Source organism: Aegilops tauschii, chromosome 3, assembly GCF_002575655.3.
Source record: "Aegilops tauschii subsp. strangulata cultivar AL8/78 chromosome 3, Aet v6.0, whole genome shotgun sequence".
NCBI lineage: Eukaryota > Viridiplantae > Streptophyta > Magnoliopsida > Poales > Poaceae > Aegilops > Aegilops tauschii.
Window position 1 is genome coordinate 608323551 of NC_053037.3, and position 144179 is coordinate 608467729.

Genomic DNA, 144179 nt, shown 5'->3' on the forward strand with positions numbered 1-144179 from the left:
ATTGGCTCATGGCAAAGACATTCTTTGCCATCAGCCAGTTCTTTGCCGCCCGTTTTTTTCAAGCTGACGGCAAAGACCTTCTTTGCCTTCCGCCAGCAGACGGCAAAGAATAGGCAGACGGCAAATAAGCAAATTCCAGTAGTGGGCACCCCATAGACAAACAAGTTGATCATTGATCTCTTAGCCGTGTGGGGTGCCCCCCTCCACCATAATCCACCTCGGTCATATCATCGTAGTGCTTAGGCGAAGCCCTGCGCCGGTAGCTTCATCATGACCATCATTACGCTGTCGTGCTGACGAAGCTCTCCCTCGAAGCTCTACTGGATCATGAGTTCATGGGACGTCACCGAGCTGAACGTGTGCTGATCGCGGAGGTGCCGTGCATTCGGTACTAGGATCGGTCGATCGTGAAGACGTACGACTACATCAACCGCGTTGTCATAAAGCTTCCGCTTTCGGTCTACGAGGGTACGTGGACAACACTCTCCCCTCTCGTTGCTATGCATCACCATGATCTTGCGTGCGCATAGGATTTTTTTTAAATTACTACGTTACCAACATTTAATATCTCAAATGTTTGTATAATTCAAACCGTGTGCGTTCTGTTAACCATTCACGTGACGCCACGTGTCTTAGTTTTAATGGCTGTAGGAGGTGTCGTGGGGACAGCTGCTTGACCTTGACTGAACGGGAGGTGTGCGAGCGCAGTCCGGTACGCATGCTGACCGAGAGGCGTGCAAGCTGTCCTCCAATGCGCAGGCTCACCGGGAAGCGTGCGAGCTGTACGCTGCGCAGGCTCACTGGGAAGCGAGCCCTTTGACTTCCATGGCCGCCCGCCTTCCTCTCCATTAATGGCACCCGAGCCGTTGTTTAATACGAGCGGCCTTACTGTTCGCCTCACATTCCCCTCCCTCCCGCAGACCTTCACCAACGCCATGGCGCAGAATGATCATCTGCCACTAGTCTTCAAGTTTGGTGAAGTCGACTCCGAGCCGGAGTAGATAGAAAATAAGGAGGAATGAGGCCTCATGGACATGGCCCAGAACGAGCTGGCCGCGGTGGTTGCTGCCCCCGCTCCCGTCCCAGCTCCCATCCCCGCGCCCGTGCCAGCGACCATCCCCGTAGCATTGACGGGCTGGATGCTGAGCACTATCGCAGAGCTGGAAGCCGCGGGCGTCAGCGAGGTCTCCGCGGACCCGCGCGAGCTCGTGTACATGCCAGCGCCAGCGCCCGTGCCCGTGCCCGTGCCCGAGCGCACCCCTCCACCGACCGTGGCGCCCGCCCCCGTGCGTTTGGCTGCACCCGTCGCGCCCCTGCCCCTGCCCGTGCGCGCCCCTCCACCCACCGCGGCGCCGGTCCCCGTGCGTTTGGCTGCACCCGCCGCGCCCGTGCCCATGCCCGTGCGCGCGCCCCCCTCAGCGGCATGGGTCGCTGCCGTCGATCGCTACCTCTCAGTGGCGCCAGTTGCCATCCTCCCGCGCCCCACCCGTCGATCGTGCGACAACATGATGTTTGATTTACAAGTGAAGAACATTTTGTGCTGCCTTGAAGACTTCAACAACGGCATCCCGGAGGACGACAACGACAACGACAACGACGGCGCGGCACGCCGCCTCCGCTGCCGCCGGAAATAGTTTTTTGGGGGTTTAATACTGTATCTCGAATTCTCGATCATATGAATATAAATTCGCAGTGTGACTGAATGAAAGATATGGTTTGAACGAGCTTGCATTTTTCTCTCTTAATGTACAGACTTATCAAACGATTTTCTTTTGAAGAAACGTCAATGATTTTTAAATATTAAACACTAATCGCAAACGTTTTAGTTAGAACACCCGTATGCAAACCGATAGCTTCCCCAGGAAGCCAAGGGAAAATGTGTCGAGCAGGATTTCTGCATCCCTTCAACGCACACGGTTGTTTTACATGACCCGTGTGCAACCACGTACAAACAATTGGATAAGATTTGCATATATGTCATTTTGGGTATGTTGCCATTTGCCAAACTGGAAAGATTGACATTTGTTTATCTAGTAACATTGCCATTTGTCAACCTTGTAACACTGCGATTTGTCAAAATATGCAGATAAAAATCACTAGCACTATGTAATTTTTGCAACTAAAATCACTAGCCCTGTTCATATGGACACCACTAGCAGGCGTGAGTTGATGGACGCATATGCAAATGTACCATTGATTACATACAACAAGTCATCAACCCACAACGACAATGAGGATACACGTTGGATTATAGATCATTTCCAACAAAACATTCTAGTAAAGTAAAGTTTTTCTCACACAACAAATAACAAAGCGATGAAATGAACTTCAGCTCAACCACTCGTCGGTGTTGGAAACGCTTGCTTTGAACCAGAAGAGATTGTCTGGGAAGGGCCCGCTACTGTCAATCTTGAGACCAACGCAGGACTGATCATCCAGGCTCAAGCGGCCTATGTCAAGACCCATATTGGGACGGTAGGAAAGCATAGCAATGTCCAATGTATAGATACAGTTGCTTCTCATAAATGGTAGTAACGTTGTGTCAACAGCAGCTGGATCGCCTTCCACCATCATTAGATAGTTTTGTCCAAGGAAGAGCGAGTTTCCTCCAAGACTTTCAATACTGAACTAGGGAGAAGGTGTTGGCGCTAGTACACTAGTATCCATCCCGAATACCCTGCAACGGATGTTGGAATAGGTCCCGAGAGTGCGACCATGCGAGACAACACCTGCTTCCTTAGTAACATCAGCAGTGCCCTGGATACAGACAAGAAGAGGTGATCCATCGGAATAAGTTGCTAGGCGCCACTGAGTATATGGGTCCTGCTCGTCCTCATGCTCATGAGCATCAGCATCGTCATCTCCCCCTTGGTTATAAATTTTTTCAAGTATAGGTGGTGGAATGTTCACAGGACCTTGGAAACACAAGAAGGTTAATTAGTAAAGGGAAACTAGCTAACCCGCATGCATGTGGATGAAACAATTATAATTACGCTGGAAGGCAAACATACCGAAAGCATCAGGATTCCATGCAAAAACAGTGCCACAAGTGGTGGCAGCAAACACAAGACCCTCGTATTGAATTGCATCACAGTACTCATCCGTGTACAAAAATTGATCTTTGAGCAATATCCATCGAGGCGTGGAAGTAAGGACGGCAACAAGCTTGTTGAAGATAGCAACAACTTCATAGTTCGTGTAATCCCAAGAGCGGTTGGGAACTTGACAAATTGCTATCTTCTGTAGACGACAGTCACCATGATCGTATTTGAACTCACGTAGAATACCAGTGTACTCAACCTCTGGGCAGTCGTCTGAGATTTTTGGAAGTGGAACCCGGTGACGAGTGTACACATTCACAAGTTCCCACTCGCAGTTGTACCCAATATAAACAACCCAATCTCCATTTGCGCCTGCCCAAGCCTTGCCCTCAAGCGATGGAATCTTAACATCATACGTATCATTATCAAGCAGCATCAACTTGCACAAGGCGAGGCTTCCCCCGTCCCCGCGCCAGTCAGCAGGGTCACGGTGAAGAAGATAGGGGAGATCAAACCGCTCCTGGACCCTTGGGTTCCTTGTAATCATGTTATTAGTTGAGTCGAGAATGGTCTTGAATGAACCTGCCATGCTAGCCGAGGTGATGACGTCGCACCGATCAATGAGTTCCTCCACCACGTCATCTTTCAGATCGGGGCAAGAATGATAGGGTCATTTCCAGCCTATTTCCTCCATGGAGAAGATGATCGAACAATGGCAGAAGGAAGGGTGAAGGCAACTGGAGGGAGGAAGAGCATGCGACAGCAGTTCTAAATCGAGAGGAAAAGCCGAAGAGGCGGTGGACGGTTGCCACGGTTACACGAAGAGGCGCCTGGGGAGCGAATGGTTGCCACAGAGGTCACACACTGATGACAAGGGCCGAGTGAACCGCATTCGTATATCGCACACGCCTTGATCTGGCTGACTATTTCTTTTGTGTTGCCTAATCACAAACAGTTCATCCGAGTGAACCGTATGCTGTATATCGCACCCACCTTCATCTGGCTGCCCATTTCTTTTTGTGTTGCCTAATCACAAACAGTTCATCCGAGTGAATCGTATGCTGTATATCGCACACGCCTTCATCTGGCTGCCCGTTTCTTTTGTTCCTCCTCATCGCAAACAGTTAATTGAACTGAACCGTATGCCCTTCATCGCACACGCAACTAAAATCGGAACCGTGTTTGATGCATCCGTCATCGCAAATGTTTTATACATTTTTGACGGTTTTCATACACCACCGTTTGCGATTATTGCATCGCACACAGTTTCTCAAAGGGTCTCTGATCGTAGTGTCGAGTTAGCAGCATCCTGAAGTAGTGATAGCATCTACTTTAGCTTTATCAACTTCAATACCTCTTTCAGAAATTTTATGCCCCAAGACAATACCTTCATTAACCATAAAGTGACACTTCTCCCAATTCAAGACAAGATTAGTTTCTTCACATCTCTGCAAAACTCGGTCAAGGTTGCTTAAGCAATCATCAAAAGAAGTTCCGTAAACGGAGAAATCATCCATGAAACCTCAACAATCTTTTCACAAAAGTCAGAGAATATAGTAGTCATACATCTTTGAAAGGTAGCAGGTGCATTGCATAAACCAAAAGGCATACGTCTATAAGCAAAGGTACCGAAAGGGCAAGTAAAAGTGGTTTTCTCTTCATCATCTTTTGACACAGGCATTTGAGAGAAACCAGAATGACCATCTAGAAAGCAAAAATGTGTATGTTTCGATAATGTTTCTAGCATTTGATCAATAAAAGGTAGAGGGTAATGATCTTTTCTAGTAGCTTTATTTAATTTGCGAAAATCAATTACCATTCTATAACCTGTAACAATTCTTTGAGGAATCAATTCATTCTTATCATTAGGAACAACAGTAATACCTCCCTTCTTAGGGAAACAATGAACATGACTTACCCATTGACTATCAGCAATAGGATAAATTATACCTACCTCCAGAAGCTTTATTATTTCATTTCTTACCACTTCTTTCATCTTAGGATTTAACCATCGTTGATGATCAACAACCGGTTTAGCATCTTTCTCCAATTCAATTTTGTGCTGACATAGAGTGAGACTAATGCCCTTAAGATCATCAAGAGTATATCCAATAGCGGCATGGTGCTTCTTCAGAGTTTTCAATAATTTCTTTTCTTCATGCTCTGAAAGGTTAGCACTAATAATAACAGGATATATCTTCTTTTCATCAAGATAAGCATATTTCAGAGTATCAGGTAATTGTTTAAGCTCAAACACGGGATCACCCTTGGGTGGAGGGGGATCCCCAAGGATTTCAACAGGAAAATTGTGTTTCAAAATAGGTCCTTGATTAAAGAATACTTCATCTATTTCCCTTCTTTCATTCATAAACATGCATATCATTTTCATGGTCTAACAAATATTGTTCTAAAGGATCATTAGGAGTCACGGCAATGGAAGCAAGACCAATAATTTCATCTTTACTAGGCAATTCTTTATCATGGGGTTGTCTACGAAATTTAGAGAAAAAATCATGAGACATATCCCCTAAACCAACAGTAACAATATCTTTCTCGCAGTCTATCATGAGACATTTCCCTTCTTTCCGGTTGATGCAACCAGATGTTGGAGCCCAAGAGCCAGATGCCACCGCCGATGCTTACTACTACGTGGAGGCCACCGACGACTAGGAGTAGTTAGGAGGCTCCCAGGCAGGAGGCCTTGCCTTTTCGATCGTTGTTGTTTTTGTGCTAGCCTTCTTAAGGCAAACGTGTCTAACTTATGTCTGTACTCAGATATTGTTGCTTCCACTGACTCTTGTGTATTCGAGCTTATGTATTCGAGCCCTCGAGGCCCATGGCTTGTAATATAAAGCTTGTTTTATTTTATTTGTGTCTAGAGCTGTGTTGTGATATCTTCCCGTGAGTCCTTGATCTTGATCGTACACATTTGCGTGTATGATTAGTGTACGATTCAATCGAGGGCGTCACAAGTTGGTATCAGAGCCGACTACCCGTAGGATCCCCCTTTCCAACTCCTTGGCCGAAGTTGAGTCTAGAAACTGAAAACCGTTTTACTAACATGGCTGTGTGGCTTACGGGCCCACGTTGCCAATTGGCTGGTATTAGGATCTTTTATTCCTCGTCTATACTCTGGGACTCTGATCTATCATCTATTCGGGTTAAACATTTTACTAACTCTTACATTAGGTTCTCGTACCCACTTCGTCCCGGAGAGCCGTGACATTACCGATGATCGCTTGCTTCGTCAAAAGATTCTGCGGATACTCCTCGATGTTTCCCGAGACCCTGTGCCCACTGCTTTGCAGTTCCTGACCACCGATAAGTCCCCATGGATAACATCCTTGCCGTTTGTACCTTCATCCCCAGTTGCTCTTGTTGTTACAAGTTACCCCTAACACTCTCCGTTGTTCCGAGAATCCTTTGTGCCTTATGCTTTGCTGCTTCTTTTTGCACTATGGATAATTCACTTACCCGGGGTCCGTTCCTCCGAAGTTGTTCACGTGCCTTCAAAAATACTTTGAAATGCTATCTGATCTCCCGAAAATCCTCCGCGGCCTTTTACTTTTGATTCACCTTGCCTGCTTGTATTATGGTTAATTCCATATGTCTAGCGATATTTATTAAAATCCTTTGTGTTTGTCATTTTGTTCCTATTGATTCAACATGTGAGTGAATGCGCGCAATCATCAGTTGATCCTTTTAAATGATCTTTCCGGCTCAGACATCACTTCAGACATGAGCTGGTTCTCGGCAAACCAAACCTTAATTGATTGTCGATCTATATCTATTCAACTTACTTGTCTTTTGATCAGAGTGTCTGCTTCTGATCTTCTAATTTGGAAATCATAATTTCTTTGCGTTAAGCATCGAATTATTCAGATGTTTCTATAATCCAATGCCTTTGCATTCTTTCCTTCTTCTGGTTGAGTACTGATACTCAATTTAGATCCATTGAGGACCGTTGAATCCTTCGTTGGATTATTATCCGGCAGTTTCCTTCATATTCAAAATTTTGTGCGCTCTTCCCCTGGTACATATTGCTTTTGGTAAATTGTATTTTCTGCTTTGTCAACCATGCTCTGCTTCCGAGCTTGAGTCAATTACCTCAAAAGTTTTTGCAAATGTTCCTAAGATGCCCCGATGGGTTGAACTAATGCTTTCCCTAATTTGTGTGAACTCGGAAATTTATATGGGTCATACTCTACTGGTGTTACGCCGGATAAAAATTTCTACACTACCACTTCGTCAAAAGTGAGAAGTAAAAGAGAGGTTATGCATTGAAGAAGTGGGAGTCGACTTTGAACTTTGTGTTCATGCCCATAGACACGATGTATATCTTATCATGGAAGCTTCTCTTAATAATCAAATGTTCCCTTGGTTTAAGCTCATCTTGCATCTTTAAATTGATTCTTTGCAATCATGGTTCCGACCATATTTTCTCCTTGATTCCATTTTCCGGATAAGTTAAAATACTTTCCCTCTGGAAATCATTTCCCCCGTCCAACCTCTACTCGGATATACCTTCCGGCATTACACCTAGTACTTGATACTGGGAAGTTTTATACCCCCTCACATCATTCCTAGCCTGAGCGGCTATATTTTTATCATGTCAACTTTTAACTGTGCTACCTGGTCCTTATGCCCGGAGCAACTTCCGACGATGAGCTAAGCTTACGTTGATCTTCCTCATCTTATTTTCACCTCGAACAACAAGCTTGACTTCGAGCTTGTGTCGAATCCGTCGTTCTCATAGCCTTTCACTTCATCCTTCCTTTTCTGCTCGATGGCATCTTCATAGAGTTTCTCGACAAAATTTGTCGTGATCACCATCAACACTTTGGCTTCTTCAAAGATGTCAATTGAATTCATGGCTAGAAATACCATCCTTGCCCCTCGATGATTTGTGATATCATCGATGACATCTTGACTTTCTGCCAACACAGACCTGGTTGTTCTTGGTTATTCCTTACGTTCTAAGATAATCTTGCAATTGTTTCTTGGTATCTCTTGAGATCTTCAAACCCAATCTTTACTTGACACCATATTATTGCTGCATCGAAGCATGACGGCGGTATTCCGAATATCAACAGGAACATCAGAAGCATAATACAACATGTTTCTCGTTCAATTACTCTCACACCGTTGTAGGGGTAATATCATGATTCTTCCCTCGCCCCATTATCTAAATGCTTTTGAACTTGCTGTCCTATCATGTATATCCTGCTCCGCTTTTCCATGGGAAGGATATACTCCCAACTCTTAGGTGTAAACACATATTCCTTTCCATTGGACTGTTTGATTTGATAATCATACTTTTCCTTTCCATTGGTTTGTTTAACCTTTCTTCTGATCTATATGATATAAGTAGAAATAAATCCCTCCTTATAAAACATCCCCATGTACAACCTTGTGAGTGAGACCCTGTTACTAATGTTGTTGACATTTCGGTATCACCGATGGACGAGAACTTTGCCTATTGCTCCGCCTCGAATTAACGAGCAGGAAAATGGTTCTCTTCGTCCCACGCCCTTGGTACCAAACTTTGTTGCCAACATAATTGACAGGCTATTCTCTGACCTGCCTTGCCATCATGATCGTGCAAAATGTTAGCCCCTTTCCCACTTTTAGCCCACATGGTGGGCCCATAACCCACAGTTCCACAGGATCGAAACCTTACTCTCATGTACAACCTTGATTTTGAAACATTCTTTGCACTTGGCTTTGTATGTAATTCACGAGCCAACCTCCTCCCCATGTTTCATTCTGGTATCAGAGGCAACATTATTCTTCATTGCTCTGAACCCCATCATCACTTGTTTTAGGCATCCGCTGGATGCCTACCTGGTTGAAACTTGTTGAACCTCCTTATAGCACTCTCGATACATTTCTTGGTGCTTCTAAAATCTCCTTCCTTGAGATAACTATCGGATGCCGATCCTTTCAGACATCTGTTCTTATAGCTTCCCTCTTATTTCACTCCTTAAATCTCGGGACGAGATTTCTTGTATTGGAGGAGAATTGTGACGCCCGGATAATTAAGCTACAGTAATCCAAAGTTAATGGTGCCATGTCATCATTTTTACTGTTGCTAAATCCCACGTTGTTCCAAACCGGTTCAAATTTCAAATTCAAATTCCGAAAAACAAGTCAAATTTTTATTTCTTCAAACTGTCAAGTAAAAATGTTCGGTGGGATGAAAATATTCGCTAACTAATTGTCATGAATGATTCAACATCATTTGGGATATTTAATTTCCCTTGGAAATTAAAACAGTTCCAAATCAGCCTTTTCTTATACTTTTCCATTTGTGAAAAATCCAAATCAATTCAAACTCCTCCCAAACTTTTTGTGTGGTAGTGCCAAATATTGTTATGTATTTATGTGGCCAAGTTCCACATTTTTACAAAGACCAATTGACAGCTCAAAATATTGCAAACAGATTCTGCAATCAGTGTAAAAATAAAATAAAAGGGAAAGGCCTAACTACTATGTGTTAATGGGCTCTAGTGCCATTGTGCACTTTGGCCCGTCTAACAACATTGGGCCAGCCCACCTCCACCTCATCCCCAACCTAGCTACAGGAGGCGGGGGGATCGTGGCGGCCATCCCATGGCGCCCCCTGGTCCCGTGGCGGCCATCCCCGCTCTCTTCCTGTGGACAAGAGGACGCCCCGACGCCCTCCTCCCTCCCTTGACGAACCCTAGTGCCCCCATTGCTTTCCCGTTTTTCCCCTCGTCCAGATCTCCTCCCGAGCGCCTCCGTCGTTGTTCGTCGCCCACCACCGCGGCGACCGCCGCCCCGTTCCTCTCTGTCAGGTCAGGAGGCTCCGTCGAGCTCGTGCTCGTCTCCTACGCCAAGCTTATGGAGCCGGGGATCCATCCGGCACCGGATCGTCATCGTCCTCCTCCTCGGGACGACGAAGCTCGTTGCTTCGATCCGCACCGCCCCAAGTTCCTTCGGCTTCCCCGATTGTTCCCGAGCTTCGATGTGAGCACCATAACGTTTCCCCCATCTCCCTACTACCGCTTGTGCCTCGTGGCGAGCAGCCACCGTAGCCATGCTCCAACCGCCGCTCGGCTTCGCTGCCCCCGCCGTCACCGGCCGTAGGTGCTTATGCTTCTTGCACTTTCGGACGCGGCACGTCGCGGTCGTCCTGTAGGACCAAACGCCCGGGCCAAATGGCCACCTGAGCGATGATCCCGCGCTCGCCGTTGCCGCGTTAGCTCCTGCCGCCCTTGGCCACTCCACCTGCGCCCCCCTGCGCCCGGTCGCGCTCCCAGCATGCTTGCCGCGCCCGTAGCCGTGCTCCCCCACGCCCCAGGCCGCGCCCCTGCCTCTACTGCTGCTGCGTTCTACCTTGCCGCCGCTGCCGCTGAAGCTCTACTGCTGCCGTTCTGTTGCTTCCAGCTGTTGCTGCTGCTGCTCTATGCTGCCGCGTATTGCTCCTGCTCTACGGTGCAGTTGCTCTTAGTACTGTCGCTGCTGCTATTTGTTGGCCGCACTAGCGCCTAGCTGCAAAAGTGTTTGCTGAACAAATAACTGATGAAACTGAACTACACCAGAGAGCTTGCCCCATCCAAACATGGTCATGTGCTTATGTGTGCGTTTGAGTGCACACCCGTGATGCTGGCTGTGCAACCAGTCCGGCCCTTGTTTAGTAGAGCTAGGTTAGTTACTGCTAAATTAGTCTAATAACAGGTGACGTTTGGTCCCTCATTAATTAGGTTTGTTTTATTTATCTGTTTATAGGTGTAGCATATGACATGTGGACCCAAAAGCACTGTTCACTATTTGACCCATTCAACTTTTACTTGTTGACTGGTCAACTGCTGACTAGACCCCTGGACCCCACCTATCAGCCTCATGCACACTCTGGCTGGGTACACTTTTGGGTGCCCATAACCATTTGCTATTTAATTCGACTTATTAGTTAAATCCAGGAATTCCAAAATACGGTTTAAAACTTTGGAAATTCATATAAAATAATCCATAAGTCAGATGAAAAAGTTTTATACTTGAAAGTTGCTCAGAACGACGATACGAATCCGGATACACCCTTCGTTCGTCTGCCACCCGTCCCTAGCATAGCGATCGTGCAACCTTCCTCCTCCGGTTCGTCTGTTCGTAAATGCCAAACTTCGGGAAAACATTTCCGGATGTTTCCCCCCTTCGTCGGTATTGTGTAGCACTGCGTTAGAACACCCATAGCTCCGCGTATTGTCTTGTTATGCACTTGTTTGCTCTGTATTTACTGTTTCTTCCCCCTCTCCTTCTCCGATAGACCCCGAGACCGCTGCTGATGCCCCTGTGATCGACTACATCACCGACGAATCTTCTTCCTTTACAACAGAGCTTCCAGGCAAGCCCCCCCCCCTTTGATCATCCCGATATCGCCCATTCCATTCTCTCATGCTTGCATTAGATTTTGCTATTGTTATTGTTTGCTCCTATTCTGATGCATAGCCTGCTTTTGTAACCTGCTTATTGTAGCTTACCTGCTTATCCTAAACTGCTTAGTATAGGTTGGTTAGTGATCCATCAGTGACCCCCACCTTGTCCTTGTTGCCCCTACTTCATCATCGAAGACCCGATCAACGGGATTGAAGACCAGGCCCCGGCACCGCACATCACTTTCCCCTTAGTTGCTCGACACTACTGGGTTACTATCGAGTGCCGAGGGTGAGACCTCTGCAACACTTCTGATGTTAACCCTGTAGTGTAGCTATTCGGTCGTGGTCATCGAGGGTGATTCCGCCTTAACCACTTCCGATACGACTCTGTCGTGCAACCCCTCAAGTGTGAACCTCGGGGGTGGTTCCTCTTACGTTCACCTTGATGATTACATCGAGTGGAATTCACCGGGGGTGATTCCTCGGGTTTTCCCCTTGATGTTTGGACACACGGATACTTGGCCTTTACCATTGTTACTTGGAAAGGCGGGTCGACCCTGAGGGGTACCCGCGAGTGATGTGGAGACGGGTTGACCTGGAGGGTGCCCGCGAGATAATTACGAGGCGTGACCGGGCATTCCTAGTCCTTGCCGGAAGTCCTCGAGACGGGGCAACGGGGTTACATCTTTCGTGAGTCTGTGCTTGTTACCGCGCGTTCCTAAACCACTACGATTTGGATATTTGATCCGAGGGGCCTCTGGCCTAATAGCACTAACCATCACGTGGGCATAGTATGGGCGTTCTGCGTCGTATGCATCAGCCGAGGCTTAATAGACGTCGGCTACTGAGCGGCGCGCGCCGGGTTGGACTGGTAAGCACCTACTTTTTTAAGGAGGTAGCTAGGTCTGCTCACCGGCCGTGTTCGCAACATGCAGGAGTTCCTGGGGCGATGGGGGCATAGGTTTAGTCCGGCGTGTTGACCTCTCTATTAAGCCTAGGTCGGGTTGCGGCGTATTGTTTGGCCGACACTACAAAAAAAAGACACATCCGTGACATTTTGGGCCGAACGGCCGGAGATGCAGCTGCATGACATTCTTTGGGTCGTCCATGACGGAAAAAACCGTGGTAGAAGCGAGGGGGAGGAAAATTTCGGGGAGTTCCCGGTTACGGTGGGAGGTCGGGGGCCGAGCGATGCGCGTTTCTCTCATACACGTACGCGCGTGTGTGCGAGGCCTTGGCTCTAACTGAACCCGAGCGAGGCATTGGGCTCTAACTGAACCCGAACGATTGCACTGCAGGCTACGCGTTACTGAACCCGAGCGATCGATCGATGGCTGTTAACTGAAGCCGATCGAGCGATTCCTTCGCTACTGCTGCTAACTGAAGCCGATCGATTGGATGTACAGTGAGCTTTGCGGGAGGGGGGGTGGGGTGGGGTTGGATGAACAGTGAGCGGTGGCGTTGCCTCTGGATGAACAGGACCCCGTGGTGTGGAGGGCTGGATGAACAGTAGACGGTGGAGGGGTGCCCGTGGAGGGGTGGTTGAACAGGACTGCGTGGTGTGGAGGGCTGGATGAACAGTAGACGGTGGAGGGGTGCCAGTGGAGGGGTGGTTGAACAGGACCCCGCGGTGTGGAGGGCTGGATGAACAGTAGACGGTGGAGGGGTGGTTGAACAGTAGCCGGTGGAGTAGCGCGCGGTGGGGGCTGGATGAACAGGAGCCCGTGGAGGCTGGAGGAGGTCGACGGTAGCCCGTGGAAGCTGGAGGAGGTCGACGGTGGAGATGAACAATATCCCGTGGAGTCCCGTTTTGCGGTACGCCACACCCCTTCCGATCAACAGGACCCCCGTTTCGACCGTAGCGCTCCAACACAAGTCTGTTTCCTCCGTTTTGCGGTACGCCACACCCCTCCCGATCAACAGGACCCCCGTTTCGACCGTAGGAGGTCCGTTTCGTCCGTTTTGCGGTACGCCAGACCCCTCCCGATGAACAGGATCCCATTTCGAACGTGGCCGGTCGAACACAAGGCCGTTTCCTCCGTTTTGCGGTACGCCAGGCCTCATTTCCATCGCCTGTTCCGTCCAAGCCCTCCCGATGAACACAACCACGCATTCTGTTCCGACCCAGCCGGTTGGCTCCCACGCGTTCCGTTGCCTCCCGATGAACACGACGCATTCCGTTGCCTCCCCATGAACACGACGCATTCTGGTGCCTCCCCATGAACACGACGACGACGCTGTTTCTCCGTTCCGACCCAGCCATGTACACGAGCCCTGGTCGTACGTATGCGCGAGTAGGCGTTCGAGACCCTGCCCGTATGTACGTACGTGGTCGTATTTTCTTTCTTGCACCCTGGCCGCTGTACGTACGTGTACATGCTACGTGCGCGCCTCTACTACGACACGTACGCGCCTCTACTACGACACGTGCGCGCCTCTACATCGACCAGTATATATGTACGTACACGTTCGCGACCAGAATGACAACGCTACGTACGCTTCGACCAGGTGGGTCCCGACTGTCAGGCACTTCCTTGCCTGCGAAGATGTAGCTGGTGGGTCCCAGCAGTCAGGGGGGCGAATCGTTTTTTTTTTGCCCTGACGCACTTCCTTGCGTGCGAAGGTGTAGCTGCTGGGTCCCAGCAGTCAGGGGGAATCGTTTTGGTTTTTTTTTGCCCGGACGCACTTCCTTGCGTGCGAAGATGTAGCTGGTGGGTCCTAGCAATCAGGGGGGCGAATCGTTTTTTTTGGACGCACTTCCTTGCGTGCGAAGATGTAGCTGGTGGGTCCCAGCAGTCAGGGGGAAACGTTTTTTTCACGAAATACGGTGGCCCGTCCGGTGGGTCCCCGCTGTCAGGTGGAGGAATAATTATTTTGCGCGTAATAAGGAGGCACTTCCTTGCTGCGGCCGTGGACCCAGCTGTCAGCCTCTCCACGTACAGTCCACGTCTGATGGAAGCCATTCCTTGACCACGTTGACCACGCCGCGCCGAGAGCACCAGGGTGGTGGACGACAGCGAGGCCTTGGAAGGGCACGACGCGGAGCCGAGGAAGACGTGGCAGTGGATGCCCACGCGTAGAGGAGTATGAGGGTTCACTCGTTCGGCTGCGGTGTGAGGCTGCCGTCGCCGCAGAATAACAGGGGGTGTGGGTGCGTAGAGGGATGGCCTGGCCAGCGGTGGGAGTAGTGGGGGGCGGTGACGCCTCCGCGGCATCACAGCCGGCCACGGGCGGCAGGAGCAGGCGACACGACCGGTGCTGCTTTGGGCGGCTGGAGCAAGAAGACCAGAGGTTGAAGAAGCACTACGGCCGTTGGATGGACATCGTACAGTCACTGGAGCTAGAATCATTCATATATTGACTAAAGTTGACAAAGGCCTCCCACCAAGGTGGGTCCCAGCTAGCAGGGGGGTATTCATTTTTTTGTGCGTAATAAGGAGGCACTTCCGGTGGGTCCGAGCTGACAGCGGGGGGAACGTTTTTTTTGCGAAATATGGTGGCCCTTCCTGTGGGTCCCAGCAGTCAGGGGGAAACGTTTTTTTTCGCGAAATACTGGTGGCCTGTCCGGTGGGTCCCTGCTGTCAGGTGGAGGAATAATTATTTTCCGCGTAATAAGGAGGCACTTCCTTGCGGCTGCCGTGGACCCAGCTGTCAGCCTCTCCACGTACAGTACTCTTCCGATGGAAGTCGGTCGTTGACCACATTGACCACGCCGCGCCGAGAGCACCACGGCGGTGGACGACGGCGAGGCCTAGGAAGGGGACGACACGGAGCCGGGGAAGACGCGGCAGTGGAAGCCCGCACGGAGAGGAGTACGAGGGTTCACCGGTTCGGCTGCGGTGTGAGGCTGCCGTCGCCGCAGAATAACAGGGGCTCTGGGTGAGTAGAGGGATGCCCTGGCCAGCGGTGGGAGTCGTAGGGGGCGCTGAGGCCTGCGCGGCAGGACAGCCGGCCACGGGAGGCGGGAGTAGGCGGTCCCGCCGGCGCTGCTTTGGCGGCTGGAGCAAGAAGATCAGAGATTGAAGAAACACGACGGCCGTTGGATTGACATCCAACGGTTACGTCTGCTAGAATCGTTTGTTGACATATATAATAACTAAAAAAATCTTGCATACGCGTCAACTAAACAGGCCCACAAGTCAAACCACTCCCTCTTTTTTTTAATAATTTATATATAGCTCATGGCAACTTCTTATGCAATTTATTGCAGTCGTTTTTTTGGTTGGCCAGGGCCAATTTGGCATATTTCTATGGGTTCGAAACTATTTTTAATACCGAAATGTCGAGCCAGATTTAAAGTACTTTGAAGATATATTTAAATTAGGTTAATGCCCAGTGAAATAGGAATCTGAAAATATGAAAAAAAAATCAGAAATTATAAAGTAATTGCCAATTTGTCATCTGTTTTTATATTTACAACCCATTTCATATTACTTTGCAGGCGTCTTGAAAGAGTTGCAGCCCATCAGGGCGTAGAAAAATAAGTGGGCCTGGATTGGGTATTCTTCAGAAAAAATAAACTGGGCTCATTTTCACAAAGAAAAAAATAGCTGGGCTGGTCACATGGTGAACATAAAATATAAGCCTGGGCTAGACGGGCCACAGCCCAGTTCAAACCCTGCTTCGTCTCAACAATACCAAACAAAAAAAATACTGCTCGAGTAGCTACGTCCCAGGTGTCAGCCGATCTTGTGCTGTTCTCTTGTCTATTGACTATATACGCTCACAATGTCGTGGGTCCCAGATGTCAGGAAAACACTAGGAGGAAGCATTTTATTTTTCCATACGCTGAAGTGGTGGGCCCCTACTGTCATCCTCTCCACGTACTTCTGCCGATTCCTGTTGTTTGTTGACCATGTTGACAACGCGAGAGGGCGGTGCCGCGGCGAGCGCACCAAAGCGCGCAGAGGACGTCGGCGTTAACGATTTAGGAGACGGTGGGGCGGCGATGCGTGCGCTGAGGCGCAACCAGCCGTGGGAGGCGGAAGCAGGTGGCCCCGCCGGCGCTGGTTTGGTTTTGGCGGCTGGAGGAAGACGGGACTGAAGAAACACGACAGACTATAAAAGCAGCAGGAGTACTTAACAACCTTAACTGAAACCAGCAGGGGCACTTAACAACCAAAGTTGAAAGCAGTATGAGTACTTATACAGGTTCAACCGTACAAAGCACGCCTTGAACAGTGCTACTTTGCCTACAGTTAACCAAGGGTGAGGTCGGCAAGCCCCAGGACAAGGCCCAGGCGCCACCCCGCGCATCCACAACCTTCTGAAAGCGGCTTCATCTCGCAACGTGGTCAATAAACAGGATATTCGCTTTAGAGCCATGGAAAAGCATGAACATAATCTTCTGTCCTATTCTCCAAGATGGATGGGCCTTCATTATTTGAGACCACCCATGAATAAGTATCTTTTCACCTCCAAGGGGAATTGAGTAGGTCGACATAAACATCATGTTGTGACCAAGCACAAGTCTGACCCGACCATGGTCAGGCATCTGTATAGGAACAATAGAACTCGACAGTTCCTGTTTCAAGAAGATCACAGCTGTAAAACTGTGTATAAGCAATAGTTTATGAACAACATATATAACAGAAAACAGCTCGTACCATAAGTTTCTCGACACAGTTGGACCTGCTCCACGAGTGCAGCAGTGGCACACATATCCCACGTGGCCTTCCACCATTGAAACGCCCCACAAGGACCTCAAGATGATCAATAAAGTGTAGGAACTTGTGGATGTCGATCCAGTCAACTTCAGTGCCATTAGTAATAGCCGAGTTATTACAGAGTAACAAACGAGCAGACTGCTTAACTCTGAAAAAACCTACACGTGCCACCAATTATAAGAAAATATTAGTTAGAAGTAGCATCTTCGTGAGAGATTCGTTGCTACTTCTAAAGTTAAATTGTCATTAGTTAGACAGAATAGGTGGATTAAGTAATCGAGGCAACAAGCAAGAACCAGATACAATACTAACATGGATGAACAATTGGAACAACGTCGGGGTGGAAGATCGCAGTGAAGATGAGACCAGGTTCTGCTATTTCCATCAACATTCGTGCGCCAACTTTCAGTCCGTAACACTTGAGAAAGTTTATCCAAGTTCGGCCATAAAAAAGCAGCGATCTTCTTGGTTCATGAACCCAACTCGGAACTTATATCCATGGCTTGTCTTCACTGTGACCATTAAACTAGTGTATTCAGTTATGGCAAGGCCGAGCATCTTGAGTACATGTGTTGTGGCAGAGCAAATAATACACTGCAGGAAAAATAATATGAGAACACAGCATGTTAAAAAACCCCACCCTCCTGGATAGAAAAGAGGATTGTAGGAACATACTGTGCGCGTTTCAAAATGCTGTGTTAGGATGAGAAGGAACAAGTGTGGCGTCTCGCCGAGGGCGCAGAAACCTGTAGGGTCCTCGCACTTTGGGCACTGCAAATGAAACACACTAGATTCAGTAGGCAGAAAAATGCATCAACGGCGGCGGCTGCCATCCTAGGATTACCTGCGACCAAGGGACTTGGATTTATCAAGGATGGATGAAGAATTCGTACCTGGTTCTCCATGAGAAAACCCTATGCAATCGCCGAGAAGGGGTTTTCTCTGAACAAGCAGACGAGGGAGAAGGGGATTCAGGCCCAGTGAAATATTGCCGCTTCGTCCATCCAGCTTACTGCTAAAGCTGGAAAGGGGGGTTGTGATTTGACGGCTCATTGGGCATTACTGCGGCGCTACGACCGGGGTGTGTCTACCGTGAAGTTGTGCACTCTAATTTGTACATATGGCACGTGGACCCCGTTGCCGGTTGCCCCACATATCAGCGAAAGGAAGTAGAAAGACAGGAGTAACTAGTTACACATAAATATATTTTTTGACAGAGAGATACTCCCTCTGTAAAGAAATATACAAATCTTTTATATCACAGGCTCACCTTGCCGAGAAATATACTCCCTGTGCAACGCATGGGCATTATGGGGGTTCAGCTTTTTTTATGGGGGTTCAGCTGAGAATATAATACTCAGATAGGCTCACGGTTCTGGACCTTGGGCCGCAGGCCGACCCTGCATGTTTGGGGGCCCATGTGTTCTACCTCAACGCTTTTCATATTGCAAGCGATCGGTATGGCGCTGGTTTTAGATGCTGTCGCAAGGCGAATACACAAAATTGAATAAAGCACGGCAGCTGTTGGAATGAAATCAAACGACAGTTCCTAACCAGCAATCAGAGTTGCAATTCTATCAACGATATACCATGTGATAAATAATACTGTCGTACTACTTATACACACAGGACACTTGTTTCACCATGCCAGATTATTACATCAAAATCTCTCGGAGGATAGATCAGTTCGGCAGTTGCGTGCTGCTACTGAAGAATTTCAAAGTTGATTTGGACCAGCTCTCGTTGCCGAGAAAGTTCGATTTTGACATCATCCCCTACCGCAAGATATGATTTAGATTTGAACCTTGACCATCCTTTAGCATCAATCATCATGCAACCATCCTTTGTACTTACGGTATATTGAGCAGGTTCATTCACACCAAGGCTGCGCATGGTAAGAGAAACTTGGTCGCGGTCGCCCGGATTGTTGAACGACTCCCTCGTTACTCTAGGAATTCTCTGTTTGCAAACAAGAAGACATACCCAAACAGTTAGATCAACTCAGTGAATCATGTGAAACAACATGGAAAGAAAAAAGAACGAAGCACTTGGGCGGCCAATGCTTACCAAGAAGGTGGACATGTCGGTTTTTGTAAGGACTTTGGTATATGAAGTGCGAACTGCAGCCCAGTCTGTTACCGGTGCAACTACACGGGCCGGAGTAGATGCAAGTGCAAGTGTTGGTGCAGGTGCCGAAGCCGCCGCTGCTGCCGGAGATGGTGCTCCTTGTAGAGCTGGTGCCGGTGTCGGAGCAGGTGCCGGTGTCGATGCCCGATCCTCCGGTAGATCAGACTGATCCGCTGACGCGGTCGGTGCCCAATCCTGAACTGGATCAGACTGAGCTGCTGTCGCTGTCAGTGCTAGAGCAACTGCCGGTGCTCGATCTGTGCGAGACAGCGGCGATCGTGTCTGGTCTGCTATGATCAGCTTTCTAACTTGACTAGGATCCGTGACCGTGATCCAGTTTTTTCTTCATTTCTTTTAAACGCGAGAAGGACTAATTTTGGCGTTTTTGTTGAACCAAACTGCAGTTCATCATAGGGATTCAGCTTGTACTCAGACAACAGACTGATCAAATTTTTTCCAGTAATATAAGTGATGGACAGTGCCTTCGTTACAGACACGACATAAGAAGTGAAACTTGCAAAATAAGCCATCGTAGAGCAAACCAAACGGTTTATTCTGTGATGAATGTCACATGGCAAAACCTGCATCGTAAAATTGCAGGAAAAGAAAGAAAACATGGCATTAAATCAATAAGATTTAGACAGTAAATCAATAAGATTTACTTGATGTGACACGAGTGAATCCTTACCAGGAAATCACTATGTTGAAGTACTAAACAGAAGATTGATCGTCCAACTACGCGTGGCATGCAGGGGCCCCGCCTACTCCCACAAGCAGGACAGTCCAAAGGTCGTGACAAATCGTATGGACCGAACATCCATGGGACTGGAAATCCTGGTGGGTGCGATAAACCCTGCAATGCATACAGATATTGGAGTGTAACCATAATTGATAAACCGTCCTCACAAAAAATATGATCTGGATACTTCAAAATATACAAACTGAATTGAGTGGACAGACATTAACATAGACCGTTCACACACCAAAAGCGGCAGTACTAATAAAAAATACAGGGTTCACAAACACAAATCAAGTACTGAACAATAGTACTTACTACAGACAAGCAAAGTTGCACTAACTAAACTCTGCAGACTATTTCTTGCCACCGACCTACGGGATGAACCCCGCATAACTGACTAGGCCATGGACTACGTGTGAGATGTCTACATGCACCATCACCATCTTGTCAACCTTGGAGAACCTAACAGAGTGGTCTTTCCACTCATAAACATGATGATGAAGATAGGCCGCATCAGATTTGTTGGGAAGCTTTACAAGAACCACACCCTTCGTAATCGAAGGCACAGCCAGGAAATTGTTGTGGTCAAGTACAGCCTCGAGAACACGCCTGACAACAATGCTACAGGAAAACACTAGTTCAGGATGTTGGGAATCGTAGCATAATTTAAAATTTTCCTACGCTCACCAAGATGCATCTATGGAGTATACTAGCAACGAGGGGAAAGGAGTGCATCTACATACCCTTGTAGATCGCGAGCGGAAGCGTTCCAATGAACGTGGATGACGGAGTCGTACTCGCCATGATCCAAATCACCGATGACCGAGTGCCGAACGGATGGCACCTCCGCGTTCAACACACGTACGGTGCAGCGACGTCTCCTCCTTCTTGATCCAGCAAGGGGGAAGGAGAGGTTGATGGAGATCCAGCAGCACGACGGCGTGGTGGTGGATGTAGCGGGTCTCCGGCAGGGCTACGCCGAGCTTCTGCGAGACGGAGAGGTGTAACAGGGGAGGGGGGAGGCGCCCAAGGCTGTTGTGTGCTGCCCTCCCTCCCCCCCTTTATATAGTCCCCTGGGGGGGTGCGCCAGCCCTGGGAGATTGGATCTCCAAGGGGGGGCGGCGGCCAAGGGGGGGGGAAGGGGTGCCTTGCCACCCAAGGCAAGGGGGAAGCTCCCCCCCTAGGGTTCCCAACCCTAGGCGCATGGGGGGAGGCCCAAGGGGGGCGCCCCAGCCCACTAAGGGCTGGTTCCCTTCCACTTTCAGCCCACGGGGCCCTCCGGGATAGGTGGCCCCACCCGGTGGACCCCCGGGACCCTTCCGGTGGTCCCGGTACAATACCGGTAACCCCCAAAACTTTCCCGGTGGCCGAAACTTGACTTCCTATATATAATTCTTCACCTCCGGACCATTCCGGAACCTCTCGTGACGTCCGGGATCTCATCCGGGACTCTGAACAACTTTCGGGTTTCCGCATACATATATCTCTACAACCCTAGCATCACCGGACCTTAAGTGTGTAGACCCTACGGGTTCGGGAGACATGCAGACATGACCGAGACGCCTCTCCGGTCAATAACCAACAGCGGGATCTGGATACCCATGTTGGCTCCCAGATGCTCCACGATGATCTCATCGGATGAACCACGGTGTCGAGGATTCAATCAGTCCCGCATACAATTCCCTTTGTCAATCGGTATGTTACTTGCCCGAGATTCGATCGTCGGTATCCCAATACCTTGTTCAATCTCGTTACCGGCAAGTCTCTTTACTCATACCGCAATGCATGATCCCGTGACTAACGCCTTAGTCACATTGAGCTCATTATGATGATGCATTACCGAGTGGGCCCGGAGATACCTCTCCGTCACACGGAGTGACAAATCCCAGTCTCGATCCGTGCCAACCCAACAGACACTTTCGGAGATACCCGTAATGCACCTTTATAGTCACCCAGTTACGTTGTGACGTTTGGCACACCCAAAGCACTCCTACGGTATACGGGAGTTGCACGATCTCATGGTCTAAGGAAAAGATACTTGACATTGGAAAAGCTCTAGCAAACGAAACTACACGATCTTTTATGCTATGCTTAGGATTGGGTCTTGTCCATCACATCATTCTCCTATTGATGTGATCCCGTTATCAATGACATCCAATGTCCATAGTCAGGAAACCATGACTATCTGTTGATCAACGAGCTAGTCAACTAGAGGCTTACTAGGGACACGTTGTGGTCTATGTATTCACACATGTATTACGATTTCCGGACAATACAATTATAGCATGAATAATAGACAATTACCATGAACAAAGAAATATAATAATAACCATTTATTATTGCCTCTAGGGCATATTTCCAACAGTCTCCCACTTGCACTAGAGTCAATAATCTAGTTACATTGTGATGAATCGAACACCCATTGCGTCCTTATTTTGATCATGTTTTGCCCTAGGGAGAGGTTTAGTCAACGGATCTGCTACATTCAGGTCCGTGTGTACTTTACAAATATCTATGTCTCCATTTTGAACACTTTCACGAATGGAGTTGAAGCGACGCTTGATATGCCTGGTCTTCCTGTGAAACCTGGGCTCCTTCGCAAGGGCAATAGCTCCAGTGTTGTCACAGAAGAGAGTCATTGGGCCCGACGCATTGGGAATCACCCCTAGGTCGGTAATGAACTCCTTCATCCAGACTGCTTCCTGTGCTGCCTCCGAGGCTGCCATGTACTCCGCTTCACATGTAGATCCCGCCACGACGCTTTGCTTGCAACTGCACCAGCTTACTGCTCCTCCATTCAAAATATACACGTATCCGGTCTGTGACTTCGACTCATCCAGATTTGTGTCGAAGCTAGCGTCGACCTAACCCTTTACGACGAGCTCTTCATCACCTCCATAAACGAGAAACATATCCTTAGTACTCTTCAGGTACTTCAGGATATTCTTGACCGCTGTCCAGCGTTCCTTGCCGGGATTACTTTGGTACCTTCCTACCAAACTTACGGCAAGGTTTACATCAGGTCTGGTACACAGCATGGCATACATAATAGACCCTATAGCCGAGGCATAGGGGATGACACTCATCTCTTCTATATCTTCTGCCGTGGTCGGGCATTGAGCCGTTTTCAACTGCACACCTTGCAATACAGGCAAGAACCCCTTCTTGGATTGATCCATATTGAACTTCTTCAATATCTTGTCAAGGTATGTACTCTGTGAAAGACCAATGAGGCGTCTTGATCTATCTCTATAGATCTTGATGCCTAATATATAAGCAGCTTCTCCAAGGTCCTTCATTGAAAAACACTTATTCAAATAGGCCTTAATACTTTCCAAGAATTCTATATCATTTCCCATCAATAATATGTCATCCACATATAATAAGAGAAATGCTACAGAGCTCCCACTCACTTTCTTGTAAACACAGGCTTCTCCATAAGTCTGTGTAAACCCAAACGCTTTGATCATCTCATCAAAGCGAATGTTCCAACTCCGAGATGCTTGCACCAGCCCATAGATTGAGCGCTGGAGCTTGCATACTTTGTTAGCATTCTTAGGATCGACAAAACCTTCCGGCTGCATCATATACAACTCTTCCTTAAGGAAGCCGTTAAGGAATGTCGTTTTGACGTCCATCTGCCATATCTCATAATCATAGTATGCGGCAATTGCTAACATGATTCGGACGGACTTCAGCTTCGCTACGGGTGAGAAAGTCTCATCGTAGTCAACCCCTTGAACTTGTCGATAACCCTTAGCGACAAGTCGAGCCTTATAGATGGTCACATTACCATCCGCGTCTGTCTTCTTCTTAAAGATCCATTTGTTTTCTATGGCTCGCCGATCATCGGGCAAGTCAATCAAAGTCCATACTTCGTTTTCATACATGGATCCTATCTCGGATTTCATGGCTTCTAGCCATTTGTCGGAATCCGGGCCCGCCATCGCTTCTTCATAGTTCGAAGGTTCACCATTGTCTAACAACATGATTTCCAGGACAGGGTTGCCGTACCACTCTGGTGCGGAACGTGTCCTTGTGGACCTACGAAGTTCAGTAACTTGATCCGAAGCTTCATGATCATCATCATTAACTTCCTCCCCAGTCGGTGTAGGCACCACAGGAACATTTTCCCGCGCTGCGCTACTTTCCGGTTCGGAAGGGGTGACTATCACCTCATCAAGTTCCACTTTCCTCCCACTCAATTCTTTCGAGAGAAACTCCTTCTCCAGAAAGGACCCGTTCTTGGCAACGAAGATCTTGCCTTCGGATCTGAGGTAGAAGGTATACCCAATAGTTTCCTTAGGGTATCCTATGAAGACGCATTTTTCCGACTTGGGTTCGAGCTTTTCAGGTTGAAGTTTCTTGACATAAGCATCGCATCCCCAAACTTTTAGAAACGACAGCTTAGGTTTCTTCCCAAACCATAATTCATACGGTGTCGTCTCAACGGATTTAGACGGAGCCCTATTTAAAGTGAATGCGGCAGTCTCTAAAGTATAACCCCAAAATGAGAGCGGTAAATCGGTAAGAGACATCATAGATCGCACCATATCCAATAGAGTACGATTACGACGTTCGGACACACCATTTCTCTGAGGTGTTCCAGGTGGCGTGAGTTGTGAAACTATTCCACATTTCCTTAAGTGTGTACCAAATTCGTGACTTAAATATTCTCCACCACGATCTGATCGTAAGAATTTTATTTTTCTGTCATGTTGATTCTCAACTTCACTCTGAAATTCCTTGAACTTTTCAAAGGTTTCAGACTTGTGTTTCATTAGGTAGACATATCCATATCTACTTATATCATCAGTGAGAGTGAGAACATAACGATATCCTCCGCAAGCCTCAACACTCATTGGACCACACACATCGGTATGTATGATTTCCAATAAGTTGGTTGCTCGCTCCATTGTTCCAGAGAACGGAGTCTTGGTCATCTTACCCATGAGGCATGGTTCGCACGTGTCAAATGATTCGTAATTAAGAGACTCCAAAAGTCCATCTGCATGGAGCTTCTTCATGCGCTTGACACCAATGTGACCAAGGCGGCAGTGCCACAAGTATGTGGGACTATCGTTATCAACTTTACATCTTTTGGTATTCACACTATGAACATGTGTAACATCACGTTCGAGATTCATCAAAAATAAACCATTGACCAGCGGGGCATGACCATAAAACATATCTCTCAAATAAATAGAACAACCATTATTCTCGGATTTAAATGAGTAGCCATCTCGAATTAAACGAGATCCAGACACAATGTTCATGCTCAAAGCTGGCACTAAATAACAATTATTGAGGTTTAAAACTAATCCCGTGGGTAGATGCAGAGGTAGTGTGCCGATGGCGATCACATCGACCTTGGAACCATTCCCGACACGCATCGTCACCTCGTCCTTCGCCAGTCTCCGTTTATTCCGTAGTTCCTGTTTTGAGTTACAAATATGAGCAACCGCATCGGTATCAAATACCCAGGAGCTACTACGAGTACTGGTAAGGTACACATCAATTACTTGTATATCACATATACCTTCGGTGTTGCCGGCCTTCTTCTTGTCCGCCAAATATTTGGGGCAGTTCCGCTTCCAGTGACCACTTCCCTTGCAATAAAAGCACTCAGTCTCGGGCTTGGGTCCATTCTTCGACTTCTTCCCAGTAACTGGCTTACCGGGCGCGGCAACTCCCTTGCCGTCCTTCTTGAAGTTCTTCTTACCCTTGCCCTTCTTGAACTTAGTGGTTTTATTCACCATCAACACTTGATGTTCTTTTCTGATCTCCACCTCCGCTGATTTCAGCATTGAATATACCTCAGGAATGGTCTTTTCCATCCCCTGCATATTAAAGTTCATCACAAAGCTCTTGTAGCTTGGTGGAAGCGACTGGAGGATTCTGTCAATGACCGCGTCATCCGGGAGATTAACTCCCAGCTGAGTCAAGCGGTTGTGCAACCCAGACATTCTGAGTATGTGCTCACTAACAGAACTGTTCTCCTCCATTTTACAGCTGAAGAACTTGTCGGAGACATCATATCTCTCGACCCGGGCATGAGCTTGGAAAACCAATTTCAGCTCCTCGAACATCTCGTATGCTCCATGTTTCTCAAAACGCTTTTGGAGACCCGGTTCTAGGCTGTAAAGCATGCCGCACTGAACGAGGGAGTAATCATCAGCACGTGATTGCCAAGCGTTCATAACGTCTTGGTTCTCAGGGATTGGTGCATCACCTAGCGGTGCTTCTAAGACATAATCTTTCTTGGCTACTATGAGGATGAGCCTCAGGTTCCGGACCCAGTCCGTATAATTGCTGCCATCATCTTTCAGCTTGGTTTTCTCTAGGAACGTGTTGAAATTGAGGACAACGTTGGCCATTTGATCTACAAGACATAGTGTAAAGATTTTAGACTAAGTTCGTGATAATTAAGTTCATCTAATCAAATTATTTAATGAACTCCCACTCAGATAGACATCCCTCTAGTCATCTAAGTGAAACATGACCCGAGTTCAACTAGGCCGTGTCCGATCATCACGTGAGACGGACTAGTCAAGATCGGTGAACATCTCCATGTTGATCGTATCTTCTATACGACTCATGCTCGACCTTTCGGTCCTCCGTGTTCCGAGGCCATGTCTGTACATGCTAGGCTCGTCAAGTCAACCTAAGTGTATTGCGTGTGTTCCGAGGCCATGTCTGTACATGCTAGGCTCGTCAACACCCGTTGTATTCGAACGTTAGAATCTATCACACCCGATCATCACGTGGTGCTTCGAAACAACGAACCTTCGCAACGGTGCACAGTTAGGGTGAACACTTTCTTGAAATTATTATAAGGGATCATCCTACTTGCTACCGTCGTTCTAAGCAAATAAGATGCAAAAACATGATAAACATCACATGCAATCAAATAGTGACATGATATGGCCAATATCATTATGCTCCTTTGATCTCCATCTTCGGGGCACCATGATCATCTTTGTCACCGGCATGACACCATGATCTCCATCATTGTGTCTCCATGAAGTCGTCACGCCAACGATTACTTCTACTTCTATGGCTAACGCGTTTAGCAACAAAGTAAAGTAATTTACATGGCGTTATTCAATGACACGCAGGTCATGCAAAATAATAAAGACAACTCCTATGGCTCCTGCCGGTTGTCATACTCATCGACATGCAAGTCGTGATTCCTATTACAAGAATATGATCAATCTCATACATCACATATATCATTCATCACATCTTCTGGCCATATCACATCACATAACACATGCTGCAAAAACAAGTTAGACGTCCTCTAATTGTTGTTGCAAGTTTTTACGTGGTTTGTAGGTTTCTAGCAAGAACGTTTCATACCTACGTATGACCACAACGTGATTTGCCAATTTCTATTTACCCTTCATAAGTACCCTTTTCATCGAATCTGTTCCGACTAAAGTAGGAGAGACAGACACCCGCTAGCCACCTTATGCAATTAGTGCATGTCAGTCGGTGGAACCTGTCTCACATAAGCGTACGTGTAAGGTCGGTCCAGGCCGCTTCATCCTACAATGCCGCCGAAACAAGAAACGACTAGTAGCGGCAAGAAGAATTGGCAAACTCAACGCCCACAACTGCTTTGTGTTCTACTCGTGCATAGTAACTACGCATAGGCCTGGCTCATGATGCCACTGTTGGGAATCGTAGCATAATTTAAAATTTTCCTACGCTCACCAAGATGCATCTATGGAGTATACTAGCAACGAGGGGAAAGGAGTGCATCTACATACCCTTGTAGATCGCGAGCGGAAGCGTTCCAATGAACGTGGATGACGGAGTCGTACTCGCCGTGATCCAAATCACCGATGACCGAGTGCCGAACGGACGGCACCTCCGCGTTCAACACACGTACGGTGCAGCGACGTCTCCTCCTTCTTGATCCAGCAAGGGGGAAGGAGAGGTTGATGGAGATCCAGCAGCACGACGGCGTGGTGGTGGATGTAGCGGGTCTCCGGCAGGGCTACGCCGAGCTTCTGCGAGACGGAGAGGTGTAACAGGGGAGGAGGGAGGCGCCCAAGGCTGTTGTGTGCTTCCCTCCCTCCCCCCCTTTATATAGTCCCCTGGGGGGTGCGCCAGCCCTGGGAGATTGGATCTCCAAGGGGGGGCGGCGGCCAAGGGGGGGGAAGGGGTGCCTTGCCCCCCAAGGCAAGGGGGAAGCTCCCCCCCCCCTAGGGTTCCCAACCCTAGGCGCATGGGGGGAGGCCCAAGGGGGGCGCCCCAGCCCACTAAGGGCTGGTTCCCTTCCACTTTCAGCCCACGGGGCCCTCCGGGATAGGTGGCCCCACCCGGTGGACCCCCGGGACCCTTTCGGTGGTCCCGGTACAATATCGGTAACCCCCAAAACTTTCCCGGTGGCCGAAACTTGACTTCCTATATATAATTCTTCACCTCCGGACCATTCCGGAACCTCTCGTGACGTCCGGGATCTCATCCGGGACTCCGAACAACTTTCGGGTTTCCGCATACATATATCTCTACAACCCTAGCGTCACCAGACCTTAAGTGTGTAGACCCTACGAGTTCGGGAGACATGCAGACATGACCAAGACGCCTCTCCGGTCAATAACCAACAGCAGGATCTGGATACCCATGTTGGCTCCCACATGCTCCACGATGATCTCATCGGATGAACCACGGTGTTGAGGATTCAATCAATCCCGTATACAATTCCCTTTGTCAATCGGTATGTTACTTGCCCGAGATTCGATCGTCGGTATCCCAATACCTTGTTCAATCTCGTTACCGGCAAGTCTCTTTACTCGTACCGCAATGCATGATCCCGTGACTAACGCCTTAGTCACATTGAGCTCATTATGATGATGCATTACCGAGTGGGCCCAGAGATACCTCTCCGTCACACGGAGTGACAAATCCCAGTCTCGATCCGTGCCAACCCAACAGACACTTTCGGAGATACCCGTAATGCACCTTTATAGTCACCCAGTTACGTTGTGACGTTTGGCACACCCAAAGCACTCCTATGGTATCCGGGAGTTGCACGATCTCGTGGTCTAAGGAAAAGATACTTGACATTGGAAAAGCTCTAGCAAACGAAACTACACGATCTTTTATGCTATGCTTAGGATTGGGTCTTGTCCATCACATCATTCTCCTAATGATGTGATCCCGTTATCAATGACATCCAATGTCCATAGTCAGGAAACCATGACTATCTGTTGATCAACGAGCTAGTCAACTAGAGGCTTACTAGGGACACGTTGTGGTCTATGTATTCACACATGTATTACGATTTCCGGACAATACAGTTATAGCATGAATAATAGTCAATTACCATGAACAAAGAAATATAATAATAACCATTTATTATTGCCTCTAGGGCATATTTCCAACACAGGACACGTGGCGACAAGGACACAGCAGCTGGATAGTTCAGTAGTAGAACTCATCATCAGGTCTTCCAGTTCACATGGCATGACTTTGAGAACTTCATCTCCACCGCGGACCTGGTTCTAATTCAAACAGAAACCATATTTTATTACTACCTCCGTTCAGAAATATAAGATGATTTTTGATATTATACTCCATATATGACTACATATACGCACAGAAATGAGTGAACAAAGACACTAGAACATGTCTTCAAAGGCATGAGAGCAGAGGAATTACATGCAATATCCATAACACAAGTTACTAAGGCAAATATACCCTCTTAAAAGGTAGCATTGATGTTCATAAAGTACTCCCTCCGTCCCAAAATTCTTGTCTTAGATTTGTCTAGATACGGATGTATCAAGTCACATTTTAGTATTAGATACATCCGTATCTAGACAAATCTAAGACAAGAAATTTGGGACAGAGGGAGTAGTTGAAAGTAATCTATAAGAAATTAGTGTCAACCTCTCGCATGTTTTGGTCAAAAGAGGAATTTAGAACCGTCATTTGGCACACTAAAATCACATGCAAGATCACCCAGAAAGTTGTACTACCAGTACCAGTACTGCGTGTTAGATGAAAAAACACGATCAAGATCGAGAAAAATATCGTCAACAAGAGGCATTACCTGGACTTGCTTAATGAGGGATCCCGGAGAGGGGGGCTTGGACAGGGCGATGGCTTTGAGCTTGTCTGCGGTAGTCTCGGTGGGGTGCTTGCGCTTCTTCGTACCATGAGCCTCGACGGTTTTGGCCAGAGCCATAGACATCATGTCGGCCGGTGCTTCGGCGTCCATCCAAGAGAGGAAGCTGAGAGAGAAGAGTGAAAGGAGGAACGAGATGAGGGGGAAGCGAAGCGAGTGGGGGTTTTTCTTCAAGAGAGGAAGCTGAGAGAGAAGAGTGAAATGATGGTTGCTTCGTCCGTCCAACTTACTGCTGGAAAGGAGGGGGTTTTGTGATTTGACGGCTCATTGGACATTACTGCGGCGGTTCGATCGGGGTAGTCTACCGTCACTCTACTACGGAGTAATTTAGTGCATGGCTGGTGGACCCAGGTGCTGGCTGTCCCACACGTCGGCGAAAGTGAGTAATTTAGTGCATGGCTGGAGGAGGATCCGCATGGTAGAGCATGTCCACTGTTTTTCTGAAGAAAAAAATGATTACAGCAAGCGTTTCCACTCTTACAACGGAGGAGTGCGAAACACGGCAGCCACTTGAACATACACAGTGCTCCTACTACTAGGCATGTGCAGTGGTTCATACGTCAGTACTACACAATCTTGTTGCTAGTGTAGTAAGATATGAGGATAACAAATGATGTTGTGCGCATGTCAACTACGCGTATATGTAACATAGTACCGCTTTTTCGACTGTCCGGTCGAGAATGAACGGTGAGATCACAACAGAACTAGGTCCACAGTGCATGGAGAGTACGGTGCTACAGTACTCCACGAAACATGAACCATATGAAGCATGAATAGTGTTAGGCAGGGTGTATGAAGGGTGCACGGGATGGGAGCAAAAGTTCCCTTCTTGACCCACTTTTGGGTGTTTGGCAGAGTGCATGAAGGGTGCATGAGTCCACACTAGTAGGTTGACAAAAATACACGAAGAGGAAACAACTATATTGAGATGAGAATGCAACCAAACACACCCACACGCTTTGTGCTACAGTGACTGATCTGGACCGTCTGAGTTTGATCCAACGGTCATGTTGCGCCGAGATATGGACATGCCCATGCAGAGGGCGCCTAAACACCACCGAAGTCCCTCTGCTTCTCGAGGCGCACGACGTTGGTGATGCAGGGTGCAACCGCCCGCAGAGCCCGCTCCCGGTCGACGGGAGCCAGCTCGTCAAAGATGGAGTCCAATGGCACGAATGGATTCCGGTGACAGAGCCCTGAAAGGATTCGCCCGGCAACGGCGACGGCAGCCCGCAACCCGTCCTTGTCCAGCTCAGCCCCCACCATCGCGCGGAGACGGCTCAGCTCCTCGGAGATATAGGTGAAGAAGGAGACCAGGTCAGAAAGTCGCAGCTCGTTGAAGTCGACCGGGTGGTCGAACGGGTTTAGCCCGACGGCCGGCATCGTCGCGCTGGCACGACGGTAGGCATCGCGCAGCCGCAACACGTGCGTGGCAACTTGGTTCACCAAGTGGCTGAGGCGATCCTGGACCTCGTCACGATCGGCCCGCTCGCGCTCCAGCTGGCTCCCCTGACGGCCTATCGTATCTCCCGCTTTCTGCAGCAACGCCGCCGACGCCTCGAGCATCTTTGTGGTGGACGCCTGCCGCTTTTGAAGCTCCGTGAACTCCCGCACATAACGGAGGAGCATGGCACTCCTCTCCTCCTTGAGCTCACGGAGCTCCACGTCCTTGGCCCTGAGCTCCGCATCCTTGACATGGAGCTCCTGTGTCAGGCGCCTCACCTCGGACTACATGATCTGCTGCGCCGGCATGGCACCAGGTAGAAGCAATGGGGAGAGGAAGCAAAGGGGGCGAAACGGCTGAAAGGCAATGCAATCTACGGGAAGGCGGAGGGAGCGGGGAATCTTTTGGTTTTCACCACGGTAAAACACCAGTCGACGACTTCTCACATCAGGGAGCAGTGGGTTTTTACAGGCGGAGTCATCGTGACTAATTGCTGCCGCGCCTGCTCCCGTCAATCAAAAAATTAAAAATCCTGCCGCACCCAAACACCAGAGCAACGCTGCGGTGGATATTTAAATTTACCAGCCGGCAAGTAGATAAAAAAAGTGGTGAAAAAACAAATGTGGCGGTGGCCTAGCTAATCGGTCGAACTAGCCCAACTAGCTAGCCACCGTGCTTCATTGATGTACTCGGCGAGAAAGGTGGTCTTTCGTGATTTGACGACTCATTTACTTGCTTCGGCGCTACGACCGAGGAGGACCCCGAAAACGCGCGGTAGGGCGTCCCACGTCAGGATGAATATATGCGTGCACCACCCGGGAGGACCCCGAAACTGCGCGGTAGGGTGTGCCACGTCTCGGCACGGAGGAAAAATGTGCGTGTAAAAATATACTGTATCAGACGTAGTACCCATGGTTCGACCTCGGGACCCAGCCAGTCGGTCGAAAACACCCCACTAGCCACACAGCTTCATCATGCAAACGTGGCACGGAGGATAGATGTGGTTAGCTCCGTCTCGACCAGCCACAACGTCTCTTGTTCTAGGCGATTCTTCTATTTTCCAAGCTTTTATTTTAGTTGTAATAACACCACGGCAAGCTAGCGCCGCTCTTCGTGTGTGCCCGTGCAAAGGTTAGACGATGGAGAGAAGAGAGATTGAGATCGCAGACCTGGGACCCACCAGTAAGTGAGACAACGGTCATGCACGTGTTGACGAGGCACTCCCTCTACTCTACTCAACGCAAGTACTGTATAAAATCAAGTTATGGGACAAAGCCAACAACATTCGTTTTTTCAAGCTATCGACTTACGCTTTGTAGTCCAGGTTGCCAGTTCGAATCTCATCTTTCAGATTTGTTAGTTTTAGGTCCAAATTGATTAATGACAAGTGGGACCCCCGTGTGTTGTTCCGATATTTCAGTGTAGGATGGTTTTTTTGAACAAACACTTTGCGCGGTTAGACAAGTATCGGCACGAGTTACACGTATTTTGCAAGTTTATGAACAAAAATGACAGCGGCATAGAATATCACATCCACCCCGCAGCTTAGATACTATGGTGATACGAGTTTTTACACCGTTGGAAGTGAGATCCAATGGCTTGGGAGTAGTCTTTGTAAGTATGTGCAATTTCCAAACTCTCCAAAGGTTTTTTTGCAAATAAAACATTCAGGCCTCGTGTGTGCTACTGCATCTTTGATCCAACGGCTCCCCGGTGCTCATATTAGGTGCTCCCCGTAGCTTAATTACCCGCTACGGTGATATGAGCATCTAGGTCGTATGATCAGTGATCAGATGGCACATGCGTAGTACTTGTACTTTCTGCGCATTTCCCAAACTCTATCAGTCATATATTGCAAAAACATTCAAACCTCCTACTGTGGGCTGTTAGATATCAGTGAACTCGTATCACCTTAGAATCTATGGTGCGGGAGCACCTCATACTCTCCCGTGCGAGAAAACATAAGGTGCTATCGCAGCTTGGATGCTATGGTGATACGAGCTTGGAGGTCGTTTGATCTGAGATCCAATGGCATCTGAGCAGTCTTTGTGCTTGTAAGCAGTGGCCGAACTCTTTGGGGGCTTTTCTGCAAAAAACCATTCGAACCACCGAGGAGGTGCTGGGTCACAAATCCAACGCCTCCGAAGAGCTTGTATCACCAAAGCATCTAAGGTGTGGTAGCACATGATATTCTTACATACAGGAGAATATGATGTCCTCCTTCATCTTAGATGCTATGATGATACGAGCTTCGAGGTCGTTGGATATGGGATCAAAGGGCATCTAAGTAGTTTTTGTACAAATTGTGTGCAATTCTCAAACTCATCAAGGTTTCCTGCAAAAATATTAAGACACATCATGTGATCTACTATATTTCAGATCTACAAGCTCCAAGCAACTCGTATCGGCATATAGCATCTAAGGTATGGGGGCACATGATATTCTCCCGGGGAGGAGGGGTGGGGTGCACAACCAATCGGTGGTTGGGAGGGTGGGGACAAATATAATCTAAACAACCCTAAACAGAGCTCCACAATTTTATCTAAGGTCGAGGGGTTGACCCCCGACAATCATAGCTCCGCCTAAACACAACATTTGCATGTACTGTAGTACTAGATTTAATATTCATGTTTCAGCTTCATGTTCATTTTAAATATTGAACTGAGGACCATGGATGTCTTACATTTTACTCCCTTCGTTCCTAAATATTGGTCTTTTTAGAGGCTTCAAATGGACTGGCACGTACGGATGTATATAGACATATTTTAGAGCATAGATTCACTCATTTTGCTCCGTATGTAGTCACTTGTTAAACTCTCTAAAAGACTAATATTTAGGAATAGAAGGAGTATTTTTGAATTCGTGTCATACATGCATGGTTTGGAAAAATAGATGCACTATACTTATTGGATTGTTGTTGTGTTCGTGCGTGTGTGTCTCTGTGTGTGTGTGTGTGTGGTCATATGCTTGATACATACAAAGTTTTCTCACCTCCATATTGTTCATCTTTTAAATTTGAATTTGCATTGGAAAACTTACTAGGGATACCATGAAATGTGAAATCCACGTTGAGATCACTATATCACAAACTCACTCTAATTCAACAACTCGTCATAAATCAATTACCACGTTGAGATTAGTATTTGCAAGGAAAATACGGGTATTGTAATACACATAGATTCGTTCGGCAATTTAAAAGGTTCCTTTCTTATTCTCGAATGGTAGGACCCAACGGCGTACCAGCCAGACCTTGGCTCGTGTTGATCCTAAAAAAACCGGGCTCGTGTCCTTCGGTGGCGTGCGTGGTACGCACATTAGGCAACCCCAACCAGTCGAGCCTCAGCGTTTCAAGTCGAAATATCTGGCGGCCAGAATTCCAGCCCTAGGAAATTCCCCTCATGTCCCCGGTCCATAATGACTACCGATGGACAACGGAGGGATGCTTTAGTAACTAGACAACGTTACCTACCGTGCCGAGCACGGTTCAATTCTCTCGGTCGCCGCTCGTCAAGGTCACCTGTCAACTGCATTGCCTAGTACTACTACTACTACACCAGGATGAGCACAGAATTGAGCCCGTTTGTTCGTGCCTAGTACTTGAGTTAATATATCAGGCAATGCACTGGTATGGAGGGATTATCCTTTTACTCTGCATATATAACTTGTCTGAAGTCTAACTAAGCAAAATGTTTGACCAAATCCTTTCTTAAGAAATACAACTGGACAGATGTACGGCTTGAAAATTTATTGCATGATGCAGGTTATGATATTGTTTCGAATCCTGGATCTTAAATTTCAGAAAATCCAAAAGTGAGTATAAATTCTTGAAACTAAGCATGGTCACATGATATGGCACAAATATTACTTTGTAAGTTTTTTCTTCAATTTGAGACAAGCTGCTTATGACAAGTTGCACAAATGAAGAGCCAAGGTATTTTGGAACAAAGACCTGTCACGTTAAGGCGAACGCTTTCACTATTGAAACCGTGGGCGTTTACGTGCCGCCACGAGTCCCCGCTTCTCATCAGCAGGTGCCGTCCAAGCAAGCGTGTGAGTCGACGGGAGGCGTCCGAGCAGACCGCTGCGCCGGCTGTCAGGGAGGCGTGCAAGCAGACCGCTGTGCAGGCTCACCGGGAGGCGAGCCCTTTGACCAGGCTCCGCCGCCCCCCGTCGTCCCAACTGCTCCCACTTTTAATGTCGCCGGCGCCGCAGTTTAAAATCAACCCCGCACTACCCGGTATCGCTACAATCCTCTCTCTTCCTCTCCGATTCTCCTGTCGTCTACCTCCAACTAGGCTGATCTAAACGTATGCCATGCCGCATCACGATGTTCTGCCCTTAGTGTTCCAGTTTCCTGAGGAAGACACCCAGCCGGAGTCTCAAGAAAATAAGGTGCTTTGGGACGAGCTTGAACTGGCCTTGCGGGAAGACGCCGCGCCTGTCCCCGCTCGCGTTCCGGCTCCCATCGCCCCGACTGCGCCAGCGCCCATCCCGTGGCATTGATGGGCTGGGAGCCGCACATTGTCGCTGAGCTTGATCCCACAGGGTTCCACGAGGTCCCCGCCGACTTTCACGTGCCCGTGCACCTGCCAGCGCATGCGCCTGCGCGTGCACTAACGCGCACGCCCGTGCCGGTGCCCGTGCACCTGCCAGCGCATGCGCCAGCGCATGCGCCTGTGCGTGCACTGACGTGCGCGCCCGTGCCGGTGCCCGTGCACACGAATGTCTTTGTCGTGCTGTTGACAGCGCCTGTCCCCGCACGGGTGCCAGTGCCCCCCTCAGCGGCATGGATGGCCGCCGTTGACCGCTTCCTTGCACCAACGCCAGTCGCCTCCTCCCGCCAGTTGACTCGCTCCGAGGTCCAGAACATTTTGGCCTTCCTTGAAGATAGGCCAACGTCCAGGAGTACGCCAACAACGGCGCAAGACGCCGCCGTCGCCGTCGGTCAGTGGCCCGACGACACACAAAGCACGGCAGAGGAGCCGCTTCCCACCGCGAGACGCCCCCGCCGCGGCCGCGTAATCTAAATTTGCCATGAAAAACGTTCGGATTGCCATGCTTAAAATCTGAACGTTTATCATTTCCGTTTATTTTATATCGATCGTCGTATAATTTAAAGTCGGAGTCAGACTGAACGAAATGTATGGTTTGATCAATTGAATGTTCTGCTAGAGCCGTATCAAATTAAATATAAAACGTCATCAAGCCACATGTATTCCTTGTCATCCAACGACCTAGACTGCTTCAATGTCGAGCGCTCAACACGTTTAGCGTGCAGTTAATTTCATGCCAAAAATAGTGCTAATCACATGACAACATGCAAATAATATCCTAGTAGTTAATATCCGCATGCACTTAATATACTTCCAACTTAACGTGCATTCCACGTACACACTGACTGGTACTGCTAGTACGTGAAACTGGTGCCGTGACTTGTGAACGCGTCCAGATATGGTCAACGGCAACATCGCCCGCGAGTTCTTCCTGTTTGCCCGTGCGTCTAAACGCAAAAGGGGAGGAGAGAGAGAGAGCACACATGGAACCCACCAGTAAGTGAAGGCGAATAGTACTAAAAATAATATTACATGTTATCCATTAATTAGGCTGTGGTAATATAAAAACATGATGTGAACAAAGGGGGTACGACAAACATTGCTATTCTACGTATGTTGCCTATTGACGTGCGGCTTGAAGGCCCGGTCGCATGTTCGATCCTCGTCCTTTATTTTTTAATTTGTATATGGGTCCAAATTTGTTTCATGACATGTGGGCCCCTCGGTGTGTAGTTTGTAGCACTTTAATTTGTGGGTCGAAATTTGTTCCATTCCAAGTGGACTATCGGTGTGTAGTTTTGTAGCTTATTTATAATAATTAAAGAGAACAACATAGTTTTTTCAATAATACCATGGTGCGACGTTGAAGGCGAGAAAGGACGTGCGAGAGAGCGATGACCGAGCTAGAGGGAAATCAACTAGGGGAGTTGCGTGGGTTGCAACGGTGTTTGGAGTAGTTGTGGGCCGAATGCTACGAAAATATAATCTAAACCGACCGGAATAAATGCCTACACAAATTAATCCAAGGTTGGAGTGCCCCTCGCAATGTAAATAGCTCCGGCTTTGCGAGGGATGGAGAGGTAGTAGCTTCAACGCGTGGAAGATACGGTGTGAGAAAGCGAGGTCAATCGAGAGACATATAGATAGAGAGACAAAGTGAGTGTGGTCCGACATTCATTGAACAATTATATATGCTCTGGAGAGATATTGTCCGATTGAGCTTTTTGGCAAGGGTGAGGGCTGTAAGATAGAGCTTGAGAGATGATCCAGTCACAGACGTGTAGATATATTTTGTGCGTGGGAGGAAGCAAGGTCAACCGATCACATAGGGTCGCCGTGCGATCGAAAGAGTGAGACGGGTTGGAGAGAGTGACCTAGATAGACGATGTGCGTGAGAGACTATACAATGTGAATAGGTCAAATTGGGCTCAAACATGGTGATATATCCTTTTTTTTCGAGAAAGAGCGAGGTCAATCGAGACATACGGAGAGAGAGAGAGAGAGAGAGAGAGAGAGAAAGAGAGAGAGAGAGAGAGATTGAGTGAGCGTGGCCCACCATGAGGTCGAAAGAGTGGCGGCGGCTTGGATGGACTGACCTAGATAGACAATCTGCGTGGGAGAGTATAGAGTGTGTCGATCGAGGCCCGAACAGGGAGATATATCATTTGTGTGTGAAAGAAAACGAGGTTAAACGAGACTCAGATAAAGAGAGCGAGATTGAGCGAGTGTGGCCCGCCGTGTGGAAGAAAGAGTGAGACAGTCTCGAGGGAGCGACCTAGATATACAACGTGCGTGCGTGCGCACAAGAGGTTGGGGGTCTAGATAGGCAATGCATGTATTTAGCGCGAGAGGGTGAGAGGGAGAGGCGGGGAGAGAGAGAGAGCTCGGCATGGGGTGCAATGGCGGGTGTGTGAGGTAAATACATTTGGTAACAGAGTGGAAAAAGATTTCAAGCCGGGGGAGGGGAGAGAGAGAGAGCTCGGCATTTGTTATTCATTGTCATTACTGCATATGTTTCTGCTGACAGAAGACACAAGATTTCATTCTTTTAAATAGGGGAGGAGCAAACTGGATTGTGATGACGAGCAAGGGTTGGTTGCACTTTTCAAGCACTCGTTGATGAAGTATCGTTCCTACCTGACGCAAGTGCACTTCGATGGCAAGCCTCTGAACGAAATTTCTGTTAAGTCTCCGGTGCTACATTTATCCGACGGTGACTGGAATAATCTTATTACACATTGGTCTCGGCTGCAACGTAAGGTACTGTCTATGATATCACATCACAATTTAAACTACATTTCTGCATTTGCCTTAATGTCTCACTTGTACGAAAACTGTTAGCAGAAGAACATTCGTTCTCAAGGGACCATAGAATCTCGCAACTATACTGCACACTGCATTGCTCTTGTGAGTACCTCTTGCCCTGTATGACCATACTTACTTTCATAGCTGTTTGATTATGTAGCATCACTGCACATGTTAGCCTCGTAATCGTCCATTTGGTGGACATTATAAGATCCGTATGGACTCTTACATAAATTTAGAATCAACCCAATACTTTTGAAGAGGTTTAGCTCTCAAGTCCTCCTGTAAGGACTGAACGTGGTCTATCACTGTACTTACATTAACAGCTACTCCCTCCATCCCATAATATAAGAACGTTTTGTACAGTACACCAGTGTTCAAAACACTCTTGTATTATGGGAAGAGGGATTGATTCATTTTGTAGCATTCTGCATCTTATCTCCCTCGCCCACCATTTACTAAAAAAGATCATATCTATATTTAATCTTACCAACAAGTAGAATACACAGACAATGCTAGTGCAGAAGTGTAGCCCATTGCTCTTGTGAGTACATTTTGTCCTGTAACGCTTGTACTTCCAGGGATTGGTAGTTGATTATGTAGCATCAATCTGCATCTTATCTTCATTATCCTCTATCCCTTCCAGTATTATCATATATATAATTACTCTCAACAAAATGTAGAGTACAGGCAATGCTTATGAAGAAGATTCTGTGCTGAAATTCTTGAGTTATCCTTCCCTTGACATGGAGAAGGGCATTATAAAGCCGGTGTTAACTGTTAATGTAAGTCGGTCCTTCTAAAGCCTTTATCCTCAACTGCTGTTTAATTTGCTCATACTCCCTATCGTTTACTGCTGTTTAGTTTGCTGTTTCTACCAAAATGCATATTCGTAAGAACCGTAAGTTCTAAGTTTTACTTGTAAAACCAAATTCCTTATTCATACCATGCACATTACTTAATACTCCCTATATGTATGCTTATTTTTGTGGATCTATAATCCAGTGTGTGGTGAAGCAGCCCACGTTTGCACCTTGTCATCTCCTGTTTTATCTTACTGATGTGGCTGATGATATGAACAACATGCCATGCACATTATCCAAAATAGATACAATGATTTCTTTGCCCTTCATCTATGCTTGTTATGTTGACATGGTAATCCAGTAGTGTGGTGAAGCTCCCCGCATTATGAATAATGCCAAATTATACTATTGATATTTTGAACTTACTCTTTATTTTCTAATTTGAAATTGGATAGAATTGACAGAACAGTTATCATCTTTGTTTATACACGTGCAAAACCTGTCATCTCTCTGCTTTGTTTCAGGGTGATATGCCTGATGGCATGCACAAGTCTGCTGAAGGCTGTGAGACAAACCCAACATATATTGCAGCAAAGAAGGCAAAACATCTTGAAGATAGCGAGACAACCCCAAAGTCTTGTCTTGATGCAGTGTTCAAGTTACTTGAGACTAACAGTTAGACAAGCTCACAGAATTCGTTGTCTGAATCAGTTCGACTTCTTCAGTCCCAAGTTCTAGCAGAAAGGCATTCTGCAACTCAACTTCGACTTGTAGTCCTATCTCTAAGAAAGATTGCGGAGAACACCAATGAGAACCTCATCGCTAAACAGATACACCTGGAAGCTATGACCGACATGCTAGGCCAGTCTCACAGCCTTGCTCAGTAGCTTGCGCAGCAGTTCCCCCGCAAGGCTAACCTTTCTTGAACTGTCTTGGAAGTGGTCTCGGTTCAGTATTATTTTTTTACGCTGCAATGGTGCCCAGTTTTTGTAATCTGCTTCTTCGTTGCGCTTTATGACCACTGGTGTCACGACCGGTTTTTCAACATAATTATTGAGAGACCAATCCTTTTGACGGACCAGTGAAGAAGAATTCCTTCTCACTGGTAGACAATATCTTGGTCACAGAAGAAAAATACCAGGAGTACTGAATATAATACAAGGCTGAGCGGAGACTGCTCAACGGTTTATTACATGCACGCCGATAAAGCATAACGGCGGGTAGGGTGGCATGACTACTAACTCACGATAGCAACCGTGGTGGAAATATCACAGCGGAGCGGGTGATATGACTCCTGAAAACTACAGCTCTTCGAGCGACGGAGTGAGGCTCGAGGAGACTTATTGCGGGTGGCGGAAGCGTATACAATACAAGTGACCGATATCCAGGATCGCACGGGACTGACTGGGACTCCTCTAGGCGTCGGACGTGCTATCAAACTCTTCATCCAAGAGATCGCCTTCGTCAACATCTGGCCAAATCAACAAGCCAGGTGAGTACTATGAAAGTACTCGCAAGACAGTTCGGACATAAGATATAACAAATGTAAACATGAAGCATATGAACAGATTAACCAATGCGTTCAGACATAGAAGTAATAAATGCTGGGTGCCAAACGAGGGTCTGAATGACTCCTCGAGAGGAAACTACAAGGATAGTAATACTGGTGCCAAACGAGGGTCTGAATGACTCCTCGAGAGGAAACTGCAAGGATAGTAATACTGGTGCCAAACGAGGGTCTGAATGACTCCTCGAGAGGAAACTGCAAGGATAGTAATACTGGTGCCAAACGAGGGTCTGAATGACTCCTCGAGAGGAAACTGCAAGGACAATAGTAATGCCGCAGTCGGGCGTCGGGGAGACACCACATAAAGGGCTTATGATGGAAAATAAATGACAGTGCGTGCCATAGTCGGACGTCTGAAGCGACATCACATAAAGGGCTTATATTGAAGGTAAAAGACAAACATGCCACAGTCGGACGTCTGAGCGACATCACATAAAGGGCTTATATCAAAGGTAAATAACAAACATGCCACAGTCGGACGTCTGAGCGACATCACATAAAGGGCATATATCATAGCTCAATAATTTAGTAGCTCGAGAACATAAATCATTCCAAGTACGAGACGAAGAAAAAGTTAGTCCATCCACAGGAATAACAAATTAACTGGGTTTACCACTTGAGCTTGTTCACCGGGGATAAAATTCCACGAGGATAGATATGGAAAAACAGATCACTCTACTTGATCATGGATACGATGATTCGGAAGGATTTGACTCTGCAGAGTTTGTACTTTAACCACAGCCAACGGATTTCAGTAGTCACGGGGACTAGTTCCGTTTACGGTATTTTGGAAGAAACACGTCTAACCAGTACACACCCATTTAACATTCCGAAGCCAGGGATCACCCTCGGCAACGTTCAAGAAAAACCTTGAGACGGGGAGGCTACAACCTCGCGTAGCATGGGATCAAATTTCTATACGCGCGCTCTAAGGGGTGCCCCCCTCTCGGTCCCAACCGGAAACACCCATGCCCCCTGACCGGATGACTGGCTTTAATCCAGGGCCATGGAACCATCATCCCGGCCCCTCTGTTTGGTGTGTACACGGAAAGAGGTTGCCAACTTACTAAACCGCATTCTGGCAGAAAACATGTGGTAGCACGGAAGGGGGAAGGACGATAACGTGACTCCGTCCACGTTAACGTCGGAGTTTGTCGGATGACGCAAGGCTGGTATGCTACAATAGTACCACCTTGCTGCCCTTCATGTCACCACATGATTAGGCCATCTCTCACCAGAGATCATCGCAACTTTGGAACACGCGGGTCGTTGCCTCACAAGCAACGAGGTACTCACGGACACTCATATGCCACGCACAACCTCTTACGCAAACATGCACAACATCGATCATATCAAAGGTTCAAACATGCTTGCCTGGTTCGGAGAAGTCGGAGTCTAGCTCGGCGAAGTTCGCGGCTTCGTCACCTCTCCCGGAACCTACGGCATAATGAAAACGGGCACTAACGTGAAAACCAACGCGTGCATAAAAACTTCTCCAGAAAATTTCTAAATAAATCCCATAAAAAAGTAGACAAAATTTTAAGATTGTCAGAAAAAGAATCACTCAAAAATCACTTATTATCAAAAAGTTATAAGAGTTTCTGTCCAGGGACTCATTTGTAATGAAACAGAAAAGTTCCAGGGTTTAAACTGTGAAAACAGAAAACGCTTCGAATAGAAACGCGCAAGCTCAAAGGGAAAGCATATTTGCCCGAAGGCGCCAACAGAAAACGTTTCGCGAGGGGAAACAAAAGAGAGGCTGACAGGGGGTCCCACATGTCAGGTTTAAAAAGCTCGCCGGCGCCCGAAGACTGCGGTGGTCGCCGGCGTCGAACCACGGCGAGACAGGGAGATCGGAGTGTACCAAGAGCTTCAGCGTATCCTTCCGCGTCGGTCGGTGGTGGACTCGAGCGTCGGAGAGCACCACGTCGACGGCGACACTTTCCCCGGCGGGCAGCGGTTCGGGTGATGGTGGAGAACTCCGGTGGAGAGCTGCAAGCATCGAATTGACGCGCGGGTCAAAAGAGTGGATGCATAGGGGAGCTACTGGCAAGAGATGGGAGGCAGAGGCGCACGCATGGGAGCGAATCGAGCTGGATCCCGTGGCGGGTCGCGGCGGCCGGAGTCGGGGAAGGAGACCTCCTCGGGGCTCTTCCAGTGGCTTGGCGTGCTCTAGGTGGAGTGCAGGGGTGGTGTGGGATCGAGTTGAAGCTCGGGGCCTCTATATATAGGCGGCTCGAGGGGATGGCCGTGAACGGGGTTGCTCCGGCGAACAATTACGGCGATGCAGTGGTTGAGCAGGGGGTTTGAGTGGCCAGGCAGCATCAGTGGAAGTTACTGGTGTCGTTCCCCCGCTAATCCCGGCTGGTCTTGGCGTAACGGCGCCGGTCCACGGTGGGGTGGACTCACGGGCACGACGGCGGCAGAGAGCGTGCTCCGCGCCCAGCGGTTCACGACGAGAGTGGCAGCGCGTTCTGGGGAGTGGACGACCACGCGGCGATCTCCGGTAGCTTGGGCGGCGCTGGGTGGCGCCGTCAGCGCCGCGCCTCTCTCTGGCGGCTGCAAAGCCGCCGCTGGCGTCGGTCACGGGGCGGCGCACCTCCTGCTGCTCGTCGCCGACGTCCGCAAGGTGCCAGGGGATCGTGCGGTGCAGAGGACAAGGGGGAAAGCGCAGGGCGCACGGCGACACCGCGGCACTGGCGAGATCGACGTCGGGTTCTGAAGAAAACGACAGTGCACTGAAACTGTTCTCTGAACTTAACTGAACAATGACAGTAACAGTGTCCAGTAGGTATTCGACATAATGATTTGGCATGAAGAAAAATTTTCCTGGAGCTGGGACTTGGTGAGGTGACCTCTCAATGCACCCAGAGGCTGCCTGATTTTACTCAGAATTTTTGGAGAAGGATTTGAATGAATTTCACCAAATTTGGCAAATCTGGTCCAAACTTGCAGCAAGTGTAGTTTGAAAAATTTGAACTGAAGACCAGTGGATCTTCATGGATCTAGGTTGAGGGTTCAAAGGACTAGGAAGGGAAAAAGGTTTGGGGGCAAAAATCAAAGTAGAAAGTGTAGCTCCTTTGTAAATCACCAATGGCTAGAATAGAAGACAGAAATTTGTTTGAATAAGATTTAAATGGAAAATAATCATATGGGGAGGTTCAACTTGCTGGATTTGATGCAAATCATGATCCAAAGGTGAGGGAAGGTTTAGGAGAGTGGATTTGCACTAAGGCCATGGCAAGAGGGAATTGTTGAAAGTGGCAAAGAATCATTCCAAAAGCCATAGTGCATTTTCAAAGGGATTTTCAAAAGGCATTATTCTCAAGTGAAAAGCATTTTGGTTTGAGTCCAAAATAACAGGGGTTGTTCAGCATTGAGAAATTTGCAAAGACAAGAATCATTCATGATGAAACATGCATAATGAAAGGAGCACGATAGCTACTACATAGTAGTCGGCATAACTTACAAAAGGGGTCATGCATAGAGTTCAGTACACAGAGTTCAGTACATAGACTAAAAACACCATAGGCGGCACGCAGGCTCGCGGCGAATGCATCTAACACTAACAAGCAAGCCTACATCAGTCCCAGGAGGAACTGTGGAGGTAGGTGTAGCCTGAAAGCTGGTAGTGTCGCATCGGGAACTCCACGTCAGCAACCTGGGGTCCGTGGATACTCTGGTGCAGAACCTGACGCTCAGGTGGCAGAAGAGGACCAAGTGCGGGAGAGTAGCCTCCCACATCTGGCCAGCCGACACCCTGGGGCATCACAGTCCTGGCTGGGTAGATCGCAGAACGGGGCAGCTCTCTAGATCAGACAAAGGGGTGCAACAGCGTCAGAGCACAGTAAAGGTGCTGACGGGTGGTGTACAACTCGTGGCGAAGAGCTCAGTTAGCTCGATCCAGCCCATCAGCATGCAGAACCAGGTTCTTATGGTAGAAGGGCTCTCTGGTGAGAGTGGAGTAGGCAGCCGTGTAGTATCCCTCCGCGCCAACATCAGATGCGATAGCAATGTGCCTGAAAGGGGAGGTGTCCAACTCCCGATACTCTCCACGAAGACGTGTCAGAGCAGCATAAGCAGCATCGTGGACAGCCATATCGATGGTCACTCCAACACCATGAGCGGTGTGCAACACAGTAGTGGAGTCATACTCCCGAGAGTAGAGGTGGACGATGGCACGGTACTGCTCCTGGTTAAAGACCTGGTACTCCTCGTAGACGGTGTACTCAGGGTGCCAGCGATAACCCAGATAGGTCATCATCTCAGCTAGCACAACAGGTGATCCCGAGGCACCAATGGTCGTCGTGTGCCGCACGACCTGCCTCGTGGGTTCCATCTGAAAGCAAAGCTGTTTCAAAGGAGTCAAATGACAGTGTGGGAATTGTTCAAAATACTATTCTAAGAAATAACTATGGCTTATCCAACTTTGGGGTGAATGTGGTCACGAGATCCTAGTGTTAGAGTTAGTAAATACGTTTAACCCGAGTAGAAGAGAGTTCAGAGTCCCAGAGTAAAGGTCGAGGAGTAAAAGATCCTAGTACCAACCAATGGCGACGTGGGCCCATAAGACACACAGCCATGTTAGTAAAAAGATTTGCAATGTCTAGACTCGACTTCGGCCAAGGAGTGTGGAAGGGGGATTCCTACAGGCAGTCGGCTCTGATACCAACTTGTGACGCCCCCGATTCAATCGTACACTAATCATGCACGCAAACGTGTACGATCAAGATCAGGGACTCACGGGAAGATATCACAACACAACTCTAAAACATAAATAAGTCATACAAGCATAATAATACAAGCCAGGGGCCTCGAGGGCTCGAATATAAGTGCTCGATCATAGACGAGTCAGCGGAAGCAACAATATCTGAGTACAGACATAAGTTAAACAAGTTGCCATAAGATGGCTAGCACAAACTGGGATACAGATCGAAAGAGGCGCAGGCCTCCTGCCTGGGATCCTCCTAACTACTCCTGGTCGTCGTCAGCGGGCTGCACGTAGTAGTAGGCACCTTTGGTGTAGTAGGAGTCGTCGTCGACGGTGGCGTCTGGCTCCTGGGCTCCGACATCTGGTTGCGACAACCAGGTAGAAGGGAAAGGGGGGAAAGAGGGAGAAAAGCAACCGTGAGTACTCATCCAAAGTACTCGCAAGAAAGGAGTTACACTACATATGCATGGGTATATGTGTAAAGGGCCATATCGGTGGACTGAACTGCAGAATGCCAGAATAAGACGGGGATAGCTAATCCTGTGGAAGACTACGCTTCAGGCCACCTCCATCTTGCAGCATGTAGAAGAGAGTAGATGGTAAGTTCACCAAGTAGCATCGTATAGCATAATCCTACCCGGCGATCCCCTCCTCGTCGCCCTGTTAGAGAGCGATCACCGGGTTATATTTGGCACTTGGAAGGGTGTGTTTTATTAAGTATTTGGTTCTAGTTGTCATAAGGTCAAGGTACAACTCCGCGTCGTCCTTTTACCGAGGGACACGGCTATTCGAATAGATAAACTTCCCTGCAGGGGTGCACCACATAACCCAACACGCTCGATCCCATTTGGCCGGACACACTTTTCTGGGTCATGCCCGGCCGCGGAAGATCAACACGTCGCAGCCCTACCTAGGCACAACAGAGAGGTCAGCACGCCGGTCTAAATCCTATGCGCGCAGGGGTCTGGGCCCATCGCCCATTGCACACCTGCACGTTGCGTATGCGGCCGGAGAGCAGACCTAGCAACCTCCATTTCAAAGGAAGTCACGTTACGCGGTCCAACCCGGCGCACGCCGCTCAATCGCTGACGTCACGAAGGCTTCGGCTGATACCACGACGTCGAGTGCCCATAATTGTTCCCGCGTAGTTGGTTAGTGCGTATAGACCAAATGGCCAGACTCAGATCAAATACCAAGATCTCGTTAAGCGTGTTAATTGATGTAACCACGGACACCGAACAGAGCCAGGCCCACCTCTCACCTAGGCGGTCTCTACCTGCCCTGTCGCTCCGCCACAAAGATCCACCCAGAGGGCCGTCGGGACAAAGGTCCTTTCAGCCCCCAATCCATGAATCACTCGCGGGTGCTCCACTAGCCGACCCGACTTTAGTCACCACATGTATAATGTATAAAGTATATACTATAAACCCATGATCACCTCCCAAGTGATCACAGCCCGATAGTATAGCACAGCAGACGGACAAGAATGTAGGGCCACCGATGGAAAACTAACATCCTATACTAAGCATGTAGGATTGCAGGTAAAGGTAACAACAGTAGTGGCAAAGACAGGCTATGCAGCAGAATAGGATTAACGGAAAGTAGTAACATGCTACACTACTCTAATGCAAGAGTATAGAGAAGAATAGGCGATATCTGGTGATCAAGGGGGGGCTTGCCTGGTTGCTCTGGCAAGAGGGGTCGTCAACAGCGTAGTCGGTCAGGGCACCAGCAGCGGCGTCGGTCTCGTAGTCTACCAGAGAGAAGAGGGGGAAGAAACAATGAATACAATGCAAGCAGATGCATAACGATGCATGACAAAGCAAACAGCGGTGTCAGGTTTGCCCTAACGCGGTAAGAGGTGATACCGGCGAAGGGGGGAAACATCCGGGAAAGTATCCCCGGTGTTTCGCGTTTTCGGACAGATGAGCCGGAGGGGGAAGTTGCGAGTTCGATATGTTAGGGATGTGTGGAGGACGAACGGGCTGCGTATCCGGATTCGTCTCGTCGTTCTGAGCAACTTTCATGTAGAAAGTATTTTCATCCGAGTTACGGATTATTTTATATGATTTTCTAAAGATCTAATCATTTTCTGACTTTAATTATTTATTTAAATCCAACATTATCCAGAACAGTGAATGATGACGCAGGCATGACATCAGAGTGATGTCAGCAGGTCAACTGGTCGGTTGACCAGTCAAACCAGACAGGTGGGTCCAGTGGGACCTACATGTCATTGTCTGGGACACTAACAGGGGGTTTAGACTAACTAAATGGGTTAATTAGTGGGTGGGGCCCAGTAGTCAGTGACTATTTAGTTAATTAAATTTAATTAATGAAATAATTAGCATTTTATTTATTTACAAAAATGTTTTAAATGACGCGGGCCCGCATGTCAGTGGCAGTAGCTACCACATCAGCGCAGTTGACTTCGGTCAACGTGGCCAGTTGGGGCCCCTAGGCCCACAGGTAGTGACCCAGGGGTGGGCCCCGGTGTGCCAGCTCAGCGGAGCCGCGGGAGTAGCTCCGGCGAGCTCGCGCGCAGCGACCGAACGTCGGCGGGCGTCGGGATTCGCCTACGGGGCACCAAATCGACCGCGGCCGGGTGCGTTAGAACGGCAAGACGACGACGCGTCGGTTGGTGGTGGTCTTGCGAGCTGTGGTGGCCGAAGAAGGGTGCATCGAGCTCATCGGCGGCGAGGTGTTTCGGGCGAGCAACGGCAACGGCGATACGGCGCGCTACTGGGCAAACAGAAGGGCGAGGCGAGGCCTACGTGTGCGCGCGAGCACAACGGCACAAGCCTGGGACCAAAGGGGTCACCGGACGGCTGCCGGCGACGAGCGCGTGCGGTGAGGCGTTCGGGAGCTCGAGAAGATTGGAGCTAGGGCGAGCTAGCGAACAAACGGAGAGGTTGGGGAGGATCTACCGGGCGCGGTGAGTGCAACCGGCACGGGCCCGTGACCATTTGGTCACCGGAGACTCGTCGGCGACGAGATCCGTGGCGGAGCGTTCGGGAGCTACGGCGAGAGCTAGCTAGGGCGCGCGAGAGAGGGGAGGAAGCGGGGGCTCACCGAGCGGCACACACGGTGGCCCTTGGGGTTTAGTAGCTGCAAGGGCGTCGCCGGAGTTGGTGAAGAGCGGCGGCGTAGCTTGTCGGAGCAGAGGAGGAAGACGGCGGCGTCGTGGGCATTGCGGTGGCTCCAGACTCCAACGGGGTGCACCGGTCGAAGCAGCGGATGACGGCGGAGCTGCAGGACTTGCCGGGGCGACGAACGGACGACGGTGGTCGCGTCTTCTACGGCGGCGAGGCCATGGCGGCGCTCGGATGCGGTGGGGAACGAGGGGGAGCGTGGTGGATCTGAGGGGAGAGGGAGAGGCGGAGAGCGGGGCGAGTGGGAGAGGGGCCCGAGGAGGCGGGGGCGCTGGCGATCTTATCCCCTCCTCGACGCCGGCGAGGGGGTCCGGCGGGGACGCGCCCCTGTTCCGACCCTGGTCGGGGGAACAGGGAAGGGGAGAGAGCGACCAGGGGAACGGGCCGGGTCGGCCGGATGGGCCAGGTGGGCCGGCCTGGCTGTGAGCTGGGCCGTCTGGTCCAGGGGGGTCCTTTTCTCCTTTTTTTTCTTTTGTCTTCTGCTTTTGTATTTTCTTTTCTTTCCCTTTTCTGTTTTATTTAATTTAGGGCATTTAAGTATTTTATAAAATTGTGTCTTCTACACCATAATTACCTATGCCATTTTTGGCACTGCCCGAACATTTTTGTTTCAACTTTTGAAAACTTTTGTTGTTTGACATATTTTGAATTTGACTTTTGAACGGGTTTTGAACTAACGAGAGTTTAGCAACAGTAAACAGAGATGACATGTCATCATTAGGAGAGTTTTACTGTAGCCTAATTATCCGGGTGTTACATGTATGGTAGTGGCGAAAGTTGCGCGGTACTAGAGAGGCTAGCAATGGTGGAAGGGTGAGAGTGCGTATAATCCATGGACTCAACATTAATCATAAAGAACTCACATACTTATTGCAAAAATCAATTAGTTATCGAAACGAAGTACTACACGCATGCTCCTAGGGGGATAGATGGGTAGGAAAAGACCATAGCTCGTCCCCGACCGCCACTCATGAGGAAGACAATCAATAAATAAATGATGCTCCGACTTCATCACATAACGGTTCACCATACGTGCATGCTACAGGAATCACAAACTTTAACACAACTATTTCTACAATACACAATTACTCACTAGCATGACTCTAATATCACCATCTTTATATCTCAAAACAATCATAAGGAATCAAACTTCTCATAGTATTCAATGCATTTTATATGAAAGTTTTTATTATATCCCTCTTGGATGTCTATCATATTAGGACTAAATTTATAACCAAAGGAAATTAACATGCTGTTTAAAAATACTCTCAAAATAATATAAGTGAAGCATGAGAGTTCAATAATTTCTACAAAATAAAACCACCGCCGTGCTCTAAAAAGATATACGTGAAGCACTAGAGCAAAATTGCCTAGCTCAAAAGATATAAGTGAAGCACATAGAGTATTCTAATAAATCACGATTCATGCGTGTCCCTCTCAAAAGGTGTGTACAGCAAGGATGGTTGTGGCAAACTAAAAAGTAAAGACTCATATCATACAAGACACTCCAAGCAAAACACATATCATGTGGTGAATAAAAATATAGCCTCAAGTAAAGTTACCGATAGACGGAGACGAAAGAGGGGATGCCTTCCGGGGCGTCCCCAAGCTTAGGCTCTTGGTTGTCCTTGAATATTACCTTGGGGTGCCTTGGGCATCCCCAAGCTTAGGCTCTTGCCACTCCTTATTCCATTGTCCATCAAATACTTACCCAAAACTTAAAAACTTCACAACACAAAACTCAACAGAAAATCTCATAAGCTCTGTTAGTACTCCCTCCGTTCCTTGATATAAGGTGTATATATTTTTGAGAAAAAAATCCGAAATATAAGGTGTATTGCGTTGCACCACTCGTTTGGATTATTTTTTTAGGGATTTGATTACATTACCTTATATCAGGCAAGCTCCTCTATTTTCTCATGTCAATTAGTCGGGTGTAATCTCGCCCAAAACTTGTGAAATTTTACCTCCACGTGTGTTCTTTAATTTCTGTGCCAAAAACTATACACTCTATATTTAGGAATGGAGGGAGTATAAGACAATAAATCACCACTTTTGGTACTGTTTTGAACTCATTATTTATTTATATTGGTGTAATATCTACTGTATTCCAACTTTTCCATGGTTCATACCCCCCAATACTACCCGTAGATTCATCAAAATAAGCAAACAACACATAGAAAACAAAATCTGTCAAAAATAGAATAGTCTGCGAAGATCCGAATTGTTCTAATACTTCTTTTTGCTATTAATTCATTCTTTGAGCTAAATGGCCCTGAAATTGAAAAGCACTACAAATGAACTCTGAAAAGGTTGAAATATGGCATGGTATCATAATTTCACCCACATAGAATGTGCTAAAAAGTTGAGAGGGTTACGGGAAAAACCGGATGCACTTTGTGTACAAACTGGACAATCTCTTTCGAAGTATTAGGGTTTCGGACGAAAACTCATCTATTACAAAAGGGATTTCATTTCTTGACATGTAACTGCAATGATATTCTAGATCAAAGCCATCATCAGAATAGTTGTGGAGAGAAAGTCTTCACTTTTTCTTCACGTGTGTCCCTTGCTTATTGCGCCGTAACCATGGATAATCTTCATCGTTTAAAAGGATGTGTAGGTCAGCCTTCACTTTGGAGGGAGGAATTTCATGAAACTTTTCATAATCTTCAGACATGTCTGTCTTGCCCTCCACTCCCACGACGTCTCTTTTCCCTGAAAGAAATATGTGGCGCTTTGGCTCATCGTATGATGTATTCGCTTCCTTATCTTTTCTTTTTTTCTCGGTTTGGTAGACATGTCCTTCACATAGAAAACCTGCGCCACATCATTCGCTAGGACGAATGGTTCGTCTGTGTATCCAAGATTGTTGAGATCCACTGTTGTCATTCCGTACCGCGGGTCTACTTGTACCCCGCCTCCTGACAGATTGACCCATTTGCACCGAAACAATGGGACCTTAAAATCATAATATGTGTCCTTTCCCCTGTTGGTTGCTGGATCAAAGCGGACACCACTGTTTTGGTTGGTGCTCTTTTTATCTTGGGCGATCGTGTAAAATGTATTCCCATTTATCTCGTACCCTTGGTAAGTCAATACTGTCGAAGATGTTGTCCTAGCCAACGAGTACAGCTCATCTCCAACAATGTTGTTACCCATGAGATGTGTTTGCAACCAACTGCCGAAAGTCCTGATGTGTTCACATGTAATCCAGTTGTCAGACTGCTCCGAGTGTTTGGAGAGTAGAATATTCCTGTGTTCATTGACATACGGGGTGACCAAGGCAGAATTTTGTAGAACCGTGTAGTGTGCTTGAGCCCAAGAATGCCCGTCCCTACATATTATTGAATCCGCTCCTAGCGTGCCTTTTCCACCCAGTCTCCCCTCATACTGCGATTGAGGGACACCAATCGGCTTAAGGCCAGGAATAAAGTCAACACAAAACCCAATGACCTCCTCTGTTTGATGGCCCATGGAGATGCTTCCTTCTGGCCTAGCACGGTTACAAACATATTTATTTAAGACTCCCATGAACCTCTCAAAGGGGAACATATTGTGTAGAAATACAGGACCCAGAATGGCAATCTCATCGACTAGATGAACTAGGACGTGCATCATGATATTGAAGAAGGATGGTGTGAACACCAACTCGAAACTGACAAGATATTGCACCAAATCATTCTGTAACCTTGGTAGGATTTCTGGATCGATTACCTTCTGAGAGATTGCATTGAGGAATGCACATATCTTCACAATGGCTAATCAAACGTTTTTCGGTAGAATGCCCCTCAATGCAACCGGAAGCAATTGCGTCATAATCACGTGGCAGTCATGAGACTTTAGGTTCTGGAACTTTTTCTCTGGGATATTTATTATTCCCTTTATATTGGACAAGAAGCCAGACGGGACCTTCAAACCAAGCATGCATTCAAAGAAGATTTCCTTCTCTTCTTTGGTAAGAGCGTAGCTGGCAGGACCTTGATACTGCTTTGGATGCATGCCGTATTTTTCGTGCACACGTTGCTGGTCCTCCCGTGCCTCCAGTGTATCTTTTGTCTTCCCATACATGCCCAAGAAGCCTAGCAGGTTCACGCAAAGATTCTTCGTCACGTGCATCACGTCGATTGTAGAGCGGACCTAGGGTAGGTCCCAAAATATAGATTGTTCGCCAAGACTCTTTCCAAAGATTACTTGTAAATCCTTGACCATATCAAGCATGTCATCACCAGTACGGAGGACAGACTTCTTCCGGTGATCTGCCTCACCTTTGAAATGATTGCCTTTCTTTCTTAAGAGATGCTTGGTCGGAAGAAACCGACGATGTCCTAGGTACACATTCTTCTTGCATTTGTCCAAATATATACTTTCGGTATCATCCAAACAGTGCGTGCATGCGTGGTATCCCTTTTTTGTCTGTCCTGAAAGGTTACTAAGAGCAGGCCAATCATTGATGGTTACAAACAGCATGTAGGTCAAATTCCTGCTGTTTGTGCTCATCCCACACACGTACAGATTTTCCATTCCACAGCTGTAAAAGTTCATCAACTAATGGCCTTAGGTACACATCAATGTCGTTGCCGGGTTCTTAGGGCCTTGGATGAGCATTGGCATCATAATGAACTCCCGCTTCATGCACAACCAAGGAGGAAGGTTATAGATACATAGAGTCACGGGCCATGTGCTATGATTGCTGCTCTGATCCCCAAAAGGGTGAATGCCATCTGCACTTAAACCAAACCATACATTCCTTGTGTCACCTACAAAGTCCCCCCACTTTCTCTCGATATTTCTCCACTCGCGACCCATCAGCGGGTGCTCTCAACTTCTCGTCTTTCTTACGGTCTTCCTTGTGCCATCGCATCAACTTGGCATGCTCTTTGTTTCTGAACAAACGTTTCAACCGTGGTATTATAGGAGCATACCACATCACCTTGTCAGGAACCCGCTTCCTGGGGCGCTCGCCCTCAACATCACCAGGCTCATCTCGTCTGATCTTATACCGCAATGCACCGCATACCGGGCATGCGTTCAATTCCTCGCACTCACCGCGGTAGAGGATGCAGTCATTAGGGCATGCATGTATCTTCTGCACCCCCAATCCTAGAGGGCAGAGAACCCTCTTTGCTTCGTACGTACTGTCGGGCAATTTGTTATCCTTTGGAAGCTTCTTCTTCATTATTTTCAGTAGCTTCCCAAATCCGTTGTCAGATACACCATTGTCTGCCTTCCGTTACAGCAATTCCAATGTGGTATCGAGCTTTGTGTTGTCATCTTCGCAATTTGGGTACAACCCTATTTTGTGATCCTCTAACATGCGCTCGAACTTCAACTTCTCCCTTTTACTTTCACATCCTCTCTGTGCATCAACAATGACCCCGCGAAGATCATCATCGGGCACATCTGGTGCCTCCTGATCGTCAGTGTCCCCCGTTGCAATATCATCGTATTCAAGGAACATAGGATGGTTGTCATCATCCTCTTCTTCTTCATTGTCTTCCATCATAACCAAAGTACAGTAGTGATCAAATGTTATTACTGAAAAAATAAATACATAAAGTTCATACATAGTTCTCGTAGAACAACATACAACTCTCTAGAGCATCTAATTAAAACATACATTGAAACTAACATACAACTATGTAAAACATTTAAATGCAACAACAAATGCGGTCATAATCGTAACTAAGGTAACAATTGATCCAACAACATAATGATACCAAGCCTCATTATCAATGGCATATTTTCTAATCTTTCTAATCTTCACGCGCATCGCATCCATCTAGATCTTGTGATCAACGACGACATCGGCAACATGCAACTCCAATTTCATCTTCTCCTCTTCTATTTTTCTTTTCAATTTTTCTTTCAAATATTTATTTTCTTTTCAACCAAATTTAACCTCTCGACAAGAGGGTCGGTTGGAATTTCTGGTTCACATACCTCCTAGATAAAAACATATATGTCACGTTGGTCGGCATAATTATCATAAACACTAAATGAAACAAATAGTTATAAAAGATAATATACCACATCTGAATCATAGACCGGACGACGGCCGACGGGGGCGGATACCAAAACCATGGCACTATATAATAACAAACAATAATAAAATTAAGAAAATTATACAAGTAGCTATCTAAATCATACAAGTAAGAATTTTTTCTTTTAAAAAGAAGATAAGAACAAGAGGCTCACCACGGTGGTGCCGGGGACGTGATCGGCGTGGGCGATCGATGGCGGTGAGGACGGGGACGGGACGACACCCTACACATGTGCATCCAAATTAAAAGAACTCCCACATACACTCCTACACTACAACCCACAAACCACTCTACTTCTAGAGCATTTGAAATGAGCTAAACTAGTAGTGAGAGATGAAAGGATGAAGTTGCTATCCTTTTAGAACACTTGTGTAGTTGTGCACCGCCAAACCTAGAGTCGAGGTCGAGCTTGGGGAGGAGAAAGCTCAAGTGTGGATCGGGCATTTCATCGAACACCTCATGTGCATAGGAGGTGAGAGCTGAGCAGCACACACCTCCCACACGCCGGCCGGCCAAAAAATAGAGGAGTGAGCGGGTAGGGGCGAGCATATATATAGGCATCTCTTTAGTCCCGGTTGGTGGCTACAACCGGGACAGAAGAATGACCTTTAGTCCCAGTTCCAGCCACCAATCGGGACTAATGGGTCTGCGCCAGGAGCGAGGACCTTTAGTCCCGGTTCGTGTCTGGAACCGGGACTAAAGGGGTCAGACGAACCAGGACTGGTGCCTACTGAGGCCCGGCCGGCGTCCTGGCTGAAGGAAATATGCCCTAGAGGCAATAATAAAGTTATTATTTATTTCCTTATATCATGATAAATGTTTAGTATTCATGCTAGAATTTTATTAACCGGAAACATAATACTTGTGTGAATACATAGACAAACAGAGTGTCACTAGTATGCCTCTACTTGACTAGCTCGTTGATCAAAGATGGTTATGTTTCCTAGCCATTGACATGAGTTGTCATTTGATTAACGGGATCACATCATTAGGAGAATGATGTGATTGACTTGACCCATTCTGTTAGCTTAGCACTCGATCGTTTAGTATGTTGCTATTGCTTTCTTCATGACTTATACATGTTCCTATGACTATGAGATTATGCAACTACCGTTTACCGGAGAAACGCTTTGTGTGCTACCAAACGTCACAACATAACTGGGTGATTATAAAGGTGCTCTACAGGTGTCTCCGAAGGTACTTATTGGGTTGGCGTATTTCGAGATTAGGATTTGTCACTCCGATTGTCGGAGACGTATCTCTGGGCCCTCTCGGTAATGCACATCACTTAAGCCTTGCAAGCATTGCAACTAATGAGTTAGTTGCGGGATGATGTATTACAGAACGAGTAAAGAGACTTGCCGGTAACGAGATTGAACTAGGTATTGAGATACCGACGATCGAATCTCGGGCAAGTAACATACCGATGACAAAGGGAACAACGTATGTTGTTATGCGGTCTGGCCGATAAAGATCTTCGCAGAATATGTGGGAGCCAATATGAGCATCCAGGTTCCGCTATTAGTTATTGACCGGAGACGTGTCTCGGTCATGTCTACATAGTTCTCGAACCCGTAGGGTCCGCACGCTTAAAGTTTCGATGACGGTTATATTATGAGTTTATATGTTTTGATGTACCGAAGGTTGTTCGGAGTCCCGGATGTGATCACGGACATGACGAGGAGTCTCGAGATGGTCGAGACATGAAGATTGATATATTGGAAGCCTATATTTGGATATCGGAAGTGTTCCGGGTGAAATCAGGATTTTACCGGAGTACCGGAGGGGTTACCGGAACCCCCCGGGGGCTTAATGGGCCATAGTGGGCCTTTATGGAGAAGAGGAGAGGCGGCCAGGGCAGGGTCGCGCACCCCTCCCCCCTTAGTCCGAATAGGACAAGGAGAGGGGGCGGCGCCCCCCCCCCTTTCCTTCCTCTCTCCCTCCTCTTTCCCCCTCCACTCCTAATCTAACAAGGAAAAGGGAGGGAGTCCTACTCCCGGTGGGAGTAGGACTCCTCCTGGCGCGCCCCCTCCTGGCCGGCCGCACCTCCCCCCTTGCTTCTTTATATACGAGGGCAGGGGGCACCTAGAGACACAACAATTGATCGTCTGATCTTTTAGCCGTGTGCGGTGCCCCCCTCCAACATAGTCCACCTTGATAATACTGTAGCGGTGCTTAGGCGAAGCCCTGCATCGATAGAACAACATCATCGTCACCATGCCGTCGTGCTGACGAAACTCTCCCTCAACACTCGGCTGGATCGGAGTTCGAGGGACGTCATCGGGCTGAACGTGTGCTGAACTCGGAGGTGCCGTGCGTTCGGTAGTTGATCGGTCGGATCGTGAAGACGTACGACTACATCAACCGCGTTGTGCTAACACTTCCGCTTTCGGTCTACGAGGGTACGTGGACAACACTCTCCCCTCTCGTTGCTATGCATCACCATGATCTTGCGTGTGCGTAGGATTTTTTGAAATTACTACGTTCCCCAACAGTGGCATCCGAGCCTGATTTTATGCGTAGATGTCATATGCACGAGTAGAACACAAGTGAGTTGTGGGCGATATAAGTCATACTGCTTACCAGCATGTCATACTTTGGTTCGGCGGTATTGTTGGATGAAGCGGCCCGGACCGACATTACGCGTACGCTTACGCGAGACTGGTTCTACCGACGTGCTTTGCACACAGGTGGCTGGCGGGTGTCAGTTTCTCCAACTTTAGTTGAACCGAGTGTGGCTACGCCCAGTCCTTGCGAAGGTTAAAACAGCACCAACTTGACAAACTATCGTTGTGGTTTTGATGCGTAGGTAAGAACGGTTCCTGCTAAGCCCAGTAGCAGCCACGTAAAACTTGCAACAACAAAGTAGAGGACGTCTAACTTGTTTTTGCAGGGCATGTTGTGATGTGATATGGTCAAGACATGATGCTAAATTTTATTGTATGAGATGATCATGTTTTGTAACCGAGTTATCGGCAACTGGCAGGAGCCATATGGTTGTTGCTTTATTGTATGCAATGCAATCGCCCTGTAATGCTTTACTTTATCACTAAGCGGTAGCGATAGTCGAAGAAGCATAAGATTGGCGAGACGACAACGATGCTACGATGGAGATCAAGGTGTCGCGCCGGTGATGATGGTGATCATGACGGTGCTTCGGAGATGGAGATCACAAGCACAAGATGATGATGGCCATATCATATCACTTATATTGATTGCATGTGATGTTTATCTTTTATGCATCTTATCTTGCTTTGATTGATGGTAGCATTATAAGATGATCTCTCACTAAATTTCAAGATAAAAGTGTTCTCCCTGAGTATGCACCGTTGCCAAAGTTCGTCGTGCCCAGACACCACGTGATGATCGGGTGTGATAAGCTCTACGTCCATCTACAACGGGTGCAAGCCAGTTTTGCACACGCAGAATACTCAGGTTAAACTTGACGAGCCTAGCATATGCAGATATGGCCTCGGAACACTGAGACCGAAAGGTCGAGCGTGAATCATATAGTAGATATGATCAACATAGTGATGTTCACCATTGAAAACTACTCCAGTTCACGTGATGATCGGTTATGGTTTAGTTGATTTGGATCACGTGATCACTTAGATGATTAGAGGGATGTCTATCTAAGTGGGAGTTCTTAAGTAATATGATTAATTGAACTTAAATTTATCATGAACTTAGTACCTGATAGTATCTTGCTTGTCTATGTTGATTGTAGATAGATGGCCCGTGCTGTTGTTCTGTTGAATTTTAATGCGTTCCTTGAGAAAGCAAAGTTGAAAGATGATGGTAGCAATTACACGGACTGGGTCCGTAACTTGAGGATTATCCTCATTGCTGCACAGAAGAATTACGTCCTGGAAGCACTGCTGGGTGCCAGGCCTGCTGCAGATGCAACTGACGACGTTAAGAACGTCTGGCAAAGCAAAGCTGATGACTACTCGATAGTTCAGTGTGCCATGCTTTACGGCTTAGAACAGGGACTTCAACGACGTTTTGAACGTCATGGAGCATATGAGATGTTCCAGGAGTTGAAGTTAATATTTCAAGCAAATGCCCGGATTGAGAGATATGAAGTCTCCAATAAGTTCTACAGCTGCAAGATGGAGGAGAATAGTTCTGTCAGTGAGCATATACTCAAAATGTCTGGGTATAACAATCACTTGATTCAACTGGGAGCTAATCTTCCGGATGATAGCGTCATTGACAGAATTCTTCAATCACTGCCACCAAGCTACAAGAGCTTCGTGATGAACTATAACATGCAAGGGATGGATAAGACGATTCCCGAGCTCTTCGCAATGCTAAAGGCTGCGGAGGTAGAAATCAAGAAGGAGCATCAAGTGTTGATGGTCAATAAGACTACCAGTTTCAAGAAAAAGGGCAAAGGGAAGAAGAAGGGGAACTTCAAAAAGAACAGCAAACAAGTTGCTGCTCAAGAGAAGAAACCCAAGTCTGGACCTAAGCCTCAGACTGAGTGCTTCTACTGCAAGCAGACTGGTCACTGGAAGCGGAACTGCCCCAAGTATTTGGCGGATAAGAAGGATGGCAAGGTGAACAAAGGTATATGTGATATACATGTTATTGATGTGTACCTTACTAGAACTCGCAGTAGCACCTGGGTATTTGATACTGGTTCTGTTGCTAATATTTGCAACTCGAAACAGGGACTACGGATTAAGCGAACACTGGCCAAGGACGAGGTGACGATGCGCGTGGGAAACAGTTCCAAAGTCGATGTGATCGCCGTCGGCACGCTACCTCTACATTTACCTTCGGGGTTAGTATTAGACCTAAATAATTGTTATTTGGTGCCAGCGTTGAGCAAGAACATTATATCTGGATCTTGTTTGATGCGAGACGGTTATTCATTTAAATCAGAGAATAATGGTTGTTCTATTTATATGAGTAATATCTTTTATGGTCATGCACCCTTGAAGAGTGGTCTATTTTTGATGAATCTCGATAGTAGTGATACACATATTCATAATGTTGAAGCCAAAAGATGCAGAGTTGATAATGATAGTGCAACTTATTTGTGGCACTGCCGTTTAGGTCATATCGGTGTAAAGCGCATGAAGAAACTCCATACTGATGGACTTTTGGAACCACTTGATTATGAATCACTTGGTACTTGCGAACCGTGCCTCATGGGCAAGATGACTAAAACGCCGTTCTCCAGAACTATGGAGAGAGCAACAGATTTGTTGGAAATCATACATACAGATGTATGTGGTCCGATGAATATTGAGGCTCGTGGCGGATATCATTATTTTCTCACCTTCACAGATGATTTGAGCAGATATGGGTATATCTACTTAATGAAACATAAGTCTGAAACATTTGAAAAGTTCAAAGAATTTCAGAGTGAAGTTGAAAATCATCGTAACAAGAAAATAAAGTTTCTACGATCAGATCGTGGAGGAGAATATTTGAGTTATGAGTTTGGTCTACATTTGAAACAATGCGGAATAGTTTCGCAACTCACGCCACCCGGAACACCACAGCGTAATGGTGTGTCCGAATGTCGTAATCGTACTTTACTAGATATGGTGCGATCTATGATGTCTCTTACTGATTTACCGCTATCGTTTTGGGGTTATGCTTTAGAGACGGCTGCATTCACGTTAAATAGGGCACCATCGAAATCCGTTGAGACGACGCCTTATGAACTGTGGTTTGGCAAGAAACCAAAGTTGTCATTTCTTAAAGTTTGGGGCTGCGATGCTTATGTGAAAAAGCTTCAAACTGGTAAGCTCGAACCCAAATCGGAGAAATGTGTCTTCATAGGATACCCAAAGGAGACTGTTGGGTACACCTTCTACCACAGATCTGAAGGCAAGACATTCGTTGCTAAGAATGGATCCTTTCTAGAGAAGGAGTTTCTCTCGAAAGAAGTGAGTGGGAGGAAAGTAGAACTTGATGAGGTAACTGTATCTGCTCCCTTATTGGAAAATAGTTCATCACAGAAACCGGTTCCTGTGACGCCTACACCAATTAGTGAGGAAGTTAATGATGATGATCATGGAACTTCAGATCAAGTTGTTACTGAACCTCGTAGGTCAACTAGAGTAAGATCCGCACCAGAGTGGTACTGTAATCCTGTTCTGGAGGTTATGTTACTAGACCATGACGAACCTATGAACTATGAAGAAGCGATGGTGAGCCCAGATTCCGCAAAATGGTTTGAGGCCATGAAATCTGAGATGGGATCCATGTATGAGAACAAAGTGTGGACTTTGGTTGACTTGCCCGATGATCGGCAAGCCATTGAAAATAAATGGATCTTCAAGAAGAAGACTGACGCTGACGGTAATGTTACTATCTATAAAGCTCGACTTGTTGCGAAAGGTTTTCGACAAGTTCAAGGGATTGACTACGATGAGACCTTCTCACCCGTAGCGATGCTTAAGTCTGTCCGAATCATGTTAGCAATTGCCGCATTTTATGATTATGAAATTTGGCAAATGGATGTCAAAACTGCATTCCTGAATGGATTTCTGGAAGAAGAGTTGTATATGATGCAACCGGAAGGTTTTGTCGATCCAAAGGGAGCTAACAAAGTGTGCAAGCTCCAGCGATCCATTTATGGACTGGTGCAAGCCTCTCGGAGTTGGAATAAACGTTTTGATAGTGTGATCAAAGCATTTGGTTTTATACAGACTTTTGGAGAAGCCTGTATTTACAAAAAAGTGAGTGGGAGCTCTGTAGCATTTCTGGTATTATATGTGGATGACATATTGTTGATTGGAAATGATATAGAATTTCTGGATAGCATAAAGGGATACTTGAATAAGAGTTTTTCAATGAAAGACCTCGGTGAAGCTGCTTATATATTGGGCATCAAAATCTATAGAGATAGATCAAGACGCTTAATTGGACTTTCGCAAAGCACATACCTTGACAAAGTTTTGAAGAAGTTCAAAATGGATCAAGCAAAGAAAGGGTTCTTGCCTGTGTTACAAGGTGTGAAGTTGAGTAAGACTCAATGCCCGACCACTGCAGAAGATAGAGAGAAGATGAAAGATGTGCCCTATGCTTCAGCCATAGGCTCTATCATGTATGCAATGTTGTGTACCAAACCTGATGTGTGCCTTGCTATAAGTTTAGCAGGGAGGTACCAAAGTAATCCAGGAGTGGATCACTGGACAGCGGTCAAGAACATCCTGAAATACCTGAAAAGGACTAAGGATATGTTTCTCGTTTATGGAGGTGACAAAGAACTAGTCGTAAATGGTTACGTCGATGCAAGCTTTGACACTGATCTGGACGATTCTAAATCGCAAACCGGATACGTGTTTACATTGAACGGTGGAGCTGTCAGTTGGTGCAGTTCTAAACAAAGCGTTGTGGCGGGATCTACGTGTGAAGCGGAGTACATAGCTGCTTCGGAAGCAGCAAATGAAGGAGTCTGGATGAAGGAGTTCATATCCGATCTAGGTGTCATACCTAGTGCATCGGGTCCAATGAAAATCTTTTTGACAATACTGGTGCAATTGCCTTGGCGAAGGAATCCAGATTTCACAAGAGAACCAAGCACATCAAGAGACGCTTCAATTCCATCCGGGATCTAGTCCAGGTGGGAGACATAGAAATTTGCAAGATACATACGGATCTGAATGTTGCAGACCCGTTGACTAAGCCTCTTCCACGAGCAAAACATGATCAGCACCAAGGCTCCATGGGTGTTAGATTCATTACTATGTAATCTAGATTATTGACTCTAGTGCAAGTGGGAGACTGAAGGAAATATGCCCTAGAGGCAATAATAAAGTTATTATTTATTTCCTTATATCATGATAAATGTTTATTATTCATGCTAGAATTGTATTAACCGGAAACATAATACTTGTGTGAATACATAGACAAACAGAGTGTCACTAGTATGCCTCTACTTGACTAGCTCGTTGATCAAAGATGGTTATGTTTCCTAGCCATTGACATGAGTTGTCATTCGATTAACGGGATCACATCATTAGGAGAATGATGTGATTGACTTGACCCATTCCGTTAGCTTAGCACTCGATCGTTTAGTATGTTGCTATTGCTTTCTTCATGACTTATACATGTTCCTATGACTATGACATTATGCAACTCCCGTTTACCGGAGGAACGCTTTGTGTGCGACCAAACATCACAACGTAACTGGGTGATTATAAAGGTGCTCTACAGGTGTCTCCGAAGGTACTTGTTGGGTTGGCGTATTTCGAGATTAGGATTTGTCACTCCAATTGTCGGAGAGGTATCTCTGGGCCCTCTCGGTAATGCACATCACTTAAGCCTTGCAAGCATTGCAACTAATGAGTTAGTTGCGGGATGATGTATTACAGAACGAGTAAAGAGACTTGCCGGTAACGAGATTGAACTAGGTATTGAGATACGATGATCGAATCTCGGGCAAGTAACATACCGATGACAAAGGGAACAACGTATGTTGTTATGCGGTCTGACCGATAAAGATCTTCGTAGAATATGTGGGAGCCAATATGAGCATCCAGGTTCCGCTATTGGTTATTGACCGGAGACGTGTCTCGGTCATGTCTACATAGTTCTCGAACCCGTAGGGTCCGCACGCTTATAGTTTCGATGACGGTTATATTATGAGTTTATATGTTTTGATGTACCGAAGGTTGTTCGGAGTCCCGGATGTGATCACGGACATGACGATGAGTCTCGAGATGGTCGAGACATGAAGATTGATATATTGGAAGCCTATATTTGGATATCGGAAGTGTTCCGGGTGAAATCGGGATTTTACCGGAGTACCCGAGGGGTTACCGAAACCCCCCAGGGGCTTAATGGGCCATAGTGGGCCTTTGTGGAGAAGAGGAGAGGCAGCCAGGGCAGGGCCGCGCGCCCCTCCCCCCCTAGTCTGAATAGGACAAGGAGAGGGGGCGGCGCGCCCCCTTTCCTTCCTCTCTCCCTCCTCTTTCCCCCTCCACTCCTAATCCAACAAGGAAAAGGGAGGAAGTCCTACTCCCGGTGGGAGTAGGACTCCTCCTGGCGCGCCCCCTCCTGGCCGGCCGCACCTTCCCCCTTACTCCTTTATATACGGGGGCAGGGGGCACCCTAGAGACACAACAATTGATCGTTTGATCTTTTAGCCGTGTGCGGTGCCCCCCTCCACCATAGTCCACCTCGATAATACTGTAGCGGTGCTTAGGCGAAGCCCTGCATCGGTAGAACATCATCATCGTCACCACGCCGTCGTGCTGACGAAAGTCTCCCTCAGTACTCGGCTGGATCGGAGTTCGAGGGACGTCATCGGGCTGAACGTGTGCTGAACTCGGAGGTGCCGTGCGTTCGGTACTTGATCGGTCGGATCGTGAAGACGTACGACTACATCAACCGCGTTGTGCTAATGCTTCCGCTTTCGGTCTACGAGGGTACGTGGACAACACTCTCCCCTCTCGTTGCTATGCATCACCATGATCTTGTGTGTGCGTAGGAAATTTTTTGAAATTACTACGTTCCCCAACACTGGCCTCATGAACGGGGACTGATGCACCCATTAGTCCTGGTTCGTAACACGACCGGGACTAATGCAATTACGTGGCCTGGACCAAAGCCATGTTTTCTACTAGTGCATAGAGATGCTAGAGGAGTCAAACGAATGGGCTACGAATTGCAAAGCTATGATGGCAGGGCCTGATCTATATCAAGTGAATAGTGGTGATAAATCATATGTTGTGAACTTGAAGAATTGGACATGTGGCTGTAGAAAATGGGACATGAGAGGTGTGCCATGTAACCATGTTGTATGTGCCATCTATAAATCAAAACAGAAAACAGAAGATTTTGTCCATGGGTTCTTCAAGAAGCCTATGTACTTAGAAGCTTACAAGCCAATTATCTACCCAGTTCTTGGACCTTACCTATGGACAAGAACAAACACTAGAGACATAGACCCCCCCCTGTGTTCCATAAGAAGACTCAAAGAAGAGAGGGTCAATTTGAAGTGCCAAAACCCAGGGACACTTTCGGAGTTGGAACAATCACTTGCAGCAACTATGGGAAGCAAGGCATAGATACACAAACTGTGGTGATCAATTGAAGCCATCCCTTGCTGCTAGGAAGAACAAGCACAAGGTACAATAATTAATAGTTGTCCTGGCCATGTTTAATTTTGTCTATAATATTGCAGTGAACAACTAATGCACATCCCTGGCATGTTTAATTTTGTTTTAGGAAATAAGGTCTACCCCTCGACCAAGGGTTGTACCCACATCTGGTCCAAGAGCTGGTGCATCAACTGGTGCAAGAGTTGCTGCTCCAACTTCTAGTCCAAGAGTTGTAGTTGCCTCATCTGGTGCAAGAGGTGCTACTGCTGCATCATCTGCTCCCAAAGATGGTACTGCTGCCTCATCTAGTGCAAGAGGTGCTGTTGCAACATCTGCTCCAAGAGCTACTACTGCTGCCTCATCTGGTCCAAGAGCTACTGCTGCCTCATCTGCTGCAAGAGCTAAATCAACTACTGCATCAAGAGCAGGATCCACTGCACCAAGATCTTCATCAAAAGCCAAAACTACAGCTAGGTCTTCATTTGCTCCTCCAAGGCCTGCTAGTACTGGTGCATCTGGTTCTACAAGAGGTGCTACTGCTGCATCATTTGCTCCCAGAGATGGTACTGTTGCCTCATCTAGTGCAAGAGGTGCTGCTGCTGCAACATCTGCTCCAAGAGCTTCTATTGCTGCCTCATCTGGTCCAAGAGCTGCTGCTGCCTCATCTTCTACAAGAGCTAAATCAACTACTGCTTCAAGAGCAGGATCCAGTGCACCAAGATCTTCATCAAAAGCCAAAACTACAGCTAGGTCTTCACTTGCTCCTCCAAGGCCTGCTACTACTGGTGCATTTGGTTCTACAAGGGTGAGTAAGAAATCTCACAAGTTGAAAGACTATTTTTATGCTAGTGGCAATTAGTCAGGCAGTTCTACTTGTTGTGGTAGCAAGTTAATCATGCTCTGTTTTTGTCGTGGAATTAACACGTCAGATGTCCTAGGTGTAAGGACTTAGTCGTGAGGCCAACGCATCTATGTAGTAGCTTGAGAGGGGTTGATTGGGATGAGAGGCGCAGGGCGGATCAACGCACAAGACAAGGGTTTAGACAGCTTCGGGCCCCGGGAAACATCATCCGGTAATAACCCTACATGCTGTTTGTGGCTAGGTCTCATTATGCTTATGAGAGAGTCGCCGGTAAGCCGGCTCTTTGTGTCTAGCCCTAGAGATTGTTTCTTGTTGCCCGTCCCTCTTTGGGGTGCCCTGCCCCTCCTTATATAAGTTAGAGGGGCGGGTTACATGTGGAGTCCTAGTAGGACTAGGACTAGTCTATCTTCTCTTACAAGTTAATTACAAGTCCGGGTCTTGCTTCCTTGTAAAGGAAATATTCGTCATCCCTTTCCTTTTAAGCCGGCCCATCGTAAACGTGAGCCGGCCTTCTGGGCCTTGGGCCTAGTCTTCTATCTAACCCGTCGTCGGGGTCATCCGTGAGTCGTCTGACAGTGAGTCGCCAATCTTTCGGCGGGTCACGGTGAAGCGCCAAGTCCGGCCGGGTCATACTTCCGGCCGGGTCATACCGCGGGGTATATCCCCGACATTAGCCCCCAGTTTAATTTGGATTCATCCATGTTAAACTAATCTGCAATATAAACACAAGAACAAATTTGACAGGTTGTGTTCCGAGTTAAATACTCTTTGTAAGCCGGCACTTGATCATCTTTAAGTCCTTGTCATCTTCCTTCTTGATATGTATCCGTAATCTCATAGCAAATCTCTTTAGCAGATATGTTCAAATTTTGCCAATGCAAAAAATCCAGATACTTCCTTTGAAAAAATCCGGGTCAACAGGCCAGCTTCAGAATCAATTTGCTGACATTGGTCTTTTGTTGAGAAATATTGTAAGAGACAATCCACTTGAGTCGGCTTTCAATGCTCTGACTTGACAAAAATATTGGTCTTCAAATATTCAACTTATATTCAGCCGGCTTAAAGATATAAAACTTGCCGGTTTATGAGTACCAAAATTGCCGGGTTATAAATAGATGATGCCAAATCATAATTGTCACCGACGCCGGTTTGTGATTTTTGCAGACACCAGGTCAATCTGATTTACTCAAAACTGAGAATTTGAAGATATTTCTCCTTATATCCATATTACCTGTAGCCCCCAAGGGCCGGTTTAATCAGCATGAATAAGCCGGGACTTATCACCATGGCTTTAAATAAAATCCAGTTGTGTAGCCCCCATGAGTCGGCTATAGTCATAGTAGTGTAGCCGGGTCATCCTAGACTTGTCTTGAATTGTTTGACAGGAGCAATTAGTAGTCCCCAAGGGCCGGCTCATTACGATGTGATGAGTCGGGTCTTCAATGACTTTGCATTAGCCCCCAAGTGACATGGTGCATGCTGGCAGTGACATAGTGCATGCTGGCAGTGACATGGGACTTGCATATTCGATGTAATCTCGATTTGAACAATGTAGCCCCCAAGTGCCGGGTCGTAAGCCTGCAGCGACTCGGGACTATTTCCTCCATTGTAAAATAAATCATGCCCATTGATAAAATAATAGCCATTGCGCCAAAGCGACTTTGAAAACCTCAATCATAATATTAGTTACTGATAACCATAATAAAAATCCAGCCATGCTGGCTATTAAACATTTGAATAACCCGGTTTGAAACCTCAATCATTCAATATCATAGCGAAAATCCAGCCAAGTTTGGCTATTTAAAGATTCAAATACCTTATCTGTTGACAAGTAAATCCGGAGTTTAAATACCCGGCGACTCTTGGCCGATCGCGATTTATTACGCCTCCATTGTAAGCCGGAAATTTTATAACCCGGCGGTTTATAGCCTTTGAGAAAACCAAGAATTGACAACCCTTTTGAGACACCAATTTCAATCTTTGATGATGGGCTTGAACTTAATTATTTATGTAAGTCATAGCCCTGTAAATCCTGCACAGAGTTTAAACAACATGTGCCCTGGCGACTTAACGTTAAAAGCCAGGGCGGGTAATCACCCAAATGTAGTCTTATCCTGCACACAAGTAGATCACAAGATCCCTTGGCGGTTTACCGCAGGGCGGGTCATAATATCTCACATATAACCACTGTGATATTGATTTTGTACTGCCGGTTTACATGACCTGTGCAGTAAGGGTGATAACCCAATCCTTAGAAGCCAATGCTTCCACATAGATGATGATTGTCATACGCTAGCGATTTACCATTGAAAATCAAGCCGGGTTAAATAACAACCACTCATATACACTTTAGATATGAAAAAGAGCTTCAAATGAAATCCAAAAATTGTTTGCAAAAAGAGACTTCAAATTTTTTGAGGCTTCTGATTCGAATACGATCAGAAAACCGTCCCAAAGGGGTTAAGCTAAGATTCGAATACGATCATATAGCCCCAGTGGCTTTGGCGTTGCCGATCAAGAGGGTACCGACAGCTATGTTCTCTTTGGTTCGAATACGACCTATGTTTGAACAGGAAGCCCCCAAATGACCTTGAGAGTTGTTTAACGACGCTGATTCGAATACGATCCACGTCGGTTCCCAAAGGGGGTTGAGCTATGGTTCAAATATAACCAAGAAACTCCCCAATGAGCTCGGCAGTGTGCCGATCAAAAAGGGTATCGACAGCTATGTTCTCTTTGGTTCGAATACGACCTATGTTTGAACAGGAAGCCCCCTAGTGATCATGAGAATATTTAACGACTCTGATTCGAATACGATCAGGGTCACACCAAAAGGGTTAAGCTAAATTCGAAATACGATCAACTCCCAATGGTCATTAAAGCAGGGTACCTATATTTGAGTTGTGCTTTGTAACAGACTCTCTTTGGTCCCTTTAATTTTTCCTGAGAACTCGAACTTTGCGAGAGATAACCTCTTTTTGAACCAGAAATTTGTAAACCGGATAATAAGAGCTTGAAAGCTTTATAATATACAAATTTACCTTGAGCCGGACGTTTGAACCGGATTTGAGAGCTTCAAAACTTTGCGGGAGAAAGATATCTCTTGAACCGGATTTTAAACCAGAATCTTTATTTGAACCGGCAATTTTCTGACGGCCTTTAAAGTTTCATCAATATGGTAGCAGCCTCCGGAACCGGGTTATCATTCCCTCCAACGACCCGGGGTTCCCGAGTCATGTCACTGTAGCCCCCGAGTCTCAAGATGACTCGAGGAGTTGGCTTGAGATTCTCCATATTTAACCGTGATATAAACCGGCATAACTTGTATATCATTGGTGTCGATAACACGATGTGTATCCACAGAAGGTTGAGGTGACTGCGGCGGGTTACAAATGATCCCGTATGAGCCGTGTCAGCAACTCGGCCAATGGTTCCTTCCAACTGGTTGTTTGAAACCAAACTGTAGTGATGGCGACTTGTGCGCATGTCCATTGAGCCGTCCAGGTGCAGACGGCGGCTGATAACATATGATAATTTGCCTCCAATTTGTTGGAAGAAAACCGGGCTTCCCAAGTAGTGACCTGCTCATACTCAATACGCAGCTCATGCAGATAGGTGCGGCTCGGTGTGTTGATGTAGACCAGGCCGCGAGAGGCGGACGGAAAAGACGACCTCAGCATCAGAAGCGGCTCAGACAGATGAACCGGCCGCGGTGTTATAAACTGGCGCGGTCGGGCGAGTTAACCACATCGTTCTGATGTAGTGAACAATTGTCCTGCATCAACAATATTGCAGACCAAGACAAAGATAAACTGCTTTTTGACAAAATAATATGTACCAATAAAATATATTTTAGATGGATATCACCTGATGTGTTTAGGCCGAAAATAATCCGCCATGAAATTGATGATCACTAGGTGAAACTGGAATCCCTCACGGGTGAATCGGCCGTGGGAGCAGACAGATAAACCGGCCACGGTGTTTGTGAGCAGGTGCGGACGAGCAAGCTGTCCTCCGCATTGTAAGCCGGCGCGGACGCGTGAACCGGCCGCGAGGGCGGACGGGCAAGTCGTCCGTGGCGTTGTAAGGCGGTGCGGACGGGCGAGTCGGCCGGCGCGTTGATGTAAACCGGACCGCGACACGCCTGTCCGTGAAGCCGCGCGACACAGCCGAACGTGCATCCGTGGTATAACACCATCCCTTTTTCTTTTAATAGTCGCCCTGCGTAAAAATATTACAGGCCAGAGTAATTGTTGTCGGATGAATTAATATGTACTGATAAAATACACAGGAAAAATAACACCTGGTATTTTTTGGACGGACGTGGTCAATGATACTGAGCGTAGTCAGACACCAAGATACTCCGTATAGATGTACGTCATCTACATGCTTTTCCTTTGTCTTTTTCCCCTTTCCAAAGTAATGATTGCCTGCAGCAGGGATCCGGCGGCGATTTAAAGTGAGGCCGGGGCGGCTTAATCCGGCGCAGCAGTGGGTAGAAGACAGGCATGGCCAATGAAAGGCGCGGACGGCGAGGAACGACTCAAGGCCGGCCGATGCGGTGGCGCAGGGCACTGCGTGGGTAACCCGGTAAGGCAGGATCCGGTTCAAGGCCGTGCCGGTCTAAGCACGCGCACGCGCAGGCATGCTCCATATGCACAGTGTAACAATACTTTTGCAATGAATAACTTACCTGCATGTAAAACACCACATGGCAGTGTAATGGCGCTCACAGGAAAAGATATATACTAATAAAATATATAGAAAAGATAACGCCTGATTTATTTAGGTGATTGCTCCATATGTAGACCCGGCGCCTTATAGTATTTGACCAGATAGAGAGTGCGCCAATGCTCCGAAGCGCGGGCAGGTCACTTGGCGGCGGCTTGGCCATGATCAAGGCAGTGCAGGCCCGCAGCAGAGGCAGAGGCGGCGTGATCAAAGGATCAAATACTTGGCAGGCCATGACCCACTCTTCCTTTGTAGAAAACTCCGCCAGTAAGGAAGATCGCTCCGTCCGTGCCGGAGACCGGCGGGTCAAGATGGCCATCAAATGCCACACAAAGTGGACTCTGGCGAAAAAATCTTCTTGCCCTATTTCCTAGTATTTCCATCTCCAGTAGAAGAAAGGGATGATTCAAGGACTGGACAGATTGCTTGGCTGAAAAGAAATCACTGAAACAACGCACACAATCCGTCGTCCATGTTGTAGAAAATGTTGACTTGGTCTAACGATGCATCCATTGCTTGATATCGGTTATGCTATGTTGAACTGGGGCATGTACACACAACGCCGCTGACATTTTCAAGTGCCTTTTATTCCCGGGGCACATATAGTCCGTCTATCCATTGCCAACCATATGCATCTGCGCCAGCGACCCGGAGGGAATGAGCAGCATGGCGGCCTCGCTATAAGCGGTGGCAGAAACGGATGACGGCGGCTCGCGAGGGAGTTGAAAGCGGCTTGAAACAGCGGGGCCAGCGCGCCACGGCGTCGGAGTTAACCAGGTGGAACGGGGCCGGCTCGACGCCAGGCGACGGCGGCTTGAGGCGGCCTGCGGAAGTGACCTAGCGTGACAACGAGAGTGCGGTCTGCAAGGGAGGCCTCAGCGATGGCTCGAGGCCATACTTGGCGACTCCGCCAAGGCACAAGGTGAAACCGCGGCCTCAGCGGCAGAATCGGCCGGCGGTTTGGAAGCAGGCAGACAGTGACATTCTGTGGCAGAGGGGGCCGGCGGCTCGAGGCAGGCGGCGGCGGAGGTTGACGGACGGGGTGGCTCAACGGCGCGGCAACCCGGTGGCGAGCCAAAGTCCGAGGCCGGAGCGGCGGCGGCGATTTTGACGACTTGGTGATGCAAAAAATAGCGACTTGGCGCGGCTATATAGCGTCGGCCGTTCAAGCAGGCAGCTTGGCGAAGATTCAGAGAGGTCGCAGCGGCTCGAACGGCTCAGAGGCAGAGCAGTGATATGGCTCGGGCCGTGCGCCCGAGCCGGCGGAGAAAGCAAGGCCCGGCGCAGTCCGGGACAGAGAGCGGAGATGGAGGGCGGAGCCAGCCCTGGAAGTGGCGGCTCAAAGCACGGCGCGATGCGCAACGGCAACAACTCCAGGAGGCGAGGCGCAACGGCGATTCGAACGAGAGGCGAGGCGCGACGGCGACTTGGACGGGAGGCCAAGCACGACTGCCACTCGGATGGGAGGCATGGCGCGTCTCGTGGTAGCCGAAGAGTCCGGATCGTGGCCGTTCTGCCTAACCCATGTTTGTTTCTCTGAGTTGTGGTTGGTTTGACTTTTCCTTCCGTGCTGATGGATCATCGTTTTAGTACTATCTTCTCATGCTGATGGATCAATGGATGGATCACCTTTTGCCATTACATCTAGAACCAGTAGTACTAGTCAGTTGGTAGCTTTTCACACGAAGGGATTATCACCAGAGGATGAGTTGATGTCATCTGGATTTAAATCAACGTAATAGTGCACGGGCAGCAAAACGTTTGATTGTCTCGGCGACTTGGCAACTTCAGGGCTCGGACTGGTGTTTCATGGGCGGCTCGGCCCGAACAGAGAAGATCACAACGATGGCCGTTGCCCAGAACGTTGTAACAATAATTTTCTTGAATTCCTCTTCATTTGATCAGTAGCGAGCTTCTCGATCCTTGAAAGAGAGATCCCTTCAAGAACTCAACACTACCGTGCGCGCACGCCCCACGGTGGGCGCCAACTGTCATGGAATTAACACGTCAGATGTCCTAGGTGTAAGGACTTAGTCGTGAGGCCAACGCATCTATGTAGTAGCTTGAGAGGGGTTGATTGGGATGAGAGGCGCAAGGCGGATCAACGCACAAGACAAGGGTTTAGACAGCTTCGGGCCCCGGGAAACATCATCCGGTAATAACCCTACATGCTGTTTGTGGCTAGGTCTCATTATGCTTATGAGAGAGTCGCCGGTAAGCCGGCTCTTTGTGTCTAGCCCTAGAGATTGTTTCTTGTTGCCCGTCCCTCTTTGGGGTGCCCTGCCCCTCCTTATATAAGTTAGAGGGGCGGGTTACATGTGGAGTCCTAGTAGGACTAGGACTAGTCTATCTTCTCTTACAAGTTAATTACAAGTCTGGGTCTTGCTTCCTTGTAAAGGAAATATTCGTCATCCCTTTCCTTTTAAGTCGACCCATCGTAAACGTGAGCCGGCCTTCTGGGCCTTGGGCCTAGTCTTCTATCTAACCCGCCGTCGGGGTCATCCGTGAGTCGCCAATCTTCCGGCGGGTCACGGTGAAGCGCCAAGTCCGGCCGGGTCATACTTCCGGCCGGGTCATACCGCGGGGTATATCCCCGACAGTTTTGTATTTTGGGGAAAAACTATGTTGTGGTGTTTCCAAACTATGATAACTTGCTATGATGTTGGCAAGCTATGGTGAACTTGCTATTGTTATCTAGCTATGTTGTTGATGTTGAACTTGTTATGGCAGTCCATGTTATGGTTCTGTCAAATTATGATAACTTGCTATTGATGTTGATGCTCTTTTAATGTTGTTCATGTTGTTGTTCATAATTATGTTTAATATCTTCGTCAACTTCTTGTGATGTTGAATATGTTCACCAAAGAGGCTAGGGTTAACCCTAAAGCAGTTGATGACTTTCATCGACGGTTGTCGAGAGGCTAGGGTTAACCCTAAAATAATTGATGCCTTTCGTCGACGGTTGTCGAGAGGGTAGTGTTCACCCTAAAGTAGTTGATGCCTTTCATCGACGGTTGTCGAGAGGGTAGGGTTAACCCTAAAGCAGTCGATGCCTTTCGTCGACGGTTGTTGAGAGGCTAGGGTTAACCCTAAAGCAGTTAATTCCATATGATCACATTCAACAAACATCATAGCGTTCCCAACTTACATAATATTCCATCACAACTAAACATCATATTGTTAAGGTTAAGATAAATTCCATTACAATAAACATCATAATTCCATAGCATCCATACTTAGTTCAACACAGTACAACCAACCATACAACATACATTATGCCAACAAATTACTGTTACTCATCACAAATTTCTTTGATTTTCCTGATCTTAATCTTGTTGGCCTCCCCATCCTTAAGAAAATCTGCTATGATATACTCTAGCTTTTCCTTCTGTTGCTTCATACGTTCCATCTGTTCAACACCTTGATCTGCTACAGCCTTCTTTCAATTGCTAGCAAGTTCATCATTGCTCTGCTTAATCACTTGCAGTGCTGTCCTAAGTTCCATATTCTCTTTCTCAAGCTTATCCTTCTCTTCCTGGGCTTGAACTACAACATTCTCTACATCACCATCCTGCATAATCTTCTGGTAATTCTCCCTCATCACATTCTTGTGAATTGTTGTAAAAAATTGTTTGTTTCCTTGATGTGATTGTGGTGCTTCTCCTTGGCACAAACACTAATTAAAACATAAAAAAACAATCATAGCAGTAGCATAATCGTGCAAACACTCAAGAACAGAAAGAAAAAGACAAAAATAAATTTTATTCATTGGGTTGCCTCCCAACAAGCGCTATCGTTGTATGCCCCTAGCTAGACACAATGCATAGATCTAAGTATTGTCATCTTTAGTTTTTGCAACTTTTGTAAGGGCCTTTTCAAACCCTGGAGGGCTCTTTACGCTTCCCAAGATTTTCTGGAAAAAAAAGAGACCATCTTGAGATCCAAAATATCCAAATGCTTATTGCAAAGAGTAATCAAGGTATTCATTCGATTGAGGTTCCCACTAATATGTTTCAGAGGTTCACTGTATTTTTGTAACTCCCAAATGTTTATGCAATTTGCTCAACTTATCCAAAATTTGAGCTCCTTCTGGAGTAAAAGAAATCCCCTTAGGCGGAATTCCCAAAATCTCTTCTAGGATCTCATAAGCGGTATTAGCATCAAGATCAATAAAATTTCCTTTAGCGGCAAAATCCAAAAGTTGTCTATGATGCAAGGCTAAACCTATATAAAAATTCCGAAGCAAAATTTTTGCATCCCCTTTTAGATTGCAAATGCGATAGGATTTCATTAGCCTATACCAAGCATCTTTCAAAATTTCTCCTTGTCTCTGTTTGAAGTATAAAACTTCAAAATCCGGTGACAAAGGAGGAGTAGCCATGTTGGCCATAGCAACAAGATCACAAGCAAAAAGATAGATCTGACGAGAAAACAGCGAACGAAAAAGAGGGCGAATGAAACGGCAAATTTTTTTGAAGTGGGGGAGATGAAAACGAGAGGAAAATGGCAAATAATGTAAATTGCAAGGAGATGAGATTTGTGATTAGGAACCTGGTAGATGTTGATGATGTCTCCCTGGCAATGGCGCCAGAAATTCCTTTTGATGCGGCTTGAACTACGTCGCTATTTCCCCAAAGAGGAAGGGATGATGCAGCACAACTACGGTAGGTATTTCCCTCAGTGATGAGACCAAGGTTATCGAACTAGTAGGAGAACCACGCAACACTACATGAACGGTATCTGCACACAAAGAACAAATACATGCAACCCGACGTAAAAGAGGGGTTGTCAATCCCTCCCGGGTAAAAAGATAGATAAAATTGTAGTAGATTGGAAAAATAGATCTCGTGGGAACGCTAGATGAAATAAATAATAATAATTCGCAGAAAGGTATTTTTGGATTTTGGATTAATAGATCTGAAAATAAAAGTGAATAAAAATAGATCTCGAAGGCAAATATGATAAAGAAGAGATCCCGGGGCCGTAGATTTCACTAGTGGTTTCTCTCGAGAAAAATAGCATACGGTGGGTAAACAAATTACTGTTGGACAATTGATAGAACTTCAAATAATGATGACGATATCTAGGCAATGATCATTATATAGGCATCACGTCCAAGGTTAGTAGACCGACTCCTGCCTGCATCTACTACTATTACTCCACACATCGACCGCTATCCAGCATACATCTAGTGTATTAAGTTCATGAAGAAACGGCGTAATGCAATAAGAACGATGGTATGATGTAGACAAGATCTATTCATATAGGAATAGACCCCATCTTTTTATCCTTAATAGCAACGATACATACGTGTCATTTCCCCTTCTGTCACTGGAATTGAGCACCGTAAGATCAAACCCATCACAAAGCACCTCTTCCCATGGCAAGAAAAATCGATCTTGTCGGCCTAACTAAACCAAAGATTCGAAGAACAAATATGAGGCTATAAGTAATCATGCATACAAGAGATCAAAAGACTCAAATAATTTTCATGGATAAAAACATAGATCTGATCATAAACTCAAAGTTCATCGGATCCCACCAAACACACCACAAAAAGGGTTACATCAAATAAATCTCCAAGAGACCATTGTATTGAGAATCAAAAGAGAGAGAGAGGAAGCCATCTAGCTACTAACTACGGACCCGTAGGTCTACAATGAACTACTCACGCATCATCGGAGAGGCACCAATGAGGATGATGAACCCCTCCGTGATGGTGTCTAGATTGGATCTGTGGTTTCTGGAACTTGCGGCGGCTGGAATTGTGTTTCGTCGACTCCCCTAGGGTTTTTGGAATATTGGGGTATTTATAGAGGAAAGAGGCGGTGCAGGAGGCCACCAAGGTGGGCACGACCCACCAGGGCACGCCTGGGCCCCCAGGCGCGCCCAGGTGGCTTATGCCCCCCTCGGGGCACCCCTCTAGTACTTCTTTGGCCCATCTTGTGTCTTCTGGCCCAGAAAATTCTCCAAAAAGTTTTGTTGCGTTTGGACTCCGTTTGGTATTGATTTTCTGCAAAATAAAAAACAAGCAAAAAACAGCAACTGGCCCTGGGCACTATGTCAATAGGTTAGTCCCAAAAAATGATATGAAGTTGCTACAAAATGATTGTAAAAAATCCAAGAATGATAATATAATAGCATGGAACAATCAAAAATTATAGATACGTTGGAGACGTATCATTATGACAGCACAACGGTCGTCCGGCAACAATGCCGCACCACTCTGGGTCAACAGTGGTCTGTGGGATCTACAATAGTTCAATATAGCAGATACAGTGCTCAAATCCCAAATCAAATCGGTGAAAACAAAGCTCAAATCGAAGAAAAACCTAACCCTAACCCTAATTCACAGAGAAATGATACTCACGTAAGTTTAGTCCGCGTGCGAGTTGAAGAGGGTGGACACAGAGTCATCGCTGCTAGTTTCGGCGTCGTTCCAGGAGACCATGGTTGCGGCGGCCGTCGGCGAGAAATGGGCAGCGGATGCGCTGGCGCACGCATTGGAGGTAGAGACCTAGGCAAGAGAGAGGGGAATGGACGAACGGGTTGGGCTGGATCGGCTCGTTAGGTTTTGTGCGACGCCGTCTAACGGCACGTCACGGACGCCGTCTCCCCCTGTCCACGTGGCGCCTGACAGCAGGCCAAAGTGGTCAATTTTCCACTCAGACGCGTCAAACCGTTCCATCAACATTATTTGAAAACTGTCAGCACAAACGTGGTGTTTTTTTTGAAGAAAAAAAACGAAACGTGGTGGTTTTCTGTTTTAGGGTCCCCAAATTTGGTGAGTATTTGCAATTTACTTGGAGCAGCATCATGAGGGGCGGGGCACAAGATGAGCGATTCTACTGGCCTTGCGCGGCTCTCGGATGGACCCTCCAGTGCGCGCGTGAGATCATACATGGCAGCAAAAATCGAGGCCTCCTCATCAAATTGAATCCACTCTTAAAGGGCATCAAGGTCGCTCACAACCAGGATCGAAGACGAGAGGGTTCGTTTCAACGAGCTCGAGATTTAAATCCAACTTCACATTTGGCATTGACTGAGTATATTATTTTGGATCAAAGCATATTATTTTGCCGCAAAAATGCTAAATATTTCCGCTCAATTATTTGCCAACGATCGGCCAGGGCGCGGGCGCCAATATTTTGGCTCGCCAACGTTGGCGTGGGCAATATCCAAACAGACTCATTGCGCCTGGAGCAACCGTTTTCCATTTGCTCTTCGATCGGTCAAGATATTTAGCCCAGGTACTGAAGAATAAATAATCTTGGAAGGACCCGGTTTCATCAGTCTCAAAAGGAATCAGCCTTCCAACTACTGTGAGATTGCTACTCCAAATGTTTATAAAGATCTAACAAACTCAGCATAGCTTCAACGCGATCTCAATTTCATGGAACATAGCATCAGACATTCAATATCCATGAAAAAAACAGCAGCAACAACAACCAAACTCTCTCTGACTGATACAAGTAACGACAACAAAATTTACAAAGGTCATTTGCGCTCCTTGTGTGTCTACTTGCCAGCCATCTCTCCATCCAAAAAGGCACCTCGACTTAGACTAACAGGAGGAGCAACCTGTCTATACTCCTTGCAAAACGCCTATAGAAAAACACAGAGGAAACCAGGATCAGTACTATGTCAAAGCAAATATCACTTGGAACCTAGAAACGCAGGCAACCATCAAATAAAATAGACATACCCCTCCACCATTAAAGAAAAAAAAAAGATTAGCAACTACTACAGATTCAGTACCACACAAGCAAAAGAAACCATAAAAAAGGAGATGCCATCACAAGAAGCAATATCAAATACTACAGAAGGCACCAAACCCACATCCCCAACCTGGCCTTGCAGTTAGAAGGCGAGACAGGTGTACTCTACAGCACATTATGTCAAAAACAGAACACGAATGAGATTACTGCCACAAGAAGCATACAACACATTATATCAAAATCGTGTTAATATTCAGCCTTGCAGAAAATTGTTCCTAGGTATTGAAATTACTGCCACAAGAAGCATACAACAAAAAGCATAAGCATAACCGACCTCGCTTTCACACCACAAAGGCGAAAACATTCTTCATTGCCTTCTTCTAGAAGGCTTCCCCTGCACATCAGACAACATCAGCAATATGAACTTCTAAGCAGTACTTATTCAACCATAGACAGCAAACCCTACCTGCGAGCAACCTACGTAGGGCAAGACACAACTCTGGCTGCTCCTTCTGGACAGCCACATCCACCGACATTCGCTTGTCTTTATCATCTTTAATGTCCTTCTAGAAGAAGAATCAGATGAAAACATCTTGTTAATCACTTTGTTTTTTGACCGTGCTACGGCGGGCTTACGCCAGCCTGAACCATTTTCATTATAGATAAGATTGAGATACAACACGACGGTTACAACAGATATCACCCGACACATAGGAGAAGGAACCAGGAACAACAGAATAGAAGATAGACAGAATAGAAGGAACCAGGAACAAACATCTTGTTAATTACTTTGTTTCAATCAATTAATGTACTCAGGTTTTATTGCTCACCTCTATTTTGTCCTGGTGAGTGTAAGCTCCGCTCATACACTGTACATTGTGAATTGGATCTTGTCCATTGCAATGATACTGTTTTAGAACTTCTGGACCTGGATTAACTCCCTTGTGTTTATCTCTTACCGCAACTTCTTCACGGTAGTCGTTCATGGCCTTTACGAGTCCAAAATGCTTACTGTCCCATGGTAGTGGCCACGCGTGGTTCTTCACCCTTGTAACAAAGTCATTATCGTTCAGCGCTTTAGGGATCTCATGAATATAGAACATTGTCCGCCTTCGGGTGTCCCAGAAAAACATATCATCCAGGGTATCCTTTTTTATACTCGGAAGACAGTTACTATACAAAAGAAAAACAGGTCAGTGAAAAGAAAAATACATCAGAATCCCAAGGATGCGATTTAGGACGTACGTGCTTGTTAATGCCATCAATTTTGATGCCAGATGGTCAATTATGGAGCACGAGGCAGTATTATCCCTGAACTTTGCTGCAGTTGAAATAGTATGAAGAATATTACCAAGCCCAACCCAGTCCATCAACTGTGCAGCCTCCAATTCGATATCTGAAATTGCAACATCCCAATCTATGAATATTGATATAGAGAACAAAGACTATATAGATGATGTTGCAAAAAAAAACACAGCAACTAATGACATAGCTTAATAAATGAAAAATTTCTTAAATGTGGGAGATAGATAAAAGGGGTGATACATGATTCTCTTGTACACAAGACTGGAAATATCAGCGTATGGCATACATGATTCTCTACAACTTCTATCAGAATGCTGTCTTTGTGCTAATGCTCTTATGATACATATTCAGTTCTGTATGCCTTTCTCCTATGCTGTAAGCTTCTGTGTTTTCTTTTGTAATAACTTGTCATCTAGAGTTTGACTATTCAAACATAATAACATACAGAAGTACCATGCCCCTCCTTTTGACCTTTTTCTGGGATCTTGTAACGCACGTTGATCTAATTTTTTAATGATCTATTGTAGGTATATCTTTGCACACTGCACATTCTGCAATTCTTGAGCTAACAGATTGGAGTAGTGTTTTCTATTCCCTTATCTACACACAGTTCCGAAAGTACCGGTTGGTACTCTAGACAAGAATTTGAGCCAAGATACTCTTCTTTACTATCCGAGAGGCCCTGTGGCAAAGTCCTCTCCTTCTCTATGTATCTTTAGTCACATACAACATGGGGAGTGTGGGAAGTTTATGGACAAATTGTGGTGGCTATACTGTTAATATTCATCTGGCCATGGACATTCGATGTTGGGTTTGGGTGCATATAACTCATCTCGCCATATGGGGCTCTATAGGTGCAACGTTTTTGTGTGTGATGTTAATAGATTCTGCAACTATATTGCCTAACAGAGGGTAAGTTCTCACTGATTTGCTCCAATAATCCCTCTAACAGTATTTCTGCAGGATGAAGATTGAAAAATCACAAGTGCTATCCGACAATTATTATTCATAATATTCTTTTAGTGCACAAACATCTCATTCCATGACTTCCATTTTTATATTTCGTATTATTCTACAAATAGCATTGTGTGATAAGTTCTCACACCTGTCGGTATGCACAAGTTGGCAAAAGGTATTCTGGTTGTAAAAGAGGCTGAAAAATACGATGAAGCGGCAGTTGCAAAGAACCAGCTGTACAGATATGCATGATAAAATAGTAGAATTTACAACCAAGGAAGGATTACTGACAAATGTACCTCTGTTTTGAAAATTAACCAACTTCACTACAATAGCACCACCAACTCTTGAATGGTATATATTATGTATTGTAAGATTGCCATGATAGACTCCATTTATTCTGAGCTCTTCAATAGCCTCTACAATTTGTCTGCAATGGTATTTTAAGTTTTTAAGTTACATACTAATAATAAAAGTACACACATGTTTGAAAAAAAATCAATTAAATTTACCTTATAACATCTCTAAGAGACTGTGATGGGACGGCATTACTGCGCCTCTCGGTCAGAACCAAGCGGACTAAAAAACAAGTGAGAGGTCCATCATGAGGCTCCACAACAACAGCAATATTTTTCTGCTTCAAGACAGGCAGTTGCAATTCTTGTACAGCTTCAACTCGTAAAATATACCGATGCCTCAGATTCATAATAGATATCTTAGGCAAATTTTCTGACTCTTTTAGATGCAAACAGACTAGAGGCCTAGCCATTGGTGATAACTGAGCAGTTGCAGTGAGATCTGAAGGCTTATTGATTTGATAATGAGCAATGACATCACCATTACGTGATGGATTCAACTTAAACTTGTTTAACTCCCAAGGAATAAGTTTTTCATCCACAAGGGCTGGTTCCATCTGACAGAAAGAAATAGTGTGCATCAGCTAATGATGAAAGCAATGTAAACAAGAGTGATACAGTAGAACTTTCTAAGAAAAGAAGTGCAGAACCAAATATAGATTAACACAGATAATAAGGGTGATACAGTGAACTTTCTAAGAAAAGAAGTGCAGAACCCAATATAGATTAACATGAAAATAAGGGTGAAACAGGTGAAATGATTACAACCATCTTACTAGCCAAAATTGGAACATGGGGTATAGTTACAGCAATCAGCTCCATCACAAGATCAAGACCAAAATCATATAGTTAAGTAAGGTACACACAGCAACAAATAAACAAATTAGGATAGCCAGAAGAATTAAAAAGACCATCAGAGATGTTGCGCTCGCCTTTCTTGGAGGACTGGGTAATGAAGAATAGGATGAATCCAACCTTCCTCGCCCCAATGGTGGTCCCCAGCCCCTGCTACCACAAGGAGAATTAGGAAGAACACAGGAATATCATTCAGGAAGCGGAATGAAGAGATGAACTCCTTTGGAAGGTTTACAACGCAGAATGCCATTACCTACGAGCAGTAGTTGCCTACGTGGAGAAACTGATCTGGGAAGGGAGTGGAGAGGGCGGTGAGGAGGAGGGGTGGTGTTCTTCTCGGAGGATTCTTCTTTGGAGGAGGGGACCTGCTTCAAAAAGCAAGAACCAACACAATTAATGTGGTTGGCGATCTTACTACCCAAAATTGACACATGGAAACTGCTTGAATCACACGATCAATACAGTTAGCTGGAGGCAGACATGGAGGAGGACTTACAGACTTCGTTGCCGATGAGGGGCGCCCTCGGGTCACGCCGCAGTCAGGGCGGGGGGCAGGGACGTGGGCGGCGGAGGGGGGAAGGTCTATAGCGCATCGTCAGCGGCGGTGCCGCCGCCGAGATGGGGTAGAGAGGCAGGAAGAACCTCCTTGGAGATGGTGTCCTGCTTCCAAAGGCAGGAAGAACCGACCACAGTTAATGCGGAAAAATGATAAAGGAGAAGTTTCTGATAATAGAAGAACATAGCCTGACACAGTTAATGCGACTGAAAAATTTGCGGAAAAATGATAAAGGAGAACTTTCTGATAATAGAAGAACAAAGCCCAACAGAACGACACAGAAAACAATGGTGAAACAGGCAAACAAATTATCAGGCTATCTTGCAAATCAAACAGCAAAACACGGGTAGGCAAGAAAAAGTATGATTCGTGTATGAAGCATGTTCAAAATGTGAGACGATCAATCGACGTGAAAATGTATTGACTTCACAAAGCAACGCAACACGAGCTGATCCATCAACTAGTAAACAGCTCATTAATTTTCAGAAGCAGTAACACTTCACAGAATATCCCGATTCATTGCTGACAAACAACTGCAGAATTATAAAACTACTTCCAGCACAAGTAATCAACACATAAGTCATCATCATAGAGTTTATATCTAAGTACAAAAGCCAGGTCCTTCACCAATTATGTCGATCCTGATCGACTCAAAGCAAATTCCGGCCCCTCAGATATCACCTCTTGAGGTCACAGAAAGATACAAGCACAGGGATCCATATAGATAGTCAAGAGAGAAAGAAAGTTTTACCTTCAGGAACAAGACACGCCACGAGTTTTACCTTCAGGAACAAGATCCGCCATGGTCGTCGTCTCCGAGCGCATGAGCTTGTGTTTGAGCATGGTGCCGTCTCGGCACCCCTCGGTGAAGTACTGGATCGCATGTACCTCATGGACCCCCTAGCGGAAGTTGTGCAGCTCCGTCTACAGCGTGAGGTAGTCGCGGAGGGACTCGCCCTTCTCCTGGACATAAAGAGAGCTAGCTAGGGCGGCCGGGGCGCTTGTACATGCCGGTGAAGTTGCGCACGAACACCTCCTCGAAGTCGAGCCAGGCGTTGATGCTGTTGGCCGGCAGGCTGTTCAGCCACGCCCGGACCGAGCCAAGCAGCATTAGGGGTGTGTAGCGCACTGCCACGCGCTTCTTGCCGCCAGCAATGCCGACGTCCGTGGTGTAGTCGGTCAGCCAATCCTCCGGCTTGGTGAACCCGTTGTACTTGAGGGTGTCGCGAGCTAGCGTGAAACCCTTGGGAAAAGGTTCCTCACGGATGTGCGGCCCGAAGCAGGCCAGACCGATAGTACTTCCTCCTTTAGGGCGAGGGAGCGCCCCAACCGCTCGATGCGGTAGCAAGCATCATGCTCGTCATGGGGTGCGCGAGGCCCCAATCGGTCGGTGACCGCAGGGCACGCAACCGGCCCCACAAAGGCCGGCCGGTCCCGCCGCGCGGGCAGGGGTTGCCGGGCTGGCTAGTGGCGAGCCCCACCAGTCGGTGCGTCCACCCGGCTATTGACAGTCGCCTAGTCATGGTTGCGTCTACCCCGGCTGCCTTGCAGCAGGCTCCCATGGCTGCTGTCATGCAGGGAAGATGCCTATTGCGTGGGCCTAGGACCCTCGATCGGCTGCCGATTGTCCATCCAAGGCGAGGGGATTTCGAGCCAAAGGCAGACGGCTGGAGCGGATCCCATTGTGCATGCTGCTAGTCCGCAACAGCAATGAGGTCGTGGGCGCGCTACTGCTGCAGCCCTTCGCCCTCCAGGTCTTCCTAGTTTTGCCGCAGATGACAGGGGTGTTATATGTGGGCCGGTTCACACCTAGCATCTGGCCGAGGGCCCCGCCGCGACACTGCACCTCCCCGAGCCGGTTGCGCCCGTCGGCAGCCGAATTGAAGCCATGGGTGGTGGTGTACTCGCGCTGCACGGACTCCATACGGCGCTGCATGGCGGCAAGCTCCTTGGCCCCGTCGAGCAGGCCACGTGTGCCTCCTCGAGCTCGGTCGCGGCAGCAGCAGGGTCGACGTTGGGCACGATGGGAGTGTGCAGGTTCTGAACCACCGCGCGGAGAGGTTTCACACGGTTGGCGCGGGCCACGGTCGCTGCGCCTAGGTCCTTGCTGCAGTCAGTGTTGTGGCTGGAGCCGGTGGTCAACCCTCCACCCGAGTGCAGAGGTCCGTGACGTCGCCGGAGACGCCATAGCCGCCGGGGAGCGGCGGGTCGACGAAGGTGAGCACCCTGCTAGGGTACTCGTCGGGGACGAGAGCAACATAGACGCGGAGCTCGCCAAAGGGGATGATGGAGCCACTTGCGGGGGAGGCGGCGTCCACGAAGCGCACCACATCGTCGCCAGCACCGTCGAACGCACCGAGCCTGCTGACTAGGTCATGCGCGATGCGCTCGCCAGTGGGAGTGAAGGGTCTTGTCCGGAACGTGACTCCAACCGGTGTCGCGTCACGCCCCACGATGGGCGCCAACTGTCGTGGTGTTCTCACGGCAGATGCCATGGGATGGCTTATCGAGGGTGGTTGGGGCGATGAGTGTCGGTGGCGTTCGGATGCGAGATTAGGCACGAGCACTGCGAACACAGAGACGTACGCAGGTTCAAGGCCCTTCAAGTGAGGTAATACCCCTAGTCCTGCAAGGATCACTATGGAGATCACAAGGAATACATGGTTGCTCTTGGAGCTATTTGGGTGGAGGAAGGAGAGGGCTCTAGCTCTGTTCTTTGCCTCGTGCGTGTGTGTGGTGGTAAGAATGAGCCGACCCCCTCCTAGGGGGCTCCTAGGAGGTCTTATACTTGGGCCTCCCAGGTTACAAAATATCTAAGAGAGAGGGGCAGGCCTCGGCTGCCGGCGTCTCTGGCCACTGGTGGGGCCCACCGGCTGCGAGCTACTATTGGCCGCGTGGCCCGCCGACTGCTTATCACTGTGGCGCGTAGGCCGTGGCGTCACGGAGTGGTTGACGCGATGCGTCTACAGTGTCGAGCCGTCCGGGAGTTGGTCGCCTCGGTCAGTAGTACCGACGGTACTGTAGCCACGCTCTCCTCGACGTGGGGGTCGCCTCGCCCTGTTGCTGGGACGGATGGGTAGGACGGGCGCTGACCCAGCCGGCTGCGGACTGCGCCCAGCCGGCCATGAGGGCGCCCAGCCTGCCCGATGTTTTAAAATGTCGTCTTGTATCCCTGAGCCTACCCGGGGGTCATCCCCCGACAAGGTGCCTATTATTTAGTAGTTGAAGGCATTCAACTGTATGTGATATGAATGGGTAGCAGCTTGATGGTGGTGTGTCCAAGCAATATTGTTTGTGCGCGCATGCATTTGCAAATATGTACATGTAACTGGGGTACCGATTACCTTCAAAGAAATATGTCAGATATTAGAAAGAAAGAAATCTAGCTTACATAAGAGATGTACAGGTATGGGCATAGAAGAGTAAGACTAGTCATCAATGCAATGTATAGAGTTTACCGAACATTTACCACGTTGACAAGGTATAAGAGGGTATTGTGTTGTATCAAAGCTAAAACTTCATTGGCAACTCCAACATATGTGTGCAATTCTTAAAAATATCGAAAAGGCATAGCAGAAATACATAAATCATCAGTCTACCAAAATGGAGACAGATTCAGACACCACAGGTTAAGATGAGCTTACCGGGATATAAGTTAGAATCTATTTCTGTAAGAAGCTCATGGCGACTGGACAAATCACCAGCATCTTTTGGATTTCTTCTTGATCTTACAATATTTCTTGGGGAACCATATACAAATAGAAGAAAAAGAATCAGCCACAGTAAAAAAATTATTGAACCACTGTACTCCCTTCTTCAAATAGAACTCGTGAATTGGCAACCAATGTAGAAAAACATCCAGCACTCACAACTTAACTAGAGTTATAGACTTGTAGCATGTAAACAGCATTAACCATTAAAGCCAAACATGAGGAAAGGCAAACAACAGGTGTTCAATGCACAATTTGATGGGCATGCAGAAAATATTCAGGGATCACAAACAGATGACCAAATCAGACAGCATAAACAATACAGAAAATGGCGAACGCTGTCAACTTGGTAATGAAGATCATACCTTACCGAAACAAGGTCAGATTTCTTTTCTAGATTTGAAGATTGACCTTGCCAATAGGTGTGCAACCTTCCAGATGGATCGCGTGGATCTGTTCTGACCATTTGGCTCACAGGAACCTTTTGAGATTTTTCTCCTACAGCATGATATAATTATAGTAAAGATTATTCGCTGGAACCGGAGGTGGTGGTTTCACACGCCCTTTACTAGATAGCTCAATAGTAATACACAGTTAACTAATGTGCTGTAGCAGTATACTTAGAAAACATTTTAGCTTGAAATATGCATATGATATATGCTACGTACCAGTAGGGGTGCTGACCTCGGTACCCATATCCTTTAGTGTGTTAGCTTGAGTAAGCGCTAGAGGTTAGTGCCTGCAATGCACATGGAACAAGCATCACTGACGTGCGCACATGCACATAGTTTTTGTTTGCAAATTATATTTGTTTAAATTTGCATGCCATAAGTTTTTGGACTGTTTATTCCAGAGAATACGGGGGTAAGTAGCTTCCGCAAACAGGCACGTCTACAAATTAGCTACTAGCACTTCCATCAACTATTAAACTACAAGATGTGCTTGGCCAAATGTAGAAACCCAGATGGATTTTTGTAATATACTGCACTTTAAAGTTTAAACATTCAAAGAGCCAAAGATTATAACAATCTACACGGAAGGAGCAAATGTACACCATTGACCATAGACGTGCCATAGTATGAGTACAAGGTGAGACTTGACTCGAAATCTAGTCTTGACTATTTCACCAAGGATCATCTAGTGATGTCAATTTTCAAAGAGAGCAAGTTTTGAAAAAATGACAACACACGAATTTCAGCGTGACTTTCTGCAAGTGTTTGCGTATATTTGAAAATTGATGCACTATGCAACTGGTAGTAGCTTTGGAAGATATACTGTCTCCAAAGATAGAGAGAAGCAACCATATGATATTATGAACACTTAACAATTGATCTCTGGCAATTGCCGCCCCATATCAACTGTGATGAGACACAACAATAAAAGACCAACTATCTTTGGGTTTGTGTAAGTGTAAATTAAACAATTGAATAACCTGAGTTTGGAATATCCTTGTGTTATTACAGTTCATCAGTTTTTCCTCAATAGCATCTTTAAAAAAAAATCAATAATACACCATTGATTTAAGAGGCTAGCCTGCAAGACAAAAAGGAATCAGTGAAATCATTTGTGCTCTAATTGGAAATTTTCAGATATGCTTGAATATCAGGCACAAATTTTTGCCACAAAATACCGCCGTTTTGGTTGGATGTATATTGACATCCATGTGTTCTGGTGGAAGATTGATGGACAGTATATGAAGGGTTTGGATGCTTGAGGCAGTATTGCAGAGTACACAAATTCAGTAGCCCTTTTCAAAGAAGTGCAGTCTACAAGTCTATCTGAAGAGGAGATATGGACAGTTATGGGATAAAGCAAACTAGGCACAGCCATGATAATAGAGAAACTATACTTTACTAATTCACTGACAGAAACTACATAACAGTTCAATCACAGTGGATGCATCATTTAAAACATTGTTGGTATTACAAAATTATTCTTTAAAAGATATCCCCTTGTTCATCGAAAATATATGAACAAGATGCGGCCAGATTACTCTGATCAGAGTTACATAGCATCTGAAGTTCTGAACATGTGTATCTACATGGGCATCGCAGTACATTTTTTGTGCATATGAAATCAACAGAATTTACTTACGGAGGAAAAGGCTCTAAAAAATTACTAGTGCCTTTTAATTTGTATACCATTTATGAAAAGAATCATAGTAGTCTTTTTTGCCACATAATTTGCATTCGAGATGAAACCATCCATCTTGAATATTTCATCTACAGCATCTCATCTGAAACATGTATTACCATCAGATCACGAACAACCGAAGCCCCATAGACATTCCTAATAGCATCTAGCCTTGAAGACATGCTCCCACTGTGAACATCTGCTCTATTGGCTCGATGCTGTGACAGAGGAGGCAAATATCACCTTCTTAAAACTCACGAATTCACAAAAGACAGCTATATTTACCTTTCTGCAAGAGAAGTTCACATTGATATGATGGACCGTAAACCGACTGATGAAGTCCACTATCTTTGGATAGTCATCATTGGAGTTCTGCAGTGTTTTCCTACGAGCTACCATATTCTAGAATAAATTTTCAACCTGCATATTAAGATTTTTTTCTTGTAAAAATCGCAATGCATAGACAATAGAGCAAGTAATAGTACTATGCAAAGTTGCTAACTCACCATGACTTGAGTTCCTTTAACCGCAGAACAGGGCTTCGGGTCATTCTCCATTACTCCATCCCTATAAGAAACTCTGACAAGAAAACATGATAAAAACAATCATTAACAAACTACTCTAGAGTCAAGCAGAAAGATTTGAAGTTGCTCATGGACTGACCTGTAGCCATGCAATTGGCCTTCTGTTATTGTTGTCACGGTAACATGGCCAACATAAGTCAAACTGGCCAAAGCCTCCCTTCTGAACCCCATGGACTTTATTGTTTGTAGGTCCTCATATGCAGACAGCTTTGAGGTAGTATGTCTCTCACACAATATTGGCAAGTCTGAGGACTGTGAAAGGAAACCAAGTTAGCTCACAAAAGTAATGCTTGAGACAAATTCTGAACATGCCCAACTCTTCAAATACCCCACAGTCAATACTGTAATCATATAGTATCCTGCAGGCGCCTAGGCCAGCCCCCACAGTTCGGAGTATCATAGACAACTACATGCTGCCTAAAGGCAATCAGCACTAACAATCTCAAATGGCCTGTTAATATAGGTGTGCCCTCATTTGCCCATGGCATAGCAGCCCCTACGCAGTATTTTACTGCCTGAGTCAGAACAATCAGACAGATCCAGTGTAGAAAATCACCAAGACCAAAATTCCCAATCATTCGCCCCCACATGACCCTGTACGCACTAAGGATTAACAGCTCGCAATCAATAGCAATCACGATTAACACCAGGGGCGTGGACATTTGAAGGATTTTGGCGCACCAAGGGTTGAGGGGATGGGGAATTGGTTTCGGGGTTTAGGGTTCATTTAGGAAGCGAGCGGGCGAGCGTACCCGGATGCCGTGGCCGTCGTCGGAGACCTGGATGAGCTTGAGGCCGCCATCCTTGACGGTGACGGAGACGGTGTTGGCGCCGGCGTCGATGCTGTTCTCGACGAGCTCCTTCACCACCCACGACGGCCGCTGGATCACCTCCCCCGCGGCGATGCGGTTCACCACCGACTACTCCAGCCGCCGGATGCGGGGGCGGGGCCCCGCCCCCGCCCCGGCCGCGCGGCGCCGGGTCGTCGACCTCCATGCCCGCCGCGCCGCGCCGCGTGTGGGGACCAGGCCGAGGAGGTGGGGAATGGGGAATGGGGATTGGGGAGGAAGACGCCGCCGATTTTGGCATTCGCGCGCACGACCCTGATTATTGCTCGGTTTATTTCTTTTTTTCTCCATCCCTTTATATAAGGTGTATTTATTTTTCTGAAGTCAAAGAAGTGCATGATTGAGCGAGTTTTTAGAAAAAATATATCAACATCCACAATATAAAATTTATATCATTTTATCCTTCATAAAAAGTAGTTTCATATTTTATCTATTAGGTATTGCAAATGTTGTTATGTTATTCTATAGTCTTGGTCAAACATTCACAATGTTGACTTGCACGCAAATGAAATTTATATCATTTTATCCTTCATGAAAAGTAATAATCATCGATTCATTAAAACGGAGCCGAGCAATAATATGTTTGATGGAGATTATAGAACAAATAATATTGGAATGAATATAAGGTGCATCAGTTTTTATGCAAATCAAATATATATGTTTGATGGAGATTATAGAACAAAATATCAATGGCTGCAATACTACATAAATAAAATGTGGAAATAATTTTCATGATGGATCTGATACGAATTAATATAATTTTTCTAAAAACCATGATCAAACATGTACAATTTTGACTTCTGAAAAAACTAATACAACTTATATTTGAAAACAAAGCAAGTAGTTTTAGGTTGTGTTCATTTGTCAGGTACCTAAAAAAATGTCGCATCAGTCACTTTTTTTAGACTGCAAGATTTTTCATCCAAGAGCCCAAAACACGTCAGCACTATTCATCTTCTTCCTACCTTTTCTTCTTCCTCCTCACACACGCCCCCAGCCTATCCCGCCCCAAACACTGACCTCCACCACCCACGGCCGGCGGGCGCTACCGCGTGCCGCCTCGTCGCCCCGCCCTCCCCTCACCCGCTCTGCACCGTTGTTGCTGGCCACCACCCCAGCCATCCCTCTAAGCACCGCATCGGTGAACAATACCGGCAATCCCCGTGCCCCCGCGCACCCCTAAGATAGATAGTGAGGTTCTTCTTCCACGCGAACCTGCACCTCCACGTCCCTAAGAAAGAGAATGGGGCTTCTACTTCTCTGGACAAGTTGCTTCTTCTTCGACGAGGTCCGGCCTCCCCGTCTCGCGCTCAGGGAGAAGTTAAAAAAGTGACTGGTGCCAATAAAAACTTCAGGCGGCTGAGGTTCAAGAAAAACGATAGTTTTATGGTTTAGTTTCTTTCTTGTAACCATTGTTTGCAATTTATAAAACAACCATGAAAGCGTTCCTCAAAAAAAGATATCATTGGAAACATTTTCCAATATGAATAGAATGGTACACTTTTGATTATACCTTAATTTATGAGAAAGGTTATGTTCCGACTGACCAGGTAGAAACCAAGCCAGTCGTTGATGGTGTCCTGGACTGGGGTCATCTCTCGCCTGGTGGGCCGAGCCGAGCCCCCCCCCCCCCCCCCCCGCCCCACCCCCGTCGGTTCAGCAGTGGGCCATGGTTGAGCAGCCCATGGCATATAAAAGGAAGACTTCCGAAGACTTGTTGTACAGTCGAAGATGTTGGGATCAAATACAGCTTGTCCTCCCTATTCGTAGCCGACTAGGATGAAACTGTAGCCCCCCCTCCCGGGTACCCATATAAGTCGAGGAGCAGGGCACGCAGAGGATACACATTGATCTCGAGGTAGATCATTTGTACTTTGCAATGTTCAGGATATCGGTAACTTTGTAGCTGCTTGGTCTGGTGAGGAGTAGGGATTAATTGGTGAATCAGCCTGTTAACTGAATTTATCGGTAATCCATTTCTCAATAGGTTAATTAGGGTCATATCTATATATCTTAGCTACATATAGGAATAATGCCGCAGCGACAACAATAAAAGGAGAGGCGATAAACAACAACAGCATATATCATAGCACAAAACAGATCACCATATAGCGTATACTGTTACATGTTGATCTGCACGTGCTGGTCTCGGGGGCGGGGAGGGGGAGGCGAGCTCGAGCAGGAGGAAGAGGCTCGGTGCCTGGATCCTTGAGGAGTGCGGGCGCATCTGGTGGATGGTGCCGACGGCTACTCGGAGAGGGCGGCAACGGCGACTGCTCCTAGCCTCCACCAACGAGGGTTGATACGGGAGGGGAGGGGAGACTCAGAAAGGAGGGAACAAACTGACCTAAAACGGTAAAGGAGGGAATGGGCCAAAATTTTGGAGCCCAAATTTCTCTCCCTCTATTCAGTTAGTCGACACAGTGGGATAAATCGGCCCGACAACCAATTAATCTACTGGTATTCATGATTAACTGGCTGATTACCTTAAATATCATTTTTTAATAGTGGTACTTTGTATTCCACTTGAGAGTAATAAACACAAGCATGACGTAGGGTTTTATCTGTAAGGAGAGGCCGAACCTGGGTATAAACTCGTGGCCATGTTACATTGTATGAAGAGTTGAAGACCCATAGTCTGGGACCCCCTACCCGAGATCTGTTAGATTTGAATCCATCATTGGTGGCCCGTACAGGTCCCGCTAAGAAGTTGCGGTGATTGGATGGGGATTACGATCAACAAGCGGGTTAACGTCGGCATGACCTTCATACCTGGCCAAACATTCGTCTTCGGCAACATCGCTCTCCTCGACGGCTCAGCTGGCAATCTTGGTCAGGTCAAAATCGTTGCCCCAGGACAAATCATTAGATTTGTCGATTTGGAGTATATCACGAACTCACGTGGAGGGTTGGTCCCCGTAAATTGGGTATCAAACACGAGCAGAGTATCTGAGAAAATCAAATGTGCAAGATACAGAAAAAATGATGGTTATTGGAGCGGCAAGAAGCTTTCCAGGTATGCTTGGTTCAATTGATTGCAAGCATTGTCAAATGGAAGAACCGCACCAAAGATTTCCGCGAGGTGTACCAAGGTCACATCAAAGAGGCCACCATCATACTCGAAGCAGCGGCATCAAAGGACTTGTGGATTTGGCATGCTTTCTTTGGCATGCCTGGTTCTCACGAGAACATCAATGTACTCCAGCGATCTCACATGTTCATGAGACTTTGCAGTTGGGAAGTGATTTAATTCCAACACTCTAGATAGTGGCATTGACATATATGAGACGCCAACAATAAAATATGTATCTCTGGCGTGGCCCACACACGCTTGTAGTAAGACCTTACTGCTGGTGTTGGAGGAAGACGCGCTAGTGAGACTTATCACTGACGTTATACTATCGGTGTCTCCCCTCCGCGCCGGTAACGATGTTTTTCCAACATTGGTACTAGGCTCTTTCCTACTAGTGGAGGCACCTAACAACATCATCTACGGCGGATGCCGGGGTGCAGAGGTTCAGTCGATGGTGGTGGGCGACACCGGGGGAGGGCGGCGCAGACCCATGGAGGAAGAAGAAAAAAGCGCACGGGAAGTAAAGAATTCCAGGCGTTTGATAAATATATATGGGCGTTTGTGCTAGAAATGTAAACATCCGGTATAGAAAACCCTTCAATGTGCAGCAAGTTTACGCAGTGCCCCAAACAAACAAGAGCCCGCACGCTCTGCTTCTCCCCCTCCATCTCTCGACAAGTGGCTACCTAGGGTTTCACGCCGCCGCCGTCTCCGTTGCCACGCCACGCCCCCGTCCTCTGCAGCCTACAGTCGCCTCCGGCCACGTCCCCCACGCCAGCAAATCGACGCTGCCGGACCCGTCCCGTCCCGCCGCCTCGTCCCGTCCCGCGGCCGTATCCTTCGATCGAGATGCTTGGCGATAAGCCCGTCCAGATTAGCCAACTGGCCAATGATGGAGATGGGGCAAACAAGGCGTGGACAGGGGAGAAGAGGCGCCGCAAGAACCTGCCCCCATCATCTTCACATGCTACTGCCACTGCCGATGACCATGGAGACATGGAGGACACCATCCAAGGGGGCAAAGATCCGATTTCTCATGCGACAGACATGGAGGGCACCATCCAAGGGGGCCAAGATCAGATTTCTCATGCGACAGACATGGAGGGCACCATCCAAGCGGGCCAAGATTATGATCTGCTGCTGAAAACAGAGCCGGCACAAGAAGAAAGCGAGCAGCGTTTCGGGCCGCACTTCCTTCTCAGCAAAGAAGACCAGGCCAAGGATCGTCAACTTTTGCTTGCCAATATTCAGAAGGAGGACGATTATCCTACTGACCTGCCACTTTATTTGACACGGGAGGAACACAGAAAGATAGAAGCGCGCCTTGCACGCTATCGCGTCGCTCATTACAAGGTACCTACATGCTGTATCAATCAGTCACCGCGCATGTCTTAAAGTTTATACCTGTGTGCCATGGTAGCTGATTCAGTCTTCTGGTTTGTTATGCGTGGTGATTTTATCCCGTGTTTTTATCATCTATGTGTAGGTTGTGAATCCGGAGTGCGCACGTGAGCTCAAGGAACCAGAAGAATACACCGATGATGAAATTCTTAACGAGTCGTACTTTGAGGGGTTAGAGGATGATGAAAGTTTTGAGTGGTACATCCATCGTGAAGACACCTACAACATTGAATTGAATGACTACCAACGGATTGTCCCTCGTAATTTTGTAAGTGTACTGTCTATATCTACATTTAGTCATCTGATTGACTAGTTTGGTTATCATAACCATGGGTGTTCAGAATCCATTTCAAAACACACCGTGAAAACCGGCAATCAATGAGGTAGTTCATTTTGCTTCATTGACTCCAACCACAGCTGCAACGTTAGTATAGAAAATTGAGCCATGGGTTTATGGTATGAGTTAAAACTGTTTTTTAACAGCTTATTCTTAATAGAGGATGGTGATGATGATTGAGCCCTTGCTTTGTGGCTACTGATGGATGCTAGTACTTGGGGTGTTGGATTTGAAAAGTTGGCCAGTTTTTTGTGTTTATTCAAACTTTGGGCAAGCCTTCCTGCTAATTTTAATGAGTGATCCCTTAAAATCGGTTGGTTCTTAATTCTTATCCATTTCATATGTAACGTTAACTCGGGGTGAAATGCTAGGAAGGGTATCCCACTTGATTCATGAACCTCCTTGATTGCCTTAGTTTTAAAGCTGAGGTTCAGCATTAGAAGATAAAACTAGCATGATTTCTATGACTGTAGGGAGCAGTCCAAGGCTCACCTTGTATGTTTTCACAAACATTGCTATTTTCAACTTCTTACCTCTTTCATTTCGCTGTAACACTGGCTGCTGAAATTTGTTGATGTTTGAATTGCTTCTGAATTATATCATGTCGGTGTCTCAGTGGATTGAGTTGTTAAAGGTCATTTAATTATACGGTACTATTTCTAGCAAGCTAGACTATACTAGAAGGAAAAAAAATGTGGATCTTTAGTCAGTTCTATAGACAAAAGCATGTCATCTCACCACACTGTAGCCATTAAGTATCTGCACTTTTGTGCCTTTTTGGACGTGTCATCTGATTCTTGTCCCTTTCTTTTTTGTAGCTGCCTGGTAGGAGTGGAAACCTGTACTGCTATCATGATGAGTACCGCTCACGTTATCATACATATAAAATTGATGATGTTTATGTCAAGTACTATGCAGAAATTTCAAAGAAAATCAAGGTATGCATTATGTGATCAAGCTGTTGGAATTAAAAATATTATGAGTGGCTAGATTGTTTTTAAAGTGATAGACTTCTATCTTGCAACAGTGGATTGCAGATTTTTTGCATCTGGATCGCAGGACTAAGGATGTAAGTATGCCTCACAGAAAATTGCGAAATTAGTCATATACATACACATGATTATTAACTTCTTTTCACTTCAGTGGATAGAATGGGATACTAGAGCATGGAGGCAAGCATTGAGGATTGCAACTGGCTTTCCCCATATGACTGAAAAATTAGCTGGTTATGCTTATGACGTAGGATATCTTGTCTTCTGCTAATTGAGGTGGTGTTAATTGCTGGTTGTACTCACAATCTGGTCCATTTGATTCAGGAGTACATTACGGAGCTGGAAATGGATGCGTCCCTCAAGGACATAGATCTCCTCTATTTTGAGATCTGGAGGCTTGTCGCTAAAGAAAATGTTAGCATCCTAATACATCAAAATGTTTGTGCAATAGAGCATGGCTGACATGCTTTGTGATTATGCGTGTTTCTTATAGTTTCACAAATATTTCAGAGAACTTACAAAGAGGCTGTAAAGGAAGTTTATGAGTCTGGCGAGTTCCCTATACACAAAGCAGTACTACATGCTGAACTCAATGGGGGCCATATCTTTGTAACGATGCAAGAAATGGTAAGCTGATGTCTTAATTTGGGGCTGTTGTGCAAATTTGTATAGCCACTAACTGTGATTTATGTCGTGAGAATGGAATGTGCAACATATTGCCAAATGTCTAATTTCATCTGTTTACCTTTGTAGATTTACGCTGTTGTCCTGGAGGGTGGCATTGAACTGACTGTAAGTAGGATACTCTACAAGTCTACATGCATGTTTGACATGGTGATACATACCTAGCTGCAATAGGTTGTTGACTTTGATACGACCTTTGTGTAGGACGAAGAGAAGAAAGCTAGGGGTGTGTTTAGGAAGTTATCTTTCAGCATGGTATTGTCTCGATGAATCCTCTATGATTTTACCTTTTATTTTGAGAAAAATCCTCTATGAATTTATATGTCATCATGATTGTTGTTGTTATATTACCGGATCCCTTGTTTCAGCATAAACCAATGAACATGGCTCAGTATGCTCAGAAGAAGGTGGAGATAGCAAATCAGTTGAAGTTGAACAAAGAGGTATGCTAATAACTGTATTTATTGTCAAAGTATAAGGTTACATCTCGAGATAAAAGAAACCCAGTAACTTATGTGCGTGCCACTTTGCAGGATGGATTTGTTCCCTTTAGACCCTTCGAGTTCTGAGTAAGGGAAGACTGGATTTGTCCCTTTTGGTCTGAAATGAGTGTCTATGATCCGTTAGCTCATCTGACAGCGAGACATAACTAATAGGATGATTGTATTACATAACCAGCCCAACAGTCTGAAATTGCGGATGATGCTTGGCTCTAGTTTACATTTGTGGTTTCTGAAAACAAGGGACTACATCAAACTACTACATCAAACTTGGTTCAAAGTTCAAACTACTACATCAAACTTGGTTCAAACTACTACATCAAACGTTGGGTGCAAATTTGGTTCAAACTACTACATAAAACTTGGTTCGAAATATTTTACATAAATACTTTAGATAACTTAAGGGAACAAAATTTGGACTAGATTGCATACAAACTTACTAAAATTACTTGCTATCACTATCGCTCTCGTTCTCCAACCTCTCCCATCCTGATTCTGTAAGCCCTCCAATCACACCGCCATGGCCCTCATCGCTGGCATCGCCTAACCCGCTCCGCTACGACCGCCTTCATAGTCTGAGTCGCTGGAGGAGAGCTCGATGTCCTCAGTCGCCTCGTTCGCGTTCTTCTTGTATAGTCGTCTCTCTGGGTACAGGAGGCGGAGCTCCACAATGTACGCCTTGCCGGCTTGCTCCGCCTAGAGGCGCTCGTGAGCCTCCCAATCTTCTCGCATCTCCCGTGCGGTGGCCACCCGGGAGTCAACGGGCGCCAACTATGGTAGGCCGGCGGGGAAGTTGAGCCAGGCATTGGTGTCATGGAGGCAGGCCAACATAATATTTCCCGTGCCGCCCGCCCTTCAGGGTGGAAAAATGCGATGCATATCGGCTCTTATGTGTAGCGGTCTGTGATCTCCGCGACCCACGTTCCCCAGCGTTGTTGCACGCTGAGGTATTTGCTCTGCGGCGGCGGCGGTTGTGAGAGGTCGGTAAAGCCGGGAAAGCAGCGTGTTGATGTCATGTACTCCTTGAAAGTTCTTACGGTGTAGGCATGAACAACCGATCCAGTACAAACCTAGATGTACTCGTACCGGACTCACATATAGAAAACCAAAATTTTCTTTTGTTTACCAATGAATTGACCAAGTAGTACGTACATATACTACCTTAACTAGTACAGTACTAATCCTACACGGACACTAACTTCTATCTTTGACTAAAATAAATTTGTATTACTTCAGAAGCAAGCCAAACACGTTTGGAAACTGACGAACTAACCAACACGAATACGTGTAGGATTCAGACAGCCCAACTCCTTTTAGAGCATCTCCACCCGTTGGCCTCCCAGGGGCGCCTAAAATCGCCGCCTGGGGGTGACCCGGCGAAAAAAATGGACCTGAGGGCGAGTTGGCCCCCAGCCGCCGCCCCCAGGGCCGGCCCAGGCGCGGGAAAAAAATTGTGTAGCAAATTTACGCAAAGTTCGGCTAAAACACGCCAAATTTCGGCAAACTTGGGCTTATATTCGTGGATTTAAGTCGAGTAGTCGCCATTACATATAAAAACTAATAAAAAAAAACTTGCTGAAGACCGAGAAGTCGCCGTCGTCGCCGCCATCGTCGGCCTTCTCCTCCTTCTCGGGCGCCCCTGCTGGACCCCTCCCGGGCTGGTGGCGGCGGCGGCGCGTCGTCGTCGTTGTCACTGTCGTCGATGATGACGACTCCTCCTTCGTCGCGGCCTCGGCGGCTCTGTTCAAAGCGCCGCAGGGCGGCGCGCTGGCGCTCCGTCGCCATCTTGATGGAGTCCTGGCGTGCCCATTTAAGGGCCGCGTCGTCGTCGAGCTCGACCTCGCCGTGCTCCGTCTTCACCGGCGCGAGCCCCGGCTCCGTCTTTGGCTTGACGAAGTGCGGAGGAGGAGCCGACGAGGAGGCACGCCGTCCGCCCTCGTTGATGACGATGCCGAGCTCGGCCTTGACGCCGAGCAGCGTCGGAGTGCCGGAGGAGTGGGAGGAGGAGCGGGAGGAGGAAGAGGAGGAGGACGCGCCGAACCTCCTTGGCGCCCATTGCCCGTCGCGTCGGCGGTGCGCCGGGGCGGCCGCCCTGGCCGGGGGTACGCCAACGACGGGTTGTTGCCGCCCTTGAGGTGCGTCAGCACGCCCTCAAGTGTGCGGCCGGGGGCGCCCCACCACAGGTGGCGCCCCTCGCTGTTCTTCACGCCGCCGACCACCGGCGCCCCGTTGGTGGACGCCAGCCGCTCGAAGTACGCCACCCAAGCCGCGTGGTTGTCGGCGGCGTACTGGGGGAGGGAGAGCTCGGCGTCGGTGAGGGAGGCGCGCCCGATCTCGACCTCGTCGGCGAAGTAGGATGGTTTGGCCACGGCGTCGGGCAACGGGGGAATGGGCACTCCCCCATTGCTGAGCCTCCAGCCCGTCGGCCCGGCGCGCATGTCTGGCGGCGCCGGGATGTTTGCCTGGAACAGGAGCCAGGACTCCTGTTCACGGAGCGAACGGCGGCCGAAGCCGTCGGCCGCCGCCTCGTCTCCGGGGAAACGCTCGGCCATCGGGGAGATGGAGTGGCTGGGGAGAAGAGATCGGTGGCGGCGCTCGGGAGATGGAGTGGCTGGGGGAGAAGAGATCGGCGGCGGCGCTCGGGAGAGGGAGGGCTGGGGGAGAAGAGCTCGGCGGCGGCGCTCGGGAGAGGTGAAGAGGTGGCACTCATCACAGGCGAGCGAGGCCAGATATAGCCGCGCCGCGTCCGTGTGTACGCGTCCGAGGGAGGGAAGGCATCGGCGCGCCGCCCCGTGAACGCGCCGCTCGTGAGGAATCAATGGCAAAGCTGACCAGCGGCAGCCTTGCCACTGATTCCCCGCGGGAAACCGAGGCGTCGGGAGAAGACGAGGCGGGCGGTGACGCTGACGCGGCTGGCCCGCGGCGCTTCGCGCCAAAAACGATTCGCCCGGCGCCCCCGAGCGCCCCAGCGCGCCGGATTCGGGTTGGGTCCGCCGGCGCCAATTTCGGCCCGAGCCGGCGAAAAAAGGGCCCTGGGACGTGACTGGGCCGATTTTTTGACGCCGGCGATCGAAAAATCGCCTGGGGCCTTGTTGGGGCGCGGCTGGGGATGCTCTTATGGTGCTATATATATACGATCAAGGCTGCACACCCAATACGATCGAATCTTGAAGAGAAGAAAATACGCTTCTTCTACGTGGGCCTGGCGTCGTCTATTCTGCAATGTTGCGGCCTCTTGCGGAGCATCCTCGACCACGTGGTGGCCAACCTTCCTGACCCGGACAACTGCGCTCGCTGCCGCGCCGACAGCGCCGTCTGCAGCCCATGGCACACGACCGACCCCCAAGCGCAATCGCTGCCGTGGACTCCCCTCTGTAGCAACGTCATCATCGCCCCCTACAGCGGCCACACCCACCGCCTACCCGACAACGCCAGGTCTGTCGGCTCCACCGACAACTGGCTCGCCCTCGGCTTGGGCCATAACTACACCACCGAGGATGACAAGATACACTATGTCGTGCACAACTATGTCTTGCATAATCCTTTCACAAACAGATCTCTGCCGCTGCCTGAGCTCGACGCCGTCATCATCGATGACAGGTCCGCGATCCGCAAGTTCCTCATGCGCTCCACAGTTGATGACTCCGTCGCGGTCATCACCAACAACAGGATGCATCCGCTCATTGTGTTCCAGCGAGGGAAGGGCGTGTGGTCGCCGGCGACACAAACAAATCCATATATCTACCTCATTGACATCGCCTTTCTTGGCGATAAGCTATATGCCATCACCACGGCTGAGGATCTCATCCCTCTTGATCTTGCATCGGATGGAGACGAAAGGCCCATGGTTGCAATGGGAACACGTGTCATCAAGAAATCGTTTGAATCACACACCACTTCTGATGAGGAGGGCGATGATCATGACGATGCAGAAAACAGCAATGAAGAGAAGGAAGAGGAAAAACACAATGACTTGACATATACCAATATCAATTGCTCTGCTGTATTTGGTCATGACGCTGGACCTGGTAATATCACCATGATTAGCCGGCACCTCATCGAGTCGGATGAGAAGCTACTCATGGTAAAGCATCGTCAAGGCCTCCATCCACAAGGTTCATGGGTCACACTCAAAGTGGATGTTTTTGAAGCAGACTTTAGCATACACGCATGGGTGCCACTGACCGAAGGGCTAGGTGGCGGTCGAGCACTCTTTGTTAGCATGAATTTCTCCAAGTCTGTTCCGGCACCTTATGGAGAGGTGGAGGAAGATGTGATTTATTTCATGGACACGGGCGACATGTTCAACATGAAGTTTGGTACTTCTAGCCCGTCAAAGATTTGCGATGATTCTGGAACAACATGGCTCTTCCCCCAAGAGATGGTGCTTTGAAATGCAAAAAAGGTTGTGTTACAATGTTGCAATCTAAGATTAGATTATGATAATATGTTATCATGTATTTCCTTCCATAGTGTATCCTGACAGAAAAAGGCTTGTTTTTTACGTTTATGCATGTACTCTCTACTATTTTTGTTCAGATTATAAGGGCTCAATTACATCCAATCCAAACATATAAGAGAAGACATGGGCGCAGATACATAACGAGCAAGCTTTTTGGCCCGCTTGTGGCCCACAGAGGAACGGATCCATCATCCAATATAACAACAATCAATATTATTAAGTATTAGGTAGAGTACAGAATTGTCTCAAAAAAAGGTAGAGTACAGATGCTAAAGACCGAACCTCGATGGCGAGATCCGATCTGTTATTGCGGCCCGATCTTTCACGGTACTCCACCTTCAGTAGCAGTAACCTCTCGCCCGCGCACGCGATGTACACGAAGTAGAGGGTTTGAACCTTGCGGCTCAGCACGAGAGAAACAATCTGGACGACATCACCTCACGCGCAAAACAATTTCCTCACAGAAATCGCAACAAAGAGGTTTTCTAAAGCTACCTCAAAAACTTGATACGGGTGTCTACCCCTGAAAACACATCTGTCTATTTCATATCAAAATATAACCTGCATTACATGGGACGCATAACTTGGCTTTATAGTAGTAGCCGGCCTAGAAACAAAGCTAAACTCACGTGGACTCTTACTTTTATCCTAACTAACAAAGAATTAACTAATTAAATATTCGCCAACCTGATAACAAACTAGACTCCTTATTTTGGTCGTGGCGTCTCTTTCTCGTGCAATATGCGTGTAGGTGGACCCCACCCAACAGCCTTTAAACACAACAGATCCCATACAGAACACGTGTAAGACTGATCCTTCTCTTTCCTTGGTAAAAACAGAAAGATAGATAACATCTTGATCTCCTTCCGTTCAAACCAATTCTCCTTCCTTTCATCCCAAAAAACATGTGCGTGCATTCCTTTGAAACAAAAAGAATGCTTGACTGATCTCCATGCTGCATTAGCACATAAATGAGGAGTATTATTTTTCCATACCGCATGTGAGGCCACGTCCTCATACTGATTTGCATCTAGCAAGTCTCTTCCAGAATTTGCATGCGCCACGTCCTTTTCTTTTCTTTCTTTCATCCCAACAAGATCTCTGCCGATGCAATAATTAGCATGCCTATTAGTTATGACCATATCAACAGAAAAAGGGCAATCTCGGCTGAACCATTACAAGATACTAGATGATACCCCGCACGTCGTTGCGGGAATATTTTACAACATATTTCAATGTGATTCATGTATGAAACATGAATATTTGAAGTAATAACATAAAATGCTAAAACTAAAAATACATATAATTTATTATGTTTGATTACGTTGTTAAATATTTTTTAAATATATATACCATAATAGAATGAAAATTCTCATGTATGTTTGCATATTGAGATGGGTCTTTTTCCATCCATGTCATGATAAAGTGGCATGCTTGCATGTTGAGAGACTATGGTAGCGGGGGTGGGCCTTTTCTCATGCATGTTTGTGCGATGATGTGGCATGCTTGCATGCTGAGAGAAATAACCGACTAAGTGTTTAGATATAGAAGATGAGATACACCTCCGACTAAGTGTAAATTTTCCGCGGAGTGCCAGCAAGAAGGAATAACCGACCTTGTGTCGTCGTCATCACGTTGGGCCAAAGATGATCAAAACAAGGATATTCATCCTGGTTGCCGAAACTAACCGTTGAAGGTTAACATATTAGCAAGGATACAATGTCATCAAGAAGGTAACAATGTTAACGCAAATTTAACGCTGCCGAGCGGAACCGGTCAATCAAGGACAAGAGTTTTCACACTGGAGATGAAGCCGTGTTCCAGTCATCATCTTGAAGGTGGATCTTCCAAAGTCACGCCAGCCCATAGTCCTCGCCAGGGCGAAAGGCGCTAGCGGATGGGTAAGACGTCTTCCCACCATGGACCACCACCTAGACTATCGGGGGTCGTCCATGACACAGTGCGGATCTGACAACGGTCACACAATACATGTGCAAAACTAGCAACCTCTACATCCGCCATGACCTCAGGACCTCTGCCCAACATGCTCCGCTTGAGCAGTTTGCATTTTCTAGAACATGACAAATTTTAGTATGTAGCACGGCTAATATACTTGCGTAGCCATGGCAATTTTTAATTTATTTCGATGAAAAAATTACTCTACTTTTGCCATGAAAAAATTACTTTATTTTCACATACACAATAATTTTTACCTCCATCGCTCATGACAAATGTACATTTATGTAGCATGGCAACTTTACATCTATTTTGCCATGTCAAAAACACTTTACATCGATTGCAATTTTTTTTGCCTTTTTCTATTGTTCATTGGAATTTTTACTTCCGTACACTACGGCACATTTACTTCTACGAAACATGGTAAAAAAATTCATATATTTTCAATCTACATTTCTTGTCACCATGTTCAGATGCAAATTGCCTTGATTGTTTTCTTTTTTGTGCCATTTGCATTAAAAAGGATCCTTTTTCCATTTGGGATTTTTTTGGTAATATACTGCTTTTCATTCTCTATGTATCACAAACAGTTTTGATTTTGGACCATTGCAAAAAAGAAAAAGAATCATAGCATGGCAAAATCTGGCTTTATTAGTCACAGCCAGAAGTGGGTTTTTTAGTCACACTAAAATTGGGCTAAACTGGGCTTTATTTTTTCTTTTATATTTTGGCTCCAGGGTCCTTGTCAGGTAGAGGAAGGGGAAAATGACGGACATGAGGTTGGCCAACAGCAGAACAGCCCGCTCGAGAAGCTCTCCACCGGCGCCGGCGCCGGCGCCTCTCCGCCGCCGCATCCTGCTCGACAGCGACACCTTCAGCCGCCGCGGGTGAGTCCGTGAGTGAGTGGCGGAGTCGCCTTGCTCCCTCCGTCGTCCCCGTGCATCTCCCGGTGCGGGCTGCCACTGCCGGCGGCCAGATCTCCTGACTGTCGTTGATTCCGAGGTGAGGTGATTCCGTGACACTCCTCAAGTCGACCGGTTTCCCCCTCTCGTACGCCTCTGGTTGTCTCATCTCACTCTTCATCTCCTCAACATCCATCCCCACACTCACGCCCGCTGACTGTTCGACGGAATGTCGGAGACGGCTGTGGCGGGCGGTGATGATCGCATCAGCGCACTGTCCCTTGACGTCCGGCTGCGCGTGCTGTCCCGCTTGCCGGCGGACGAGGCCTCTGGAGGAAACTGCCCAGCCTGCGCCTCGTCCATTCAAGGGTTTTCAAGAGTTCCCACCCCAAGCGTTTCAACAAGTTCGTGAACCATCTGCTCCTCCTCCGCGGTCACCTACCTCTCGAAAAGTGCGAGATCTGGGCCTACAGTGACGCCCATGAGGTTGACCCGTACTCATAGGCCAATTTGTGGATACAGTACGCTCTGATATGCAAAGTTGGGATGCTCGATGTCGTCGTTGACAGAGATATCCATGGCTTAAAGCTCACTGTGTCTCTCGCATCCGAGCACCTGACGATCCTAAATCTTTACTGTGTTGACTTAGAGCTATGCTCTGCTCTTGTCGACTCCCAACTGCACCTTGATTTCGCAAGCTGTCCGTTGTTGGTGGATCTAGACATGGTTTGTTGCAATGTTCAAGTGCACAGGATCTTCTCCGAATCGCTAAAGCGGCTGCGCGCCACCGATTGTACCTTTGCTGGTTGTGGTGCTTCCCGCACTAGGATCTACGCACCAAGTCTTGTTTCACTGTACCTTAGTGATTTCACTTTGGCTGCTCCTGTGCTTGAAAGCATTCCTTAGGCTTACTGACAGTTGTGGTGACACTTGTGGTGTTACCGATCCCGGGGTACAGAATTGTGGTAATCAAATCTGTGAAGGTTGTCATGGTTATCCTGCTGGTGAGTACCAGTGTGTGCTTCTCAATGGCTTGTCAGATGCTATCCATCTGGAGTTGATAGCTGGTTCTAAAGTGGTAAGCATACAGTTACCACCATCCATCTCAACTCTTATCTTTGTTTGCTAGCAATTGGTTCTCTTACAGTATCACTACCAATTTCATAGATGTGCATAAACACTTACTTAACCAAGTTTCTTATTCTCAGCACCATGCTTTAGTGGTGGTTATGATGTATTATTCTTACTATGTGGTTAATAATATTGGATCTTTTGACCCGCAATTTAGAAATTCAACATTGTGCTATTCATGTTAATGTGTTTGTGTCGGAGTAAATGAGCACGGGTAGCCTCATCAGCTCCCCATGGTATTTCAAGACAGACGAACGACCGCCTTCTTGGGCCGGCTGCTAGAAGGTGGCGGAACCCCAGAAGGCGGCCACGAGGGGGGCCTACTCCTAGCAGGCGGCCCTTCATCCCCTCGAAGTTAGCACCTCATTACCACGATGAGACGGGGCGTGGCTACAGTGCAGCCTGCCACCCCCGAATCCGGGGTGGATCGTGGCCACAGTGCGGCGTACCAGGCGGACACCCCTCGCCCGGCGCTGCACTGTTGCCACGTAGCCCATGACATCATCCATGACAAGGGGAGCCATGCTCCCACGACGGGCGGTCGGTACGGCCCGCAGGCGGCGGGCCCTACCTGTCCGTGAGCTACCAGAAGGCGGCGGACCCTTAGCAAGCGGCTCGGGGGTGGCCCGACTCCTAGCAGGCGGCCCTCCCCCTCCGTTGGAGTCTGTGCGCCATTAACCAGATAAGACGGGGTGTGGCTACAGTGAGCGCCCGCCAGGCGGCGGGACAGTAGCCACGCTCCCCCCCCCCCCCCCCCCCCCGACAAAGCCTCCGTCATCAAGGGCAAGGCTACAATGCAGAGCAGCCGACACGACCTACATGCGGCGGGCCCGACCTGTCGGCCGAGAGCACGGCAGGCGGCGGGCCCCAGCAGCCGACGGAGAAGCCGGCGACCAGAGACATTGACGGCCGGGTCTTACACCCGGCCGGATTACCATTGTACCCCTAGGGGGTAGGCCTATATAAACCCCCCAGGTCACCCCATGCAAAGGGTTCAGCACCTTAGTCACCACACACCCACATAGAGAGAGTGAAGTAGGGCTAGCCTTGTTCTTCCTCCTCCTCTAGCTAAACAGCTCAAGGAACAAGCTTGTAGCCACCTTGTTGAGATAGTGATCATGCGGAGACCCCGCAAAGCAGGACTAGGGGTGTTATCTCCTAGGAGAGCCCCGAATCTGGATAAGATTCGCAGGCGCATGCGGTCTCGCTCACTCCTGCTTCTAGAGCCCGGCGACGTACTCTTGTCCCCAACCATGATAAGCCACCCCCTGGCATATGTCGCACGATATCCCCGACAATTTGTGACTTGACAGCTTGAGCCTGTATGATCTATAATATATGTCCAACTTTAGATGCAGAGGGACTGAAACATACATAATGATGTATGGACAATTCTCTTTACTTTATTCTAAGTTGAACTAGCACTTCGAGCCACTAAACTATTATACTTTGTTCAATAATGCCCTTGTTCTATCATTTTGTTGATTTCTGCCTTCAAACTATTTGTTTATGTATAAGTGGGTCTTTCGATTGCTAGAATTAATAATGTATGGGCTTGCTTGGACAAATTCGAAATGACTCAGGGCACTAGATGTACTTTTCCCTTTCCCTAATTATTTCTGAAGCTAAAATATCTCACCAAAGTTCCTATTAACTTCAGTTATTTCATCATATAACCTCAACTTGAAAACGAAATTTGTGACTTTTCTTGTTTATGCAATATGTCCAGTTTATCTACAGAAGGGATTTAGCATGCTGCCCCATATTTGGCAAATTTAAAACTCTGTTACTCAACGAGTGGTGTGCAGCTATTGACCTACGTGCATTAGTTTGCATTCTCCAGCACTCGCCTATTCTTGAGAAGCTGACACTTCAGCTTCATAGGGATAAGGTATTTGTTCTGCATATGTAATGCCACTGTATTATTGAATGTATCATGTATATTCTATTGATCTCAGTAAAATATTTTGTATCCTGTAGCGGCACCACTTCAATGCTGTACGGGCCGAAGGAAACCATGATCTGACAGAATCATTTACATGTGCTCACCTTAAGACAGATATCATTGAACGTCCTCGCAAACGGAATAAAGAGATCAATGAGAGGGCTTGGGAAATTTCAAAGATCTTAAGTACTCCCTCCGTTTCTTTTTAGTCTGCATATAAGATTTGGTCAAAGTAAAACTTTATCAACTTAGTCAAAGTTTAGAGAAAAAGATATCAAGATTCACAATATGAAATCAATATTGTTAGATGCATTGTGAAATTAATTTTCATACCATACAGTTTTAGTATTGTAGATGTTGATATTTATTCCAACAAAGTTGGTCAAATTTTGTAAAGTTTGACTTTGACCAAATCTTATATGCAGACTAAAAAGAAACGAAGGGAGTACATGCGGCATACGCCCTGAACAGATTACCTTCAAGCGCACACGATCAAAAGATTGCCGTGAGTTTACTGTTGTGATACTTATTTTTTTTTTATTTCTGCAGTCTTCCTACTTGTTCTTATAATGAAATGAAAGCAGCACCTATAAGATGTCTTATGTAGATTTACACATCAATTAGATTGTATCACCCCCTTTACAAATCTGTATCGGGAATTTAACGTACTTTAGCTATTGAACTGCAAGCGGACCGATTTCAGAATGCCTGTTAAAGTTCACCTAAAGTAGTTACGCTGTACTCTTCCATGCGAAAACCTGGGCGGGTTTGATTTTTTTTTCTCTTTTACTTATTAATTGTTGATGAAGACAGTATTTTGCCATCTTGAAACCCAGTTTATCTTCGCTCTTGTACTCCACTTGCTGGTTTCATATTGCCAAGAATCTCCTGTTGGTGTGTATTTTTGTTATTACTTTATCTTAACCCGTAGTCATTTTGCTCACATATCTATGTTCATATGTTGCCCTTAGAAGTCTATTTACTCTGATGGTTAATCAAAACTTATGGCTTAACCTCTTGTTAAAACTCGATCCCTTGCAATAGCAAAGCAAAACAACAGACGATGAATTTGCATCCATGTTATTTCTTCTACTTGAAAAAAAATGCTAACTGAACAGTCTGACCTTCCTGTCTATATTTATGTCAGGGCATCTCAGAACCAAACTTATAGTCCGTTCTCATGTTTGTGCAGTCTTCAGCTGGGAGAGGTCATTACACACCATATATTCGTCCGCTCGTTATGATTCCTACCCTTACATCCACTGATGACAACTAAGATCAATGCATGTTCGCTCGAGATGATCTTGTTCAAGGCATCTGTGTAATGCTGGCTGTTATCGCTCAGTCTGTGTTATCTTGACTCTTTGGGTCTGTTGTTAAGCTGGAAATATGTCCTTGTTGATTGACCATCTGGTACAACCAAGTGAGACGGTTTACGAGTTGTGCTTATGACGTTGCCAAATCATTGCTACATAGTATATTTTTCTCACTGGTAATGGAAATATTTTTGGGCGTTCATATTTTCTTTAATGGATCATCTGATTGATGGATCATGTCGGTTGACATCATCCGAAGTAGGAGTATATTCCTTTTGTTGCAGCCTATGACTATGTTTGTTCCATGGAAGTGCTGTTCTTCAGCTCTCAGGTGATTATGCATCTGTGATGAACAGTAATTTTTTTAAAAAAAAAGGAAAAACATTAAAATAGTTCTTGTGATAAACATTGTTGAACATTTACCAACATGCAAAAATTCGTGATGAAAAAACATTTGTGACCCTGGAAGAGGAAGTGAATTTGGGCCTCACATGAGCAGAATTGAATCTGCATGCCACCGATCCACACGACGATGGACGCAGCCAGCGACGGCATGCGCATGCCCTACGACGTGCTCCTCGACATCCTCCGCCGCCTGCCGGGGCGCGACGTTTCCGTGTCCCAGTGCGTGTGCCGTGCGTGGCGTGACATCGTCAACAACGACCACTGGCTCTCCCTTGAGCGCTGCGCTACTTCCCCCCACGCGTGCCTTCCCTGGCCTCTTCGTCAACAAGACCGGGTGCCGCTCCAATACATCATTCTTAGCGCCACCAGCCACGCGCGGCGCGCCTGGCTTCCGGGGGCCCGTCTACCTGCACCAGGCGATAGTATACCAGTCCTGCAATGGCCTCCTCCTCCTCAAGGAGTGGGACGGCTACTATTACGTGCTCAACCCGGCGACAGCATGGTATACTCGTCTGCCGCGGCCATCGACGCCATATTGCTGGTATGGCATATCCCTGGCTTTCGACCCTGCCGTGTCGTTCCACTACCATGTGTTCCCCTTTCCGAAGGGTGGCTTGCTCAAGGAGCCATTATCAGCCACTAGAACGCAAGGTGAGGTTCCGCCGCTCGAGGGAGCACAAGCAGAGGAGTTCGAGGAACCCATGAAAAAAGTGTTCTCAATGTTAATGTACTCGTCATGCACAGGGCAGTGGGAGGACCAAGAGTTCACGCCTGGACTTTGTGCGCCGCGGCACCTCTACGACATGGTTGGTAGAACGCCTGAGAGCTACAGAGGTCTATTTCATTCATCTAATTACTGGCGTGGGTCTGTCTACATGCATTGCCAAAATAGCGTCCTCGTGATCCTACGCCCCTCGAAGAGAACTTATGACATGGTCCAGCTTCCAGGGGAACCCTGCGGTCCAAAAAGCTGGTGGTCGCTGCCCAAAAATTCGGTCTTAGCAAGCTATGAGAGAGGGGTACATTATGTGGCGACTAAGAATTCACAGCTTCGTGTATGGATGCTATCTGAACTGACCGATGGACAACTAGGTTGGACATTATCACATGACGCCAGCGTCAACCTGCATGTCCATATGATTCGCACACTTAAATTACAGCCGAAGGTGACATGGAGGATTGTTGGAAGCAGCGGTGGACCAGTCAGCTTGACCGACAATGATGCGCAGGAGGACTGGGCCACACCGTATTACTCTGAGCATTCCTGGAACTCGGATGAGGATAACTTCATCGACATGGTTGGAGGCGCCGACCACCATGAGTTGGTAGAACGGGGTTCCTACTGCAGTATCATGGGATTCCATCCACACAAGAATGTCCTCATCCTCGTTCTTAGCGGAGCGGTGGTAGTGTACTATCTCGACACGTCGAGGATGCAGTATCTAGGAGACGCAGAGGAGCTCGATAAAGACCACACGCAACAAGCTTGCTGTGTCGAGAATTCGTTCATTTACCAACCTTGCTATAACGACATGCTACCAACAGGGAAATTATCGATGCCGCCACAAAATGATATACGATCCAATTGTACATAGCGCTTGAGACGCTCCTTGCTCTTAGGCTTACCTACATGGCTGTGCGTCCTTCCTCGGTGAAGGAGTTCTATTTACTAGTAGTAGAAGAGGAGACTTGCTTGATTACTTTTAGTAGGTCGGATCGAGTCAGTTTTGCTATTGGCTGATTATTTCACATATGTATGGGTCGCTAAGACTAGCCACAATGGGCAGTAACATAGAGTAGTAACATGTGCATGTTACTACTTCATGTTACTACTCTATGTTACCTCTATAGTGTGGTAACATACAACAGTTCATTTATTAACCTATAGACTCATCTTGCATTGATATGTGTGATGTTACTCATACTAGTAGTAACTAGCTATGTTACCACATGCCTCTCTTTCTTCATTTATTGCTTGCCACATCATCTATTCTATCTAAATATGTGTGATGTTACTACCTATGTTACTCCCACTGTAAAAATTGCACGATAATTGTATACACATTATTTGTTACAGACATCCATGCATCCCCACCACTGGCTGATCTCCCCATGTTGGTTTCTCAAGTTTTGATTTCTTTTTCTTGAGACAACATCGAGCGGATGGCTCATTTTTACAAATGTTTAAAATCTTCTACTATCGTGCAATTTTCACACAGTCTAACAAATTTGGTATCGATTGGGATCGCCACACAATCATTATATTTTTCACCGACAAATATTTTCACCGAAGCCACGAAAGGCATGAAGCAGTGAGATAAAACCACCCCCATTGTGAAAATGTAAAGTGGTATCATTCTCATACATTATACTTTGATTCTCGACAAATTATAGTAATTTATACTTGGAATTTCATAGCAACGGATGCAATATTAGGGCATCCCTAAGGCAGATCCTTAAACCTCCCGCATCCGTCCAGACGACAATGGCAGTCCAGTGGAGCATGGTGTCGCGTCCACGACAAGGTGGTTGGGGCCATTTTGATTTCATGTAGTGGCGCCCGGAGGTGGCGCTATCCTCCTTGGTCGTCTCCGTCTGCTACTTCTTCTCCTTGACACCGGAGCAGAGGCGTGGTCTGTTGGTTCTTTGCCACCTGTACGCAGCAACTCGCTATCCTCCGGACACCTAGACCGAGGAGGAGCAGTTAACGTTAACTCCTCAAGGCCTGTCGCAAGCAATGAAGATTCAGGACTTCAAGAGGCCCTACTTCTCTGGAATGGACAAACTCAGCAGCAAAATGCCAATTGTCGGATCGCCGACCACTCGGGAGCTCAATAGAGGGGGAAGGTATCTCTGACCCATCCCTTTTCTCTTAATTTTTTTGTCCTTCATTGTTACCGAAAAAGGCTTCCGCCGCGCTTTATATATAAAGCAAAGCTTAATATCACCCGGTACAAACGCACGTCACCACCCCACACACCCAAGACAAGATACATCGGCGTGAGCGCAGCATCACCCCCTAGCACTACCACGAAGAGATGAAGCCGCATACGACGAACCGTGGACTCCAAGACGGCGCCTTCAGGAAGGATACGACACCGGAGCACCGCTACCGCCCGATCCAAGGATCAGAGTTTTCCCTGGAGCCGCATGACGGGCAATGAGATCCGTGACGACACCTTCAAGAAGGGAAACGAGCTTCGCCGCCGCCGATCCGTCCGAAGATAGAACAGGTTTTCACCCCGGCCAACACTCACCGCCACCGAACGACACACTCCGGCTACCACGCGACCCACACGGCCATGGCCACCGGGCAGCACCAAGCCACAGTCTCTGCCCAAGAGCACCGCGCTACCATCACCAGGGCCGCCGCCTCGGCATCCAAGACATTGACACCACCTCACCCGAGACCCGCCGCAACCCCAACAAAAGAGATGAGCAGAAAGGTCCCACCTTTTGTACCCCTGGGCGACCCCAGCGTCGAGACCCAATAGGCCGACCAACACTGGCATCCATCGCCCCGTCCTGCAGCCCCGAGCGCGAGACGAGCTCGGTCTGGCAGCACCGTGAGGGGGACGAGGTCGGTCCTGCTGCACCATGCGCGAGACGAGCTCGGTCCTACTGCACTGGACGCGAGACGAGCGATGGACCGCAGCTGGGAGAGGGCCAGCCCTTCGATGGAAGTGGCGCCCGGGCAACAAGGCGATGGGGCGAAGGTCGAAATGATCCAATCGCAGACGAGCGGACGCCGGAGAAGCCGGCCGCCGCCGCAGGCAAATCCGCCGAGCCACCGTGTAGCCGCCACGACACCGGGAGGCCATCACATACGCCAGACCTCCCCACGCTACCGCCCACGGCCGGAGCAACGGCCACGCCCTGCAGCTGCCCAACCCGCGCCGCCCGGCGCACTCCAAGCGTCGGAGCCGCCAGACACGCACCACCAAATCAGTCCCATGCCATCACCAGGCCTGGCGGATTGGAGACAGCCCCTGCAGCAGCCGGCCACACCACCCGGGCCCGCGCGCACCACCACTACCATCCGAGAGGATGGATCCATGCCTCACTCGGCCCGCACCTCAATGGAAGAGGCCCGATGGATCTGGCCGAAGCCCAGACACCACCACCGCCAGCCACCGCGCCGCCAGATGCCCAGCGACGCCCGCCGCCGCAGCAGCGCGCCGTCATGCGGCGTCGCCCGTCGCCAGCCACACGTCCAAGCCGGAAGGGCAGCGCCGCGCCGGCCCCTGCCACTGAGGAATCCAAGTTGCCCCGCCGCCGCCGCCGCCGGGTGGGCTTTGCCCGGCTGAGCCCGGTGGCGGCTGCGGGGGAGGAGGGAAGGAGAGCGGGGGGACCCTGGCGGCGGCGGGCTAGGGTTTCCACCCAGCCGCCATGCGGGGGCGACGTGGGAGGGGAGGGGAGGGGGAGGTGTTTCGATTCAATTTCCTTTTTAGATGTCAGGCTATTGCCTGGCCCTATAATGAAGTAGGTTTTACAATAAGGTTCAGTCAACGAATAGAGTAAAAGTGTAAAACACAAAGATAGCAACGCCTAAACAGGACGGTGCGGCGCAACGCCCAAATACAGTTTGGTCGCACGACAAAATGCAGCAAAAGAAGGTTCTTCCATGCTTATTCAGGTTGGGTTTCTTCCATGGTTACTTTTTTGGATTCAGCTAACTATTGCTTTAATTCATGCTATGACCTGATTGCTAAAAAATGCCACCACGGGTTTGGTTGAAGTACTAGGAAGTATGGTAATTGAATTTTGGCAGTGCTTGCAATGGCGTGGTGCTTCTGTAATGCTTGAGTGAGTTCCCTTTTCTCTCCTTCATTTCTTTCTTTGTTTTTCGCAAATTAATTAGCTTCTTCCTACCATTTCAGCTGAGCAGCCTGAAGGCCAAAGTGATGTATATTTAGTTTATTTTTCTTTGTTCGAGCACAAAAATGTTAACAGTTGTTCTTCCTGGGTAGGATTGCCTTTTAACATTTCATGGTATTTTAGTCCTCATGGTTTGCAATATTAGTCTCATAGTGAATTACAATGTCCATTAAAAAGGGGATTTGGGATTTACACAATCGATTAAATTGTTCAATGTCAGTATAGGGGACAGATTGACGCATTTCCCATTATATAGGCATTGGCATAGCTAAATCACATAGGCGATGTGAACGCCCTGAGAACCAAGGCACCCGATGCCCCTGCCTCCTTTTCTGCTGCCATTGACACCGGATTTACAGGATATTTGTTCATGGATGCCTATACGAGTTTTTATATTTGCCTTATTATTATCAGCCTCTTGGTTTATATGCTACAGACACAACAGTGGTTGCCATATGGAATAATCGCGCAGAGGGCTTCAATGCTAAATGATGTATAGACATGTCCAGCAGGGTGGTTTTCCTTAGTATTGGGGTGACATGTAATATGTTTGAAGGTAAACAATCAATGGCCAATTCCTCTGCAGGGCACCATACATTTGTTTTTCATGCTGAATCCTGTAAGGCTGTTTCCTTGCCTTACTTACCAACGTATCTTATACATTGGAATGTGGTCGCTCCAGGGATCAACATTATGCGAATGGTACGAAATGCTCAACTTCCTGAGGCCATATTGCCTTGCTATATAGGTAAGCGATGGTAAAATTGATTCTCTACTACAGGTTGTGCTCCGAAACATCATTTTTGCCATTCTCCTTCTCTTTTTTAGGAACAATCTCATATAAATAGTACTCCACTTAATTATAACATAAAAATTTGAAGAATAGACAAAATATGTTTTGTTGATTATCATATAAAAATTACATCATGCAGTTATAATATTTGTTCTTGGTCTTATCCATTCAGTTCATATTTGTAGGCAAAACTGATGCAACTACATAGTTATTTATTGCTAAAACTAACAAGACGGAATTTTACACTGAACCACCGTGTAATTTCTATATATTGTTTTGGCGAAATGAGATATATCGCTTAGTGATACCATTAGTTCTATTTATGCAGGGCTTGGCTTCTTTCTAATGACCGCAACATAGTCTGCAGGTCACCTAGCTCACACACAGGATGCACTGCATGCGCATAGGGCATCGGCAACGTTATACTTGAGTCAGACGCCCAGCTGGTGATTCAGGCAATCAATACACACCACCATTTAGGCCGGAGTGGAGTTCTGTTCAGGGATATTAGAGCCCTAGCTTTTCTGCATTTCAATGTGTTTTCTGTTTCCTACTGCCCATGGGTATGTAATAAAGTGGCTGACGCTCTTGTGCAGTATGGATCAAAGATGGTACAATAAGCTCTATGCCGTATGGCCTAACTTCATACACGCATAATGACTCAATCGAGAGACAACCTGTTTGACAGCACATGCCAGTCTTTTGTATTTATGGCATGTCAGTCGTACATATTCTCGGCGCGGCACAGCACGCACGACCCTCTAGTTTTGGCTATGCAGCGAGACATCTTCCCACACTTTGGCCAAGAAGCGAGGCATGCCTGAAAATGGCCTAGATTTAGGAAGAATATGGTAAAACTTGTCGCGCTCTCAACAATTCTGATCCGCGTTAATACTTGGCCACATCTAAGCCGGCTTCCCTTCAGTTTACCTACTTTGAGACCAGGTTGGGTCACACTGAAAGCCCGTTGTAACAAACGTTTGAGAGAGGGATATAGGTTCGCTCGATCGAACACTCTTAGCGAAAGATTTGTCTTGGTTCTGCGTGTAGTTTCCTGTATCTGTATTGAGGGTGGTATGTCAATTGTTTTACGACATGACACATGTGTAAGAGCCCGCTCCCGTGTCGCTCCCCAAGGCGACACCGGGGCAAAACCTAGCGCCGCCAAAAATCTCCACGGATCAGATCTTCGCCACCGCTGCCGCCGGCCTCGTCCGCGGCCGCGGCAGGCCCCAACACCGAAGGTGCTGGGGGGTAGAGGGCGGTGACGGCGGAAGAGCAAGGCTGGGGCGGCGCGAGTCTCTTGTCACGTCCGGCAGCCGGGGCGGGATTCCCCGGTTCAGGTGGCGGCGCCGGTCGACGATGCACAACGGCGATCTGCACGGAGATGACAGGGCTATGGATCTGGGTCCCACCAGGATCCGTCGTCGAGACGGTCAGCCGTCCGGCGGCGCTTGGAGGAGGCCGTGCCCTGCGGCGTTCGAGGTGGGCAGGGCGCGGGGCGTCCTAGTCTGGCCATAGCTCCTACGCGTGGCCTCCCTGGCACGGGCGGGTTGGTGCCGGAGTATGTTGTGCTCTCGATCGGGTTTTTGGTTGTTAGCCCTGCTGATCTTCGAGGACCTTGGATGCGGCCGTGCTCCGGCGGGACAGATCCTGGTCCTTGTTGGATTTGGTGCAAGGGTGGTGGTGATCTAGATTCGGGGTCGAGTGGGGTGTCTGTAGACTGTTGCAGCGACCTCCTGCGGCTCCACGATGGCGGCGGTCGCCGAGGGATCTTCGGGAGGGTTCATCTCTCTATGTCCAATGGTTGACTTTGGCGGTGTGATGTAAACTATGGATGGCGGCTTGACGCAGAGGAATAGTTGTGCAGTGGTGGCGATCGCATTGCATATAGCTGCTAGGATTGCGGAAAAGGGGTGGCAACAACACTTGAGTGACTATGATGTTGGTGTTGTGAGCACTCGGTCGCAAGCTCCGGGTGAAAGCCTAGGTTGAGCCGAGCTGGTTATACCTGGCAATGGCGGTGTTCTTTTACATCATTACCTTGTTGAAGGCATTGCTCGGATATGCTTCGATTGTTTCTTCCGGATGAAAACGTAGATTCAGGCCTTGGTGGTTGGATCCGGTTACGGCAACACTTGAGTGTCGCTTCCTTCTTCAAGGCTTGCTGTCGAAGACCTCGTGGTCTGTGTGGTCTCATGAGATGGTTGATGCGGATATGAGCACTGATGTAGTTTGCCGATCGTGGATCTGATCGCTTCGGGTTTTTCTTTTACTCGCCTACACATAGCTTTGGTCTTATATAACTTTGCTATCTAGAGTGTTTTTGTGTGAGTGTGTTGGTGTAGGCTGTGTGCATCCTAGTTGTGCAGAGGCCGGGTAAGTGCTTTTTAGGTTTGTATCATCTCGATGTTGCTTTTTGAGCAAATAAAATCCACCCTTTGTCAAAAAAAAGACACACGTGTAAGCTACCTAAACTTAAGGGGCGTGCTACGCGTTGGCCGCCAGATCTGTTTAAAAGATCAAGCGCCACGGCACCCGTTAGATCTGGCGCCATCCAATGGCTCAACCCCGTCCTCACTATTGCAACAAAGTCATTGTTGCAGAATACTTTTGCAATAGAGCTCATGTTGCAGAAACATTTACAACAGAAGTCATGTTACAGAAAAATCATCTTCAGCTTTTTGCAACACAAATGATGTTGCGGAAATGACTTTTGCAACATGAATGATGTTGCATATTTTTTTGCAATGAAAGATGATGTCGCAGAAGCAACATTGTCGTTCACCGCTGCCGTTTGCAACACCATCGTTGTCACAGAAGCTCGTTTGCCCTCTTCCTCTATTGTGTCGCCTATGGGATTGTGGTGATTGTTCGCACGTTGCCGGTGGAACACCGGTGACTGTGGTGGTGGAGGGAGCTGGGACAGTAGCTCGTTGGCCCCAGACGAATCAGTTTGCCAGGCGGCGACGGGGCCGAGATGATGACGCGCGGTGGCTGGGGAGGTTATCGAAGCGACACGGGGAAGGGGCAGCAAGCGGCGGCGTGGGTAGACGGCGGCAGCTTCGCCTCTCCCCGAGCTCGTAGCTAGACCCGGCCATGAGCACTCTCTTCTCACATGTGGCAGATGATTTGGGTACGTGCTTGGGAATGTAGGAGAGACCTGAAGGTAGGAGACGAGGCTCCGCCGAAACATGTGGTTGTGCTCTCTTTGTTTCAGATAAGAAGATAAGAATGGGAGAGTGGTAGTGTTGGTCCTACATGGCCATGTGCCGCACAATCATGGGATTGGGTTTGCAACCCAGTCCGTGTTGCAAAAGCAGCCTCCGCAACATCGGACATGTTGCAAAGCTCGTGCGTGTAATAAGGGATGTTGTGCGCTGCACTATTAAAAGTTAGCTAATTTTTTTTAAACAATACATTTTTTAATTAATTTTCATAAATATTACGCTGGGTAAATTTTTTTCAAAAATAATACACCGTCGGCCCGCTGCAGGCCGACTGGGCCTAGTCGGCCCACAGCAGGCCGATTGGACTCCAGTCGGCCTACAGCTGGCCGACTGGCCCCTGTCGGCCCGCTGTGGGCTGATTGGGTGAGCTAATTAGCTCGCTTTGGGCTAATTAATTTTGCAAAAAAAGTAGGCATAAAAAATATGTTTAAAAAATGTTAATTATGTAATTAAAAAATGTTAAACGTGTATAAAAAAATGTTCCTGATGTATACAAAAAATATACAATATATATGCAAAAAAGTTGACATAAAAAATATGTTTTAAAAAGTGTTAAGCATGTATTTAAAGTTGTCAAATGTGTGTATAAAAATTGTTCCTTATTTATACAAAAAATATAGAATGTGTATGAAAAAAAGTTGACACCAAAAAAATATGTTTGAAAAGTTGACATTTTTTCAAATACATGATTAAAAATTGTTAAATGTGTGTATAAAAATGTTTCTTATCTATTCAAAAAATATAGAATGTGTATGAAAAAAGTTGACACCCAAAAAATATGTTTGAAAAAAACAATTAACAATTTTTATACACACATTTAACAATTTAACAATTTTTAAAAATACATTTAACAATTGTTAACAATTTTTATACACACATTTAACAATTGTTAACAATTTTAAAAAAAATTTATACACACATTTAACAACTTTTTTCATACACATTCTATACTTTTTGTATAAATAAGGAACATTTTTTATACACACATTTAACAATTTTTAAATACATGCTTAACACTTTTTAAAACATATTTTTTATGTCAACTTTTTGGCATATATATTGTACATTTTTTGTATACATCAGGAACATTTTTTTATACAAGTTTAACATTTTTGAATTACGTAATTAATATTTTTTTAAACTTATATTTTTTATGCCTACTCTTTTTGCAAAAACAATTAGCCCACAGCGAGCCAATTAGCTCCAGTCAGCCTACAGCTGGCCGGCAGGACCCAATCAGCCCACAGTGGGCCGACAGGGGCCAGTCGGCTAGCTGTAGGCCGACTGGAGTCCAATCGGCCTGCTGTGGGCCGACTAGGCCCAGTCGGCCTGCAGCGGGCCGACGTTGTATTATTTTTGAATTTTTTTTTATCCAGAGTAATATTTATGAAAATTAATAAAAAAAAATATTATTTAAAAAAAATAGCTAAAAGTTCAGGAAAACGATGGCCTAGCTATAGGTGATGCGTGATTCATATTCTTCCACCCGCATTGGAAACTTTCGATATAATCAAGGGTGCGCACCAACCGACCAATACGATCGAATCCAAAAGAGAAGAAAACCAATAATACGCTCCTCCTACATGGGCCTGGCGTCGTCAATTCTGCAGTGCTGCGGCGTCGCGCAGAACATCCTCCACGGCCTCCACATCGTGGTGGCCAGCCTTCCTGACACGGAAAACTGCGCCCGCTGCCGTCACATACGAGGCATTCTAAAATTCCTCTAGAACCCGCCAGAATGCCTTTAAACAGCTAAGGAGGCGTTCGCTGAAAATGCTAGAGACTATCGCGAAGGGAAAGACCAACGAAGGCATTTTACAATAACGCCTCCGAAGGTTAGACATTCCACGGCGTTTTTAAGAAATGCCTCAGAAGCTCGCTGGCGTTTTCAGTTAGCGCCTCGAAAGCTTTTTCAGATAGCACCGTAACGTGAAAAAACTTCTTACAACATCCTGTTCTCTGTATGCCCCTATGTCGGACCACGCGCAACACAGCAACCAAATCATGAGAGGTCCTCTTGGGCGCCCTCAGCGCCGCTTAGGCTAGGGGGCGCTCGAAGGCAAGGGATAATGGGCCGGCCCAGCATCTCTCGCGCCGAGAAAAAATGCTCAAAAAAGCAAAACGTGAAAAAAGCGCGAAAACTTTTTCCTGAATTCTGAATCGCGCCGCTGCGCCGGATGGCTGTCTTGAGCGCACAAGCGAGAGCCGTCCGATACGCCCGATCGCCACTGACGCACGGAATCGTCCGACCAGAACAATAATAATCCACGTCACGATAAGTGCAAGGGTGTGGCCCACGTGGGGACAGTGCATGAGGTGGGGATTCAGTTCGAACTTAGATCTGCATGCATTTAATTAGCATTTTCAAAATTTTGAAAAGCTATAACTTTTAGACCAAACATCGAAATTAAGATATGTTTTCACCTTTAGGTTAATCATGACGAGATCTTCAAAACTAGATCCCATATGAGTATGTTTCGACTAACTTTTTTTATGAGCAACTTTGGATGCTACTGAGGCAACTTTAGTGCTATAGGAAAGCAACTTCTTGTTAGTTTGTTTAGTATGACTTTCTATGATTGAAAATCTCTTTGAACTTGGCTACCATGACTATGTAGTTAACTAGCTTCACTTCTAAGTTTTCTACCATAATTAGCTTCGCCTCCAATTTGATAGTATTGTAGGCAACTTAGTTTCTAGGGTAGGTTAACATTATCCTAAACTGCTTGCCATGAGAAGTGAGTAGCTTAATATCATCCTTAGTTGCATGTAATACTTTTTGGTATGGTAAACAACTTAGTTTCATAGAAAGGCAACTTACTAACAATGATGGACCACCTTTTCAATGTATTCTAGGCAACTGAAATAGAAATGGCAGGCAACAGAGTATCACAGGTAGGCAACTTAGAAAAAGAATGATAAGAAACTTCCCAATATTAGTAGGCAACTAATTTGTAAAGTTAGGCAACTAACATCAATGTTAGGCAATTTCATAGTATTTTGTAGCCAACTAAGCATGAACCGTGGGCAACTGGTCACTAACGATATGCAAAATGGACATCAGTGTTAGGCAATTTCATAGTATTTGTAGGCAACTGGGCATCAACCACAGGCAACTAATCATCAATGATAGGCAACTGTGCATCAATGTTAGGCAATTTCATAGTATTTGTAGGCAACTGAGCATCAACTGTAGGCAACTGAGCATCACAGATAGGCAACTGGGTATCAATGTTAGGCAACTTTATAGTATTTCTAGGCAACCGAGCATCAATCGTAGGCAACTGATAATCAATGATAAGCAACCGAGCAGCCATGATAGGCAAGTTGGGATTAAGTTAGCAAGACTCACAGCACATAATGCAGTGAAGTTGCTTGTAGGTAGCACTAAAGGCACCTCATGTTTTGTGTGATTTTATTGTTTTGACACAAATCAACCTAATAGAAAGTCATACTAGGCCAAAAATAAGAACATGATGCTAAATGAGGCAACTTTAGTACTAAGTAGGAGCAACTTTGATGGTAGATGAATTGAACCGTATCTATTAGTGAATTCGCCTAGTAGCCTGCTAATTAGTTGTGTGCAGTAGTGTAATAGGTGGCATAGAGTTAGGATACTTGCTAGCTATGGTATAAACCTTAGAGATGAAGCTAGTCAATTTTGGTAGTTGCGATAACCAACTTAAAAGGATTTTCCGTTGATAGGAAGTCATACTAGGAAAAAAAGAAGTTGCTTTCTTATAGCACTATAGTTGCCTCAATACAACCCAAAGTTGCCCGCGAAAAAAGTTTGTCAAAATGTACCCATATGGGATCTAGTTTTGAAGTACTCGTTGTGAGAAACCCAACGGTGAAAACGTATTTGAATTCCGATGCACAAATCAAAAGTTATAGCTTTTGAATTTTTTTGAAACCCAAATAAATGCACGCCGGACAAGATCGTAGGTGATTTCCTAAGTAGCGTGAATACGTCAAGTAGTTTGCTTTTAGGATGTCAGCTGGTTTCGGAATCACGTGGGCGTGGGATGGTGGTGTGAGAAACTGATTTGCTTTATTGGGAAATTGACAGCCCACCTTCCTTTTGGGGAGAGCGCTCGATCCCGCGAACTGGCGCTTGGGCGCCAGGTAGCCACGTCCAAACTTTTATTACGAGATGTGGGATTCGAACCAGCTTGCCAACGCTGAAGCACCTACTGCACTGACCACTGCACCTCGACCGCTTTTATGTAACATGTTCGAAAACAAATTCTATTGGACCATTGTCTCAGTCCCAACATTTATTTGAAAACAAAATCATAAATTTGAAAAAGAATTCACGGATTTTCAAAAAGTTCATCGATTCTGAAAAAGAGTTCATGGATTTATAAAAAGTTCACAAAATCTAAAAAAAGTAGTCCCAGCATTTATTTGAAAAAAAATAATTAATTTGAAAAAGAATTCACGGATTTTCAAAAAGTTCATTGATTCTAAAAAAGAGTTCATGGATTTCAAAAAAGTTCACAAAATCTAAAAAAAGTTCACGGATGTAGAAAAAGTTCATCGATTTTGATTAAACAGTTCACAGATATGAAAAGAGTTCACGTAATTTTCAAAAAAGTTAACGGATTTGAAAAAAGTTCATGAATTTCGGTAAAAAAACAGTTCAGGATTAAGAGAGAGTTCATCGATTTTGATAAAAAGTTCACAAATTTGAAAAGAGTTCATCGAATTTTGGAAAAAGTTAAACATATATGAAAAAAGTTCATCAATTTCAATAAAAAAGGTTCACGGATTAAAAGAAAATTCATTGATTTTGATAAAAAAAATTCACAAATTTGAAAAGAGTTCACCGAATTTTGAAAAAAGTTAAACATATATGAAAAAAGTTCGTAAATTTCGATAAAAAAAGCTTACTAATTTGAAAAATTTCATCAATTTTTAAAAAGGTTCACAGATTCTCAAAAAAGTTCATCAATTTTGAATAAAAAGTTCACGAATTGGGAAAAGGTTCACTGGATTTTGAGAAAAACAGTTCATGGATTTTTCAAAAATCACGCATTTAAGTTAACAGGAATAAGAAAATAGAAAAAGTAATAATTGAAAATTAAGAAAAAGGAAAAAAATAGAAAAAGAAAAGGAGATGCAGTAAAAGAGGAAACAGTATGTTACTTATCATAGTGGGGTGATAGTGTAGTTGGCTACAGCAGCTAACCCGCAAGGAGGAGGTTGCGAGTTCGAGTGTCATCCACGCCCTGTTTTTTGCAGTTTTTAAAAGAAAAGGAAGGACTAAATGGGCCGGCCCAGCCTGCAGGGAGGGTATGCGCCCGTTTGCGGGAACGCCTAACACGGGCGCTAAGGGCGCCGAAGAATAGGGTTTGGCCCAAATCATAGCCCAGACTGGACAACTAGTTTATTTATTCTAATCTAATTGTTAATGGGCTGCAATTAGTTTCATTGTAGGCCCAGACTGGACAAGTAGCAGGTCCAGACTCTTGTTTAGCTGTGTTGGTGAAATACTTTGCACACTTCACCGTTTTAAGGAGGTCGGAATTTCTCTCGGGGAGCAGTATGGGACTAAACTGCAGTTATCAATTCGACATCTTTTTCGTCCACATCGCCGGCCGATGCTGCGGCAATACGCTACTGATGAAACTTCATTAGCTCCCACAAGTAACGAGAAGCAGACGGGCTACTCCGGCGAGCCATCATCGGCGGCCGCTGTATTTTCGCTAACGAGAAGTATGGGCAACTCCGGCAAGCCGTCGGCGGCGACTGTCCTGTATCTTCTCTAATGAGAAGCAAATGGTAGGCGATTCAGACTAGCTATGGACAGCGGCTGTATTGTATATATATTTCTCAAACGAGAAGCGGATGGGCGAGTCCAGCGAGCCGTCGTCTTCGTGTGTATTCTCCTCGGCCCGGCGTTTAAATCTTCGATTCGCAGGATGTTCTCACTGCCGATCAACGGTGGCTAGCTTGCCGCATCTTCAACGTTCAAGGTCTCTGCGCGCCGCCGGCGCTGCAAGCCTGCAACTGGCGGCCGGTAGTCAACCTACCTTCCCTGCAAGATCAGGTGGTGTTTTTCAAAGTCGCCTTAAAAACTCTATCATCTGAGGCATTGCTGAAAAACGCCTTGAAAGCTGCATCAATCTGAGGCGTTTTTCTATAGTGCCTCCAAAGCTGCATCAATCCGAGGCGTTTTCCTATAATGCCACCTTAAAGCATGATTTTGAGGCATTTACAAAACGCCCTTACAAAAGCACCTTTAATTAACCACCTGGTGTAGAGCGTCTGCCGTCCAGGCCGCTCGGCCGTGCGCCGCCATGGCCCCCAAGCGCGCCGGCTGCCCTGGATCGCCGTCCCGGGGGGCTTCGTCATCGCCCCCTACAGCGGCCACGCCTACCTCCTCCCCAACAACTCCAAGCCCGTCGGCTCCATCGATGACCGGCTCGTCCTCGGCCTTGACCAAAAGTGTTGAGTATGGTGATTATTAGGAAAGCTAGGATAGTGTAGGATATTATTCTACCTCGACTTGTTCTCCAAATAGATCATGTACTTTTATATATATGCCCACGAGGCTCAAGCAATACAACAACAATTCCACGCCAATCCCTCTCTCCTTTCTAACATGTTATCAGCCTAATCGATCCAACCCTAGCTGCGCCCGACGCTTCCGCCCCGCGCACCGCCCCCGGGGCGGTCGCCTCCATGACCGGCGTCGGGGGCCGTGCCGCCCGTACCTAGGGTTCGTCCGCCGGTCGTGTTGACCGGCTATCCTAGAGAGTCTTTGTTAGCAGCCCTCCTAACATGTATGCACATGGGCTTGGCCACTGGGCCGCTCATGGACTTGGCCCGTCCGCTACCCCATCACTGCAGCTACAGGTACCAGATCAAATGCAAGGAGCAAGGTATCCAGTGGATCACGAACGGCGGCGGCGGCTTCCTTTCCTTCTTCTTTCTCTTGCTCTCCATTCCTGTACTCTAGCCAGAGCTTGTAATTCGCACTTGTATCTCGAATTTTTCTGTGCAAGTAATAGATCGAGAGAGTATCTACCAGTACCTTAACATCCGGTATTCAGAGCCAGTCCACCACCTTTCCATCAACCAATTTTTCCTCAATTTTTCTTCAACACCGATTCATCCGTTCCACTGGCGACGACGCCATGCCTGCCGACTTACCACCGGAGTGGGATGCCATGTCTGTTAAGGAGCAGTTGTTGTGGTATCTCGAGAGATTATGCGCTAAGGCAGAGGAGATGAGCGCTGTGTTGGGTGTTACACGTGTGGGTGACACTCCCATGGTTACCTCACTTGTCGATCCGGCCGCGTCAACCACGACGCACACCTCGTCCACGCCCGTCCCCGACGTCTCCTGCTCCAACACCATGGCCCAGGAAGTGCTCGAGGTCGCCCAGGATGCAACCCCGGTCTGCATCCCGATGGTGCCCGTCACCTGTTCGACCGATTGCTTGAATCAAGTTGTCGCCCACGCCAGCGTCAACGAGGTCCGAGATGTAGCCACCACCATCTTCCCCGTGGCCGCAGTTGACTTCCAGCCCGCCCCCGACACCACCATCCACGTCGCCAAGGGTGTAGGACCCGTCCCTGATGACGGCACTCCGGAGCTCACTTCCCTGGAGGTGCGTGGCGCAGGCCACGAGGTTGTTGCCATCGACGTCCACGTGCCCGCTGCATCGGCATTCACCGGGTTGCCGGTGTGGCCCAGCTCCAACTCCGGCACCTCTGAATCTTCACTGCCATCCACACACAAGGATGCACAAGAGGTATGGGAGCCAATGCCTGGGCTGTTTGACAAGCCTGAAGCTGTTGTTGACTTGTTGCTAATGTGAAGGACCACAAGGATGATGCAAAGCTGTCGGTAATTACACTCTTCATGAACCCATCAACCGGGTATGAACATTTCAATACCCGAGACCCTTGCTTGGTTTCGTTGGATGCCCAGTTGGTATTTGCGGAGCATATGAGTCCTTTTTTTTTGGAAATGGAGGTATACCCCCGGCCTCTGCATCATAATGATGCATGCAGCTTTTTTATTAAAAATTCCGAAGGTATCACCGCAAAGGTCTTACAGCTCGTAAATGGAGCAGAGCACAAGGCATAAAAACTGAAAAGTACAAGCGGACAAAGACAACCGGTATGGTAATAATAAGGAAAATCTCTCTAGACTCCTATCCTATTATGCGACCGCCATCCGAACCGGTTGAATATAGCCCGAGCCACCATCTCCCATTGGTTGCACCCAGTAACCAAAGGCTCCCTGGAGTCCATAGGAGTGAGTAAGGACCACGTACGGATCCAAGCTCTAGCTCTGAAGATAACCTGCAAAAAAGTTAAGTTGTGTTGTCTGGTAAATATCACATCGTTTCTGCAATTCCATATAGCCCATAATAACGCACATATTCCAATCCGAATACGAGCTGCCGTGACCAGTTCAACCCCAGCTAACCACGTCCCAAACAAAGACGCAATATCAATAGGGGGGGTGATATTAAAAGCTATATGAATCGTTCTCCAAAGTAACTTGGCAAGTGGGCATTCAATAAATAAATGTTGTATTGTCTCGTCTTGAGCACAGAAACAACACCGCGCATTACCTACCCATCGCCTCTTAATTAGGTTATCCTTTGTGAGTATTACTTGCTTGTGAACAAACCACATGAAAATTTTAATCCGCAAAGGAACCTTAATCTTCCAAATATGAAGTGATCTTGAGAGGGGGCCAGAATTAATCAAATCCATATAAAATGATTTCACCGTAAATATCCCATTTTTAGTTAACATCCAGTGCATGGAGTCTGGCCTGTTGGAGAGTCGAACTTCGATCAATCTCCGAACCAGGTGCATCCAGGCTGTCCATCTCTCCCCCACTAACGTACGTCGGAACTGGATGTTCAAGGGAATATTTTGAAAGACAATACCTACGTAATCTTCCTTACGTTGCACAATATTGTAAAGGGTAGGGTATTGTAAGGCCAGAGGTGTCTCTCCTAGCCACGTGTCCTCCCAAAATCTTGTTGACATCCCGTTGCCAATCACGAATTTGATCCTACGGAAGAACAAATCTTTCGTTCTCATAAGTCCCTTCCAGAACGGTGAATCATTCGGTCTGATAGTAACCTGGGCTAGAGTTTTCGAGTGCAAGTATTTATTGCATAGGATTTGAGACCACATGCCCTCCGGCTCTGTCTCTAACCTATACAACCATTTGCTCATAAGGCATTTATTCTTAACTTCCAAATTCTCAATACCGAGCCCCCCTTGGTCTTTAGGTCGACAAAGGATATCCCATCGTGCGAGACGGTACTTCCTCTTGGACTCCTCAGATTGCCAAAAGAAACGAGATCGAAAGAAATCAAGCCTCTTGCGGACCCCTTTCGGAATTTCGAAGAACGAAAGTAAAAACATTGGCATGCTAGTCAATACGGAGTTAATCAAAACTAGTCGACCTCCATATGACATCAGCTTACCCTTCCAACAGCTGAGTTTCTTTTCAATTCGTTCTTCAATACATTTCCATTCCTTATTGGAGAGTTTATGGTGATGAATCGGAATACCCAAGTAACTGAATGGTAAAACACCTATTTCGCATCCAAACAATTGTCTGTAAGTATGTTCCTCTTCTTCAGCCTTCCCAAAGCAGAACACCTCACTCTTATGAAAATTAATTTTTAATCCAGACAATTGTTCGAATAGACATAGGATAAGTTTCATATTACGTGCCTTAGCCATGTCATGTTCCATGAAAAGGATAGTGTCATCAGCGTATTGTAGAATGGACACTCCTCCATCAATCAGATGAGGAACTAGACCTTCTACATGGCCATGTTGCTTGGCCCTGCCAATAATGACGGCCAACATATCTGCCACAATATTGAACAGAAGAGGTGACATGGAATCCCCTTGTCTCAACCCCTTATGCGTCTGGAAGTAGTGACCGATGTCATCGTTCACTTTAATTCCGACACTACCTTTCTGGACTTGAGTATTCACCTGGTGCCTCCAGCGTTCACTAAAACCCTTCATACGCATTGCCTGCTGAAGAAAGGGCCATTTAACTTTATCATAAGCCTTCTCGAAATCCACTTTTAAGATAACCCCGTCCAGTTTCTTTGAATGAATTTCATGGAGTGTTTCATGCAAGACAACCACTCCTTCGAGTATGTGTCGTCCAGACATGAAAGCTGTCTGACTAGGTTGAACCACTGAGTGAGCAACTTGCGTCAATCTATTGGTTCCTACCTTTGTAAAAAATTTAAAACTCACATTCAGCAGGCAAATGGGTCGAAATTGTTCTATTCTGACCGCCTCATTCCTCTTTGGTAATAATGTAATAGTACCAAAGTTGAGGTGAAACAACTCCAAATGGCCATCAAAAAAATCATGAAACATAGGCATAAGATCATCTTTAATGATATGCCAACATTTCTGATAAAATTCAGCTGGGAACCCATCTGGTCCCGGTGCTTTATTCGGCTTCATTTGAGTTATGGCCAGATGGACTTCTTTTTCAGTAAACGGTGCCGAGAGAATATCATTCTCCGCTGCCTGTAATTGAGGTATATCATCAATCACCGACTCATCCAGAGACACCGTGGAAGTAATCGGGGGCCCAAAAAGGTTTTTATAATAATTGGAAATATATGATTTCAGATTTTCGTGCCCCACAATTGTTCCTTCATCTTGTTCAAGCTGTATAATCTTGTTCTTCCTATGTTTACCATTTGCAATCATATGAAAGAACTGTGTATTGTTGTCCCCTTGTACAACTTTAAGCGATTTCGCACGTAGCGCCCACTTGAGTTCCTCCTCTCTCAAGAGAGCACGTAGGTCTTGCTCAGCCTCTGACTTGGTGCGATGCTCAATCACAGAAAGAAGAGTTGTTTCAGCTTTTACATCTAGTGCCTCAATGAGTTGAGTTAGTCTTTCTTTTTTCTTCTTATAAATCCCACTCTCATTCCTGGCCCAACCTCTCAGAAATTGTCGGAGATGTCTAATCTTATTCTGCCATCGCTCGACAGGCGTCATACCCATAACAGGTAAGTCCCATTCGCGTGCAATCATCTCCATAAATCCTTCTCGCTCAAACCAACTTTGCTCGAAGGAGAATGTATTTTTGTTTGCAACATGGGTAGCCTCTCCCGAATCTAAAAGGAGTGGTGTATGGTCCGAGATCGCTCTTTGCATCGCATGAACCGACACCATGGGATATTTTTGTTCCCACTCCACACTAGCAAGTACCCTATCCAACTTCTCATATGTCGGAGTAGGTAACGAATTAGCCCATGTAAACTGTCTACCGGTAAGCTCAATTTCTCTCAAATTGAGGCTCTCGATAATCATGTTAAACATCATTGACCACCGGCCATCGAAATTGTCATTATTCTTTTCTTCTCTTCTCCGAATGATATTGAAATCTCCCCCGACTAGTAATGGCAGATTCTCATCTCCACAAATCCGCACTAAATCGGCAAGAAAGTCGGGTTTAAATTCAGGTTGCGCTGCCCCATATACTGCAACTAACGACCATCGGAAACCATCCAATTTTGATCGCACCCTAAATTTAACCGAAAAGTCTCCCTGCACCACATTAAGCACCTCTAACGACTCACACCGTACACCTAGTAAAATCCCGCCGGATCTTCCTCTAGGGGGTAAAATGTGCCAATCAAAATCGATACCACTGGAAAGGGTTTGAAGAAATTGGGATGTGAACTTATCTCGTCCAGTTTCTAAAAGTGCAATGAAATCTAAGTGATGCTCTAAAGTTGTCTCTGCTAAGAATCTTTGTTTAGCCAAGTCTGCTAGACCTCTGCTATTCCAAAAGAGTCCCTTCATAAATCATCATGGAATTTTTTCTTAAGTTTTACTCTAGCACTCCTACGTACTGCCGAAGTAGGATAAATTTTCCGCTTCCAGGGTCGTTTGGGCTTCTCCTCAACACCCTGTGGTACGAAGGAATCATCTATGACAGGTAGTACCTCCTCCCTCAAGAGAGGTTCGACCGTATCTGTGTTCTCCACAACCTCCTCCTCTTCAGCCTCGTCACTCGGTAAAAGGTTATGACAAATATATGTAAGATCATTAATGCCTAAATTGTTCATGTCATTATCATTCAAAGATTGGACAGAAGCAAGATTATGAATGATCTCTGAAGCCCTCTCCGCTTCCAAGTCTAAAAGATCATTAACTGATTTGACGACCTCGATTTCATTTGACCCCAAAGAAATACCTAAGTCGTTTGCCTTGTCAACAATTTCATTCTCAGAGAAGTATAAAATGGAACAACTTGTATCAAAGGACGTACCTGCAGTGATCTCAGCATGACGAAGCATGGCGGCCCTTTTGGCATGCGCTAGCTGGAGGTCGTCCGCGTCCGGCTGTCCCTGGATCCGGTTACTGACACGCCTGCGAGCCGACACCGGATCCGCAATCCCGCCAAAAGCGTTGAGCTGCTCTGTGGACCTCCCGCCAAGAGTGCGGTCAGGGCTCCCACGCCCCTCCCTTATCGTCGGTGAAGGAAGGGAGGGCGCTGTGGAGTGGACCGCCGCCGCCTGTGCCACAGGGGAAACGGACCGTGGAGCCGCCTGCTCACATATCCCGCCCCCCTTGGCCCCCGCGGAAGCCACCGTCCCTCGACTGCCCTGCTCGATGCCACACAGTGTAGGAGTTGCAACACGGGACTCCTTCCCGCATCTCACCCCCGACGTGCTACTGCGGAAGATATGATCCTGTGAGGGGGATATAACACGGGACTCCTTCCCGCACCTCACCCCCAAAGCTGCCGGAGTCGTCAAACTGGGAAAAGTGCCACAGACCTCCTGTCCAGGCGCCCCACCCGCAACCAACCTCTCAGAATCGACCCGCGCCCCGGGTGTGGACTCCGCAAACGTCACATCGCCGACTAGATTCGGCACTGGTGGCAGCTCAAGCTCTGCCGGGTCGTCTGCCTCAACCCTGGTGCTCCATAACCGGCTAGGAGCCGACCCCGGTGCAAAAGAACCAAAACGAAGTGTGTTCACCGGAGTAGTGGACGAGGGCGCCTGTTTGGTAGAGCTGGCTACCTTATCTGTCGTAGGCCCTTATCCGGCTCCGGCAGTGCATCATCAGCGCCCTTCTCCTGGTTCCCGGGCGCATCACCACCCTCAGTCGTGTCCATGTCATGTGGCCCATCTCCCTCCTCCGAGACTGCAGTATCCTCAATCTCGAGCTCTAAGATATAAGTGACTCCAGCACGTGTTCAACTGACCACATCTGGTATATGCTCAACACTCACCACACTGACCAACAATCTCGCCGCATTTTGTGCGCGTGTGAAAGGCATGTCAACCTTTTCTGTCTTACCAATGAGACCACCCAAACTCCAAGCTATCAGAAAATGTTTGACATATTTAGGTGGCACCCCATAAAATCGAACCCATACCTTCTGTAGAGGTGTACCTTCAGGTTCCTCCTGCTTCCACTCGTCGAAAGCGATAACAATGTTTGTACTCGTCACACGGCATAAACCCCACTTAAGAAAATGCATCTGATCTTCTTTAGTGGGACAATCAACCTTATAAGATTGACCATCTAACTGCTCCAGAAGCCACTGATGATTACCCGGCACTAACTCACGTAACTGTCTGATAATCTGAGCTTCAGTCAACTGCCCATTAGTAACTCTGATAACCACCGGGAAAGAGCTCTCGAGCATCTGTGGTAGAGGATCGACCTCCGGTGTCTCAAAAAACATCAACTCCTTACAGCAGACCCCAAAAATGTTAATGGCAGGCTTGGGACCGGAGAGGAGAGGGCATTCCCCAGTCGCATGCTGGGAACGAAGACAGTACTCGCAAAGCTCATTAGTACACTCTGCCACGAAGTGCCCTGGCTCACCACATCGATAGCAAGGCAACTTATTCTTCTTAATCGCCCACTTAGTGAGTTTCCCTCCCTCCACTTTGTCCGGCCCTTTGTCAGACGTGCCCTCCCGAAGTTTGGTCCCTCCCGAAATCACCGGAACTTGCACTGCTGCCAAAGCCCTGACCGCATCAACTGCCACTGCGGGTAACGTGGATGGATCTCCCACCGAAGCTGCCCCGTGCTCAATCACCTCACCCGAAGCCTCCTCTATAGCTGGCGGTGGTGGCGGCGGATAGTGTCGTGGCGGTGGTGGCCGTTTCCCTCTCCCACCGCGACGACAGCCACCTCGGAAACGATCCCTGGGTCCGGCAACACCTTCAACGAAATGACCGGGCGGCCCTTGAAATTGTCCCGCGTCCTCGTCAGAAAATCGAGTATAACCCCGGCCGCCACCGGACGAAGATCCACGGTGAATTCCCTCACCATATGCATCGTATCCATCATCACCCCACTGCCCGTAACGGTTGAAGTTCCTTCCATCTCTACTGTAACCAGTATAACCCCCACGCCCGTTCGCCCCACGACCCCGTCCAAGGGCCAGAGCTTTGGCTGCCGGTGGCTGAGCTGGATCCTCCTGCTGACGAACAATGGACGGAGCCGCGTGCGTCGTCGCCTGAGACCTGGCTGGATCGACAGTCGGACCCTGCCGCGGGGCAGTCGGAGCACCCCGGCCGACTCCGGCTCTGGGTTTCGTCCCCGTAGCCGACGGTCTCTGAAGATGCAGTCCGCCGCGCCCGACGTTGCCATTCGCAGCAGCCGGCGACGCGCCGCGACCGGCGCCACCAGCGCCAGCAGTCGGCGGAACACGACCGACACTGCCCGCCGCGGCGGCACCAGGGACCAGCGGAGCACCCCGACCAGTGCCTCCCGTAGGAACGGCGCCAGCAGCGGACGGCGGCCCTCGTCCAGCCATGTCGCGAACGCGAGAGACCCTCCTCGCCCGTCCCGAGCCGAGCGAAGGAAACCCCGAAGGCAAAACCCTAGAGTCGATCGACGGTTTCACTGGTAGCGTCGATACATGCATGACCGCATGATCTGGAGACAGAGAGGCTTGGGCCTCTGGCTGGGCCTCGCCCAAACCAAGAGGATCCACAACCGTCGCTACATCTCTTACTACGTCCACCGCAGGCCCAAGGCCCAATAAGGAATTCAAACGAGCCCTTCTGGCTGCTTGAATCACGCACGCCGATCTCGCCACCGGCGATCCTGGCGGCGGCGGTGGCCGAATAATCTTTCCCTTCTTCTTCTTCCTCGTGACCATAGTCCAATTTTCCGGCAAAAAATCTGACAAAGTTACAGGTTCACGGATTACCTTAGGAATTGGACCGATCCATGGTTTCGTCGGCGGTTTGGAAATTTGAACTTTGGATCGACGATGAAGTGTTGTGGCGTTGGGCTCCGGCAACACACGCGCACCCTGCGAGGTCACAAGTGTTTTTGTGGGCGCCTGAACCTCTACCTGTTCTTCGTCCTCGCTCTCCAAAAATACCCAAAATCGTCCGCCCGGTCGTGTAGAGGCCGTCGGTGCCGTCAGATCGACCACCTCCGGCACCTTAGGACGCACATCGATCTGCACACGTTCGCCAACGACCACTACATATGCATCAAGATTGAACTAAAATCCTACCTGGAGCATGCCGCCGTTCGGAAAGGATTCGCCGGCAAGAACATCGTTTTCCAAATCGAGAAGTGCCAGCCAAGTTGAGCGCGGAGAAAAACGAAGACGACCTTCGGTCCAGGTCCTCGGATCCGACCCAGCAGAGAACCTCGCCCGCCACTGGATCCATCTTCGCTCCTCCCTCCCGATCTCCTTCTGCGAAGAATCGCGGCGATCCCCGCCCGATCCCGGCGGTCCCTCCTGTCCTCCCGGCGGCGTCTCCGGTAGGACGCTGGGAGAACTCGGCGAGATCTGCGGTACCCCCCCTACGAAGCCACCTGACGAAGGCCGAACCTCCGGTGAGGGAGATCCGGTCGCCACCGGCGAGAGGAGTCCGGTCGCCTCGGTCTCCCTCATTCGTGGGCCGGTTTAGTCATGCATGATCTAATTACATGTTTTGTACCAATTAACCAAACTTGAAGATTAAGAATAGTCCCTCTCTCACGTTGAGAAGATGAGTTCGTCGTGGATTAATCAGTTTGAAAAATACTGAAACCAAACCTAGCTACCACCGGCAGCTAGAAGACGGCGCCACAAGTTTGTATCTGAGCATATGAGTCCTGAACTGCGTTTGACATGGCAGCCACTAGTGGGAACTAATTTCATTGAGTTATGTTCAGCAGGGCAGTCTAATTCAGATTGTACATTATCCTTGTTCCCTTGGAATCCAGGCGGTTATTTTCTCATGCATAAGAATCGGATGACCATGATGCTTATCACTGCTATTAGTAGTTCTCATTGGCATGTTACCGGTGTAATTGAAGGAGTCTGGTCGCTTTTCTCAGATTGCAAAAATACAATGGTTGTTTCCTATTTGTCTGAAGGCGATGACACAGTGCTTGGTAATACTACCTCTTGCTAATCTGGATTATGAGCTATGGCATCCACCTGATCAGCAACCAAGGATGAGGAGCAAGTTCCCTTGGAAGTTCAGAAAAAATCTCTTTCTGAATACCCAAGCGCAGGACAAGGAATTGACTAGTTACCTTTCTATCAATTTGTTCCATCTTGGAGATCCTGTGTACAATACATGGGGACGGTGGCTCAGTGTACTTGGACACTGCATCAGGATACTCCCAAGTCGGCTCTTGTGCTTGTGGTCTTTGCAACAAGACGATGCTGATTCATGCTTCAATACACATGCGAAACTCTTTCATTACAGTGAACGGTGGTTTTCTGAACTCTGTCCAGTTACTAGCATTCTCACACTTGAACTACATCATTCTTGCCCCGCTGCTACGACTGTCCATCCGTTTAGGAGCGTGACAAAATGGGGTGCTTGGAACACGGCAAGCAGTTTTTGTTTGCGTTTAATACAGCTTGAGCCAGTACTACCTTCTGATCTAGCTAGCATAACTGAACAATGGCAGCTTATCTCTGACAAGTATCCATGGCAACATGCAGTGTTTGGGCTGCGATATGAACTAGCATACTGCAATGAGGCCAATCATTATTACTGGTGTTTGAAGATCCTCAGAATGCTGGTTGTTCAGACCGTACAAGTTGCAATAGAGATACTAGATTCAGAGTTCAGTTTGTTTGTTGTTGGTGCTTTCCTGTTTGGGCATAAACAAAGGTTTCTCTGGACTCCATACACTGCAAGGTTTTTAGTGTTTCACAGGACCAACTCAGCTCCTGGTTATTTCTCAGTCTCTGAGAGGAGAAGATTTTGCTATCTTGTTCTCCTTGATGTGTTTAGAGTTCTGCGCTATGAACTGATGCTAGCTACCGGTATTCAACCTAGACTCTCTGAGTGTCAGCCTGGCGATTGGTTTCATGATGTTCTTCTCAGTGTATGCAGCACATATACTCCTGAACCCACACTCACCAAATTTCAGGCTTTAGAAAAATGCGATTGCGAGCATCTTATATCAACCGGGGCTTGTAATCTATTCACGGACAAAGGATGCCTCAGGTGTCACATGGTTCATAAAGAAAACGATTCAATAGTACTGCAAACTTCAAGGATTCAGTGTGTACAGCCAAGATACTACTTTGAGGTTGGCTCTACTGAAGCATATCTGAAACTGAAGGAAGTTGATGTTGCTGTTACTTACATGTTTGAGCTTAGAAACAGTTGGGATTGGGAGTTGCTTACCCATTTCAACCGTCCACCTGACCCAGCAAGTATTTGGGAGTGCATCACTGGCCGAAGCTTTCCCCGGGACCAAATCTTACTGATGATTTTTCATCCATGGCCACCAACTCATGTTACTTATCTGATGGGGGTTTGCTGTTGTGGCAGCCGGGCAGTGACTCGGGAAACATCTTGTATTGGCACATTGCATACACATGCGGGTTATATGGCCTATCTGAATCTTATCAACAACACTTTGATGGGTTCAGAAGCAATACATGGGTTGCATGTGAAGTACAAGAGCGTACAATCTTATATATCCTATTTGGTGCAGCAACTAGAACGTGATGAATATTTTACCCATGGTTTTGCCCACTGTGAAATTTATTTGTAGAAGTTTGCACTACTGTGGAAGGAGAAACACAGTTCAAATAATTCAGTTCTTACTGTCACTACTTTCAGACATAGCAGCAATATTTGTTCTTTTCAGAACATCCTATTACTTATTGGGGTTGATTACTTGGAAGCTTTCTCTGTCCTTGCACATTTGAATCTGGAAACTCATTGGTGCAGGGGAACAAGCATTGAGCCCAGTACAGTGGATGTGTATCAAGCTGGACATCAGTCCTATGAGCTCTATTCAGATTATCTTCTCTTTTCTGCTATCGAGTTATCTGGGTCTCACTGGAGCATCTACCAGCTGGTAACACCTTGGGACCCTGGAGTGTCGAGTTATTTGGGTCTCACTGGAGCATTGTGGCTATTATTGAAATGGACTCGACAAACAGTTTTTCGAGGCGGGCGGGGTGTCGCCGCTATCACTGTCGGCTTTCAACAAGGCTCCGTGGACCACAGGTACTACCACGGCTTCAACAACGACTACTTCGGCATCTCATGTGATTGGATCACCATCGGCCACAGCTACTACAACCCTGTCATTCAAGTCAACCCCGATTGCGGCTACTACTACGACTTCAAGCTAGTTAAGGAACATCGAGTGCAACGGGATCCGGACGGCTCTCGGTGGCTTCGGCTTGGGGTCAAGCTGAATTTTAAGAAGGGGGATGTTAGCAGTCCTCCTAACATGTATGCACATGGGCTTGGCCACTGGGCCGCTCATGGACTTGGCCCGTCCGCTACCCCATCACCGCAGCTACAAGTACCAGATCGAATGCAAGAAGCAAGGTATCCAGTGGATCACGAACGGCGGCGGCGGCTTCCTTTCCTTCTTCTTTCTCTCGCTCTCCATTCCTGTACTCTAGCCAGAGCTTGTACTTCGCACTTGTATCTCAAATTTCCCTGTGCAAGTAATAGATCGAGAGAGTATCTACCAGTACCTTAACAGTCTTTTTCCCGAGCCGTTGCTCCAGATTTTTCTCTCTCGCCGGTCACTTTGATCGACGTTTCCTTTTTCGTTTTCCGATCTAAGATCGGTTTGCGTCGCCCGCCGCCGTCTGTCATCCACAACGCGGGTCTGACTCGTCGACATCTTCATCGTCTCCGGCTGCACATGTCTCGCGAGCGTGCTGGTACGGCTGCTTCTACGTGCGCTGGACTCGCGTCTTCGCCGCGTGGCCAGCGGCCACTCACGCATTGCTGAAGCGCCGGCCGCCCAACCACGACTCCACAAGCCACATGATGTATCATGCATGCCTGGCGGCTCAAGTGGTCATGCATCGCCACTGCATCGCCCCTTCGGGCCGTAGCGCCGCGGCCCGCTGTCCACTTCGCCGTCCCCGCGCGTCGACTTTCCGGGGTATGCGCCGCGCCGTCTCCCTTGGCGCGGGAATGCCACCGTCCGCGCCGGTCTTCGTCACGCCGTCAGGGTTCTTCGCCTACTTCGAGCATCGCCTCCACGCTCCTAACCTAGCAGCCACCGCCGCTCTTCTTCGGCCGTCGCCGTCGCTACCCCCTAGCCGCCGCAGCCGCCCGTCCACCCCCTTCGTCTTCGTCCCGCACCAGCCCGTCACCAGCGTCGCCATCATCTACCCCGATCGCTTCATCTACTCTGATAACCATGGGCGACATTAGCCCCGCGCCGATTGGCGCCGCAACCGCCGTCGAGTCCTTCTCTGCTGGCCTCTCCGACTTTTTCGACATGGCGTATAGCTCGTGCAGGTCCCAGTCTACGCATGCCCGGTGCTGGCAACACCGCCACGTGCCTTCGTCCAGGACGTGTCCCCGGGCCTGGCAAGCCTGGTGCGGCGTTTCGCCAACTTCGTCTTCGTGCGTCTACGCATGCCCGGTGCTGGCAACACCGACGCGTGCCTTCGTCTATGATTTGTCCCCGGGGTTGACAACCCCGGCGCGACGTGTCGTCAACAACGTCTTCTTCCCGGCGCATCACTACTTCCACACTACTGCGCCCATGACTACCTCGGCACCTCCTTGCGCCCGCGGCTCCACGGTGACTTCCTCGAAACTGGCAACCCCGACTCGACATCGACCATGGCGTCCTTTGCACGGCTACCTCGACCACGGCTACACCACCCTACGCTCATGGCTACTTCGACAAACGGCACAAAGGGCTACCGCCTTGCTTGAGCAACCTCGTCGGTTTTCACTCCAGCCACGACTTCCGCGATGCGTCGGCCGTTACGACTGTGGAGGGTGTCTGTCGGCTTGCCTTCAGATTCTTCTCCAGTCTCACTGTCTGCGTGGCTACCATTATGACTGCGGGGAGATGTTGAGTATATTGATTATTAGGAAAGACGAGATAGACTAGGATTTGTTCTGGTTTGTCTTGTACTCCAAATTAATCTTTGTACTCCTATATATATGCCCACGAGGCTCAAGCAATACATCCATCATATTCCACAACAATCCTCTCTCTCCCTTCTAACATGTTACCATAGTTGTACTCCTATATAGTTGTACTCCTGAGTCGTTCCCGCGGATGCACCGACCCGGGTTCCGTTGCTGCGCCGCCCCTCCGGGCCGTCACGTCATGGCCCGCGGTCCCCGCCGCCACCCCGAGGTCTTCCCGCCGTCGCCCCGGCCCGCCTGCCGTCGCCGCGTCGCCCCTTCGGGTCGTCGCGCCGCGGCCCGCAGTCCACTTCACCGTCCCCGCGCGTCGACTTCCCATGGTATGCGCCGCCCCGTCTCCCTTGGCGCAGGAACGCCACCGTCTGCGCCGGTCTTCGTCGCGCTGTCAAGTTTCTTCGCCTACTTCGAGCATCGCCGTGGCGCTTCTAACCTAGCCGCCGCCGCCAGGTCGTCGCCGCCGCCGCTACCCTGTAGCCGCCGCAGCTGCCCGTCCACCCCCTTCGTCTTCGTCCAGCATCAGCCCGTCGCCAGCGTCGCCGTCATCTACCCCGACCGCTTCATCTACTCCGAGAACCGCAGGTGGCATTGGCCCCGCGCCGATTGGCGCCGCAACCTTCGTCGAGTCCTTCTCTGCTGGCCTCTCCGACTTCTTCGACATGGCGTACAGCTCGTGCAGGTCCCAGTCTACGCATGCCCGGTGCTGGCAACACTGCCACGTGCCTTCGTCCACGACGTGTCCCCGGGCCTGGCAAGCCTGGCGCGACGCGTCGTCAACAACGTCTTCTTCCCGGCGCACCACTAATCCGACAGTACTGCGCTCATGACTAACTCGGCGCCTCCTTGCGCCCGCGGCTCCACGGCGACTTCATCGTTCTTACGGCTACCTCGACCACGGCTCCACCACCTACGCTCTTGGCTACCTTGACAAACGGCACAAAGGGCTACCGCTTTGCTTGAGCAACCTCGTCGGTTTCCACTCCAGCCACGCCTTCCGCGATGCGTCGACCGTTACGACTGTGGGGAGGGGGGGGGTGTCCGTCGGCTTGCCTTCGGATTCTTCTCCAGTCTTACCGTCTGCGTCGCTACCGTTGTGACTGCGGGGGGATGTTGAGTATATTGATTAGATTGGAAACATAGGTCAGACTAGGAAATATTCTGGCTTGCCTTGTACTCCAAGTAGATCATGTACTCCTATATATATGCCCACGAGGCTCAAGCAATACAACGACAATTCCACCAATCTCTCTATCCCTTCTAACATAGACAAACTATATGCCATAACCATGTCTGAGGACCTCACCCCCCTTGACCTTGCATTGGAGGGAGAGGGAAGGCCAACAGTTACAGTGGGAACACGTGTCATCCAGCAATCGCTCATCCATGATTATGATGATTCATCGACTACTTTTGGCGGCGACGACGATGATGACGATGACCAAAATCAAATGGAGGAAGGCGAAGAAGACGACGATGATGAAGAAGAAGAAGAAGACAACGACTTGACCCATATCAATTGCTCTCTTGAATTTGATCAAAATGGTGAACCCGTGATATCCCCATAATTAGCCGGCACCTCATCGAGTCACATGGGAAGTTACTCATGGTAAGACATCGTCGGCACTTCCATCCAGACCTTGATCCAGAACCTACATGGGTCACTGTCCAGGTGGATGTATTTGAAGCAGACTTTAGTACACACGCTTGGGTGCCACTGACAGAAGGACTAGGCGGTGGTCGAGCACTCTTCCTTAGCATGAAGTTCTCTAAGTCTATCCCAGCACCTTGTGGAGAGGTGGAGGAAGATGCAATTTATTTTATGAAGACGGGCAATGTGTTCAACATGAAGTCCGGTACTTCTAGCCCGTCAAAGTTTTGTGAGTGTTCTGGAACAACGTGACTCTTCCCTCCGCAGTGTGTGCTTTGATATGCAAAAAGGTTATGCCACAATGTTGGAACCTAAGATTGGATGTCGGAAACAATACGTTCTCATGTATTTCCTCTCATAATGTATCATGACAAAAAAGATTGTTTTCAGGTATACGTAATCTTTATTATTGTTTGTCAAATTATAATCATCTCTCTTCTCTTATCTGGTTGCTCATCTCGGCAATAACAATCCTTTTTAGTCAAGACGACACGGCTGGATATAATTTTGCATATGTAAGTGTGGATGTGCGGAGCAGCACATAGCAAACCGTCATGCGGTAGCAGCAATCCAAAGGAATTATTGGTGGTACGTAGATTGCCTTTGCCTTGCCTTGAGGCTTGAAGATATCACCTCGACTTTTTATTTGCGGGTGATATCACCTTGAGTTTCAACGGTGGTTTAATTGGTTGGCCATGTCACACCTGATCGGAGCTCACTAAACAAATCCAACTTTTCTTTGTCGGAGCAGCTCAGTTGGCGTCACGCCCATACGCAACAATAGGCCATTTGATCGACAGATGATGCCGGTTTGTCATCATTGAAACAATATGCTCTGTTATATTACCAGATGAGATGTTTGTTTTTCTCATTGATATATGTATACATCATATTCATCCAGTTGTATCATTGAACATTGTTGGTTCGTTCCATCCTTATAAATAAAATCATACGGCTGAATGATACAAGGTGTTGATGAAATATTTTTACAAAGTTGATCCAAGAAAACTTAAACACCACAAGATACACCGCCAGCAAAGCATTGGGAATGCACTGCTGGATGCGCCCAGGTTGGCACCGAACAAAATTGAAAGATTGGCAAAAACCACGAGTAGGAGCTTTTAGGTGATTCTCCATGGGACTCAACCCAGTAACACCGGCCAGTTTTATATCCTAATTGTGTGTTAATTTTCACAAATCTGAGATAAACATAAATTGGAGATGGGGACATTGTGCTTAATGTCCTAACTGTTTGTGCGTGCCCCGCCTGACTTGGAAGAAAGACGACCTGTGATGGCAAACGTAAGTAGTCGCGTGTAGTGTAGCACTTTCCAAAAACCTAATTCAAGGACGAGAGGTTCCGAAGACCTCTCTAGCTCGTCGGTGTTCAGGATGGCGGCGCAAATAGCGAGAAGAGGAAAAAAACCTGTCTTGATTTTGTTGTGTCTATGGCAGTAGCCGGGAAGTCATATATATGGGATAACCCATGAGGTCTCTTGTCGCGATCAGGATCCGAACTGACTAGGTTTCAAATATGGAAACTTACTAGTCACTGAATAGATTTGTGCACACTATTCACACCCATCATTTAGTGAAGTTGGAATGTATAAGTTTGTTTAACTCCATCTCCCACTTCTCGGGTAGGATTAAGGATTACACCTCCACTCTGAACCATTTATTCAAGAGCTATCGGGCCAAGCCCAATTATTTTACGGAAAAACTAACGCCCACACGTGTGGGCGTTTGCACATCGTCCACACGCCTCCATCACCACTCATTTTGCCACGTATAAACAGATGACATCAGCAGAAATCTTTTTGGTTTTCGGTTTAAAAATGTTTTATCTCCTAATTAAAAAAGCGAATTAAAAATCCGTTTTCACCATTAAATCCGTCTCGACGAGATCTTCAAAACTAGACCCCATGTTGATATGTTTGGACGAAATTTTTTTTGCCCAAAAGTTGCCATGATGTTTACACTGTAATTGTGATGGTGCTTAAACTAAAGTTGTCATGTGGCAATTTTAGTTCGTAGATCATGGCAATTTTAGTTCGTAGACCATGAAAATATTTTTTTGCATGAACCATAGCAATTTTAAGTGCATGTATCATGGCATTTTAGTTTATGATGCTTGGCAAGTCTAGTTTCTTAATTCTTCGTTTTATAATATGTCAAAATTTATTTTTTAATATAGAAGAAAATAGCTGAAACATAACATGACAACTTTAGTGTAAACATCATGGCAATTCATATGTAATAGACATGGAAACTTTTAACTAAAAATAATTTCGTCGAAATATATTGATATGAGATCTAGTTTCGAAGATCTCGTCGTGAGGGATTTAATGGTGAAAATGGATCTTCAATCCAATTTTTCATTTAAGAGATAAAACATTTTAAAAACTGGAAATCCAAAAAGATTTCCACATGCATGCATGCGGTGACATGGCGTAATCTGTATGTTATAGGGTGTGTGGGCGGGTTTGGCTCCCACCACACGTGTGGGCGTTAGAGCATCTTCAGCCGTTGGCCCCCCAGGACGCATAAAAATCGCCCCCTGGGGGCGAGCCGGCGATTCGTTCGGCGCTGGGGGCGGTTTTGCGCCCAGTCGTCGCCCCCAGTCGCCGATTTTGGCCCACTTTTGAAGACCCATTTCGGCGAAAAAGGCCCATATGGGCGAGAATAGGCCCATATTCGGCGTGGTTCGCCGTGGCTCGGCGTTCAATTATCAATATAAATATTTTTTTATCACATATTTCATCACAGAAAATTCAAATACTTCAACAAAATAGTTCAACAACAAATAGTTCAATACAAATTATATAGTTCAACAAATAAAAACTCATATTTCATCACACGTCGCGCCCGGTGTCGCCCTTGAGCCTCCATAGGTGCTCTATCAGATCTTGCTGCAGTTGATGATGCACCTGTGAGTCTCGGATCTCCTGACGCATACTGAGGTAGGCAGTCCAGGTTGCCGGTAGCTGGTGATCAACTTGGGCAAGAGGACCTTGCCTGTGGTATGGTTCAGTGTCAAACACTGGCTCTTCCTGCTCGCTCTCAATGATCATGTTGTGCAAGATGACACAGCAGGTCATGATCTCCCACATTTGATCTTTCGACCAGGTCTGAGCGGGGTACCGGACAACAACAAATCGAGATTGGAGCACACCAAATGCCCGCTCGACATCCTTCCTGCAAGCCTCCTGCATTTGAAGTAGTTGTCGAACTCCCGGATGGAATTCACAATTCCGAGCAAAAGCTTTCTGCTCGTCCGATAACGGCGCCGAAATGTTCTGTCGCCGTGGAGTGGAGCATCGGCGAAGTAGTTGGAGTAGAGCATGCAGTAGCCTTCGAGACGATGCCGGTTCTTTGCTTTCACCCACCCCTGCGCCGAGCCACCTCGCCGCGGCTTTTCATTGCTCGCCAGCAGCTGGGCGAGGGCAGCGAGCACCATGAGATGCTCTTCTTCCTGGACGTCGGCCTCGGCTTCCTCCTCCAGCAGCGCGGCGAGCACTTCCTCGTCATCCGAGTCCATCGCCGAGGCAGGCAAATCGGCGAACATTGCGCGCGGTGGGCTTGCACCCGCCGCTAAACTGCCCCTCCGCGGCCGGAAACGCCCAGCTGGTGTCGGAGGGGCTGCCACGGCGAACCTCTGCTATTTTTCCGGCAGGGAATGGCTATCTACCGGTGAAGGGCGGCGGGGCGGCGCCGGGATATACCTAGTGGCGGCCGAGAGCGCGGGGGGTGGGAGGCGAGTCGGGGAAGAAAATCTTGACTTTTCACCTGACGGCGTGGGCCAGCCGCGCTTTTCCCTTGCGCCGGAGCCCCCAAGCGCCCCCCAGCGCGACGGTTTCGGCCTGCGGCCGCCGGGCGGAAAAAAGGGCCGAACCGGCGCTTTTCGTCGTCCTGGGGGCGCGACTGGGCCTTTTTTTGGCGCCGGCGCCGAAAAAGTCGCCGGGGGGGGCTGTTTGGGACGCGGCTGGAGATGCTCTTAGCATTGTGCTTATTTTAATAATGTGCTGGTCAAGGTTGATATTTTTCTACGCAATTTAAGAAAAAACGTTTTCTCTGGACTTTGCCAAGTAGGGTAGAAGAAAGCGTGTTCTTCTGTAAGCGCTCGAGAGTAATTATTAGCAGCTTCAGCAATTTGTGTGCAAATAGCGTAGGATATATGAAAAGGGTTCCGTGGAGACTACGTTGGCCAGGTGAAAAGGAAAGGAGACCCCAAATCGAGCTCCTCCTCACACATAAAACAG

At 47.4% G+C, this 144179-nt stretch overlaps 4 protein-coding genes, 1 long non-coding RNA gene and 1 pseudogene across 27 annotated transcripts; 3 read left to right on the forward strand and 3 right to left on the reverse strand.

The window, feature by feature from the left end:
* Positions 1 to 16513: 16513 nt before the first annotated feature.
* On the reverse strand, positions 16514 to 90117 carry LOC109768580 (uncharacterized). 22 transcript variants are annotated; one of them, XM_073511298.1, is made up of 19 exons: positions 89773 to 90117; positions 89100 to 89272; positions 88943 to 89015; positions 88722 to 88856; positions 88556 to 88654; positions 87736 to 87836; positions 86972 to 87042; positions 86669 to 86801; positions 86238 to 86332; positions 82534 to 85937; positions 82291 to 82402; positions 82115 to 82187; positions 81339 to 81739; positions 81126 to 81256; positions 79810 to 79960; positions 79395 to 79737; positions 79031 to 79130; positions 78899 to 78958; positions 78131 to 78451 (listed from the first exon to the last, which is right to left on the reverse strand). In XM_073511298.1, the coding sequence occupies exons 13-18, from the start codon at positions 81737 to 81739 to the stop codon at positions 78945 to 78947; spliced, it is 1140 nt and encodes a 379-aa protein (XP_073367399.1). In that variant the 5' UTR covers positions 82115 to 82187; positions 82291 to 82402; positions 82534 to 85937; positions 86238 to 86332; positions 86669 to 86801; positions 86972 to 87042; positions 87736 to 87836; positions 88556 to 88654; positions 88722 to 88856; positions 88943 to 89015; positions 89100 to 89272; positions 89773 to 90117; the 3' UTR covers positions 78131 to 78451; positions 78899 to 78944. The 22 variants fall into 22 exon arrangements, 20 of the variants coding, with proteins under 20 accessions (XP_073367399.1, XP_073367397.1, XP_073367396.1 ...); XM_073511296.1 differs by lacking the exon at positions 88556 to 88654 and adding exons at positions 87934 to 88081; positions 88445 to 88539 and having other exon boundaries at positions 82534 to 86332; positions 89773 to 90098; XM_073511295.1 differs by adding an exon at positions 87934 to 88081 and having other exon boundaries at positions 82534 to 86332; positions 89773 to 90074.
* On the reverse strand, positions 51685 to 55182 carry LOC141042197 (uncharacterized; annotated as a pseudogene).
* LOC141020828 (DNA mismatch repair protein MLH1-like) lies at positions 88839 to 90990 on the reverse strand. The gene is made up of 5 exons (XM_073495772.1): positions 90889 to 90990; positions 89773 to 89901; positions 89100 to 89272; positions 88943 to 89015; positions 88839 to 88856 (listed from the first exon to the last, which is right to left on the reverse strand). Exons 1-5 carry the CDS (start codon positions 90988 to 90990, stop codon positions 88839 to 88841), a joined length of 495 nt encoding a protein of 164 aa, XP_073351873.1.
* Positions 90991 to 93615: 2625 nt separating this feature from the next.
* On the forward strand, positions 93616 to 97130 carry LOC109768582 (uncharacterized). The gene is made up of 11 exons (XM_020327333.4): positions 93616 to 94294; positions 94428 to 94610; positions 95498 to 95617; positions 95707 to 95748; positions 95823 to 95918; positions 95996 to 96085; positions 96182 to 96298; positions 96425 to 96463; positions 96560 to 96610; positions 96724 to 96798; positions 96889 to 97130. The coding sequence occupies exons 1-11, from the start codon at positions 93791 to 93793 to the stop codon at positions 96922 to 96924; spliced, it is 1353 nt and encodes a 450-aa protein (XP_020182922.1). The 5' UTR covers positions 93616 to 93790; the 3' UTR covers positions 96925 to 97130.
* A 2834-nt stretch (positions 97131 to 99964) lies between these two features.
* On the forward strand, positions 99965 to 101248 carry LOC141020829 (uncharacterized). The gene has a single exon (XM_073495774.1). The coding sequence runs from the start codon at positions 99965 to 99967 to the stop codon at positions 101246 to 101248; it is 1284 nt and encodes a 427-aa protein (XP_073351875.1).
* Positions 101249 to 103563: 2315 nt separating this feature from the next.
* Positions 103564 to 108797, forward strand: LOC123497465 (uncharacterized). 2 transcript variants are annotated; one of them, XR_006671220.2, is made up of 5 exons: positions 103564 to 104275; positions 107036 to 107197; positions 107287 to 107437; positions 107677 to 107756; positions 108444 to 108797. It is a non-coding gene; the product is annotated as an uncharacterized lncRNA (long non-coding RNA). The 2 variants fall into 2 exon arrangements; XR_006671219.2 differs by having other exon boundaries at positions 103569 to 105253.
* Positions 108798 to 144179: the final 35382 nt, after the last annotated feature.

Bases quoted from the DNA above. Each gene is read 5' to 3' on its own strand.
- LOC109768580 (XM_073511298.1), bottom strand. From the start codon at position 81,739: ATGGAACCAGCCCTTGTGGATGAAAAACTTATTCCTTGGGAGTTAAAC. The intron at 79,961-81,125 runs GTACATTTGTCA...TTGCAATTTCAG, and splicing joins GGTTAATTTTCAAAACAGAG to ATATCGAATTGGAGGCTGCA. The intron at 79,738-79,809 runs GTACGTCCTAAA...TCTTTTGTATAG, and splicing joins TTGATGGCATTAACAAGCAC to TAACTGTCTTCCGAGTATAA.
- LOC141020828 (XM_073495772.1), bottom strand. From the start codon at position 90,990: ATGGCTGGGGTGGTGGCCAGCAACAACGGTGCAGAGCGGGTGAGGGGA. The intron at 89,273-89,772 runs GTACGCTCGCCC...TTCCTTTCACAG, and splicing joins ACGACGGCCACGGCATCCGG to TCCTCAGACTTGCCAATATT. The intron at 89,016-89,099 runs GTCAGTCCATGA...TTTTCTTGTCAG, and splicing joins GGCCAATTGCATGGCTACAG to AGTTTCTTATAGGGATGGAG.
- LOC109768582 (XM_020327333.4), top strand. From the start codon at position 93,791: ATGCTTGGCGATAAGCCCGTCCAGATTAGCCAACTGGCCAATGATGGA. The intron at 94,295-94,427 runs GTACCTACATGC...ATCTATGTGTAG, and splicing joins ATCGCGTCGCTCATTACAAG to GTTGTGAATCCGGAGTGCGC. The intron at 95,749-95,822 runs GTAAGTATGCCT...TTTTCACTTCAG, and splicing joins TGGATCGCAGGACTAAGGAT to TGGATAGAATGGGATACTAG.
- LOC141020829 (XM_073495774.1), top strand. From the start codon at position 99,965: ATGCTCTTATGGTGCTATATATATACGATCAAGGCTGCACACCCAATA.